Source organism: Gorilla gorilla, chromosome 5 (assembly GCF_029281585.2).
Source record: "Gorilla gorilla gorilla isolate KB3781 chromosome 5, NHGRI_mGorGor1-v2.1_pri, whole genome shotgun sequence".
Taxonomy (NCBI): Eukaryota; Metazoa; Chordata; class Mammalia; order Primates; family Hominidae; genus Gorilla; species Gorilla gorilla.
The window spans coordinates 37,426,701-37,570,879 of record NC_073229.2 but is presented as its reverse complement, the minus strand read 5'-3'; the positions used below and the strand labels follow the sequence as shown (position 1 = coordinate 37,570,879).

Here is a 144,179-nt window from a genome sequence, read left to right as displayed (position 1 = left end):
TGTGCAAATCTAATTTAGTATAATTTGAATAACCAAGTAATTAAAATGTATTATAGGTATAAGATGCTGGGATGGTGGAGTGCCTACATTTAAGAGGAAGATTTATTGGGCTCGCAGCATCCACAGTGAACCTTCTACAACCACATTAGCTAACATCTGTTAGAAAATGTTGAGATTTGGGGCAGAAGACATGCATGCAGAATATATGCTTTTGTGCATTGGAACGACAAATTGGAAATACGGGGCAGCACTTGGAAGTTAAATTAATTAGTAATGAGACCTGCATCCATGGGCACACACATGCATGCGTGAGGGGTATATGGGTATACAAAGGGGCATGTGTGTGTGCACATAGGTACATGCAAACACACATTCTTTCTAATTAACACCCAGCCCCTGCAGAATGGGAATTGAAGTTTGATTGGATTTAAGGAGCAGGGCAATAATAATAGGACAGTTAATACAAACGATGTCTGTGTTGACACTCCACCATTAGTGTTTCCTGGCAGATTATTTTGTTTGCTTTGCCTAAGTGCACAAGATTATAGGAGGTGATTTAGTAGGCTAGGGCACTGGATTCTGAAGGGAAGCCAAGCGAATTTCAATCACACCTACAATCAGACTCTTAATCTTTGGGGAGTTACTGCACCTGTGCTGGCAAAGGTTAAGAGACAACAGATTCTAGAAGGCACCGATAAAGTAATTGTCCAAGGGAAGAGGTATAGATGGAAGGGACTCATGATTCTCTTAGAGGATAAATCAGAGGACATTTGGAAATCTGAAAAAAATATGCTTGTGGATAAGTGCAAGATATACTGCCCAGACAAACATGAAACATGTTCCAAGAAAATATTGGTCAGGAGACGGTCAAAAGTGCTGGCTACCAGGTGGGTATATGGGAAATATGTTTAAATAGCAATGCGTATTACAGTTTTCTTTCTTCATCATCGAATAGCTTGTGACTATTTTCAAATGTAAGTCCTGTTAAGAGAAAAATACTATTATCATGGAGGAACCGAGGTTTTGGACGCTATTTGACATTTTCACCTCGTCTCTGCCTTCCGAATTGTTTTACTATCCTTTTCCTAAATCTTTGGTCAAATATGAGCATAGTTAATGAGAAATTTTAATGATGTAATCAACTTCCCTCAAAAGACTAATCCTACCCTGGTGAACTTACTTACTAGGGAATTCCCTTATTGGAGGCTATTATGTATTGTGGGCCCACAGGTATAAATGTTTAGTTCAGGACCCTTAAGCCTCTATCTTATTCACAGCACATCTCAGAAGATGCAACGATAGCTGAGTGTTTTCAATAAATATGTAGATTTTAAATAAGGTTTTAAAAAGCACCCTCTGGTTTGTGATGTCTGAGCCAAATACAGGTATTGACATAAGTGTTGGAAACATTTACTAACACCTGCAGTCTGTCTCCTCAGTCATGTGCCTCTCAAGTAAGAGAAGAAACGCAAATACGACAGAGTCATCAAAAAAAATTAGACTGGTAATGCAAAAATTTTAAAAGGTTGCTTTTGCCTAATATAATAATAACAAGATATTCAACACAGATTAAAATTGGGCACTTTTTTTGGTATTCACTAGAAAAGTATGAATCACCAAGATTCATACTTTTGGGATCCTTATGGATGTAATTGATAAGCTCTATGCAAAATCCACTTAAATTTAGCATTCATTAAAGTCCACGTCATATAAAATATCGTAGATTAGGTCAGGTCTTCAGTTCATTGCCGTTTCAATAGGAAGCACTGTTATTTGTGCTTTGAAAATCACCTAAAAGATGGCTTTTCTGAGGTGGGAGTTTGAAAGTCAATATTGTCAGCATGAAAAAAAAAAAAAAAAGGAAGCTAACATATCAAATGTCTGGCTCCTTCTTCTCTTATTTATTCAAACCAAAGGTTTTGCCACACATACAGCGCAGAGGTAATGACTGTGCATCTGTTGCCGTAATACAGTGAACTGGGAAGAACTAACTATGTGCAATTCAATAAAGTATATTTAGCATATTTTCATTGCACCAAATATCAGCTGATCCACCTCTTATTAGTATAAATGGCATAGATTAGTGTCAGGCATTTTCAACAGTGAAGAAATTACAGGAGTCTGCAAGGCTCATTAGGTTCCGGCTGCATGTTAACGAGGGGCCAGGCCTTATTAATAAGAAGAGGAAAAGATAAAACTAAGCTGTGAGGAAAAAAGGGAAGAAACACTCCTTTAGAAATTCTCTGACATTTAGAAGTGAGAAGACTGCACCAGGAGGTTCTTTTCTTACCTCATCTCCTAGGACTTCGTGAAGATATGCTTTTCTATATTCTTATTATTTTTTGCAACATTAAAAAAATTATTTTGTTTCAGTTCATGACAATTACATACAGAAACCATGCTTTTTAAATGGGTAATATGGTTGCCAACTTTTGCTTTTGAATAGCTGATCTGAAGTAGAGTCTAGATTTTGTATTTACGTCTTCTTTTCTCTCACCTCAATCAATTAAGGAAGGTTGTGAGACCTGCCTGCTTCAGCCTAGAGAAATAATAAGATTTGTGTCTTGTCCCTGCTTCCATACCTGTCTGTGCTGAATAATCCAGGTGGCAATAGTCCCAAAGCAATCCGTCCTTGGGAAGACAGGTCAAGAAGAGACTTTCTATAGTGTTATGCTCAAATGAGGCCAATGAGGACTTTCTCTGTTAACCCAAAGGTCAGTGTGATGAATTCTGATTGAAAAACAAACCAACCAACAAACTCTGTTTTTAGCATTTTGCTTAAATGCTGAGAAATTAATCAATAAGGCCTTACACCAGAGTACAGGAGAAAAGCAAGAGCTACACAGGGCACAGTATAAACAAAGGTCCTGGCTAGAAGCTACATTGATTTGGACCCATGTCAGAAGGCAAAGAACTGAAAGCAAAGGAAAACTCTCCAGGTTCAGTACATGCTATGAAGTGCTTTTGAAAAAAAAAGGAGAAAGAAAAATCAGGAATTCATCCAAAATTCTTAAAAATTGTGCATATGGGTGTCTGTGCGGACGTGTGTGTGTGTGTGTGCATATGTACACACACAATGGAGCAATTTTATTGCAAAACTTTTATATTTTATTTTATTATATTTTATATTGAGACAGAGTCTTGCTGTGTTGCCCATCCTGGAGTGCAGTGGTGCAATCTTGCTCACTGCAACCTCCGCCTCCTGGATTCAAGCGATTCTCCCACCTCAGCCTCCTGAGTAGCTGGGATTAGAGGCATGCACGACCATGCCTGGCTAATTTTTGTATTTTTAGTAGAGATGGGGTTTCACCATGTTGGCCAGGCTGGTCTCGAACTCCTGACTTCAAGTGATCCACCTGCCTCGGCCTCCCAAAGTGCGGGGATTACAGGCGTGAGCCACCATGCCTGGCCTGCAAAGCTTTTAAAAACAACAACAGAATGTGCATGTAAATGGTTGGTTTTTAATGGAAAAATTACAACTGCTCAGATTTTGCACTTCTACAGAATTTCTCAGCCAAGAATATTTCAATGTTTCTGTTAGGCTATGTTGTTAGAAAATGATAAGTTTTCCATTAAAAGAAAGATAAATATGCTAAAGTAATAGTCTATTGTTGAACAGTCAACAGTAATTAATTTAGAGTTTCAGGTTGTTTTGAGTCATCCTCTATTATGTTTATATTATAATCCCCAAAGCTTAGAAATTGCATTTCCTTTATACCCATTCTGTTTCGCCTATTGATTTCTCCCACTGTGTTTAAAATGAAAATGAAATGAACTTGACTCTGGAGATTTGTTTTGAACCAGCATTATCACCAGCATCCTTACGGTTCCCAAACATGGCCTTTTTTGGCAGATGACAATTGCGAGGTGAGGTGAGATGTCCAGTTTTCAGCATCAAATCCATTTAGTGATTACACCATGTCTGTGTGCTGAATGCCAACAGGGAGATGCTTGAATTCTGGGTCATAGTGTGAGGGGTATTTGGGGCTCTCTCAATACTGCTTTGTCTCAAACTATTTGGATGATTGAGTCAATGGTGGTTGTTATTTTAATCCGCATTGAAAATAATAAAGCCTTCTTGCCTTTCTCCACCTCACCTAGCCTGTCTTCACACAGCAACAGTTGGTTGCAAATTATTGCAGGCATACGATAATATGTATAGAAATGTTTTCTCTTGTAAAATATTGTGTATATACACACTTATGCCCACACAAATTTGAATATTTGCTTATATAAGCATTGTGGTTTTTAGGCATCGGATAAGGCATTTTCCAAGATAGCTAAATCAAATTTCTGGGAGGATAGTTTTTAAAATAAGATGTATCTATTTTAACCATATCAGTTTCATCAAATCAACTTCTGTGAAATAATGCCACAAAAGTTTCTCACAGAGTCAGTGTAAAGAAAGCAATTGTTTCTTTTTTCTTTTTAATCTTTAATATGGAGACATAGAAATATTTTCTGGTCATCATCTTTCAAAGCAGCTCTTCCTCGTGGAATTGGAATCTGGTTCATGGAAACTTTGCAAAGCTCAAACCTCCAAAATCCCCATCGTGAAAGATCGTGTGTATTACTTGATTTTCTAAAGTGACAAGACGTACATTAAAAAATATTTCTCTTATTGTTACATTTCAGGCACGTTTACTGTTAGCTGCTTGGCTTCATTATGTATCATAGTCTGAATCTACAAATCAAGTATAATTAGACTTAGCGAACTGATTGGATTTCTAATTAAGCTACATTGGAAACAATGCACAATCAGTAAATATTCTGACTAGGTACATTTTAAAGAGCAACTCTTGGGCTTTTTGCTGATGACTAGACACCAGTGTCATTAAATTTGTTGGTGGCAAGCAAATTTTAAAGCTAAAATAGAGGCAATTAGTAAAGATCTTGAAATATTTAATCACGTTTGTCCAATTAGTGTGCAATTAGGCAGTGGTGTGGCGTGGGACAGGCATTCTGCTTCACTGCTTGGTGCAGAAGGATCCCTTTGAAATTTTGCTGTTTAGTTTATTGATATATAAAAAGGAAGTTATGGTTGTAATTTCCAATTTAAAAAAAATACTGTGCAGATGGTCTGACTATATATTTAACAATGTTAAACAAATCCAAACAAGGGAAGCATGTTACCTGAAATTACACAGCTGTGATCTGTGAATAAGCTCTGGATCATGGTAGATTACAGCTGTGCTTATCTCGATCATTGAAACCGCCAGGCATTTTATACTGGAGGAATCGGGAACCTGATAAGCTTGCCCAACAGGTCTTAAAATGATTGGCAGCTCCTTACTTGTCCAAGTGTGTGCTTCCTGGTGGTTAGCTTGGCTCCTCTGAGTTCCAGGGGTTTTAATTTTATGCAGAGGGAGAGATGGGAAGAGATCTTGTAAAAAGTTGATTTGGGGAGATGGATAAACTGAACAGACTTGGTACCTGATGTTGTCATTGCAAACCGACTGCTCATGTCTGCTGAGTTACAGCCTTGAGATGTGACTGTGTGAGGGGGAGGTTTGGCATGCCCAGTGCAAAAAAGAGGAAGAATGTCTCTTATTTTCAACACTTAGATGGTTTTGCCCAGCTGCAGAAGAGTTCCACTCTCTTTACTTATGCTGGAATGCAAAGAGTACTTTCCTGAAATTCTTTTTTAGATGATCTCTGGAAAGGCAATACCATTTCCATTTTAAAAAGATAGGGCTTGCAGGGTGACAGGTGTCTCAGGCAGTGGTCAGACCCAGGGTCGAATGATATCAAAGGTGCCTGGGGAAGGGTTACTCCCGGAGTGACTGGATGAGGCAGTGAGATGATGATGAGAGAACTTTAGGGAAATGAACCAGGGAGAACCTGATGGGGAACTGGGTGCGTACCCAAGTAATCTGTGAGAGAAATACTCCCATACTCTTCTGGGGTATTGACTTCATGCTCAGCCAGACTGAACCATCTCAATATCATTTGAAGTGGAACAGAAACAATGTCCCTAAGTACACTTGTTTTTCTAGACCCTGGTAACCTAATAGGTTGACGTGTATTTTATCTCAGGAGTCCACGGAAGGATTTCTGGACAGAGACCCAGTTCTCCTAGGCATACTGGCATTACACATTACCAGGTGTAAGTGCATTTGGTTTGGAAAAGTTTTGGAAACTGGGTGAGAGGAAATTCCCTGGGCATCTACAGATGTAGAAGACAAAGGAAAAGTGAAAGGTAAAATGTCCTTGAAAAAATGACCGGTGAATTAATGTGGAGCTTGGGGGAAAAGGTATAAAAGAATACAAGGCCTTAAAATCGATTTACTGGGGATTTAGGGAAGCTTTATCATACTTATTTTCCTATCTCCTGTCTCTCCCCAGTTTTGAAGGTTTTTTTTTTCTGCCTCTCTAGAAGCAGCTTACTATCACCATTAAGTCAAAACCAGATATTTTCAGGCCTTTGAGTAAAACTGAATTCCCTTTTGAGATCAGATTAAATTCTATATTTAGAATGTTCACAAATTTACAATTCTAAATATAGCAAATGCTAGGTTTAAAAACTTAGAATGTTAGTAAATTAGCTGTGGATTACACCTCTTCCTAGTTGTTGCTGAGGCAGGTATAAGATTCTAAACTGAAGCTGTCTGCTGCTGGCGATGGTCTCAGTGGAGTTTTGTGGGATTCTAGCCAACAATGCCCTCTGCCATCTAAACTGTTGGGAGAGGAGATTCTGTTGATTGCTTCTAACATGTGGCAGAATGCATACTTAGAGGAGTTCAATAGCCAAAAATAATTTTCTGTTTGGCATAAACATTCTTCGTCTTGTGATCTTTCCATGGTGTTCCTCATGCCCTCCTTGCAGGGTCTCCATGTCTGTGTGCCTTTTCCAGGCTCCCCTCCCACAACCCGCTCTCTGGAAACCTTCTGGATAGGATTGGCCAAGATCAGCAAGTAAAAATACAGGCCACCTAGATAGCCCAATGTTGAAGTTTCAGGTTGTTCATTAAGGTACTGGTTCTCAAGCTTGGCTGCGTATTAGAACCCCCTGGGGAGCTTTGAAACTATCAATGGCCAGGCCAAAACCCAGACTAATTAAGTCAAAATCCCCAGGGATGAGACCCAGGCGTGTGTATTGTTTAAAACTCCCTGGTGATTCCAATGTGCAGCCAAGTTTATAAACCACTGAACTAAGGAAGAGTTCTCAACAACGGTACACATTAGAACCACTTAGGGAATTAAAACACATACTCATGTCTGGACCCCAATTCCAGACATTCTGACTTCATTAATCCCAGTGAGTGACTGGCATCCATCATTTTTAAACCTCCCCATGTGATAGGAAACCATTTAGTTAGGAGATAGGCAGAAGGGTCTTTGGAAAATCAATGAGTCATCCCAGCACTTTATAAATTTGCACCAGGGTCCCCATCTGCCCACACATAAAGCTATCTGTGATGCCTGGTTGCTGTAAGAAAAGATTCCATCTTCCCCTAAGGGATCACATGTATCTGCTTCCCAGTGAAAATCAGGGTCTTCTCTTTCAGGGGCACTTAGGATGCCCATGACAGTTGCCTCAAAAAAAACAAAAAACAAAAAAACAAAAAAACAACAGTCAGATGTGACTGTGCAGAATTGAAGGCAATCTTTTTCAGGAATAAAATAAACTGTACCCTGCTGGGCCAGATGGGTAGATCAGGGAGTTGCCATGGAATAAATGATTATCAGGAGATCCTGAAGACTGAAGGGAGAAATTAGGTCGGACATGAAAAAATGATCAAGGGGAAAAGAATTTCACAAAAAGATAGAGTGGGATGAATATGAAAATATTAAGAAGGATCGAGTGAATCCTAAATTAAGCTTATTTTGGTTGAAGACTATGTTTTGGCCATAAACCAAAGCAAACCCTAAGAATTTGAGGTGTTTGGGTGACAGGCAGCAACAGGAAGGCCCTCGTAACTCTGACAGAAGTTGGCCAAACATCATACTCCAAATGCTGTTGAGTAAACTGACACGAGACAGTTGATAGACATCAGCTCCGTATCGTTTGTGACCCAGCATGCCCTGACAGTAACACGTGTTTGTCCATCTGTCATAGACTCTGTGGTTTAGAAAATGGGAGTCCCTTCAAGGCACTTGATGTGACAAGAGAGTCACAGCAAAAAACAATTTTGGCTGAGGTCAGAGGCTGGGGAGGACATAGAACAGGTACCAGAGCCCTATAGAAAGAAAAGCTGAGCAGATTCAGAGCTAGACAGAGGTCAGGGACTGATTGAGAGTAGGAGATGCCAAGTCCCAATGTGTGTGTGTGTCTGGGTGCCTATGCGTGTGTGTGCCCATGGGTGCCTGTGTATGTATGGGCGTGTATGTTGAGGATAGTTCTCAAAGAGGGTTAGCAGGAGTCTAGGAGCTGGTAAAACTTGGAAAACATACACTGAAAAACTTGGAAACATACACTGAAAATCAGGGGAAATTGCAGGCAGTTTTCTGCCTCCTTCCAGGCCCTTGTGGGCCTGCCCCAAGAGCGTGGCCCTGCCGCCTGAAGGACAGACTTGGGTCTGAGGTGCACCTGGCCCCTTTGTGGCATGTGCCTAGACAGAGTGTCTCTGGGCAGAACCTGCCTTGCCCAGAGTTACTGATGGAGGAGCAGTCCCAGGCCCCTCTTTTTTATCCTGTGACCCCACACTGTCCGTCTCACAGCTGATGGGGATAGAAGTGGGTACCCTACAGAAGGGCAGAAAACCCTCAGGCTGAACAGCACCTATAACCCTGTTCAGAAAAAGACTAGCTGGGCCAATCAGATTTTCTCTTGGAAATATGAACAAAAGCATCCTAAGACATATATTCAGATGATGGGAAGGGGGCTGCTTAGGGCAGAGTTGGAGCAGGAGGCCTTGGTGGGCTGTATGTAGGGGAATTAGAAACTTTGATGAAGCAAAGACAGCCAGTAAGAGAAAGAGGAGAACACAAGAGATATGCTGATAAATGAGGAGGTGTGGAAAGAAAGAAATAATGCCACCTTTGAGAAAACTAGCTGATCCCTAGAGCTGCCAGACTCCTAAAGAGCATTGCAGTTCGTGGGTCAACTCCAGTCTGTGAGGGGATCACTTCCTTTCTGGAGGAGAGATGCTTAACGTAGCTCTGTGGTTTGGTCAGCAGGTTTCCTTAGTGTGATCTCCCCATGAGACTGAACAGGGTACCCTCAGGACCACGGTTTTTGCTGGTGTAAACTTTTCGGTGGGGAGATATTTGTATCTCAGACTGAGTCTCTCATTCAGCCATGGCAGTTATCTGCCAATTTGCCCAGCTGGTGCAGGACTCGGCTACTTCAATAAGAAAAAGGAGAGAAGACAGTTTTCTCCTTCGTCCTTCCCCACTCCTGCCCCCCTCCTCCTGGCACCACTGCCACCACTCCTCCTCCCTATATTGTACAAAACCATGTGGATTTGCTGAACAGGTCTGCAAAATTAATTATACTGTGAGTGCTTGGTAACCAATGAATTGTAAATTGTACATTATTAAAACAGCATCAGAGCTCTGACTGATCTATTATTCTTTGGGGAATAAACGAAGATAAGAGCTTTATGCATTTTAGAGGTCTTTCTCGCCACCGTACAGCAGGCATGGAGAGGAAATATGGAGTAGTTATTTTGTTTTGTTTTTCTGCAAGTTGGATTAAATAGAAGGAGTGTCATTTTTTTCTGTTATTAAATTGTTATTTGTGCTCTCACATGTCGGTTTTCAGCATCTAATAGTGTAGTGGTCACTCAATAAATGCTATTCTGTAGTGATTGTGATAATATGTATCCATATATGCTCATCCACAAACGCAGCACCATGTCAACCTAATGTGAACAGGAGATATATGATATGACATGGCATCGTAATAAAAGAAATTGTGTTGATGTAGTGCTTCTCTGCAAAACCTCAGGAAGAATTCAGAGTAAACAGTAGGAAACATAAAGAACATCAGCTGAGTGTGCACCAGGGGCCTTGTGGCTTCAATTGAAAAGGAAGAATCTGGAAGAAATGGCTTTTCTTGTCTCTTCCTTCTAGACACAACAAGATTACTCCTGGGAGTTGCTTATGAACCTCTCTTTTTACTGAACTATCTCCTCCGTGCAGAATTTCTCAGCACCTTTCTACCTGCCATGATGATTCCTTCCAGGCGCATCACACGGTTCTCCATGGAAACTTTCACTTTCTATAATTGACCAAGCCTGTCGTCCCTGGGACTGTAACTGCCAGTCAGCCACGCAGCATTGCCCCAACAAGCAGGCGTTCTAGCTAAGAGAACTGAAACAGGTACCAGGCAAACCACATGCCATCCCATCCCCAAAATAAATAAACAGTGAAAAACCCACCATTGCAGTTGGAAATCGGATGCCTCAGGACTGAGCTATCCCTCAATGCTGTGCAGGACCAGCTACATAATCTGAGGCTTATGCAAAACGAAAAGGCAGGCCCCTCGTTAAATAAAATTAGTAAGAATTTCAAGACAGTGATAGCAGAACATTAAACTAAGTGTGGGCCCTTCAATGCTCAGGGCATTGTTCAATTGCACAGGTTGTCACCCAGGAAGCTGGCCATTGTGTACAGAGGGACATTTGCCCACTGGTTTGGGAAGGCGTCTGTATTTTTTTGGTGCATTTTAATCTTCTAGTGGCCTGATTGGACCATCAGACAATTTCAGCATTTGTTTTGCTGGGAGAAGGACAGTGCCATTCATTTTTTTTTTCCCTATTTGGAGCTGCAGTGAGATCACTCCTCCCTCTCGATGACCAGGTAATGGCCATTTGCAATATGAGACTACTATGGCAAAGAGACAGGTCAAAGGGGAATGATGTTTTATGATCAAGCTGAAAAATCTATAGGGAGTCGGGGGAGCTCAAAGATGCCTGTGAGAGACGGATAGACAAAGAGATTGCCATAGAAAAATAGATAGAAATCAACTTTCTGATAAGACATTCTTAGACTCAGTCATACTGAGAGGTGACAGCGTGCTGGCAGTCCTCACAGCCCTCACTCACTCTTGGGACCTCCTCTGCCTGGGCTCCCACTTTGGTGGCACTTGAGGAGCCCTTAAGCCCACCACTGCACTGTGGGAGCCCCTTTCTGGGCTGGTCAAGGCCGGAGCCGGCTCCCTCACCTCGCAAGGAGGTGTGGAGGGAGAAGCGCGAGCGGGAACCGGGGCTGCGCGCGGGGCTTGCAGGCCAGCTGGAGTTCCGGGTGGGCGTGGGCTTGGCGGGCCCCGCACTCGGAGCAACCGGCCGGCCCTGCCGGCCCCGGGCAATGAGGGGCTTAGCACCCTGGCCAGCGGCTGAGGAGGGTGTACTGGGTCCCCCAGCAGTGCCAGCTCACCGGTGCCGCGCTAGACTTCTCGCCGGGTCTTAGCTGCCTTCCCGTGGGGCAGGGCTCGGGACTTGCAGCCCGCCATGCCTGAGCCTCCCACCCTCTCCGTGGGCTCCTGTGCGGCCCGAGCCTTCCCGATGAGCGCTGCTCCCTGCTCCATGGCACCCAGTCCCATCCACCACCCAAGGGCTGAGGAGTGTGGGCGCACGGCGAGGGACTGGCAGGCAGCTCCACCTGCAGCCCCAGTGCGGGATCCACTGGGTGAAACCAGCTGGGTTCCTGAGTCTGGTGGGGCCGTGGAGAACCTTTACGTCTAGCTCAGGGATTGTAAATACAACAATCAGCACTCTGTGTCTAGCTCAAGGTTTGTAAACACACCAATCAGCACCCTGTGTCTAGCTCAGGGTTTGTGAATGCACCAATGAACACTGTATCTAGCTTCTCTGGTGGGGCCTTGGAGAACCTTTATGTCTAGCTCAGGGATTGTAAATACACCAATCAGCACTCTGTATCTAGCTCAAGGTTTGTAAACACACCAATCAGCACCCTGTGTCTAGCTCAGGGTTTGTGAATGCACCAATCCACACTCTGTATCTAGCTACTCTGGTGGGGCCTTGGAGAACCTTTGTGTGGACACTGTATCTAGCTAATCTGGTGGGGACGTGGAGAACCTTTGTGTCTGGCTCAGGGATTGTACACTCACCAGTCAGCGCCCTCAAAACATACCACTCGGCTCTACCAATCAACAGGATGTGGGTGGGGCCAGATAAGAGAATAAAAGCAGGCTGCCCCAGTCAGCAGTGGAAACCCGCTGGGGTCGTCTTCCACGCTGTGTGAACTTTGTTCTTTTGCTCTTTGCAATAAATCTTGCTACTGCTCACTCTTCGGGTCAACACTGCTTTTATGAGCTATAACACTCAACCGTGAAGGTCTGCAGCTTCACTCCTGAGGCCAGCGAGACCACAAGCCTACTGGGAGAAACGAACAACTCCAGATGCGCCGCCTTAAGAGCTGTAACACCGCGAAGGTCTGCAGCTTCACTCCTGAGCCAACTAGACCACGAACCCACCGAAAGGAAGAAACTGAACACATCCGAATATCAGAAGGAACGAACTCCAGACGCGCCACTTTAACAGCTGTAACACCGTGAGGGTCCGCGGCTTCATTCTTTAAGTCAGTGAGACCAAGAACCCACCAATTCCAGACACAATACTATGATTTTTCTCAGCACTATATTGTTGCTATCTTTTTGTCCTCCAAAAAACCCCGCATGATTTTGAGGAAAAGATGGCGAAAGTTTCTTTCTTTTTATTTTTAGGGGGCATGTTCACCTGTTCTTTCTCGTGTTTGGTAGGCACTAGGAAACAGGAGCGTTGATTATCCAGGGACGTCAGGGTAGCACAGGGAGATGTTATGAGGGAGGGGTTGAGGGAGGGGCCATGGGACCAATGGTTACTGGAGAATGATCCCATTGCAGCAGAGAGCAGTTGTTGGGGAGGTCTGCACAAAACCTGGGTTAATGAGCCGTGCCTAGCCCAGCAGGTTTAACTTCCTAGAAGGGCTGCCTATGTCCCTGTGGCCTGTCACTGCTGTGAGAACCTCAACCTCTACTGTCTGGGAAGGATGGCTATCTTCAGCTGGACAGGCTTGCAAATCGTATTCTGGCATACTTCTTCATTTCAGTATCTTTATCAACAGAACTACATGCAGACACTTTAGGGGAATTAATAGATCAGCCCAGAGGGGGCAGGCGGATAAGAAATGAAATTACAATAGCGAAGATATGGAAACAACCTAAGCATCTGTCAATGGATGAATAGGTAAAGAAAATGTAGTGTATATATACATACTGGAATATTATTCAACCTTAAAAAAGAAGGAAGTCCTCCTATTTGTGACAACATGGATGAACCTGGAGGATGTTAAGTGAAATAAACCAGAAACAGAAAACTGTATAACCTCACTTATATATGGAATGTAAAAAGGTAAAACTCATCAAAGCAGGTTTAGAAGGGTAGTTATGGGGAGAGGCTGGGGGAGTAAGGAGATGTTGGTCAACGGGTACAAATTTTCAGTTATGCAAGATGAGTAAGTTCTGGAAATCCAGTGTACAACATGGTGACAATAGTTAATGATATTGTGCTGTATACTTGAAATTTGATAAGAGGGTAGAGCGTAAGTGTTCTCAGCACACACATACACCCACAAATGGTAATGATATCAGGTGTTGGATAAGTTAATTAGCTTGATTGCGATGATCATTTTACAATGTATACACATGTGAAAACATCAAGTTGTATACCTTAAATATATGGAATTTTTATTTGTCAATTATACCTCAATAAGCTGGGAAAAAAAGAAAAGAACAAGTAATAGCATGCTTTATACTTCTTTTGCTGCTTCATAAAATTGGTTTTGCTTTTGCTTTGGAAGAACACCAGCAGAGAAAGTAGCACTCAAAAGGGGAGTTAAAGTGCTGTTCCAGCAGGCTGTGGATTAGCCAGAAGGTTGAAGCAGCCCCTAGACAGGGAAAAGAGGCTGTCTTCAGGCAATAGGCCCTGTTTAGGAGTGCAGTGTGCCCTAAAATTCAAAAGAGGGCAGCAGATAACTTGCACTGCCTGTAGGACCAGGAAAGAGTGTAACTTGAGGAATGTCAGCAGGAAAATTTACTGGTTTTTCAAAACTCACGTCATGCAAGGGTTAGGTGAACCAGAAATTTGTGTTTCACAAATCGTGTGTTTAAGTGTAAAAGCAAATATTTGATGAATGGGATCTAAGGAGCTTTGGTGATGTGGAGGGGCAAGTGCAGGCAGATTGTCCACCATGGCAGCCTCGTGCTCTGTTATTTAGTGATATAAAACCCTGCGGTGGCAAGGTCAGCAAAGTTAAGGCCAGAGTGCATGAGAAATAGCTGTGGAGTGTGAGGTGAAGAGGCTGCGTGTGTGCTTGTACAGTCTCCTCGTTGCTTTCACCGAGTCTCTCCAATGAGCGCGACCCTCCTCACAAAGTGTGCACAGTGCTTCTCTCCTGGGTAAATTTACAGGATGTGGGAGACAGTGAGTCTCTCTGAGATTTTCCAGCACTTCCAGAAGAAAGAAAGTTTGTGTTAGGCAGGACAGGCCCCAGCTCCCTGGGACTTCAGGGAGGCTGGGGGGAGCTGCAGTGGAGAAGAGAAGGCGGTTGCTGAAGCAGAAGCAGCCTGAAGTTCTCAGGTTGAAAATACAAACCTTAGCCCCATCCTGCGGAATTTTGGGATTTCATTCCTAGGATCACCCTATAGACCTCTTTATGATTCAGTTTCCTGGAAAAGATGATATTATGGTATGGATCCTAAACACAGTTTCACAAGGAAGTTCTGTGTCTTTTGGCAGGGGAAGAATAGTGAACAAAATGCAATCTTATTTTTAAAATAAATCTTGAAATGATATTGCAAGCCTTATGAGATCTCTGATAATCTTTTTTTATTTGACCTGGTTTTAAGTAATTCTTTTTATTCTTGATGTTTTTCTTAAAAGCATTTTAGAATCATTCAACCTTCTAAGAAAGCATCAAACCATATAATCAATCTAATCTAAAAAGTGATACCTCTAAAAGTTGAAACTTTTGTTTATTTTGACTACTTTTTGATTACTGGAAAGAATAAAAAATTTTACTCTATCAACATTGGATTATATAAACTGTAAAGAGCTTCTACTAAGACTTGTGAAAATGCACATTTTCTTTTTTTATATAACTTCAAAATTAACAGATACTATACTGTTTAGATACATACCTGATGCTAGACAAAGAGTTCCTGAGAAACATGCCCTAAACTTTTGGACTGATTTAATATGAAACAATTACTACAGAGCTGAGTTAATCAGCCCCCTTTATAGATTTTGGCGAAGATGATTCTCTTCATATGTATAATAATAAAAACCAAACTTGGCAAAAGCTCACAGGTCTACAGTGACTGTGTATTTCTTTGCATTCTCTAAAATATTGAGGGAGGAGATTATTTTTTACTGGTGTTTTACTGTCAGGAAATTAGAATTGCAAGTTGATAAACAAGTTGATAGGGTCTTTAGGGCCTGTGTGATCAATCAGGACTTCTGGGGCTTCCGTAGGTATCCTTGAAGTCTGCTTGTGGGTTGTATAGTCCAGAGTGATCATGAGATCTTTCACCTCAGAATGACTGTAGATGAAAAGATACATTTCTTTTGCCAGAGCAGTTTTCTCTAGAGTTTCAAAAACAATAATTTTGTTCTCTCAGGAACATAGCCCTCTCAGGAATAACTCCAGTCGGTCCTCAAATTACAAATACAGAAAGAATGGCTGTGTTTACAGAATTTTTATAAGAGAAAAATGATCTGTAAAAAAAAAGAAATATATGCATCAGAACAAATAGGAATTTTTAAAAGAAACAACTCCTAAGATAAATACTGAAAAAAAGAAATGCTCTGATAATATAAATGATTCTACTATGTACTGAACTCAATAAAGTCTCCTTGACTGTGAGTTGGAAGCCCTGAAATTTTGCTGGCAGCTCTGCCCCTAAGTTAGGTCATCTTATGAAGGACACATTTTATTTTATTTTTATTTTTTTGTAGAGACAGTGTCTTGTTCCGTCACCCGGGCTGGAGTGCCGTGGCGCGATCATGGCTCACTGCAGCCTTGAGCTCCTGGGCTCAAGTGATCCTCCCACCTTAGCTTTTTGAGTAGCTGAAACTATAGACGCGTGCCACCATGCCCGGTTATTTTTTTTAATTTTTTTTTATAGAGACAAGGTTGTGCTATGTTGTTCAGGACAGTCTGGAACTCTTGGGCTCACATGCTCCTCCCACCTAGGCCTCTCAGAGTGCTGGGATTATAGGAGTGAGGCACCATGCCCAGCCTCAAAAGGCATATTTTAAAGCGTCACAGCCTCAGTTTCATTTTCGGTAAAATGAGGGAATTGGAGTTTATTTCAAAATTCTATTATTTTCTGATTCATTGAATTATTGCAAAGAACATAATGAACTCCCAAATACTGGTGTCTCCATCCTGTTGAATTAATCTCAGCTTTAGTTTATAGGGAAGCATAGCCACTAGAAATTATGTTAAACATAAATTATAAAAGGTACATTTTTCTAAGTCATGAAGAAATACATAAATTTTATGTTGTTTTGAACCTTAGTCTGTCTCTTAAATACCACATGGCATACTGTGTACCACTCTGTTATTATGTCTTTCTTTTTCAGAATTGTTTTCTACCAGGAGTCTATTATTAGGGTAGCCCGATGACTTGGCCCTGAATATGGGAGTTCATGTGTAGAGTTCCTCCCTCTGTCCCATCCTCAGCATTTATGTCAGTCCTACAGCACTTAGTTAACTATCAGAAAATGGATCAAAAAGCAAACAAGTATCCCATCTGACCGTGTTAACAGCAAAATCAACAGATATAAGGCCCCCTTTTAATTTCCTGGAGGCCATCACCTCGTTTCTTCTGCTGTTTCACTACTGCAGTCCTTTCTTGTTCCTCAGACTCTCGTCCTTCCTCAAATCCTTCTCCTTCCATCAACATTTATGTCATTTATGTCTTCGGTGCGCACAGAACTTCAGGTTTATTCTGAAGAGAAATAAATGAAACAGAAAATAGCTTCTGCACTGGGAAGGCTTAAAAATCTCTTCTCCCTGAAATGTTTGCGCATTTTTGAAATCTTTGTCCTCCATATGGAGTGAACACACACACACCCTGCTCCTCTATTCTTCTTAACCCCGTTTTCATACTGGAAGAGGGCAGGCACATGCTAATCATTCCTGTCCCTATTCAGCAAGCATGCGACTTGCTGAAAACCTACCTCCTTGAAGCAGCAGGATGAATACAGATAGAAATGATTAGAGGGGAGGAACTTACAAACTGAATAGCTCATGTGCCTGACACTGTGTTAGGGGAGACTCTCAGGGCTGAGTAGTACTGTGTCACCATTATAAGAGAAAGTTTTAGAAAGGCTCAGAGAGGTTAAGTAACTTGCCTGAGGCCGCACAGTAAGTGTTAGAGCTCAGAATCTAATTCTACAAACTTACTGATTTTTCCTTTATAAAAGATCTTATTCAATTTTGGAAGAATTGAAGTTATTCTTTTCTTCATTGTTTTTTAATTCATGAAAATTATATACAATTCTACGAAGAAGGAATCTAATATATGAAATTAAGGTATTATTGTATTACAGCATATCCCAATTTTACATGGATTTAGTATTTTTGTGTTAGATAGCCATGTATTAGGATAGTTCTAAGGCAAATGCAGCAGTTGAGATAAGACCATTTAGCCTCTTTTTCTACATCATGTTGTAGGCAGTCCCTTAGGATGATATACTACACTAGGGGAAATGAAATTTTCTTTTCTAAATTTGTTTTTCCAGAAGAATCTCTTTACCATTAAAGCAATCCTGCTCATGGCTACCTATATAGGCCTACTAGCTTCTCCAAACATCACATAGAGGTAAAGAGAGAAGGTAATGATTTGGAAGGACATATAAGAGGGTGAAAAAAATTCTTTCTTTTAGGTTTTTGCTTAGAAAACGATGATTGCGTGTGAGAACAAAGTGGGTTATTATACATGTTTTGACACATAGCTAGATTGGAATGAAAATCAAGGGTATGAAGGACTCAACATCTTGACCCTAGACCTGTCCCAGGATCCCACTCCAAGCTCTCATGTATGCAGCAGCTCCCTCTTGGGCATCTCCTGTTACCAACTTTCTCCTCCCATGAGCTATTATTGCCACTTCTGTTGATATTATATTAACCTTTCCTCTTTACTCGATAAGAGCTCCTGGAAAATTAGAAATCGGTGTCGCAGAGTAGGAGAAACACACCGTGTGTGGCATAACAATAATAGCTTACATCTACATACCATTTTGGAGCTTACAATACTGTTTCTCAATGGTTCCTGGGAGACTTGCCTCATTCACCAGGTGAAAGCTCAAATGCAGACTTCTGTGTCGTACCCCACACCTGATGAATCAGAATCGCAGTTGTGGGGGGTACCTGGATTAGTGGAATTCAGAAAGTCATCTCTTCAGATTTTTTTTTTTTTTTTTTTTTTGAGATGGAGTTTCGCTCTTGTTGCCCAGGCTGGAGGGCAATGGCGTGATCTTGGCTCACCGCAACCTCTGCCTCCCGGGTTCAAGCAATTCTCCTGCCTCAGCCTCCTGAGTAGCTGGGATTACAGTCATGCGCCACCACGCCCGGCTAATTTTGTATTTTTAGTAGAGATGGGGTTTCTCCATGTTGGTCAGGCTGGTCTCAAACTCCCGACCTCAGGTGATCCACCCACCTCGGCCCCCCAAAGTGCTGGAATTACAGGTATGAGCCACCACACCTGGCCCAGATGATTTTTATATATACCAAAATTATAACCATTGTCTTGTAAATATTTTCATGTATGTTACTTTCTTTTTCTCTTTTAAGAACCACCTGAGCTAGGTTAGAATTATTATATACTCATTTTACCTATGAGAAAATTGGAATCTGGAAAAGTGACTTGCCTGAGGGGACACAGCTAACGAGGTACAGGCCTCTGACTAGAACCCAAGTCTTTTGGCTTGGCCGGACAGTCTCTGCCCTTTCCCCACTCTACACTGTTCCCATAGACTGAAGGGTAGGTCTGTGCACACACGTGGATGTAATTGTGGAGGACAACACAGGTTGAAATTCTTTCGTAGAATGTGCTTTTGATGTTGTATTATATCTAAAGATTCATCACCAAATCCAAGATTGCATAGATTTTTCTGCCGCATTTTCTTCTAGAATTTTCAGTTTTGCACTTTATGTTTAAAATGTAATGGTCTATGATCCATTTTGAGATAACTTTTGTAAGAGGTTTAAGGTCTGTGCCTAAGTTAATTGTGGACGTCCAGTTTTTCCAGCATCATTTGTTGAAAAGACCATCCTTTCTCCATTGAATTGCCTTTGCTCATTTGTCCAAGAGCTTTGCAATTCTTGATCCTCGTAATTAAAGTACTTTACCTCTGCTCTCTTTTTTAAAAGGCAGCCAGATCAGTCCAGCATTTAATAATTATTTGCTTAAGATTTGAACCCCACTTCTTAGGAAAGAACATGAGGCAAGTTGTAGATTAGGATAGGGAACGAGATAAACCACTGAAGAGTAAACTAAAATAGAATCCATCCACACTGAACTTTGTGGCCTTGGCTTAGAGATGGGGAAACTAGGTTCTAGATCTAACTCTTATCACTTCACCTTTTCAGCTTCTGTCTCCTTCCCTGGAAAATGAGAGGAATGTTGTTAGACATATTCCATGTTTCTTTCTTTTTTTCTTTTTTTTTCTTTTTTCTTTTGAGATGGAGTCTTGCCCTGTCACCCAGGCTGGAGTGGAGTGGTGCAATCTCAGCTCACTGCAACCTCCACTTCCTGGGTTCAAGCAATTCTCCTGGCTCAGCCTCCCTAGGAGCTGGGATTACAGGCGCCTACCACCAAGCCCGGCTAATTTTTGTATGTTTAGTAGAGACGGTGTTTCGCCATGTTGGCCAGGCTGTTCTCGAACTCCTGACCTCAAGTGATCTACCTGCCTCGGCCTCCCAAGTGCTGGGATTACAGGCGTGAGCCACCACCGTGCCCGGCCTCCAGGTTTCTAATTATACGATTCCACTCTAGGGCCTCAGATCATGGTAGGGGTAATGAAAACTTCTATCTGTGAAAGGCTTTCCCATTCAGGCAGCAAGCTTGCCCTTTCAAGACTGACTCATGAGGATTCATTGCATGAATTGTAACTGATCCATCCCACGTCACTTCACCAATTCACGAGAGTAAAGAAACACACGCAGAGACTTAACTGTACAATTTTTCCCAAGTCCCCTGCTTGCTCAGACCCATCACAACCTATGTCAGTGGGAGTCATCTCCCCTTACCCCACATTTTCATCTCAGGCACTGACGTGTCTTTGTTTCCTTTCCAACATGGGTCAGTACTGTTTCTTTTATTTTTAATTTTTTTCTGGGGATACAGGATCTTCTCTGCCTCTCTTCCCCCCTTCTCAGTCTCTCCTTTAAACTCTCTTTGCCCTAGGCTGACCACACTCCTTCATTCTCAAGAACACGCAGCTTATCTATTTTCCATGTTTAAGGCAGCCAAAGGCTTTTAAAGATAATAAAAATCTCTCCACTGCAATTTTGAGCTGCAAAGAATTTGCTAGATTTGCTGGCACAAAGAGTTGCAGGAATGTTCTGCTAGTACTTGTGGTCTGGAATCTTTGGAGGGTCAGGGATCTACCAGAAACACAGACATGTGAAAATAATTATAATATAGCAGGGGGGCGTGGATGCTGTTTCGGGGGTGAGGAGGGGAGGCATCAAATAATTTTTGCTGAAGAGGTAACAGTTGAGTCTTGAATGATGGTCGGGTAGGAGTTTAGCAACAGCCAAGAGTGGGAGCGAGGGTCCGAGATCAAGGCAGGGGGTAACACACTGTGCAAAGAAAGAAAGAGTGAAAGAGGATGCCATTTTGAATGTAGATGGCTTAGCTCTTACTCACAGGTGGGCAAGGCTGACTTAGGTGGTTTGGCTGTCTGGACAGGTGCCCCCTCCTTCACTGCATTGTTCTACAGTCCACGTGTCCTTCCTGAAGTTGCTCCCTTCTTAACTCTCAGGAAATCAAGCATACACTGTTAAGACTAACAAAATAAGCATACTTTGCTGTCTAGCATATAGGGGGCAAGATCTTAGCATAACATGTGTGCTTGAAGACAGCCAGAAGTGGAAGAGACAGAGGACAGCTGGGAATGACTCTTGAAGGATCCGTAGGTCCAGGAGGGAATGGTTCTTGAAGGATCCATAGGTCCAGGTCACGAGGAGGCCTTGCATGCTGCTCCAAGAAACTGGACTTGCCTGCATAGGCAGAGGGTGACTGTTAAGGAGTCATGCAGTTAGAGCACATGGAAGGTAGAGAAGATAAAGAAAGGTGAGGCAGGGAGACTAGAATAGGAGCTGACTGCGAGTTCTGATGTGAAATGGAGATACAGATACTGATAGAGTAGCAGTGAGGCTGGGAGGCTGGGGAGGATCTGAGAGAATGTTAGCAGGAATTGTTGTGCTCAGTTGAATATGATGGGGCAGGAGAAAGTCAAGCACAATCCCAGATTTCTGACTTGAGTGATGACAGGTGGCATTAGCCGAGATAAGGAATTCAGAAAGGGGCAGTTTTGGGGAAGACCATCAATCCTATCTGGAATCTACTGCTTTTCAGAGGTGGAGAGGACCAGAGACAGTTAGATATATTGGTCTTAAGCTCAATTGCAACTCAATGCAGATGAAAGGGCAAAGAAGGAGCGACTAAATACTCTGGGAAGAGACTCTTAAGGGGGCATTCAGTTCAGTTAGTAACAAATATTTTACAAGGTTACTTTGTCAGGCACCGCAGGACAGGCAAAGAAAAGTCTCAAACAAAGAACCCTACTTTGTTTTAACTACAGCTGTGGACTCAGGTTAAACTTGTATGAAAAGTGTTTCCAATAATTATTGCTTAGGTAAGTTGGAAAATTTTGGTCTATAAGTTTATGTCTGTTTTCCTGACGTTCTCTGAGGTTTGACCTACAAATAAGAACTTCCCTATTTCTCTCTCGCTCTCTCTGAAATTAATCATGAGGTTAAACCAGATTCTAGGAGATGATATATACATGACAGTTGATTCACCTGTTCTTTAGTTTCGGTCCTGCCTTATGTTTAAACATAATATGGTTGGTTACAGCAGTCCAAAAAAATGGAAGGTACACCTTTATGGAAATTCCCAATCTTAGGAACTAAAAAAGGAGAGAAAATAGAGAAAAGTTTACTTACTTTTTAGAGTAGAAATCCCTTTTGAAAGATATTTTTCTGTATGTCGGTGAACTATTTTTAGACATACACACTCATACTTAACTACAATCACTCAATTAACTGCTAAACCTTATGAAGGAAGTAGTATTTGAAAAACATTTAAAATATTTAAGAGGATATTTAAATAAATACTTAAGAAACAGTCTATGAACTTGCATGAAGAACTCTACAAGTACAATACTTTCCTTCGGAAATTAAACTTTGAAATAAAAGATAACATTTTAAAACGTGACTTTTATATGCCTGCCCAAAGTCCTGATAGGTATTTTATATCATAAAGAATTGAGAAACAGTAACTAAAGGCAAATAATAGTGTCTTGTTTCACCAGGAATTTGCATATTGTGCTAATATTAATGTAATCTCATAGAAAATTCTCATCTAAAGTGTGAGGTTTCTTATTAAAAAAAATTTCATGGGTTCATGTAGAAAATTTTTCATGAGTCTCTTTATTTAAACATTGTAAGTTCAATTCCTCTTCAGTTATATCTTAGCCAGTGGAATACAGATAATGCATTTTGTTCTTCTTTCCCCAGAAACTGAAGTGTTTACTCTTATGGACTCAGAGGGGCTTTTTAAGTTACTTCAATTTTTACAGCTCTTTTCATATCCCATGTGTGGATTTACTGTGAAGACTTATGAATGATGGAACTCCAGCAGCCTCACCATGGCCTTACTTTGGCTTTGGTAAGTATAGAAAACCTTTGGCAATGTGGTTGAGACCTAAGTTTTAACACTTAGGCAAAACTTTTTAGCGGGAGCCAGAATATGAATAAATATGAAGGAGGCACTTCAATGCAAAACACACTTTACAAATTCATAGCAAATTTGAGAGCATTTTCAATTAAGTATATATGACTGCGGGTTGTCTCCCTTGAACAAATCAGTTCTCGTTTGTAAGGGTTATATCTTTTAAAGTATTGATCAAATCAGTGCCCAAGGTAGAACTGTAAGTAAAGTTACAATCCTAAAACCTTTTGGGCAATGGTTCTAATTAATATAACTAATATTTTAGCAAAATATCCTGGGTTGTAATTGAAAGAAATCATCTGGGTCTGAAGAATACCTACTGAGGGCAGCCCTATTAAGATTCATTCTGAGACGGGTTAAACTAATTTCCTGGACTTGCAAAGCAGAAACGGGAAGGTTTTCCTTCCTCATAAGCCTGCAGGGTTTGGTGTTTGGCCCTGTTGAGACCCAAGGGCTATCTAGGCTGATTAACATATATATAATTAAAGTGCACCAGCTAGAAAGGCAAAGCCAGTTTCATTTGGCTCTGTACTACTGTGAAATAAATTCTGTCTGCATTGTTTAACTTTTTTTTTTTAATTAGTTTTCCCTGGACATCATCCTGCTGCCTTCTTTAGGAATATTGCTTCCTATCCTAAGCAGGGACTAGAGTAGAGAAGCTTTCTCCAGCATTCAAACTAGATTTTCTTTACATTCATATCGCCACTTTTCATAACATGGTAAGAAACACTGTAAATAATTGAGGTGATCCATCAAGAGACCCATTCTGGATAATGAAAAATTGCATAACTCAGTAAAAGTCAATTAAAAACCACAAACTCCAGAGCCTTTTGCTCAGTGAAGATTTATTGTTATAGAAGGCAACTAATACAATAGATTTGTGGGCTCGAAATTTTAAAAAGTTCTAAAAAGGCAGTTAAAGCTTGACAATAAACTTGAGTAAGGTTTACACAATATCAAAGTATATTAGTTCTTTGAAATGAAAAGGTATTTTTTTTCTTCCTTTAACATTGAGAAGTCTGAGATGTCAGGATTTTGTAACATTCTTAGAAACAACATCCACTGTGTGGGATACTTTTTTTCCTTCTGGGGTTTTAAACCAGTCTGACTCTTTGGTTGTGCCTATACAATGAAAAGTCTACAAATGAAATGAGAGAAGTCAGGATATTTTCCTTTGTTAAACTAAGTATCTGAATAATTAGAAGTACCTAGATAAAAGACTCAAAATGTTTTTGTTATCTGGTTGCCTGGTTAGGACATAGCCAACATTTCAATGGAATGTAGTATCTTGTACAACTGCATATAATTTTTTAAAAAATAAACAATGACTTTGTTTCTTTAGATACATCAAATGCTGCTTGAGTGGCCAAAGGGAAAATGCCAACTCTTTGAAATGTAGTATCTGTAGCACTTTTCTTCTTTTAGTAGTTTTTCATGCCCCAAATATAAACTTTAAGGAGTAACATCTATTCTCAAAACCCAAAAATACCCATTGTTTTGAGGTTCATAGTCCACCAGTATAAGTTTTAAACTGCGCCAAAAGGCTTAGGTAGGGTTCAGCAGTCAGGCATGACAGATGCATAATTCTAACCAACAGTGCACATGTGACATGCTTCCTACTGAAATTAAACTGCCAAATAAAAAGGAAGGATTGTGCCCTTTTTAATAACAAAGAATGCAGTCGTTAGAATTCTTCAGATTTGGAATTCCAGCAGCGCTCTAGTGTTTTCTTCTTGATGTGTGACAAGAATGAATAATATCAAAAATAAAAATAAACCTCATCTAAACAAGCAGTTCTTTGACTTTATAACATTCAACATCAAATACATCAAATTCTAAAAATACTCAAGACCAGTAAATTATCAGAGCTGAGGAAATAACATGCTGAGGATAGAATCAATTTTTAAACCTTTTGATTGATTTTAACCTGCTAGCATTAGTTTTGTTCATTTCTGTTTAGACATTGCCACTTCAACTGACTACTAGGGACCATGGTATTTCATATTCATATAAATATTTGAATTTGACCTCATAAAAAGTCCCTTGGGTCTATAATACTTTTATTCTTGTATAATCTGAAACAAATCCTTTCCTTTTAAAAATCAAACAGACCACGTTATACACACAGTTGACTATTTACAAAGCACCCAATTAAATCCTACTTAATTCTCTTTCACTTTAAAAATTCCATCTAACTTGTGTGTAAAGTACCCATAACATTAAATGCATAATGTTCACAAACCCTGATAGTCCTATCTAACCTAGAAAATATTACCTTCCTTAAGGAGAAAAAAGAGCCTTAAAAAAAAATGAGTAAGGTTTTAAAGAAATGAGACCAGAAATCACAGTACAAGACAGAGAAATCTACTTTAATATTCACATGTAAAAGTTACACATCACAAGAGATTGGACAGTAGCTTAGCGTAACTAACATAGCTATAGTGAAAATCATTTTTATAAAAAAATAATCTAGATGCGGTCATCAGAATTTTTGGTCTGCTTAAGTTAATGTTTGAAGATCGACTTTTATCCCTGCTTGAAGGATTTGCCATTATGCCTTTTTTTCTCCCACTGTTGCCTATTAATTCTTTGGAGGAAGGAAAGCAGAAAGTGTTCATTTCCAAGAGTTTGTCCTTTGGTAGCAAGCAGAGAACATTTTTTCATTTCCATGATTTAAATAATCTGTACAGACATGAAACTTAGTGACATTAAGCTTTAGTGTAAAATGAAGAGTAATAAGCAATTTTTTTTCACTTTGATAGAACAGCAGATTTCGTAAACTCCTTAAGGATCCAAGCATTTCCTCATCCCATATGCAAAATCATTCAGAATCCATTTTGACCTCAGTTGAAAAACAAAAACAAACACTTACTCTGTATATATTACACTATAAAACCCTGTACTTAAAAACTGATAAGGTGTATTTTCAACATGTATGCTTCAAATACAAAGATTTCAATCTACATTTAAAAAAACACATTTGAATGGACTCAGAACAAGTTTAATTTGTGATTAAACATCTCATGCAATCATGCAAGACCACTAGCTATAACTGTTACTTCCGAGTCTATACTGGGCAAAACAAAAGCAAATTAAGAGCCAGGCCAAACAGAAAAGACATTCAAGATATCAAGAGCTCTGTAATTGAGCTGAAAAATAATTTTCCAAAAGAAATATTCCCATAGATTAAAAAAAAACACACACATAATATTTACAAAAAAATATTTAATTAAAAATATCTTATAATTACAGTAGTCTATTAAAGCATATACTTTCTCACACTTATAGAACATCTCTATATATACATGGTATGAAATGTCACTCATTTATCTATACAATATGTAACATTCTTGCAGAGAAAAGAAAGTTCTCTGCCCCGTTATAATCATCTATTTTAAACAATAGATGTAAAAAAAAAAATCTACAATGCTCTGGTAGATTAGTAAAGCTTCAAAACAAAAATTGAGCTCCTTGGTCACAAAGTAGGCTTCTAAAGTCGGATCTACTCTTGATCTTCTATTTATCAGTCCTGTCACACTTAAGCTTAAAAGTTTAACTGCACCTCCAAAAAACACAGAAATGTACAATTCACAGCAGTTATAAATGAAGAGACAAAAGAGAATACGTATGTAGAATGTTTATGAACGTGCAAAGAAAGGATGAAAGTTGTATTTTTCTTTCCTCTCCCTCTCTTGGAATGACGAATGAAAACGTTTCTAGGTTGGCCGATGTTTTTTCCTTTCCTCCGGTGGCTTTTTTTCTCTAATTTCTGCTCTTCCCCCTCCCTCTCTAGTGCTCCTGGCTCGGGCTCAGGCGGCCGCACACCTGTGGAAGAGGAATGAATAGAGGGGGTGTGTGAACCTTCTCGCTGCAGACTAACTGGCGCCACCGACCAAACTCAAGACATGCTTGATCAACAACCCAAAACAAACCACCAGGTCAGACAACACCCTCAGCCCGCGGCCGGGCCAGGCGCCGAGCAGGCAGCTGCGGCCCTCGGGAAGCCCGGAGAGGGGACCCACTCCGGGGCCCTGCCCGCGTCCCCCTTTGTGGGTGACAGGCTGCACGGGAGAACACCGGGGCAGCTCCCATGCCCACGAGGGTGCCCTCCCTCGGGAACTAGGGAAGGCAGAAGAGCCCGTTGACCACCAGAAAAAACATGGGGACGGCGGGGACAAGGGCTGACCCGTCTCCACTGAGACTGAACCTCGAGTTCTAAGGCTAAGTACGGGTTTACTTGCTACTTAGGTGGCAGGGAGAGAGGGGATTTACTTCCTTGGGAGTTTGCTCTCAGAAATGCTGGGGGCAAAGAACACCGCGGTGCCTGGCCCCGGAAGCCCTCGGGGACAGGCGTCTCTGGTGACCGGCCACCCGAGACGGGAAATGCGCGCTCACCTGGACAGCGCGGCTCAGCGGCACAGAATGCTGTCGCCCTGCTTGTTCACCGCGCCGGCCTGCAACAGCAACCGAACACCAAGGGAAAGGTTAGCAGGCGGAAACAACGCGCTCGACACGGTCCTGGATTGTCCTCGGAAATCGGGCTGGCGCGCCGACGCCCCCACCCCAGCCTGTAGCCCGGGGGGCCCCTCCGGGCTCAGGCGAGACTTGACAGCCCAGGGCGCGCACAGCCCCGAGTCCCGCCCTGCGCGTTCTCCCGGACCCGCGCTCGCCGAGCCCGGCCGGCTGCTGGCGGCCCGGGGGAGCCCGGAGGAGCAGGGGGAGGGGGCTGTCATTCCTGGCCCGCCCCTGCCCGGAGGACGGTGAGCGCCCGCGTCCAGCCACCCCGCCACCAACCTCCCAACCCCCGCGGCGTCCGCCCACGGCCAGCGCCCGGCCTCTCACCGGGTCGGTGTTGAGCGCAGTGAGCGGGGTCCTCGGCGGCGCGGCTGGACAGGTCCCGGCCGGGTGGTGTGGCGGCGCGGGCGGTGGTGGCTGCCTCAGCAGGGCCGGGTGCGTCTCCAGCGCCAGCTGCAGGTCCAGGATGTAGTCGATAACGTGCTGCAGGATCTCCACTTTGCTGACTTTCTTGTTGGGCGGGATGGTGGGCACCAGCCTCCGCAGGCGGCTATAGCAGTCGTTCATATCGCACTGCAGGCAGAGCGCCGGCTCGTCGGCCGCCGCCTCGGCCGCCTTACAGCGCGCTGCCGCCGCCGCCGCCGCCGCGGCTGCGGAGCCACCCAGGCTGTGGCCGTGCTCGGCCAGGCAGCGCAGCGCCAGCTCCCCGCCGCCGCAGCCCGACGGCGCCTTGCGGCCCGAGGGGCGCACCGGGCTCACCGCCTTCATCGCGCGCGCCCTGCGCCCTGCGCGAGCGGACCCGCTGGGACGAGCGAGGGAGGCAGGCAAGCTCCGGGCCCCGTCCGCGGCCGGCTCCGCTCCCTTTGCCTCCGCGCCCGGCGCGCTCGGGGCACCGCGACACTCCCGAGCCCAACAATTGACGGGAGGGTCGCTCTGGGTTTTACGAGAGAATCTTTGATCAGTGGGCGACACTCAGCCCGAGCCCAAGGCAAGAAAAAACAAAAGCACCGGAAGAAAAGTAGCCCACCCGGGTCCCCTAGTCACTCCCTTCAGAGCTCCGACTAAGCCCGATCACGGCCGCCGCGCTCCCCTAGCCCGGGATCACCCCACTCCCGGTACTACTCACAACCGCGCCTCCTCCACTACGCTCTCGCCCGGCCCGCCGCGCAGCTATATTTATAGAGCCGTGCGCCCCGGGGGCGGGGCCAGCGCGCGGGCCGGGTCGCAGCGCGAGCCGAGCGGAGCCCGCTGGGCGCGCGGGCGGGTGCGCGGAGGGAGAGGCGAGGGCGGGGGCTCCGGGCGGTGCTGGGGGCGGGGAGTCCGGCTACCCGAGTGGAGGAGTGGGCGGGGGGTCGGGAGTGGCCAGCCAATCAGGCGGGCAGTGCCACCTCGGGGAATGACGCTCGGGCCAATGGGAAGGGCACTCCATTCCGTCAACGCTGTGGGTCGGGGTTCTGAGAAAAGAGAGCTGAGTGGGAGTCGGGCCAGGCTGATGTGTGCCCAAGGGAGGGTAAAAGAGAGAGCGAAGTTCCTGCGAAGAACTGCGGGAATGTGCGGCCGGAATTCACTCTCCACCGCCCCCCTTATCCCGACTAAGCTGCTGAGGGAGCGCCTGGGCCCTGCTCGCGGATACCCTGCCATTCCTAATAGCACGGCGCCCAGGGACCCTCCGCCACCCATCACTCCATCCGTGGGATTCCAGTGCCTTAAGAAAGACGCGCTGTTCAAGAAGGCACGTTCATTCTGTTCTATATTTCCCTCCTCCGTTTCATTATTCGCCTTTTCACATTTGCCGAAACCATAATGATGGAATGGAATGTGTAGCCTTTCCGTTTTCTTTTTAAAAAATGCTAAAGCTTAGCAAAAGTAGAAAAAAAAGAAGAAAGAAAAGAATGCCGAATCGAATTGCAGGTTTTTGGTGAAGGGAATATAAATAAAACAAAAACGTGGGGCGGGGGGTTCTTTTACCCCATCTAAATGCCAAAGTGGGCTCAAGAAATGCAGTTGCCTTGCGCATTCAATTAGAGCACGTAAAGATTAAAAATGCATGGACACGGAATATTTAAAATTCCATTATGACATATAATATTAATCTGTTTTATGTAAAATTCATACCTGTAACTTAATTTAGGCCATTAATGCACAGCTTCACGTATTAGCGTACCCCGCTTTAAATAAGGTGATGAGAATGTCCAGAGTCTCCTCCTTTGACAGCAAAGCATTAAAATTCACACTTCCAGTCTCTGGGATCCTGCTTGGGCCCCACCCTGCAAAAAAAGCCTGTTAATTAAGGGCGTTTTTGTGTTAGATTTCTTAGAGAAAAGCTGTCCTTCAAGGGTTCAAAATAAAATTGCACAATGAGCTTTGGTGGAGCATTGTGTGTACCCTTCAAGAAAAAATTGAGCCCTTCAGATGAGAAAGGAGCATAAAAATTCTCAGTCAATGGGGAAATGAATTTTGAGTGCCTTCACTCTACAAACCCTCCCACCTTTAGACACGCTTGGAGATGAATTAACCCAAGAATTTTCTTCATTCGTGTACATGACATGGATTGGTGCCTTCATTTTCATAGATAATTGAAAGAAAGAGACATGGACCTCATTTCTTCCTGTCTACCCCTATATGGACTTTTTCTACATCCATTCCCAGAACTGAAATACCTGCACCAGGCAGGTATTTTGTTTAGCTATGTGAGTGCTTTATGACTATTGCACTATTCCCCAGAGCACATTCCTTTTTCCTGATGAAATGAGGAGCAACTATTTAATTCTGGTTTCACAGGTAGATGCAATAACCCTCCTCTCCCCTAATCCTTGTATGTTACTGCCTCTAATAATTGTTTGGAAACAAGTGACATTCTCATTTATTTATGTGCATACATAGGTGGCCTACATACACATTTATTGAGAAAATCAGAATTATGAAACTCAGAAGGGCTTTCTTCTAAAGACAGGCATAGTCATATACATCATTAAGTTAATGCAAATACAGAGAAAATGTTGTAATTTTAAATGGGAAGTCGGGGAAGCCAGCACTACTGGTTGTAAGCTGTTATCTTGGAGCCAGTCATATGAGCACAGACGATAATAATAAATGGATATATGTACAGATGTTTTGTTCCATTGATCTTTCTCTTTCCTAGAGTTTCAAATTTGCTTCCAAATTCAAAACCCAAGACTTTCCTCTGTTTGGCAAAATAAAACTATGCTAATATGCCCAGGACACACTTACATTTAAACATTTTACATATCCTAATGATTAAAATTAAAATTTAAGTTTTGAATACATAACACAAAGGAAGAATCATATCGACCTTTTTGGAATTTGCTAAATCTTAGAAAGCCATGCCTTGGGTGTGACAAGTGCCAAATGCCTAAGTTTCAGGTTTTGTTGGAGATGCTCTGTGTGACTGGCTTAAAGTTAGAAAGACTGAGTTACTCTATGTGGGGTGGGGTGGAAGAGGTGGTTTCAAAGGAATGTACCTCAGCCACAAGATCAAGAACACCCAGGAAAGATGTGATCCGTAAATCCTGCTGGCAGAGTAGGCAGAGGCAGTTACTGTGCTCCTTGTTTTGAAGGTTGGAAGGCATGAAGACATTAAAAAATTAAAGTGCTACCTAAAAGGTTATACTATGGGAATAAGGAATACAATCCTGCACGTTTTGGTCCATGAAACCAGAGAGTACTAGGGGCTATGCAATGTATGTTTTTGTATTCTTAGACATAGACACTTACATGACATCAAAGCTGGAATCATGGAAGACTCCTGGCACTGATAATTCAAAACAGTTTACCCAATTATCACTCAGATTTTGGATAAACCTTAACAAGCTATGTTATTTCTACTGTGCAGAGAAGGTAACTTAGTCTGTTGGTGACTCTTTTACATCAAAGTGTTTCACTTGCACTTGTAAAAGTAAGATGGGCTACCCCAAATCCTTTTGTCATGGAAATGCTAGAGACTCCCAAAATATACCTCAGTAGGAACCTAGAATGAAACATTCATAGGAGAATTGCTAGAAAGCCGTGATGACCAGAGTCATGGATACACCCTTTCTCCAGACAAAGAGGTCTGCTGTCCTCCCTGAGATGTATTCTAGCTGCTAAATCAGGCCCTCACTGAACTGCAACACCCAGGCCTTTAGAAGTCATAGTCACCGTGTGTTTACATGAAGCAAGGGTATGGAAGCATATTGTGCTATTCATTCCCAGTGCCTTTTTAGGACTTGATACTTGTTTCTCCATAGCCTCCAGGGAAACAGTGAGTGGACTTAGACACAGATAAATGTGAATGTTCCCATGCCTTGGTCACTCTGTAGGTTTGTCGTCACAGAAAGAGGCGCATGCATTCTTTGAGGGCATAAGAAACCACTATGTACTCTGCAGCAGGACTGTCCCTTGCTCCCAAAGAGTAAGTTGGGCAATGTGGCAATTCAAGCTCAAGGCTGCTTTATCAGGCACTAAGTGTTACAAAATTACTTGTGCTACCCTTGGATTGCTGATACTAGTCCCGGAAATGCTGATAACCCCTTAGTTTGCTAGGTCCTGGAAAAGGCTTGTAGGAAGAGGACGTTGTACGTTGAACGTGGCTGGGCAGATGTGGCTGTCAAAAATGCCTTGTTTGGGGAGTTTTAAAGGTAGTTGGTTTAAATAAGAAGTGACTTTTTGAAAGCCCCCCTTAGATTAAAAGACAGAAAAATGGGGAGAAATAAGTGGAATTTGTTTTTACCTTAGGAGATATAAACAGCATGGACTCTGAAGTGAGACAGCCTAAGCCCCAATTTTGGCCTCTTTGCTTATTAGTTTTATATCATTCAGCTGGGTTCTTAAATTCCTATACCTTTCATATTTGGAATGAAGATTAAAATTGCATTTACTTCATAAGGTGTTTATGAGATACACATATATATGGTCTCTGTATAAGAAATTCAGTAAAGTTCTTAGAACAGCGGTTGGCACATAAGTGGGCAAACCATGTTAAAATGTATTACCATTTTTGGCAAATATCTCTCAGTCTGTGGACTGACTTTTCGTTTACTTCACAATCTTCTTTTAGAGCAGAAGTTTTAATTTTTTTTTTTTTTTTGAGACAGAATTTCACTCTTGTTGCCCAGGCTGGAGTGCAATGGCATGATCTTGGCTCACTGCAACCTCCGCCTTCCAGGTTCAAGCAATTCTCCTGCCTCAGCCTCCCAAGTAGCTGGGATTACAGGCGCCCACCACCACACCTGGCTAGTTTTGTATTTTTGGTAGATATGGTGTTTCACCATGTTGTTCAGTCTGGTCTTGAACTCCTGACCTCAGGTGATCTGCCCACCTTGGCCTCCCAAAGTGCTGGGATTACAGGCGTGAGCCACCATGCCCACCCTAAATTTTGTTGGTGTCTAGTTTGTCAGTTTGTTCCTTTATGGCTCATATTTTTGATATTGGATCTATCTAAGAAATCTTTCATAGCTCAGGTAACAAAGGTTTTCTCATAGGTTTTCTTCTAGAATTTTTATATTTCTTAGGTAGGGTTGCTTGCATGGTGTGCAGCTTATGCAGTCACACAGGGTCCTGCACTCAGAAGATCTGTATGCTTGGGTTAGTGCTCTTGCCTTCTTGAAATTCTTAGTAATTTTTGAACAAGGGAACCTGCATTTTCATTTTGCATTAGGACCCACAAATTATGTCTCCAGTCTTTGTTTTCTGTTTTATGTGTAGGTCTATGATCCATTTTGAGGTTATTTTTGTATGTGGTGCAAGATATGGGTTGAAATTAATATTTTGCATTTGTAGATCCAATTGTTTCAGCACTCTGTCGAAAAGTCTACCTGTTTTCCAAAGAATTGCCTTTGCATCTTTGTTAAAAATTAATTGTGTACGGTGTGTATGTGTCACTCTGTTTCTGGCCTCTGAAATCTATTCCATTGGACAGATTGTTTTCATGCTGCTACCACATTTTCTTGATTACTATAGCTTTATAATAAGGCTTGAAATCAGATAGTGTTGAGGCATTGGTCCTCCAGCTTTGTTCTTTTTCAAAGCTGTTTTGGCTATTCTGGGGATATTGCATTTCCATATGAATTTTAGAATCAGTTTGTGAATTTCTTCAAAAAGGACTTGTATCCAAACATATAAAGAACCTGTACTCAGAATACTGTACATAAAGAGCTTTCAACACAATAATAAGAAAATAACTTAATTAAAAAGTAGGCAAAAGAACATACAATCCAATAAAGAAGAAATAGGCCAGGTGCCATGGCTCACCCCTATAATCCCAGCATTCTGGAAGGCTGAGGCAAGGCGAATTGCTTGAGCCTAGAAGTTCAAGACCAGACTGGGGAACATGGTGAAACCCTGTCTCTACAAAAAATACAAAAAATTAGCTGAGCATGGTGGTGCACGCCTGTAGTCCCAGCTACTGGGGGGGGGGGCGGGGGGGTGAGGTGGTGGTGGTGGTGCTGAGGTGGGAGAATCGCTTGATATTGGGTGGGTAGTTGAGGCTGCAGTGAACTGAGATCGCACCGCTGCACTCCAGCCTGAACAATAGAGTGAGACCCTGTCCCAAAAAAAAAAAAAAAAAAAAGAAGAAGAAATAAAAATGGCAAATGAGCACATGGAAGATACTAAACATCATTAGTCATTTGGGACATACAAATCCAAACTATAATGATACACCACTACACACCTGCCAGAACTGCCAAAATTAAAGACGGAACATACTGAGTGCTGGTATATGGAGCAACTGGAACTATCGTACATTGCTGGTGGGAATGTAAAATGAGGAAAATTACTTTGGAAAACAATTTGACAGTTTCTTAAAGTTAAACATATAGATACCATATGGCCCATCTGTTCTTCTCCTAGGTATTTACCCAAGAGAAATGAAACCTTCTATCCAAGGGCCACAATGGAGCCTGAGAATGATGAATGTGTTTATTATCTTACTAACTCTGTATCATATTGTTGTCAGCTAGGTATCACAGCATTAACTGAACGGTAGTGAAATACCCTCCAAAGCAGTCATGAGACTAATTTAATATTTCAGCTATCGTGGTTACTCATTAACATATTTCATCACTTGTTGGAAATGGACTACGCTAAAAAACACATTCACTCTTTCTTGGTTTGTATGGCATGACATGGATTTAAGGCTTCAAGGAGGACCCTATCTAATTATTTGAAATGTTTCTCCCTTTTGCAAAAACTAAAGCCATGTTCTGTACTCTTGCTTCTCTGCTTCACTCCTGTTGTAGCCTCTGCTGCCTTGATTACCCCAGTTGGCAACTGCCTTGGTACAAACACCCACTGGGTGGGGAAGATAAGAAGCCTCATTATTCCATATTGAAGACGATCTACTGTTTTCTCTTCCTCTCCACTTTTTTCTTAGCAAGAAAAGAAAAGAGGCTCTCAAGATTAGATATATCCCACTGCTATTTCCAGAGCAAGGAGCAAAGATTCCCAATGGTTAACGTATTTTTGCCTTTAAAATTCTGTGGTTCAATCCGTGCAAGCACAGCTTCTCCATCTAGCAAGAGGTTCACAGGGATGGAATGAAGATTAATAGCTTTTGAAAGCCCCAGGAGAAAGGCAGTAAATGAATGATAGGGGGTAATACACCAGTATCTAGTGAATACTAGATACTGAATGTCCACCGATGGCTATACCATCGGTTGAAAGGGGGCTTGTAATAGGTAAAATGGTTATGAAGATGCCAAATAGATCAAATTGGTGCTTTAACTCATAATTATAGTTTAATAGAGAAATGCGAGACAAGAATTATTATTATTCCTTAAAATTCATTCCAATAGTGATATGCATTTGTCTGCTACATTCTTTCTTTCAGCAGATAATACCACAAGTGAAGTCATAAATAAAAGCTATTCTATTCATAGCAGAAATTATTTCTAGATTCACATTAATGAAAAAGTTTTAATTTTATTTTTCTTTCTTTTAAGGTGAATGCAAAATAATTCCAAAATATAGAAAAAGCATTATTAAATGTATTTTAATTACTTAGAGAAAAGACACTAAATAAACTGTAAATTGCTTTGCATCTTCAAACTGAATACTGAATGTGCATCCATCACAGTAAATCAGCCTTCACTGAGAGAAAAGACTTTCCCATTTTATTGACATCTAGGTCATGGTTGCTAAGAACTGATACAATGTTGAAGAAACAGCTGCCTTTTTTCTCCCACAAAGAGGAATTTTTGAGTCATTTTTGTAGCTGCCTACACAGTTGTCATCAGTTGTTGGATAGGCTGTGATGTCAGTGACCTTCGTACCAGTAGTGGAAAGTGACTGTGTGTAAAGTTGATGAACAGTATAAAAAGTCGTATGTGAAATAATTGAACTAGTACATTTTTTCTACTATCATAACATGTGCAACAAAGCACTAAAGGAATGTTAAAAATCACAATTAAAGGAAAAAGAACTGGGTTAACTTTGAACTTTATCAACATTGGCAATTCTATATTAAAAGCCTCCAGTTTAAACAAAATCATCTCTTTGCAGGGGATTACAGGTATAACTATTTTCCCTTGAATAGAATTAAATCAAAAGTATAATCTTAAAAGACTAAAAGCCTTAATGAAATATATTTTCAAATATAACTGTTCAATGGAAAAATCTAAAAGTTTGGTCAAGCTGTAGATAATACTTGGTCTGATAAAACCATACTTACCATTTTAAAAATATTTTGTTCATTAGGTCAACATTAAAATACGAATCTGTTTATATTATGTTCTAAAAATAAGCAAAATATATGCTATCAGGCAAAATAAGACAATTACTGTGACAACATTGCAAAAAATGCAACATATATTGTCATCAAGGCTTGTGGCATAGGATTGAAATTGTATCATATGAAAGTAACTTGTTGAGTATATTTTTAACATTGATCTTCAACCCACTGTTCAGTCTTTATCAGGAATCTACAAACTGTAATAAATAAAATAAATGTACCCTTTGGCAGATTGTTAAATGGATCATTTTTGGCACCTTCCAACATTGTCCATTAGCAGCCTTTCCAGAACTGCCAACTCCCAACTCTGGAGAACACGGTTGAAAAATGGTAATGCATTTTTTATCCAGCTTCTAGAAGAACCATCCTCCTATACCAATGAGGTATATGCTTAAAACCTCTATATTATGAATTCTAGCAACCCTATCTCTTCAGCCCCACTTTTCAGCCTCACTGCTAACCAATCTTCTCCAAAATGGTTTCAGTTCAATTAAAGTCAATTGAAGCCAATTCCACACAGACATGTATGGTACATTTACTATATGACAAGACTGTGTTCAAGAAAAATAAGTCCTTTACCCTCATGGAACTTGTTACTTAGAAAATGGCTTAAACAAATTAAAAATCAGTTGATGCAATACAGTGTGTTCTGTTCAACAATACTGGCATGCAGAGGGCACAGTGGGGACAAAAACCAAAGTCTGACTCAAAGGAAATTTGATGGAGGAAGAGTTACTGGAACTTGATTTTGAAAGAGGACTTCATCAGCAGATGTTCCATGGTAGTGAAAACAGCATGTGCAGAAGCTTGGAGGAGTGAAACTGCAAGGTTCTCCCTTGTTCTTTGCTCTGCTTCAGTTTAAACACTCAACTTTGTTTTTTTTTTTTTTTTTTTGAGACGCAGTCCCACTCTGTCGCCCAGGATGGAGTGCAGTGGCGCGATCTCGGCTCACTGCCAGCTCCGCTTCCCAGGTTCACGCCATTCTCCTGCCTCAGCCTCCTGAGTAGCTGGGACTACAGGCGCCTGCCACCACGCCCGGCTAATTTTTTTGTACTTTTAGTGGAGACGGGGTTTCACCATGTTAGCCAGGATGGTCTCGATCGCCTGACCTCGTGATCCACCTGCCTCGGCCTCCCAAAGTGCTGGGATTACAGGCTTGAGCAACCGCGCCCAGCCTCAACTTTGGTTTCCTTATATTCAATTAGTATTTTACCTCATCTCAGGACACTCTATCTAAAACACTTTCCACTCTCTCTTCTTCCAAACCACAGTCATCAACTCTTGAAAAACAACATTGTAGGATTTAGTGACCCATGGTTCTTCATTCAGGAAGCCATCTATCATTAACTCTCTGGCAATGCTTATTTTAAAATAACTTTAATGATTTTCTGTCTTTTAATTATTTATTTTCTATTTATTTATGTATTTCTATTTTCTTTTTCATAGACAAATTGTAAAAATGTCAAAAAACATAAAGATAAAAATATCAGCAAAACCTAAAGATGAAAATAAAAGTAATCCACAAATCCACACCAAAAATAACCTCTGTAACTATTTTATTGTGCATATTTCCAGATTTTCTTCATGTATGTATTATGCATATAAATATTATTTATTGAACAAAAATTATAGTGTGTATTTCTTTTTTTGGACATCAAATTTTTCACTTTGCATAATGTAGAGATATTTCCAGAGCAATAGTTACTTTTCATTGTCATACTTTTTATGGTGACATAATATTCTATTACATAGACGTGCCATAACTTATTTAACAAATTTTTAAAATAAATATTTTAGTTGTTTTCATTTTTTTTGCTGTGTACTCTTACATGTCTGATGTGCTTATTTTATCTCAATGTTGCAGGACAATGTGCATTTGTTGACATAATACTAGATAATTCTTTTCAAGCTATGTCAGGATTGCGTGTTTCAGATCTTTGATTAAAGCAAAGCATCTTAGAGGCAAGGCCATTTCTTCCTTATGTTTTTACAGGTCAGTAAAGAGAATTATTCATATAACAAGGCTGTCCAGGTGGGTTGGCACAATCTACTAGGATGACATCCCAATATACAGTTGTTTAGAGATGACCTGCAGATTTTGCATATGTTCAGAGAGTGGCTGGCCTGTTGACATGGGAGGCAAAAGGGGTGGAGCAGAGTAGTGGTGTATCCATTAGATCAGTTGATGTCCCAGGAAGGTTCTAGTACACTTAGCAAAAGGCTTTAGGAGAGCAACTAAAACTTTAAATTATAAATTTGCTAGATATTTTCTCAGGTGAGGAAAGTAGTGGGAAGGAGAGGCTATCGGTAGAAAGAAGAGCATGTGGGGGTTCTGCAAGAGCAAGAACAGGAACTGTGACGTTCATGATGAGTCGGATCATGTTAGGACCTCCACTGCCCCTGTTGGTTCTCTCTCTACTCAGCGTTCTTAGCTAGGCTCAACTTCCTATTCTTTCCTTTTAACTCTTTATTTTCTTGCTCAATCATCTCCTACAACCAGAACATAAATGCGGCTACAAACAATTTGGCAATAGAGTTTATATCTTTCCTGCACACCAGCTAATCACTATATTTACCCTTATTGACCCAAATCTTTTTATTCCCCTAGGTTGGACCAGTTTTCTTTTGAAATCGTGGTAACTGCTAAACTGTAATCTCATGGCAAAAGATAAACCCTCTCTCCTATTGGTAAAAATGTAAATGAGGCCTAAGTAAATAGAAAAGCAATTTTTATCAAAAAATTTCTTTTTTGATAAAAAGAAGTTTCTTTTTAGATATTCAGATGCTCATTTATTTTTTGGAATGGCCAAACAGAGTTATCTAATTTAAGTAAGTATAAGTGTTCTATTCAACAATATGAGTTTTAAAATGGCTGTAATCTCACCAATACATGTTGTTTATTTTGGCAAAATTTGTCTTGGAATAAAAATATTCTTAGAATAAAAATGATTTCTCCTGTTTCCAGTTGGAATACGATTAATGTTTTAACTTGTTGATGAAACAGCAGTTTTATAATCCAGGCAATCAGAAATCTATTATTTAATTTCTGAAAGGACATGAAATGGTGATAGTATCCCGCAGTAGCGTGTTTGCCTAGGCATCAGGCTCCTGGAGCATCTTTGTATCTGTTCTGGTGAGCTGAAGAAGATTGGCTCTAATTTTCTTAAAATGCTGGTTCTACAATATTTATGGCAGGTGTTATAAAGGGGCCTCCTCCTTCCTTCTGACTTGAGTAGCCTAAAAAATAAGTGTTATCTGTCTTATGTCTTGATCAAACTTAGAATTGTTTCAAAAAGTAGAAAGATGTGATGACCATAGTTCTATTTCTACTATTCTTGTCACTAATTTTGGAGACAATCCTAGATATTAGGGGTGAGTAAACAGGTGAAGCTAGTGTGGTAGCCAGCTCCAAAGACCATTTTTCAACTTGCTAATGGGATGGTACATGGCAGAGAAGGGGAACTGGCTCAGAATCTTCCTACTATTCTCCTTCCTGTGTCATGAATAAAAATCACACATCTAGAACAATATGACTTCTCTTTGGGCCCATTTAATTTTTATGATTTTACCAATGATTGTAAAACATGCTGAATAAAGGGTATTTTATAGTTGGTGGTGGGTGGAGAAAAAGTAGAATGGATCAGCAATTCAGAAGTATCTAGGCACTAACTAAGCAAATGCCCAAATTTTTCAGATATAACATAGATAAGAAAATACAAGGGATGTGGTCAGGGATCCAGGTGTGACATTTAGGAAAGCAAATACAAGGAGGCAAAAATATTAGAGACTGTATTTTGAACCAATGAGCTATGTTAATTACAGTTACTAGAACATGGTCTATTTACTAAATACATGGAATTTCCCCTACATTCAGATATTTAAAGTAGAATATTATGATCTGGCTAGGTGATTGAACTGGAAATTATCTAGGTCTCTTACAAACGTATGATTCTGATTCCACAGCCTTCTTACATCACTGTGCTGGCTATTTCTTCTTAATGTGCGACATCCAATTAGCTTTACAATTATAGATTTAGTAAAATGCTTCACTGGACTTCACTTCTGAATACCTAATACCACTTTAGTAGAGGCAGCCAAGAGATAAAGAGGCATCTTGGTGATGAAGGTACTTGACCTATAGCAATAACACTAATATTTTATTTTGCAAAAGATTTAGCACTTATTTTAAGGCAACCAGTTTGCTATGTGCATGCCTTGTTTACCATCTAACACAATAGTGTCATCTGCAACTTGGGGGATATTTAGTAGCTGTGATCTTAAAACACAAAGTTTGGTTCTAAATGATCAATTTTTATTTCTATGAATCATCAAAGAAAAATAGACCCATTACTCTATAGTTTTATCATACAGATGAATTCTTGTTATCTTCCACAATTTTACCGACTTGCTTTTTTACAGACACTAGAAAGTAGAGTCTGTAAGGTTCTAAAAAGAATTTGCAACAACTTACCTCATATGCAACAGAGCATTGGCAAATTCAATCTTCTAATTAAAGCAGGAAAATAAATAGCTAATTTCCCTATAACTGTGTTACGTAAAGTTTACAATTTAGAGAAGTATATGCATTATTTATTATTTATTGACTATGTATTAAGCACTATGAAATGGCTCTACATATAGATGTAACCTTTAACCTCACAACAATTCTGAAAGATGTTATCTCAAAATGAAAGACTAAAATTAGTTAGCAGTTGCCATCAGTAAAGGTAGGAGAAGAACTTTAAAAGCTGGGTTTGGTGACTCACACCTGTAATCTCAGCACTTTGGGAGGCCAAGGTGGGCTGATTGCTTAAGCCCAGGAGTTTGAAACCAGCCTGGGCAACATGGCAAAACCCTGTCTCTACAAAATATACAAAATTTAGCTGGCCATGTTGGCATGTCTGTATAGTCTCAGCTACTTGGGAGGTTGAAGTGGGAGAATTACCTGAGCCTGGGAGGCCAACCAATATCTATATAGATAGGTATGCATCCACAGTATACTTAGTCTTAGAAGTCTAACCACTAATCATTTAAATACTAGTATTCATGTGCATGCTATACTTTCAAGCTTAATATCAAGCCAGGCATGGTTGGGGAAGAATTTGTCAAAAAATAAATATAAAAACCCCAAGATGAGCAGGGCAAACTGGTTCTCCAAATATAGCCTCTTAGGAGAGAAAGGAGGAGTAGAGTTTACCCAGCCAAGTTTCGCTTTGGAGTACTCCCAATGCAGTGTAACCACCACAGCCGCTTTGGCATTGATGTTGATCAGAGCCAGCAAAGGCGAGGGTGGAGCCCTTCTTCTGACAATGAAAACTCTTCACTGAGTTTGGTGAGAACAACATGAGCTCACTCCCTAAAAGATCTCAAAATTCAACAGAATTATAAATCATGAGAAACATATTATTATCTCTGGTACTTCTTTTTAAGCCGAAGTTACATACAACATATCTTTTTATGAAACTGAACTATATAACTTCTGTAATTAGTGTATTATCTGAAGAAAAAATCAGTTGATCTCGGGAAAATGTGACTAATCCTTTGCAAAATATTCTGGGGAAAAATAAATAAATAAATAAATAAAACCTCATAGATCCCCGCTCTGAGAAGTAATGAGACCTGAGACCTAATCTGACTGTGGTGCTAGCTCTACCATGGACTGAGTGAGGCTCATTTAATCTTCTCTGCTTCAACTTTGTCCTCAATGCAATGAGAGCACAAAACTGATTGATTTGAGGGCTGGGTGTAGTGGCTCATGCCTGTAATCTCAGCACTTTGGGAGGCCCAGGCAGGCGGATCACCTGAAGTCAGGAGTTCAAGACCAGCCTGGCCAACGTGTCGAAACCTCGTCTCTACTAAAAATACAAAAATTAGCCAGGCGTGGTGGCACGCGCCTATAATCCCAGCTACTCGGGAGGCTGAGGCAGAAGAATCGCTTGAACCTGGGAGGCGGAGGTTGCAGTGAGCCGTGATCGTACCACTGCACTCCAGCCTGGGCGACAGAACAAAACTCTGTCTCAAAAAAAAGAGAACTGATTAATTTGTAACTTTCTGCTCAACTCCAGTATTATATGCTTCCAATTAATTAATTAACATGTTCATATGAAATCTTCTTTTTAAACAAATTTGAGTTGAACGGTATTATGATTTGTCTTCGACGGGAATGACAGCCATTCCCTCAAGCAAGTTTTTAAGCGATGGTCAGTAAGATATTGAGAGACATAGGGGAAGAGCCTCTGGTGGCTGTGTTGAGACCATTCTGTGGAACAAAAGAACAGAAGGAAGGAGGAGGCTACTGTAATCATCCAGGCTTTGACCAGGGTGATTCTGCAGAGGTGTTGAGAAGTAACTGAATGTATTTGGAAGGCATGGCTGGTGGGATTTGCCTAGGGAGCGAATGTGGGTTATAGAGAAGAGTCAAAAATGATTCTGAAGCATTTGGTATCAACATATGGAAGGACAGGGTTGACTTTGATATTGACGGAGAATCCTGTGTGAGGAGCAGGTTTGGGGGAAGAAGAGTTTAATTCTGCAAATATTAATTTGAGATGCCTACTAAGCATTAGTATGGCAATGTTGAGTAGGTAATTGGATATCTAAATCTAGTGTTCAGGGGAGGCATTTGGGCTGGAGATACACATTTGGGCTGGAGATATGCATTTGGGAGTGATTATCTCTACGTGAATGGAATATGAAATGGTAAGACTGGAGAATGTCTTCTAGGGAGAGAGAGTAGCTAGAGAGGGGGTCCCAGAGCCAAGTTCTGCATCCCTTCAACGTTCCGAGGTTGCGGAGAAGAGGAAGCAGAAAGTCAGCATGAGAAGAGTGGCCAGTGAGAAAGAGGAGAGAAGGAAAGAAATGGTTTCAAGGAGCAGGGAGTTCCTCAGCCAGGTCAAATGCTGTTAACATGACACAGCCTGGAAGAAACCTCACAAGCAAGGGAGGAGCCCATTACAATGGGAGGTGCCTTATCTACATCATCTTGTGCGTTGGGACAGCAAGCACAGGAAAGAAAGACGACTTTTAAATTTGCTATATTCAGAATGTAGATAGGAGCATATCAATTTGTGTAAAAATATTATCACCTGTTTCTAAATTCAATCTGCTAAGATACCATCTAGTAATTTCTTTCAAGAAAAAATGCTTTTCTGTGTTTTCATACTGTTGATACAGCCACCCAAAGTGCCTACTTTCCAAGTGGAAGAATGCATTGTAGAAGAATCTTTTCCAAGTCTTTAAGTCAAAAAAATATATATTTTTCTCTTTTTCTTACTTGTCATTTGAAATTATTCCTGGGTTTCCTTGTAAATAGGATAGATGAAATGAATGAATGCACTGTAATAGAATGTCCGCTGATTAGGGGACACACTCCATGCCCCACTTCACAAGGCTCTTTGTAGCGTGTTCATCGCCCTCTGAGCCTCCTCCTTCAGCTAGCACACACTGATGCTAAGATCTGTAATTTAAAACTCCTCTTATCTTCTACCCTCCTTTCATCTCTGACTACACCAGAGAACATTCAGGGGTTTGTCAGGCGGCCTGTGAGGTCACCTGTGTCTTTTGCACTTCTCTAACTTTGGTCAGGAAACAGCGCTGCCAGCCACTTGGAAACTCTGATTATGGATCTGGTCTGATTTGCCCAGTCGCTTTGTGGGGGTCAAACAAAATTATTCCCACTTAGGTTAGTCCTTTCTTTATTTGATCCATTTGCCTGTGGATTTCAGAATCTCATACATTAAAATGATATTTTTGCATATTCTCAGAGAGAGAATACTCTTCTTGGTAGCATTAAGAAGAGGCCCCGTTAGTAGCCAGCAGTCTTGGAGAAGAATGGGTCACTTAATAACTTTATTATTAAGCAGAGATGTTCCACAGAGTGGATTAGGCAGTAGGTTGGCTAATTATCTGATATTTCCTTGTTTGTTTGTTTGTTTGTTTGTTTTGAGACAGAGTCTCACTCTGTCACCCAGGCTGGAGTACAGTGGTGCGATCTTGGCTCACTGCAACCTCCGCCTTGTGGGTTCAAGTGATTCTCTTGCCTCAGCCTCCCAAGTAGCTGGGATTACAGACGTGCGCCACCACACCTGGCTGATTTTCATATTTTTAGTAGAGATGGGGTTTCCCCATGTTGGTCAGGCTGGTCTTGAACTCCTGACCTCAGGTGATCTGCCCGCCTTGGCCTCCCAAATTGCTGGGATTACAGGCGTGAGCCACCGTGCCCAGCCAATTATCTGATATTTCAAGTCACTGGATTCTTACAAGTTTTTGTTCTCATTTATGCAGGTTGTATTTATATAGGCACAAGCCATGGGAGTAACCCAGCAGAAGATGCTTCTTGCTTTGTTAAGCTATGTACTGTTTATGTGATATTACTTAGAAACGTCTGCTTGTCATAACAAAATCTAGCATTTCATTCTGTTTCCACAGTCATCTTAACATGTAATTACGGTACATTGAATGTTCTTTTTCCTTAGAACAATTAAATATTAATTTATAACAATAAAAACAAAATACACATTTTGTCTTTACTTCCTAAAATTTCCACAACAAACATGAATTACTGTTATTGATATTAAAAATGAAAAAGAAATATACCACCAAAGAATTTCTATGGTAAGTGTTTTTTATTTTTTATATTTAGCTGTTCTTGTTTAGTATTATTATTCAAAGAATACAGATTACTTCCCAGTGACTTTTCTAGCTTAATGAGGGACCCTGGGAATATCAGTTCTAGGTGAAGACAATACGCATAACAAACAAGATACATGTGACTTTTCCCTAGAATATACATACAAATCTAAAATCCAGAAAGTCTGGAAGGCAAAGAACAGCACAGAAGAACGTTTGTAAAGGAAGTCATTGATTCCCTGCAGTATGAAGTGCCTAAGATATATCAGGTTGTAATAATACATCATGGGGTCAGTCTTCAAGTGAATTTGATTTCTCTGTAGGTGACATAATGCTCTGAACATAATTCTTAACGTTCTTCAATTTTTTTTAAATAAAATTTTTATTTGGAATAATTTTAGGTGTACAGAAAAGTTGCAAAGATAGATCCAGATTGTTCCTATACACTCTTTATCCAGTTTTCCCAGATGCTTCCATCTTCCATAACTATGCCACATTTGTGATTATCAAGAACTTAGTTATATTACTATCAACTAAGCTACAAACTTCATTTGAATTTCACCAGTTTTTCCACTAATGTACTTTATCCATTCCAGAGTACAATCTGGGTACCAAATTACATTTAGAACTCCAACTTTTGAGGAAAATTAGGACCCGAGTTAGACCTATGAAGATCTCAGACCCAACAGATAACAACTGAGATCTGCAATCAGGAAGAATAAACAGAAATAGCACAGACAAAAGCCTTAGAAAAATCCACTCAAAGATGTAGCTATACTTATGTTTTACTTTAAGTAATACACACACACACACACACACACACACACACACACACATACATACATATGTATGTGTGTGTGTGTGTGTTTCTGATGCCACTGTCAGGGTATCTCAAATTTTCCTTTATTATTATGGTCCAAGAAGGATATTTTTTTAAACCAAATGATACTGAAAAATCTGTTGACTATGATACACTCTTGGACATGAGTGAACAACAGTATTTCTGAGAGATTTAGCAGCAGCATCTTAATAAAAGTATGTATATAACCTGGGATATAGTTATCTTCATACATAGTGGTACCTTATGCATCTCATCTCATTCCAGGTTCTCCCTTTACCCTCGAATTTCGCCACATTAGTTATGGCAGTGTCTCTTTAATTCACTCATTGATCCCAAATATACATTGAGAAACAGTTGTGTGTTAAGTAATGGGCCAAGCTATATGGATCCAGTGGTCTTTTGGATGAACTCAGATAAGGTAAATAGGTTTTACTATATAGTGGATAGGTGCTAATACAGGCATTCACAAAGTGCTATGGAAAGAGGCTTAGACAACATGCATGACGCAGAGGAAACTCATGCAAAAGACATGGAGACATGTGGTACCATGGTCTTTTAAGTTCCATTCCACCTGCAGCACATTCCCTGCCTGGGAGGCATGGCAGGAACTGGAGCTGGATGTTGAATGGGGGCTTAGAATGACAGAGGCCTTTGATGCCAGCCAAGGGGTCTGAATTCATTGTGAAAACGATGGGAAATCAGTGATAATATTTGTGATCTGGAAAGATCAGTATAGGCTGGGTGCAGTGGCTCATGCCTGTAATCCCAGCACTTTGGAAGGCCGAGGCGAGCCAATCACCTGAGGTCAGGAGTTCAAGACTATCCTGGTCAACATGGTGAAACCCCGTCTCTACTAAAAATACAAAAAATTAGCTGGGCATGGTAGTGGGCACCTAAAATCCCAGCTACTTGGGAGGCTAAGGCAGTTGAATTGCTTGAACCAGGGAGGCGGAGGTTGCAGTGAGCCGAGATGGTGCCACTGCACTCCAGCCTGGGCAACGAGAGCGAAACTCTGTCTCAAAAAAAAAAAAAAAAAAAAAGATCCGTATAGGTAATGGATTGCTAGAGTTAAAAATGTGAGGCAGGGTTACTAGTGGGAGCTTCTGGGGTAGCACGGTTCAGATAAGAAGACACAAAAACCCCCTTCCTCTTCTGTACTGGACCAGCACTGAGATTATCCTTTTAAGAGCAGGTTGAAATGCCATTTGCTCTGAGAAGCATTTTTTTTTTTCACTCCTCAGACATACCTAGTCATTTACTCCCATAGCTCTTGGTTCATAACTCGATTGTAATATTTATCACAGAGTGTTGTAAGGACTGTTTTTCATGTCTGTCTCCCTACCACAGTGAGCTTCTCTAGGTCAGGGCTTGTGTCTTATTCATCTTGGCATCTTCAGCATTCAGGACACTGCCTGCCTGGTACAGGGCGTCTGCTCAAATATTTGATGAGTGAGAAATGGAATGAATATTTGCCAGTCATGGATAGAATCTATGAGAAAGTTAACCTTTCCCCTGAAACCTTAACAATCACTATTATTCAAATTAATTTTTGCAAAATTCCATGCACAATAATTTAGTTAGTTCAGTTGAGGAAACAAGGATGAGATTCAATTAAAGAAGGAATTGTAAATCTTTAAATAATTGATACAGATTAGAATTGCTTGGTCATGTTGTAGATAATCCAAGTTTGTGGGTTAAAAAAGAGAAATATCTATGATTGCAAACTTGGTGTAGAATATACTATAAAAACAATGTTGTGAGATTTACTTCAAGTAAATGCACAGAAGTATATGAACGAACATTTCTTTAGTTCTGAGGGTTTATCAATGGGACTAAGCAGAACCTGTGTTGCTGCTGGGTGCTAAATAATATTGTGGGAAAAGAACTTGGGATATTTTATTTGGATCCCAGTTGCCTAGTTTGTAATTACTCACTTGAACCAGAGGTCAGAAAAGCAAATGCCTAAAAGGGCCAGACAAGTGGCAGAAATGAATAAAAGTTTAAGAAACTAAGATGTAAGAAACATCTTACATCTTAGTTTTAGGTGTTTAGATGTTTCTTACGTCTTAGTTTTAGGCATTCTGCCACTTGTCAAGTTTCTGTTATAAGAAACTAAGATGTTGGAACAAATGATGCTTGTGAACTGGATGCTGCCTGACCCATCTCTAAGTGGCAGCCCTTACTCTGATTCAACAGATGGCTGATATGCAGAAACTTGGGATCAGTTTGCCATAGCTCCTAATTTTTTATGAGAAACCAAACATCTCAATTTAAGTCGAAACTATATGTCTTTATTGACAGTAAGTAAAAATAATTGATATTGTATAGGTAAATCCTCTTCCAGCAATGATGGCCTAGGTTATTTTGGATCAACCTTCCCAGTAACAGCTAGAGAAGCCGAACTAAATATTAAAAAATATTAAAATCTGAAATTTTTGCAGAGCCAACAAAACAGTGAAGAATTATGGAGTCAAGAGCAGGGAGAAGATGAAAGTCCATGGAGGTAAACCTGGTATTTGGGTTCACTTTTCTCTTAAAGATGATTGTTGATTTTGAAAGCTGTGGGTTAAAGGTTGAAAACAGAGAGCTGGACAGACTCATAGAGCTGGGGGACCAAAAATGGGAGGTCAGTGTTTGTTAAAGAGTAGGGATGGTGGTAAATGTCTCAGGCAGGCAATTTGGATCCAGAGGAGTTATACCTAAGGATAACACTGAACTGGAACTATATCAAATCTAACAGGAACTGAAACTCAACCTCAGATGATCTCCAATTGCTGATTGGATTAAAGTGTTTTGAGGTTACTAGTGCGTCTAACCTAGCTGCTTGCCAAAGCATGTGTACATTTTCTCTAGAGGAACAAAGCATCATAGAGTCTTGTGACAATTTCCACATGCGACATCTGGCAATAGAAAACAACCAGCCAGGCTGGGCATGGTGTTTCCCACCTGCAATCCCAGCACTTTGGGAGCCAAGGTGGGCGGATCGCCTGAGGTCAGGAGTTTGAGACCAGCCTGGCCAACATGGTGAAACCCCGTCTCTACTAAAAATACAAAAATTAGCCAGGCATGGTGGGGCATGCGTGTAATCCCAGCTACTCAGGAAGCTGAGGCAGGAGAATCACTTGAACCCAGGAGGCGGAGGTTACAGTGAGCCAGAGATCACGCCACTGCACTCCAGCTTGGGTGACAGAGCGAGACTCCATCTCAAAAAAGAAAAGAAAAGAAAACAACCAGGCAAACAAGGAGACAGGATGTGACCAAAAAACAAAAGAAAAACAGGCACCAGAAACAGACCTACAGTGGGATCCAGATAACGGTGTTTTCAGACACAGACTGTAAAATGGCCACCACTGATATTTTAAGAAATTAAGAGTCAAGATGCAAACTTTCCACAGAGAATTGGAAGCAATAATAATTAACCAAAAGAAATGTTTGGAATTAAAACACTATATGGGTCACAAATAACATATACAGAAAATCAGATTTTTGAGCATTGCTCTCAACATTCTGCATGCGGATGTAGCATAATGGGACCAGTGCAATAAATTGCGGATTGATTTGGTTTGTATCATAGTATAGCATAAAGAATTTGGCATAAATAAGAAAATCTTTTTTTATGGATCGCAAAAGATAGCAAAGATTAGAGATACAAAAAAAGTTAAAATAATTGATGAGGTTCAATTAGTTTCAACAATGAATTGGGTTTTTGGTAGCTTTTATTACTATGAATTAACCAATCAAAATTTTTAATCCAAAATCATTCCGGAAGAGTTTTGACAGGGAAATTCTGAGAGGTAGTATAGAAGGTTCCACAGTTCATGGAATCAAATAGATCTACATTTGACCCCTGGGTTTGCTTCCTACTAGATAGGTGACCTTGGATCAGTTACCAAACAATCTGACCCACCAGCATCCTCATTTCTAAAATATATGCATAATAATTGATTTGTTGAAGTTGTTAAGAAAGTTAGAAAAGGCACCTAAACAAACGGCCGGTGCGGTGGCTCACACCTGTAATCCCAGCACTTTGGGAGGCCGAGGCGGGTGGATCACCAGGTCAGGAGATCGAGACCATCCTGGCTAACACGGTGAAACCCTGTCTCTACTAAAAATACAAAAAATTAGGTGGGCGTGGTAGCGGGCATCTGTAATCCCAGCTACTCGGAAGGCTGAGCCAGTAGAATGGCGTGAACCTGGCAGGCAGAGCTTGCAGTGAGCCAAGATGGTGACACTGCACTCTAGCCTGGGTGACAGAGCAAGACTCCATCTCAAAAAAAAAAAAAAGGCACATAAACTTACAAGTGTAGTAGGCCTTAAAGCAGGTTAGATAGTCAACTCATAGAGTTATTGGCAGGAAGAGAGGGTATCTACTCAGTTTTCTTTCCTCTCTATACCACCCAGACCTCTTACTACCCTGTTGCTTTCAATCATATGCATTTCTTTGTTTTCTCTCCTTTTCTTCATTCCTTTCATTTATTTTATTTTGAGAGAGAAACACCACATCTGTCTCATGTAATTACCATCATCTGGACATGAGTACTTTTTAAAACATCATTGATTTATTCTGAGAGTACCAAAAAATGACCTTTTTATCTTTCTCAATATGTCAAGAATAAACTATCAGTTTGGGTTGCCTGTTCAAGCTAAAAATCTATTTGGTTTTTACTTCCTTGCCAAGGAGAGAGGGTTACAGCTTTATATTTGTGTGGCTGATAGTCGCCCTTGTGATAAGCAAGACAGTTTAGCAGAGTCCTGAGTCATCAGCAAGACCCCCAACTGATTCAGTCAATGTGGAGAATCTGGACAGAGGAAAGCTTTCAAATTCATGATCTGAACCTTTATTTTTTGGCCATCTTTCCTTTCTGCAACATCTTCTTTTTTTAAGTATAAAGTTTCTACTATACTTTACCATACTGAAAGATAAATATCATGAAATAGACAAACTTTAAATATACAATGTCTATGTAACAAATTATTTTGAAGTAACCATGGATAAAATACTATTTAATAAGTATCATTTGTCAAGGGACTTTTACTAGACTAAAAACATCAGAGAACAATTTCATATCAAAAATATATGAACACTTTCAATTTTCAGTCTACGTACTTCAAATATTAGTACTTACGAGAATTTTAATATGTTTGCTTCCTTTTATATGAAAAAGAAACTGAACCTTTATTCTTTCCTTAAAACTATTAGATATTGTGTACCCAATCTCTATTTGTGTATTTTCTTCCCTGATTTTAATATCTTATTTTTATAAGGATGGTTTTCCTCCAGGTTAACATCAGAACATCAGAAAAAATAGCAGTATTCTTTTTTATTTTTTATTTTTTTTGAGATGGAGTCTCACTCTGTTGCCCAGGCTGGAGTGTAGTGGCACGATCTCGGCTCACTGTGACCTCCGCCTCCTGGGTTTTCAAGCAATTCTCCTGCCTCAGCCTCCTGAGTAGCTGGGATTACAGGAACGTGTCACCGCTCCCAGCTAATTTTTGTATTTTTAGTAGAGACGGGTTTTCACGGTGTTAGCCCAGAATGGTCTCGATCTCCTGCCCTCGTGATCCGCCTACCTCAGCCTCCCAAAGTGCTGGGATTACAGGCGTGAGCCACCACGTCTGGCAAAATAGTAGTATTCTTAAAGAATAGAGTCTTGTGTTACTTTCTGCACTAAGAGCACGGTTTTTTCCAAATGTCAGGGTGAACTCTGTTGAACTGGATATCCCTACAAAATTTTCAATCAACTTAAGTACACAAAATATATTTTGCAGTTTTATTTATCATCAGAAGAAAAACATTCTCTTTATTGCCTCTTGCATCTTCCTTACTGGAAATAAATTTTAATTCAGTAACTATGCATTGACCACTAGTTAAAACCAGATACTGTGCACTGGCCATGAAGAATGTCAGCATGAATCAATCCCTATACCCAAGGAATTCATGAGTTCAGGTCCCCTGGGTGCTTCCAGTGTCCTGAGGGTTTTGGAGGACACATCCTCACAGGTTAGTCTGTGTTTTCCTCCTTCTCCTTCTTTTTAAATAAACTTTATTTTTTAGAACTATTTTAGATTTACAAAGACATTGGAAAGACAGATACATTGGATATACTCCACACCCAGTTTCTCATATTATTAACATCTTACCTTAGTATGGTATATATAATTATAATTAACAAACCAATACTGATACATTATTAACTAAAGTCTCTACTTTATTCAGATTTCTGTAGTTTTCCCCCAATGTTCTTTTTCTTTTCCAAGATCCCATTTAGAGTACCACATTGCCTTTAGCCATCATGTCACCTTAAGATTCCTCTTGGCTGTGACAGTTTCTCAGACTCTCCTTGTGTTTGATTATTTTGATAATTTTCAGGAATCACTTATTTTTGCTTGGATAAAAAAGAACTGGATCACAGGCTGCGAATCACCTTCCATGATTATTTGTCTACATGAGGCAGAATTGCCGCTTAACTGCATAGTCCTCTGGGGAGGGCTGTGAAGAGTTTCTTCAGTATGACTCCAACAGTGGCCCTCATCGTGGCTCTTCTCCAAGCCCACTCACCTGGCACCTCCAGGCAGCTGCTATATTTTCAGACCACTTTCCTGTCTCTGAGTTGTGATGTTTGGCATCTCCAAATCTTTTCCAATCCACCTCAGTCTCTTCAGCTTCCAAATATTTCTCTATACCAAAAGCCCTAATTGCTTCTTTTAACTAGCATTTCAGTCCACATTTTTATCAAGGAGAAATCTTGGACCTCCTTACTCAAGGGCAGAGAGCTCAGTCTTCAAAAACCACAATCGTGGGCTTCAGGTCTTTTCTTCCTGGAGAGGAAGGGAGTTGTTGTTTGCATTCCATCCCTCTTCTAGAACTCCTAACAATTCCTAATGCAGCAAAGAAAAGATGAAACAACTGAGTTGACATTTCAAAATAGATTGAATATTCATAGTCTGCTAGACATAATCACAAGAGGAGAGTTAGTATTATTACTGAGGTGTGTAAAAGATGCTAGAGGAGCATAGAGGAGGGAAAAGTAAATCTATTGCTCTGGAAAGAAAGAGGGGATCAGCAAAGAGTACAAGGCTTTCTTATAGGTAATACCTGAACTGAGTCTTCAACAGTGTGTGGTGGGCAGTGCCAGCATCCCAGGTAGAAGTAACAGCCTGAGTAAAGACAGGAGGGCATGAAATAACATCATATATTTGAGAAAGTGCCAGCAGCTCTGAAGTAGTGCAGAGTAAAGGGACTATGAGGGAATGGCAGGAGGAGAGATTGGAAAGTTAAGCAGAAACGAATCACACTGGGAAATGCCTTTGATGTCACTCTAAGGTCTAAGAATGCTGTTGAATGCTGTGAAGTTAGGTCACCTTGCTGGCTGAGCAGTGGGGTTTAATATCTAGATCGGAAATAGGTAGGATAAGAAGGTCAGAAGTTAGTGCACTCAGCGAAGAGATCTATCATCCCAGTTTGGGCCATGTAAATAGACTGATAAAAGAACCTATTTACATTTTGAGTCAAAACAAATTAAAATGTTCTGAGTTTGCTGAGTCGGTGAGTTGACTAACAATTGGCAATGCAAGATTTAAGACTAGTTTATATGAGACCTTAAAACTCTGGCTGCTTGGACCAAGATACTCTTTGGTCAAAGAGAAGTCCAGGAGGCTATTTGCCCTCTAGTGGCAACCACAAAGCATTTTCTATTTGCTAGAAACTGACTAGAATATTCAGCGCAGAAAAAACGTTCCCAGGAAGCCAGTGGCCACTATACTTCATGAAGCTGTTTTAATTAGTATCTAGACTTGAATATCTAGCTTAATACACAAGCCCAATATAAGTTAGTTAAGATAGAAAAAAATGCTGTTTAATAATAACCAATCAATCATACATACCAATCTCTCATTGGAATTACTTAACACAACTTTTTAATACCATCTTTAACAGGATATGATGGGAATGTAGCATTTTATTATAAATAACATCTCAGATTTTTAAGTGTAGTGATTTATTTTAAATGTATAACATAGAAAGATATTTGGAGGATCAGAGATCAGTTTTCCTACATCTCCAAGAATCTATTTTAGGTTCTCTGATCTGTTCACTTAGATTTTACACTTGCCATCTAGAAAATTTTGGTCCCCAATTTAGCATTATAGAATTTCCAGTTCACTTCTTTCATGTTATTTTCTTTTTTTCCACAGACGTGGTTTATATCTTATTGAAGAGCCTTTGGTATCAGCTTTCAATCTTTCAAATGTACAGTCTTTCGAGAAGTAATGCTTTCCCCTGCCTTTGCTAAAGGCATTTCACAGAAGCATCTCATTATTTATTTATAAGTGTAAGTCTCCAGAATAAGGTAACATTACCACTGGTCTACCATTGCCTCTATACACATGAATACATTCATAATTAATAGAATGGTCTATACTAGTGTTGCAGCTAGAACAAACCTAAGGTCAGAGCTCTGGGAGAGCAAGTCATGTCATTATTTTTGTTAAGAAATAAAGAGCGTAAGTTAAAAATTATCTGAAGGGAGGTGTGCGTGTAGGCTAGGGAGACAAAGACAACGGGGTATGGGAAAGAGGACTGAAAACAATTTGCGGAAAAAAACTAAGATTTTGAACCAGGTCTTGCCAAAAAAAAAAAAAAAGTGTTTTTGTTTTCTTTCTGAGTTGTCTCTCTCGTTGGAGCAGGTTAATGATTGACCACTGCATTCCCCTTTTCTTGCGGGCTGTTAGGCCCTCAAAGAAACGGAAAGTAGTTGAGAAACAATGGGATTAAACTGCCTTCGGAAATTCTGAACGGATGAACATCAAACAGGCAGGTGAGGTTTCTCATGGAATGCTTCTGCCCAGGTTTCCTGCTTCTGGAGGGGAAATTGATCTCATTAAAGAGTTCTCTTCCATACAATGGATAATGATGAGGGTGAGGGGTTATTGACATAAAAAGATGTTATTCACTCTACACGGCTAAGGGGGAAAAAGCAAGCAACAAAACATATGCATAATATAATGCCATTTCTGTAAAAAATACATAGTATATGGATATTTATTTGCATATAGAAAATCAACTAGATTTGCTCTAAATGTTAAATAGAGATTGTCTCAGGTTGATGGGATTATGGGCAGTTTTAGTCCTTCCCCTGCCCCTATGTTTTTAGCGATTCATATGTGTAAAAATAATTGCTTTGGCCAGGCACGGTGGCTCACACCTGTAATCCCAGCACTTTGGGAGGCCGAAGCGGGTGGATCCCAAGGTCAGGAGTTCAAGACCAGCCTGGCCAAGATGGCAAAACCCCCGTCTCTACTAAAAGTACAAAAAAATTAGCCAGGCATGGTGGCAGGTGCCTGTAATCCCAGATACTTGGGAGGCTGAGGCAGAGTATCACTTGAACTCAGGAGGCAGAGGTTGCAGTGAGCTGCGATCGCGCCACTGCACTCCAGCCTGGGCGATAGAGCAAGACTCCGTTGCAAAAAAAAAGATAAAATAATAATAATAATAATAAAAGAATTGCTTTAAAAAGTATAAAAATATTTTCTTGAAACAGAAAAAGTTAGTTACATTGTAGTTAGCTAACCATTTGTAAATAGTAATTAATTTGTTTTAAAAATTACTTAAAGTCCTACAGGAACTAGAAAAATCAAAGTGAATGCTAAGCTGATTTTAGAGTGGATAGATTTTCCTGTGTGTTAAGCGAGCAAACAAAAACACATAAAAGATTAGTTTATTTTATCACATAATTTGTACAGCTTTCTAAAGGTTTTTAAGAGGAAATAATGTTTAAATAAGTATTAAAGACACATACCAAACTCAGATAAAATATTTACAATACATCGGACCAATTAAAAATGCTTAGCACAGTGCCTGGAACAAGGCGAGGGTTTAATAAACAGATCATTATTATGATTAGTGTATTAATGTATTACAAACCAGTAATAAAAATAAAAATTCTTCAAGATTGGACAAAAGAGATGGACAAACCTCTAATCACGCAATGGCTAATAAACATATGATAAAGTTCAAATTATACATTATTCATAGAAATGCATGCTAAGGTAATAGATATGCAATTCTTTACCCATGAAGTAAACAAAGATATATTTTTTAAAAAGGTATTTTCCAATACCGGCAAGGTTTCAGAGAAATGGGTACTTTTATACCATGCAAGTGAGAAAATGAATTAGTAAGAACTCTCTAGATGGCAATTTCTCAGTGAATATCAAAAACCAGGAATTTCATGCCTAGGAATTTATCTTAAGGAAAGTTAACATACACCCTTTAAAAGACCCAATAGTTTTGCTTGCAGAAATTTATCCTACAGGTAATACTTCTAGTGCACATGGACAAAATGACACAGATGTTGCACAAGGTTGTTTATGTAATTTCGTAACAAAAGATTGGAAACAACCTAAATTACCATCAATAGCAATAAGAGACATACACTGTGGTACTTTGAGACAATAGAATATTATGGAAGAATAACAAAATGAAAACACAATGTGCACATAGAGAAAGATATCCTCCCGATATTTTTAAATTTTAAAAATATACAGAACAGTGTAAAAATGGGAGAAAATGAGAATATGTTTATATCTGCTAGTATATTCAAAAAAATAACTCTCAAAGGATAGGTAAGAAATTAATAGTGGCTTCTGTAAGGTGTGAGAGGGAATTAGGCAGACATAGGACAAGAATGAAAGGGAAAATACTTTCTTTGGTTTTTGAACCACATACATTCATTAGTTTTCTTTTTTAAAAAGTAAATAAATGAATTTTTAAAAATACTCACAAAATGCATGTCAAGATAGTATGGGAAAGCCAAGTATCTTTTAAACGTCCAAGCTGAATAAATACAACACCGAAATTCACTATGCTCATCTTTTCCTCTTTGAAGACAGAGAAAATGCTTTTCTTCTCTTGGCATCCTCCTATCTGAAAAAGTACCTGGCACATAGGAGGTACTCAATTAATTTTAGAGGAATAAATGAATCAATGAAGTTTTAAAAGTTAAGTTAGTCACCAAGGAAAAGACTACACACTCTTCTCACATTCAGATTTTTTTTCCAGCAAGTAACGATTATTTTTTAGAGAAGACGCAAAATAAAAGTTCCAATGGTCCAAGTTGCTATTTTAAGTGCTCATTCATCAGTTCTAATCCTAAAGAGGCTGTTAAAGTAGATTATTAAAGCAAAGATAAAATCAAGTAAAATAACTGCACTGCCACACTATGGTACCATATAGGTTCATAAACCAGGTTTATCATTTCCATCCAGTCACGTGCCAAATCACTGTTCCTTCTCTTGCCAATGAGAGATATCAGGATATGTTCACAACTAAACCATGACAGTTAATGAGGGATGGAAGACATTGAGCTTAGAGAATGTGCTATAAACCATCAAAATCCACCACAAAACACACCCAGTATTAAAAATGATCTAGTGCTAGTATAACAGTTAACAATGGGGGAAATGTTCAGGGGCAGAAATGAAGCCTACAAAATGAGCTGGTGACTGTATATTAGATTAGTGATTCTCAACACTGACTGCACATTATAATCCCCTAGGGAGGCTTTAAAAATACTGATTCTAGGGCTCCACTCCCAGAGATTCTGATTAAATTTCTGTGGGGTGGAGCTCAGGAATTCCCACTGAAAAAAAATAGTAATGCCGATGTGAGGTCAGGGTTGAAAAATGCTTCATTGGGTCATGGGAGGGATGGATGGAAGTTTTTTCCTTTTCTTACATAAATGGATGATTTAATCAGCTGGTGGCAGCCATTACAATTCATGCAAACACAAAATTTTTCTGATTCACCTCTTCACCTGATATTTCCTCATCTTCCCTAGACCAAACCTTCCCCAAAACTCCATGCTTGGACGATTAATATTATTTCCTATGGGTCTCTTCGCTTGTTTTTGTTCTTCCCTTATATTTTCACCTTGCACAACAATGACAAGTGGCTTTTCTTATATCAAAGACTCTATGTGTAAGGTATTTGTAATCTAAATTTCTCAGGTTCGGCTTCCATTCTGAGCTCTGCCATTATCTAATGAGATTGTACTGCCGCTCAGTTTCAACTACACCAAATTAAATTGGGACTCATAACCCCTAAGGTTGTCTTACCCCACCAGTAAATCGTCAATCCCATTTTTTATAGTTTCCCTAAATATTTTTAATTGAAGTCAGACAAAATCCTCTTCACCCCTCAACTTATTTTTTGCTCCTTTCCTTCCAATGCAATTGTTATTTATGCTGTTTCTTCTGCTTTTTCATTCCCTCAGCCAATCATATGCACAATCACCTGGCTCAAGCTCATCTTCTCCACAGGCTTTTAGGAACCCAGACCACTTTATATCCATTATATTCTTACTTTATGCTTTCCTTGGTACTCTGTGGTCAAGATTCTCTTTACTCAAAGTGCAGTTCAGGGTTAGCAATATCAACATCACTTGGGGGCTTGTTAAAGATGCAGAATCCCAAGCCTCTTCTGCGTTTCATCCAATTGCCAGGTGATTTCATGCACATCATGATAAACTGGCCTATACCTGTTTATTAGCACTTGCTTTGTTTTCTAGTTTCTCTTTTTCTTCCTTCCTTACTTTTCTTTTTCTCTCTCTCTCCCCCCCCTTTTTTTTTTTTGAGATGGAGTCTTGCTCTGTTGCCCAGGTGGGAGTGCAAGTGGCACCATCTCGGCTCACTGCAACCTCTGCCACCTTCAAGTGATTCTCCTGTCTCAGCCTTCTGAGTAGCTGGGACTACAGGCGTGCACCACCACACCCAGCTAATTTTTTTTTTTTTTTTTTTTTTTTAGTAGAGATGGGGTTTCACCATTGAGAGGTGACAGCGTGCTGGCAGTCCTCACAGCCCTTGCTCGCTCTCGTTGCCTCCTCTGCCTGGGCTCCCACTTTGACGGCACTTGAGCCCTTCAGCCCACCGCTGCACTGTGGGAGCCCCTTTCTGGGCTGGACAAGGCCGGAGACGGCTCCCTCAGCTGGCAGGGAGGTGTGGAGGGAGAGGCGCGGGCGGGAACTGGGGCTGCAGGCGGTGCTTGCGAGCCAGCGCAAGTTCCAGGTGGGCGTGGGCTTGGCAGGCCCTGCACTCAGAGCGGCCCACCGGCAGCGCTGGTCCCGGGCAGTGAGGGGCTTAGCACCTGGGCCAGCAGCTGCTGTGCTCAATTTCTCGGTGGGCCTTAGCTGCCTTCCCGCCGGGCAGGGCTTGGGACCTGCAGCCCGCCATGCCTGAGCCTCCCCCGACGTCCGTGGGCTCCTGCGCGGCCTGACCCTCCCTGACGAGCGCCGCCCCCTGCTCCATGGCGCCCAGTCCCATCCACCACCCAACGGCTGAGGAGTGTGGGCCCACTGCGCAGGACTGGTAGGCAGCTCCACCTGCGGCCCCTGTGCGGGATCCACTGGGTGAAGCCACCTGGGCTCCTGAATCTGGTGGGGACTTGGAGAATCTTTATGTCTAGCTAAGGGATTGTAAATACACCAATCAGCATTCTGTATCTAGCTCGAGGTTTGTAAACACACCAATCAGCACCCTGTGTCTAGCTCAGGGTTTGTGAATGCACCAATTGACACTCTGTATCTAGCTACTCTGGTGGGGACTTGCAGAACCTTTGTGTGGACACTCTGTATCTAGCTAATCTAGTGGGGATGTGGAGAACCTTTGTGTCTAGCTCAGGGTTTGTGAATGCACCAATTGACACTCTGTATCTAGCTACTCTGGTAGGGACTTGGAGAACCTTTGTGTGGACACTCTGTATCTAGCTAATCTAGTGGGGATGTGGAGAACCTTTGTGTCTAGCTCAGGGTTTGTGAATGCACCAATTGACACTCTGTATCTAGCTACTCTGGTAGGGACTTGGAGAACCTTTGTGTGGACACTCTGTATCTAGCTAATCTAGTGGGGATGTGGAGAACCTTTGTGTCTAGCTCAGGGGTTGTAAATGCACCAATCAGCACCCTGTCAAAACAGACCACTGGGCTCTCTGTTAAAATGGACTAATTAGCAGGATGTGGGTGGGGCCAGGTAAGAGAATAAAAGCAGGCTGCCCCAGCCAGCAGTAAAAACCCGTTCGTGTCAGCTTAGGTGCTGTGGAAGCTTTATTCTTTCGCCCTTTGCAATAAGTCTTGCTGCTGCTTACTCTGTGGGTCCCCACTGCCTTTATGAGCTGTGCTACTCACCGTGAAGGTCTACAGCTTCACTCTTGAAGCCAGCGACACCACAAACCCACCAGAAGGAATGAACAACTCCAGACATGCCGCCTTATGAGCTGTAACACTCATGGGGAAGGTCTGTAGCTTCACTCTTGAGCCAGCGAGACCATGAACCCACCAGAAGGAAGAAACTCTGAACACATCAGAACATCAGAAGGAACAAACTCCAGACACGCCGCCTTTAAGAACTGTAACACTCACTGCGAGGGTTTGCGGCTTCATTCTTGAGGTAAGTGAGACCAAGAACCCACCAATTCCGGACACCATGTTGGTCAGGCTGGTCTCGAACTCTCCCTCTGCCCCACAGAGTGCTGGGATTCAGGCATGAGCCGCCAGGCCCTTAACTTTTATTCCAAAAAAATTTCAGTTAAAACTTCCAGTACATAGTATTTGCATGGCAGGGACCCTGAAGTGTTTGTTAAATGAATGTCACATATATCACATACTGTGATAGGAATGAAGTCATTCGTTTGAAAGGTTGATAAATACAACGATAGACTGCTAGAACTTCATGAGTCTTAAGAATATCTCACCAGATCTCATCTTCCAGATTTAAAAAGGGGGGCACAGACTTCAGCGGGAAGGGCTGATTTAACGACATCTACTATAATGTGAGTCTGGGCCACACTCTGGTTTTCCAGTTTCAGTAATGATGCATCACTACTCTTGAAAAACCACCAAAAACCAACAAGTAAGCACCCAAAAAGATGTTTAGGAATTCAGAAGTACTCTTTTTACTCTAGCCTTAAAATTACTTGCTTTTGCATTGTGGATTACCCATCAACAATGTCCAGTCCTTACCAGGAGTCAGGGAGAGCGTCAAATGCTGGGGATACTGAAATGACCTTAACCCAGTACTTGGCCACCTACAGGACACTGTAATGGAGAGCAAAGCAGGACAGAGGAAAAGCAAAACACAAAAACACCAAAAAATTGGAAATCTTTGGAGCCATTTGCCTTCTAGAACCTTAAAGGCACTCTATAGTCCCACACTATAGAATATTGGAAGAGCAGTCGGCTGTAAGTCTGAATCATGAGTTCCTTAGCTTTTTTCTACCCAGTTCAATTTTGGGAACTTCCAAGCCCTGGTACTTTCATTGTTTGTGATACCCAACACCCAGCACAATGCGGAGCGCACAGTAAGGTGGCAGTGAATTCATCAATACTTTCAAAGTCTATTTTATCTACAAGGACAAGTTTTATTGTATGTTTCCTTTTAAATAAGTGCCACAGTCGCAGTAAGTGAAAACATCCTCTCTGACACCACCCCAGCGGCCCCCCCAGCTCGTGGGCCTCCCCGCAGAGCGCGCGCCCGTGGGGGTAACCGGCGGAAAACTAGGGACGCGGGCACAGCCGCAGACTGGGCGTGGGGGGCACCGGAATGGCCAAGCCTGGGACGCTGGGACCTCCGGCCGCCGCGGGGCGACCAGGCGGGCGGAGACGTCTCGCGCCCTCCCGGGCTGCGCGGCTCCGGGCGCATTCCTGCACCCTCCTCCCGCGCGCCGCGCTGCGCTGCCTCCCCCGGACAGCTGATTCATTGGCTCGGCCGCCCAGACTGCCTGGCGCCGGCTGCGTGACGTCACCCATTCACGGAGCCCGCCTCCCCCCTCCGCTGGCGCCGGCCGGGCGGTCGCCCTGACAACGCAGACGCCAGCCCGCACAATGACTTCCAGCTGGAGCAGCCCAGCCAGCCTGCGCGCTCACTCGCTTGCTTGCGCTGGGCTTCAGGGCGCCCGGGTGAGTTTCTTTCTCTCCCTCTCTTTTTTTTTTTCCCAGGCTTTCGCGGGTTTCCCCTGCCAGGGAATCCACTCGCTGTAGTTTTCTAGGGCTCTGGTCCCAGTCCCTTCTGAAGCGCGCTTGCAGGCTGTCTTCCTCAGTCGCCCTCTCCCTGGGTGCTGTTTTGCTGGGCAGCATCCCATGCTAGGCTCGGCAGACATTCTGGCGGTTGGGTTCGGCCCTTGCAGCGCTAACACCTGCAGAGTCGAGGCTGCTGCCAAAAGGCAGAAAGCAAAGGAGGAAAAAAATTCATTGTCATAATAGCGAAAATGATAAACCTCAGCTGTTTAAGAGAAGAATGTCTTGAGTAGCTGTTGATTACCTCCCATAATCACAAAACAACTTTTTTTAAAAAAGAATTTGCACTCTTCGTCTCTTAAAACGCGGTCATTCTTTTGCTTTCAAATCAAACTTCGCGACAGTTAGCAACTTCAAGAACGCTTCCAAATGGATAAATCTTTCCAGAAGGTAAAACAAATCTGGGAAGTTGTAGCAGTGTAAATTAGGTTAGAGAGTGTGTGAGGGTCGTATTTGGAGAGAGAGAGACACAGAGGAGATTGGTGGTCTTGGGGCAAGGCAAATAGCTCATTCGCCTCCCCCCACCTCCAGTTTCCACCCCAGATCTTTGAATCTTGAACGTGGAGGAAAGGGAGACGTAGCTGTTGATTAGAGTTGGGTGGGATGTAATCCTTATTCTAAATTTTCATTTTATTTTTTGGTGCCAGATTTCTTGCTTCAAAACAGCTGCATTTTTGGAAGAAAGTCCACAACTGACAACTAAGCAAAACCCTCCTGGTGGATAGCATAAATCTGCTTTGTTGAAGCTGCTCATTTGTCTGATCTATGAGTCCAGAAGATGCAAACTCCCTTCCCAGCTTATGCAAAAATACTTCCAGTAAAAACAAGCCCTTTGGCCCTTTTCTTTTGTCAGTCCAGATTTCAGCATGTTCTTCGCTTTGTTATTCATCATTTTATGTATTTGGACCCATCCTCAAACAGACTTTAAACCGTTTAAAGGCAAGGAGGGACTCTTTCCTAAACCTTTAATCCCCTGGCCCAGCTGAGTAGATGCACAGTGTCTTATGATGATGGTGATATAGAATGATTAATAACCACACAAGGCATTCGGTTGGTCAAGTCACTGTTTATTGGCTCAAAATAATCCTTGGCTTCTATATGTCTACAGCTCACTTCCTAAACAGTTAAATCCAGAGAGTCTAATAGATAATAGTTGATGATCATAAATATAAATAACCAATACATTAGAATGTGTAGTCAAAATAGGAATACTTGCTTTTCACTTATTTCCCACGGGTCGCTGCTGGTGGTAGTCAACACAAATAAAAATTTGAACTCATTTTGTTGTTCATCTAAAATGAGAAACTCGGTGAAACATTGATTTTCTAAAATTGCTGCATATTTAAATGTGATTGTAATTGCTTTTTAGCATTTTAAAATTGTAACATCGATACCAAATGCTGAAGAATCTAAAGAATAGTTTATTGGGGCTGGCCTTTTTTGTGTAAAATGGTCTGTATCATAATGGATGACTGATTATCCCATCCACATTATTTGGATTCACTTAATACTAGGTTTTAACATTAGGAGAATAAAACCCTCAAGAAACCTAACATAGATTTGTATATTTAGTTTTCTCCTTCCTTATCTTCCACCAGACTTACAGGTGTTCCACCTGCTTGTAGTTTCGGTAATAATACCAGCTGGCGGTGGTTCCTAACTCTAGCTACACTTTAAAATTACTTCGTGCATTTAAAAAAAAAATGCAGTTGTTTAGGTTCTTCCCCTAGATATTTTAATTTACAAGGTTTGGGATGTGGCCTGGGCATCGATTTTTTTAACTTTTTATTTGAATATAGACTTACACGAAGTTGCAAAGATAGTACAGAGAGGTCTCATAGAGCCTCCACTTTGCCTCCACTGTTGGTTACATTCCGCATAGCTGGAGCACAATAATAAAGCCACGACATTGACACTGAGATAAAATGTGCCTGTGATTCTGTGTCACCTTATCCCTGAAGACTCTTGTAAAAATTACCGCAATCAAAATACAAACTATTTCAACACCACAAAGATCTCTCTCATACAGTCCCTTTATGGTCGTCCCTTTCTTTCCCCCACACCATCCCTAACCCTTTGCAACCATCAGTCTGTTCTCCATTTCTATAATTTTGTCGTTTGGGGAATGTTTTATAAATTGGTCCTCACAGCTTGTGACCTTCTAAGATTAGCTCACCATCCCCCCCACCCTACCCAACTCAGCAGAATGCCCTAGAGATTTATCCAAGTTATTGCAGGTATTTCTAGTTTGTTCCTTTCTGTTACTGAGTTCTACACTATGGGTGTAACACAGTTTGTTTAATCATTCAGCATTCACCTATCATACATTTTGGTTCGTTCTTTTTTTTTGGCGGGGGGGAGTGCCTATTACAAATAAAACTGTCTTGAAAAATTGCTTGCAGGTTTTTCTGTGGACCTAAATTTTCATTTCTCTGGGATAAATGTCCAGGAGTGTGATTGCTGGGTCATATGGTAAGTATGTGTTTAATTTTTAAAGAAACTGCTGAACTATTTTCCAGAAATGTACTATTTTACATTCCCAGCAGCCATATATGAGAGATCCAGTTTTTCCACATCCTTACCAGCATTTTGTATTGTCACTGTTTTTTTACTTTTACTGTTCCGATTAGGTGTGCAGTGATACCTCACTCTGGTCTTAATTTGCATTTTCCTAATGACTAGTGATGTTGACCATTTTCTCATGTCTTTATTTGCCATACACATATTCTCTTCAGTGAAATCCCTCTTCGTGTCATTTTCTTATTTTCTTAATTTGTTTTGTTACTGTTGAGTTTTGAAGGTTCTTTAAATTATAGACATGAGTCCTTTATCAGTTACATCAGCAGTCCTCAACCTTTTTGGCATCAGGGACAAGTTTCGTGGAAGACAGTTTTTTCCACGGAAGTGGGGGTGGTGGGGGAAATGGTTTCCAGGTGGAACTGTTCCACTTAAGATCATCAGACATAGTTAGATTCTCATAAGGAGCATGCAAACTAGATCCCTCGCATTCGCAGTTCACAATAGGGTTCACTCTCCAGTGAGAATCTGATGCCGTGGCTGATCTGACAGGAGACAGAGCTCAGGTGGTGATGCTGGCTCAGGAGGTGCTTAACTCCTGCTGTGTTGCCAGCTTCCTAACAGGCCATTGACCTGTACCAGTCTGAGGCCCAGGACTTGGGGACCCCTGAGAGATGTGGTTTGCAAATAGTTTTTCCCAGTGTTTTGCTGTCTTTTGGATCTTTTGGGCCACATCCGGTGGCTCACGCCTGTAATCCCAGCACTTTGGGAGACTTAGGCGGGTGAATCACCTGAGTCGGGAGTTCGAGACCAGGCTGACCAGCATGGAGAAACTCCGTCTCTACTGAAAATACAAAAATTAGCCGGGCCTGATGGCGCATGCCTGTAATCCCAGCTACTCGGGAGGCTGAGGCAGGAGAGTTGCTTGAATCTGGGAGGTGGAGTTTGCAGTGAGCCAAGATCGCGCAGTTGTACTCCAGCCCGGATAACAAGAGCAAAACTCCATCTTCAAAAACAAAACAAAACAAAAAAAAGATCTTTTGGAGAGAAAAAGTTTTTAATTTTAATAAAATCCAAGTTTTTAATTTTTTTTTTCTTTAACTTTTAGGTTTGGGGTACATGTGCTAGTTTGTTATATAAGAAATAATGCATCATGGGGAGTTGGCATATAGATTATTTCATCACTAGGTAATAAGCACAGTACCTGATAGGTAGTTTTTCAGTCCACCCCCTCCTCCCACTCTATACTCAAGTAGGACCCAGTGTATAAAAGTATAGTTGATTTTTGTATGTTGATCTTTCTGTGACTTTGCTGAACTTATTGGCTCTAGGAGTTTCGTTGTTTTGGGGTTTTTTGTTTTTGAAGGTTTCTTGGAGTTTTTTTTTTTTTTACAACGTAGGGAAACCTGTCATCTGCAAATAGCAACAGTTTTAGTTCTTCCTTGCATTTCCTTTTCTTGCCTTATTGTGCTGGCTAGAACTTCCAATATTGTGTTGTGGTGAGGTGGGACATCCTTGTTTTGTTCCTGAGCTTAGGGAGAAAGCATTCAGTCTTTTTTTTTTTTGAGATCAAGTCTTTCTCTCTCACCCAGGCTGGAATGCAGTGTGTGATCTTAGCTCACTGCAACCTCCGTCTGCTGGATTCAAGTGATTCTCCCACCTCAGCCTCCCAAGTAGCTGAACTACAGGTGTGTGCCACCACGCCTAGCTAATTTTTGTATTGTTAGTAGAGATGGGGTTTCGCCATGTTGGCCAGGGCGGTCTGGAACTCCTGACCTCAGGTGATCTGCCCATCTTGGCCTCCCAAAGTGCTGGGATTACAGCCACCATGCCAGGCCAGCATTCAGTCTTTTGTATCAAGTATAATATTAGTTGTAGGGTTTTTTTTTCTTCAAGTTTTTAAAAAGTCAGTTTGAGGAAGTTCCCTGCATTCCCAGTTTTCTGAGAATTTGTATTATGAATGGATGTTGAATTTTGTTAAGTACTTTTTCTGCATCAACTGATGAATCATGATTTTTTTCCCTTTAGCTTGTGAATATGGTAGATTATTAATACATTGATTGATTTTTGAATGTTAAATCAGTCCTTCATCCCTAGGATGCTAGCTCATGGTATATAATTCTGTGTTGATATAGTGCTGAAAGCCATTTGCTAATATTTTGTTGATTGTTGCACTTATATTAACGAAGGATATCAGTCTGCAGTTTCTGTCTCTGTCTCTTTATCTCTCTCTGTCTCCCTGTCTCTCTCTGTCTCATGCAGTCTTTGGTTGGTTTGGATAGCAGGATAATATTGGCTTCCTAAAATAAATTGGGAAGTGTTCATGCCTCTTCTATTTTTGGGGAAAGTATATCTATAATTGGTGTTAATTCTTCTTTAAACATTTGTTAGAATAGTGTGGTAAAACAATCTGGCGGGCCCTGGAGTTTTCTTTTTCTGTAATTTAAAAATTATGAATTCAGTTTTCTCAATAAAGTGCTATTTAAATGATCTGTTTCATATTGTGTGAGTTGGGATAATGTGTGCTTTTTGAGGAATGGGGTCATTTTATCTGTTGTCTAATTTTGTCTAATTTATGTGGTATTTACTCATTATCCCTTTGATATCTGCAGGATCTGTAGTAATATCCCCGCTTTCTTTCCTAATATTATGTTTTTTTCTCCTTTTTGTCAGTCTTGATTGGGATTTGTGCATTTTATTGATTTTTTTTTTCAAAGAACCATCTTTTACTGATTTTCTTTTTCTGTTTCCAGTTTCACTGATTTTTGCTTTTCTCTTTATTATTCCCTCTCTCTGCTTTCTTTGGGTTTTTCTTTTCCTTTTCTATGCTCTTGAGGTATAATCTTAGATTTTAATTTGAGATTTTTTCTGCTTTTTAATGTAAGCTTTTAGTGCTATAAGTTTCCCTCTTAGTGTTTTTGCTGCATCCACAAATTTTGATATGTTGTGTTTTTATTTTCATTCAGTTCAGTGTATGTTTTGATTTCCACTTAGACTTCCTCTTTGAGATATGGATTATTTTATAGGGAATTTAGTTTCCAAGTGTTGGGTTATTTTCCTATTATCTTTCTGTTACTGATTTCTACTTTAATTTCATTATGGTCAGAGGATACACTCCATATGATTTAATTCTTTTAAATTTCATGAGTTTGTGTTATGGATATGATCTATCTTGGTGTATGCTCTGTGATTGCTTAAAGAAAATGCTGCTAATGTTGGGCGGGGTGCTCTGGAAGTGTCAGTTAGCTTCTGTTGCTTGACGATGTTGTTGGGTTCTCTTATATCTTTGCTGATTTTCTATCCAATTGTTTTATCAGTTGTTGAGAGAGGAGTGTTGAAGTCCCCAACTATAGTTGTGGATATATCTAATTCTCCCTTCAGTTCTATCAGTTTTTGCTTCACATATTTTATAAGTCTGTTATTTGGTGCATACTCACTTAGAATTGCTAATACAGTTCACTTAGAATTGCTTATGTAATTCTTTTTGGTGAATTATATTTCTGTCTGTCTCTCGTCCTTTGCTTTGAAGTCTACTTTCTTTTAATATAGCCATCCCTGCTTTCTTCAGATACTTTAATGACTTTTTTTTATACTTTTACTTTCAACCTATCTATTTCATTATATTTGAAGTGAGCTTCTTGTAGATAGCATATAGTTGGGTCATCTCTTTTAAAATTCTGTAATCTCATTTTATTAATAGTTATATTTAGACCATTTACATTAAATGTAATTATTGATATACGTTTATGCTTTTGTTTCCTATTTTATTTAATATTTGCTCTCTCTGTCTTCCTTTTTTTAAACTCTTTTTCTTGCTTTGGGCTACTTAAACATTTTATAAAAATCCGTTTTGATTTATGTATAGTGTTTTTGAGTGCAAATCTATAGCATTTTTAATGGTTGCTGTAGCTACTGTATTATAGTTACATAGCTTACTAACTCTATTGGTGTTAATGGAGTAGCAGTTCAAGTGAAGTGTTAAAGTCTTCCCTCCCTTCATATCCCTTCACTTTATAATATAAATATGCAATGTAATTGTCTTAAGTATCTCCTGTACATACATTTAGAACCCTACCGGATAGTGTTATAATCTTTGTCTCAATAGTCAAATACTTAGAAAGCTCAAGAGGAGAAAGAAAACCTATTATATTTTCCCATGTTTTTTTTTATGATTTCTGTCTTCTTTCTTTCTTCTTGATGTTACAAGTTTCCTGTTTTTAATTATCATTTTCTTTCTGTTTAGAGAACTCTTTCGCTTTTTTTTTTTTTTTTTTTTTTTTTTGACAAGATCTTTCTCTCTCAGCCAGGCTGGAGTTCAGTCCTGCAATCATAGCTCACTACAGCTTCACACTCTTGCACTCAAGCAATCCTCTCTTCACCCTCCAACGTAGCACCACCACCCTAGCCAGCTTTTTAAATTTTTTGTACAGATGGGGTCTTGCTTTGTTGCCCAGGCTGGTCTTGAACTTTTGGCTTCAAGCGATCTTTCCACCTCAGCCTCCAGAAGTACTGGGATTACAGGTGTGTTCCACCATGCCCAGTCGTCTTTAGTCATTCTTTTAAATAGGTCTGTTGGTGACAAACTATCTTAGTTGTCCTTCAACTGAAAATGTCTTGATTTTTCCTTCATTATTGAGGATATTTTTGCTGGATATAGAATTTTGAGATGACAATTCTTTTAGTACTTGAAAAATGTTATGCCGCTTCCTTATGGCCCCTATGTTTCTTGTTGAGAAATCTGTCATTTAAATTTTTTTCCCCTATAAATAAGGTATTATTTGTTGTTGCCACTTTCAAGACTTTTTCCGTCTTTATTTTCAGAAGTTTGAGTATAATGTGCTTCAGTAGTGATTTCTTTGCATTTATCCTTGTTGGCATTCATTGACAGTTTTATGAATCTGTTGGTTTATGCTTTGGCTAAATTTGGGGAGTTTTCAGTTATTATTTTTTCAAATACTTTTCAGCCACACCCTTTTTCTTCTCTCCTTCCTAGTCTTTAAAGATACATTAGATGTTTTGTTATAATCCTACTGGTCCCAAAGGCCCTGCTCATTTTTTAAAATATCAGTTTTCTCTCTGCTTTCAGATTGGGTAATTTTTATTGTTATCTTCAAGTTTACTGATTCCTTTTTTTGTTCCCTTCATTCTGCTGTTTAGGTCATCCATTGAGTTTTTAATTCTGCTGTCTTTCCACTAACACAATTTCCTTTTGGTTCTTATTTATATCTTTGTTTTCCTTGCTGAGACTTTTGATTTTTTTTCCATTTGTTTTGGGCATGTTCATAATTACTCATTAAAACATTTTTATGGTGGTGCTGCTTTATTGCTGCCAAGCAGAAATAGAAATCCATGCCAATATTAATAACTGGGGGTGAGGGACTCCTCATAACTCCTGGGCAAGGGTGGAAGTTCTAGTTCTCCATTAAACCTCTGTTGATATCATCCTGGCTGGGAGGGGCATGAAGACTCATTACTGCTTGGCCTCTACTGACATTATTGAGTTGAGTTGGGGTGGTCTGGTTTCTGCTGGGCAGGAGTGAAAGTTCTACCTCTCCACTGACTTTCTCTGATGCCACTCCAGTGAGGTGGGGAGGAGCATTTTATTACTGCAGGATGGGATGGAAGTCCATACTCTCCATGTGGTCTCCATGAGCACCATCAGTGTGGTGGTGGTGGTGAAGACTCCTTACTGCCTGGTGGAGATGAAGTTCCTAGCTCTCTGCTTTTCCTCTATGACACCACTTGGATAGGAGTTTTGGGGTATCTGGCAATGGTGGAAATGGAGCCTCCCACTCAGTTTTTGCTGGTGGGGGTGGAGGTGAGGCCACAGTTTTCTCTGTGGTGTTTGGCTGTTACTGTCCAAGCATCTTCTGTCTGGCTAGGTAGCCATTTTGCTTATCCTTTTTCTAGAGAGGGCAGGTTTCTGTTGAGGCTTTTTGGGTTGATACTTGTTGGTATTTCTGGGTTTCTGTCTTCTCCAGCACCTAATCTGGGATATTTGAGGCAAAAAATTAACTCAGAGCACTCACCACCTGTTGTTCATCGGGTCCCAAGTTCTCTAGCTGATTTGCCGCCTTCTGTTCACCTTGTCTTCAACCTTCTTATGTCTGAAATAGATGGAACACTGCTCCATCTTTCTGAAAATTGAAGACCCATTGCTTTTAAAAGTAGATGATTCTAAAAAGTACAGCCCGGGTTAAAAACAACCTAGCTATGCCTGTTTAACACAAAGATTATAGTCTCTCCCCTTCATTGTGAAGGGGTATCAGTTTCTACTTCTGTTGGATTTGAAACAGCTTTAAAATAATTTTAGCATATGTGGACTTTCTCTTGCCCAAACAGTGAAAATATTTTGAAGAAAGGAGCAATGCCTTATTATTTGGAAGGCAGCCGAGCCTGGTGGTGTGGACAAGGCTTTTGGAGGCAGAATATCTGTATTGCAATGAGATCTTGGTCAAAATTCTTAACTTTCTTAAGGTCAATAAAAATTCATGATATTGTTAAGAGTAAATATGTTATATGTAAAAGACCCACCACAGTGCATGACTAACACATAATATATGTTCAAATATTAGTTCTTTCTTCCTGTGGTCATGCTCTATATATTACCTGGATAGTGATTAAGGAAGCCAAACAATTGGGCTGAGTATTTGAGTCAGAGGACTTACTCTGGAAGCCTCTTAACTCTTTAGGCTCAGGAATAGCTAGAAAAATAGTTGTAAGGAAGACATCCTTGTAAGAATAGAAATGTGAATTTTTAAAAATGATCCAGGTATGATAGGGTAGTGGTGTAAGTCAAGAAGAAAGACTATTGAGAATACAAAGTGGTAGGTAAAAGTGATTGGTTATGGTAATAGAATAGACACGGAAGTAAAACCATGAGCAGGAAGTGAAAGACTGGGAGAAAAGTTTGAGGTTAAGGTTAGGGCCTGGAAATTTTAGTAGGTAAAGTTCTTCCTATTTCTCTGACTGTACTTTCTAATTTTCTTTTGAGGGTTTTTTTTTTCTTACGTATTCCTTAAATGTTGTTGTAATTTGAGGTTCTGCCCTCTTTTTCTCATATATACTGACCTTGGATAATCTTATCCAATTCCATAATTCTGGTCTTACGAAAAAGCTAACAGATTCGAACTCATTTATTGAATCTGCAGTTACCACTGGATGTCTCCATTTGGATGTCACACAGGCTTTTCAATCTCAGCATATCCTAATTCATCTCCCTTCTGTGTTCTCCATCTCATTGAACAGTACCACCATTGATTCAGATCCTAAAGTGAGAAACGCAACCATCTTCCTGTCTTTCATACAACACACTCAAGCGACAACCAACTTATGCTCATTTTTCCTTCAGGAATTTCTGAAAAATTCTATTGAGCATTAAGGGAAGTCATGTTGGAAGAATGCTAAAATAGGTCAAAGGAGACACAAAATATCCTCCTGAGTCTCAAAACTAATATTCCCCAGGACTGTTTTCTCTATGCTTTATGGGGTAACTGATAGAATTCTGTTAGCATTGTTCTTTGTTTCTTGACCAGTTGTTGCCAGTATTTGAATTTTCAGTTTCATATTCATTCTAGAACTTCATATTCTCTTATGCCATCTTTTTCTTTTCACCTTGTTTTCTCTTTTCAATTTTATGACAATTGCTGCTACAAATTGAATTCTTATTTCTCTCCCATCACCTGCTATATTAATTAGGGTTAGGTTATGTTGCAGTGAAATCTTAGTTGCTCATAGAAACAAAGATCTATGTCTTGCTCCTGCTACATATCCATGATGGGCTGGCTAAATGTTTTCTCCTTCCAGGTTTGAGTGAGGCCGATGGACCTCTACTGTCTTAGAGAGTTGGTGGCTGTGGCACAAGGAAGGGGGGAAGCAAGATACATCCAGAAAGGCTTCTGCCTGGCAGAATTGATAAATGTCAATTGAGATTTTCCAAGGACCACAACACATGCATTACCATGCCCAACTTCAAGTAGGTAGGGAAACGAAGTCTGCTATGAGGGAGGAACACTGAAATAGCTGGTGAACATTTATTTCCAGCATGACTACAAGACTCACTCATGGCTCCTCTGCTGGAAGCCCTGCCTCCTTCTGTCCTCCCTCCCTTCCCCTTCTCTTCCTTTCTTCTTTCCTTCCTTTGACATTTTAAAAATGACTGTTAAAAATATTCTTGGGAATGCCACAAAAATGGGAAACCAAGCATTTAGTACTGCAGGGTGGTTCCAAGTATTGAAAAATAAAAATGGATTTGTTAATACATTGCACTGTAACTGCATAGCTAGTGGTTCCAAGTGCAGCCTGGTTGACAGCAGTGATCCAAAGTAGCAGCGACAAAAAAAACAAAAACAAAAACAAAAACTGCAGGCAAGTTAGAATTTCATTAAATACCAAAAGCGCATCTCTTAGCACTTACTCCATAGCTCTAGGGTGCTGATGCTCACTGTTATCAGTTGCACGAATCACCATGGCAATTGATGAATGTAAAAATTCAGTATATGTTTTTTTCTTGCAGTTTTTTAAAATTTTTGGTTCTGAAGAATATCTTTTCATTTGTCTGTCTCTGTCTCTCTTATTCTGTTCAATCTATGCAACAAGAAAACATTCTCTTTTTTTTGTGACTTAAAAGCTTTTTCTAATTTATTTGAAAAACTCTGAGGCTGGATGCCGTGGGTCACACCTGTAATTCCAGCACTTTGGGAGGCCGAGGTGGGTGGACCACCTGAGGTCGGGAGTTCAAGACCAGCCAACATGATGAAACCCCGTCTCTACTAAAAATACAAAAAATTAGCCAGGCATGATGGCGGGTACCTGTAATCCCAGCTACTTGGGAGCTGAGGCAGGAGAATCATTTGAACCCAGGAGGTGGAGGTTGCAGTGAGCTGAGGTCACCCCATTGCACTCCAGCCTTGGCAACAAGAGCGAAACTCCATTTCCAAAACAAAACAAAAACGAAAAACTCTGAATACTGACTCCTGACAAAAGAGAATTCTGTTGTCCCCCCAATATATAGGCATTTATGTTAACCGAATTCTTTTCATGTCTCTTTATTAGTGTGCTCACATTCATACTCCTTGGACTGTATCTCCAAAAGCAAGATAGAGCATCACAGCTGATACTCTTACTTCTATGTGATGATAGACCATCATATCAGATAGTTTGTTTTTACACTGTAATAAGGAAAACCTGTCTGGAAGGTATGAACCAGGGCAATCAATCTCATAATAGACCACTTGTTAACATTAGACCAATGCTAAGAGTAGAGCAGACAGAAATGAAACCCAATCTATTGTATCTGTTAATGATAAATATATATGTGTACACGTGTGCGCGCACGCACACACACACAGCATCCATAATTCAAAAATCAAAAATCTGAAATGCTCCAAAATTTGAAATTTTTTGCGCTCTGACCTGACACAAGTGGAACATTCCACACCTGACCTCATGTAGCGAGTTGCTGTCAAAACACTGTTTCATGCACAAAATTATTTAAAATATTATATAAAATTACCTTTAGGCTATGTGTATAAGGTATATGTGAAGCATAAATGAATTTAGTGCTTAGGCTTGGGGAGCATCACAAGATAATCTCATTATGTATATGCAAATATTCCAAAATCCAAAAAAATTTGAAAAACTTCTAGTCCCAAGTATTTCAGATAAGGGATATTCAACCTGAACCTGTGTAACTGGTGTAACTGTACATACATATGCATGTGCATGTCTGTGTGTGTTCCAACCCAAACACCATGCTATTCTTCCCCTGCCTTGCCCCATGTCACACATCCACTCCTACCCCCATTTATTTGCTACCAGAACTAGGTCACTTTCTTGTCCCTTAGACTCAGTGGGAGACTCCCAACTCATTGTGTTTGGATTAAGTAGAAAGTTATTCTATAACCATGTATTCAAAAAAAGAAATAACTTTACAATCATTTGAAACAAAACGAATTATTACTTTTAAAAAGCTACCTGCTTTCAATTAAGCAGGAAATTATCTAAGAAGCCACTTAATTTGCTTTGGTCTGTAGTCCCACAACTGCTTTATGCTGAGTGGAGCATGAAATTAAGTATGTAACAACTATCCTAATGGTTATGTTTCAGAATGCCAGCATTTTAGATTCCTAGGTATACTGAGTGGTAACAAATACAAAAATGTACCAATCAAAGAATATGGCTGTATTGAGTTTGAGAAAAAAAATCCAAAATATTATTAATGTTCTTTATTTTTTTTAGTTAAAACTGTTTTTAAAAATCTTCCATTAATTGATGTATCTAGGAAGAGCTGCAGTGCATATATGGAAAATTTTTTCAGACTACAATAAACTGCATTTTTTTCCAAATAAATTTTTACAGCATTTTCTTGTGTCCAAATGTAAAATAAATTATGCAAGGTTACATTAATAGAGAAAGTCATAATGAATTTTTACTATGTGTTGAAGAAACACTGATACTAATCTCCGTTTGAAGGATTCATCTTTGTTTAAAGCAAAGAAGACATGTTGTTTGCAATGGAGAAACTGTTTATGTCCACATATAAAGGCACTAGTTTGTGCAGGAAATTTCAGAAGCATTACTTAAATGACACTTCAATCAGTTCTTAACAGTGTTGTAAATGCTAGATGGTTCTCAGAGCCTCTTATTTATTTAAAACATTTTTTTCACAACTTTAAAACTATTTTTAAACTAGACAAATCTTTCCAAACACTAATCATATTATGATTAAACATTTTTAAAATAGCTGTATAAATGTGGATAAAATCCTTGTTCTTTTGTAGTTACTTATTTTAACCCAATCCTTTTCTTTTTCTAAAAAGTCTAGGTTGACATTTTGGCAGTTGTATTAGGAAATGTTGACAAACAAATAGAAGAATGTAACTGGATTTCTCTTCCCCCCCATATGTGAAGCAAGGCAAGTGTGAGCTGAGAGAGCTTGCAAGGTTCCGGAGTTACTCAGCACTCATTTATTTGATGCTGAAGATGCTTAATATTCTAGTTTCTGTCATTGAATCTATCTATACTTAGCTATATTATTCAAAAATATTTTTCAGTTTTCTAAAACTACTGTCTTCAAGGATTCCCTGAGAAGCTACAAAAAAGGACATCATGGTAATTTATGGGACGTTGGATATTTTTCTAGGACAAAAAATCTCCTATTTCTGCATGTATACTTCAGCTTATTCTGATCAGGGAAAGAGCAAGACCATAATCACACAGAATCCTTGCATAAGAATCTGTGTGACCTTGAGAGAGCTGGTTGACCTCCCTGAGCCCGATTCCTATGAACTGTAACCGTCTTTCATGTGTACGTTGGGAATAATCATAACTCTGTCAGAATTGTGAGGATTAATTTGAGATAAGACAAGCATTCTGTAGGGTGACTGACACATAGTAGGACCGTGTTGTCATGAGTTATCATGATTTAAGTGGTGGATCATCTCATCCTCCTTTTGTAGCCTCTGTCTACCAGATCCTATGGGAAGCCTTTCGTGTCTGTCATTTCATTAAGTCTTCCCAACAGCCTAACGAGATAGGTCTTATTAGTAGCTCACTTTGCAGCTGAGAAGATCACAACAGAGGGACTGGTGATGGTTCACTGGGCATTTCAGGTAAAGAAACAGGTAAAGGTGGTATTTTGAGTTTAAGAAGCCTTTTTCCCTGAAACTCAGCCAAAAGTTTTTCCTACTTAGAGGACCTACTTGCATTTTTGTCAGTCTGCAGAATGCTTCTAAACTTGAACCGTGTGTCTTTTGGCTACACTTGGAATGTTAGTAACCAAAGGAAAGACAGACTTTTGGATGATGTGGAGTTTGTTCTCAGCACAGCCAAATCTTTGCTACAATAAAAGATATTGTAGACCAATTGATTGCGTTTCTTAAACAATCACTAAAATACAAATTTAAAGATAAAAATAAGTGCCTTTATATAGCTGAGGGTGTGATTTATTTATACACAAGGGAGTTTAATTTTCCAATTAATGAGTGGGTTTTATGCACATGATGTCCATTAGTGTTAATGAATAATGTGTGTGTGTGGTGTAAGATTGCTGTGCTAAACACATGGTGCTCCCTGCCAGAAAGCAGATCTGTATATTATAATTTGTACATGTGATATCACACCGATGGAATCAAGAAAATGAATTAATTACATTCACAAATGTTTGGTAGACCAATAATTTCCAAGAGTCAGGAAATTCCTTAAGAAACACCTAGGCAATAATGTTTTACTAGGAAATAATTGAGAAATATTTTAAAAATCTCAACCTGGAGGAAATGATATATCATTGAAAGGAGTGACTCTAAAGATAGGACCTAAAAACAACTTGGAACCCTGAAATTTAAAATTGGTTGAATTTAGATTAGAGCAGAGACGTCATTTGATCTTAGTGATGTACTTGCCTTATCTATCCAAATATTCATTCCTGAGAGCTTGACACAGCGCCAGGAAACACACTTTCTCCTAATTTTTTTTCATGGGAAGTTGCCTGGAAAATAGAAAATGAAAGTTTGGTTTCAAGGAGGGGTAACCAGCTCTCAAGCTGGTACAAAGTACCAGGTTTTTAAAATACCCAAATCTTAGGGTTTATTCTATCTACACGGCATGACCTAGGGTTGCAGGGAATCAAAGACTTTTACTCTCTGGTCATTCCTAGTGCCCTGTGGTTCTTATGCAAAGAAAAGAGAATAGCACCCTGGGCTCTGTTCTTGCGGGATTTCTGTGTAAGCTTTCTTCCTCCTTTTGCTTCATATTACACACACACACACACACACACACACACACACACTGTCTGTCTGTCTCAACTCTTCCTCTTTCTCTGTTGTGTGCTCTTTCACACACACACTCACACACCTTTTTAAAAAAAAAAATTAGATACCTTAGGTGATCAGCTGCAAAGGTTGCAGGTGTATAATACGTTATTATTTTTAAAAATTTCTATGGCTTTCCGACATCTGAATCAAAAAGCACACTCAAAAGGGAGGAAAGAAGAAAATACAACTATTTAAACTCTGCATTTCCTAAAGGCAGTTGCAATTATAGTGCCACTTTCTCACTTTTATTTAAATTTACTCCCTGCCAACATTTGAGTGCTGACCTTTCCATACTTAGCAAAGTCTAGGCATGCAGTGAATGAGTTCATGAAAGGGGCATTTCTTGGGAGGTCATAAAAACAGAACATGATTGTGGAGAAACTAGAATGATTACCAGGACATTTTTTTAATATAACATTTTATGATTAGAGAAACCCAAATCCAATGATCTGTTTTGCTACATCATGCTCTGTTATGCCTCAGTTTCTTATGTGTAAAAGGGGTATAGAAACATCTGTGCCCCTGCAATTAACAGGAATGCTTTTTAAGATAAATGGAATAGCATATTTAAAAGACAATAGTATTTAACACAGGCCTGGCCAATGAACTCTCACTAATCAATACCATTAAATTGATTATACAAACAATAAGAAAATTATCTTTATCAAAATGACCTATGAGTAAGTGTTATTCTAGAGTTCTTAGCTAGTTCTGTAATCATATTGGCCATTATGGGCCTAGCATAGTGCTCAGTATGTGTATCTTGAATGGATGGAGGAAACAATGAATAAATGAATGGATATTTGAATTTTCACTTTGGCATTAAATAATTAAGGGCCACGGAAAAGGGATGGCAGGAATATAGCATGCATACCAATCGTTCATCTTCCCTTACTAATTAATTGTAGCATTCTGTCTTGCTGAGACTGAAGGTAACTTCAGAATATCAATAGAGGAACCCAAGATATCTCAATCAATGGGAGTTACATTTGAAAGAAAATATATTTGCAACCCCAAAATATTTAGAGAGACCAAGGATTTAAAGGGCAGGGTGAAATGATGGACATGACACTTATCTGGGACCTATTAACCCTAGCTGATCTTAAGTATTTATGTTCAAATATACCAGGACACAGGAGAGTCCTAAGACTCAACTTTTCCCAAAACAGATGTCACTGTTGCTTTGAAATAGTATAATGTGTGATAAGAAGAAAAAGTACATTGGTAAGAAGACTCAATGTAGAAATTATAATTTTCATGGCAGTATTATTATTATTATTGCTATTGTAGATAGAAAAGGAGAGAATGAGGAAGGAAGGAAAGAAATAGCTTCTTAGGCATACAGGAAGACTTCAAAGCTAGGCAGGGCTTAAAATGAAGATCTCCTTATTTGAAGTCACTCATTCTATTATTTATCTTATCAAAAATATTTTGGCTGGGCGCGGTGACTCGTGCCTGTAATCCCAGCACTTTGGGAGGCTGAGGCGGGCGGATCACCTGAGGTTGGGAGTTCGAGACCAGCCTGACCAACATGGAGAAACCCCGTTTCTACTTAAAATACAAAATTAGCTGGGCGTGGTGGCACATGCCTGTAATCCCAGCTACTTGGGAGGCTGAGGCAGGAGAATCGCTTGAACCTGGGAGGCGGAGGTTGTGGTGAGCCGAGATCACGCCATTGTACTCCAGTCTGGGCAACAAGAGCAAAACTCCGTCTCAAAAAAAAGAAGAAAAAAAAAAAAATATATATATATAATGTATGATTTGTGAGTACTATGTGTACACACAGAACAAAGATCTGTAATTGACCTTGGACGTGCAAAAAGAGTAAGATGTAGTTCCTGTCTTTGAGGGGCTCCAAGTCTAGGGAGGAAAGTGGACTGAGTAACAGTTTAACATGACGTGCTACGGCAGTTCAGATACCTACTAAAGGTATTGACCACCAGACTGTAATGCTTTTCTCTCTCTATCCAATAGTGACTACTGTTTTATGTTGAAATTCATATTTTAATTTAGAAATTAAAATCTATAGATATCAGTTGCTTAAAAATTACCAGTCATATTGCTTTATTAAAATACATAAGGTGGACTATGTATAAAAAATTATAGAATTTATGCCTGAAATTAATTCACACTGGGCTTTATCCGTAATTCATTTAATCAGAGGAAATAGTTTGATGTTATAGTGGCTGCTTAAAAAGAAAAACTGAGGAGTCAGGCTTGTTTTAAAACTAAACTAAGGTTTTATTCTTTCCTTCATGAAATTACTGATCACTTGCTCTGGCCAAAACACTTTGATGGATATATTTACAGTCTAGTAGAGGAAATACAATCTATCCTGGCAACATTACTATAGGAAAGAAAGAAAGATGCAGCATAAGGGAGTTACAAATAAATACAATTGAAGTTCAAGGTAGGGGAGAGTACTTCTAGCCTTGTGGAATTAGCGTGTAAGAGACAGTTGGTAATATTGGAACACTGGGTGGGGCTTGAAGCAAATACACATGCACACATACACACCCTTATATGTGTATATATATTTGTGTGTGTATATATAAAATATATGTTTTTAAGTATGTATACACGCATATATACACATCCAGATCAAGAGCCAGGCCATTACCTGCACATAGTTTTAGCTTTTACATATATGTGTGTATGCATATACAAATGTTCAAGATGTATCACATACCTCAATGTAAAATACATATATGCATGTATACATATTCATGTGTATATATATGTATACGTGTGTACACACATATACACACATGCACACATATACATATGATTGTATACATATACATATATACATAGAGTCATGCATTGCTTAATGATGGCCATACATTCTGAGAAATGCGTCATTAGGCAGTTTCTTTGTGCAAACATCATGGAGTGTATATACACAAACACAAACTTAGTATAGCCAACTACACATCCAGGGTATATGGTATAGGCTACAAACCTGTACAGCATATTTCTGTAGTGAACAGGCAGTTGTAACAATGGTGAGTATCTGTGTATCTAAACATACCTAAACAGAGGAACAGTACAGTTAAAATATGGTATTATAATCTTATAAGATTACATACAATCTTACTATAATCTTCCATCATCCACCCAAATACCGTTATGTGGTGCATGATTGTACATAGTGTTTTCTTTTAATAGAATTACAGTAAACATACAACAAAGTGTAGTGTATAGCTTGAAAACATAACCCTGCAACTAGCATCCAGATCAAGAGCCAGACCATTACCTGCACATAGTTTTAGCTTTTACATTGAGGTATGTGATATATGTGATATATCTTGAACATTTGTATTTTAAAGGTGTGAGGTAGGATTCAAAGATCATTTTTTGTTATATGGTGATTCAATTATTTCAGTACCATTTTCTTTTTCCCATTGAATTATCTTGGCGTATTTGCCAAAATCAATTGATTATTTACATATGGACCTATTTCTGCACTCTATTGGTTCTTAATGGTGCCCTTTTTTTTAGTCTGCTAAAACAATTATTTATTATATATATTTAAGGTGTATGGTGTGATGTTTTGATATACATATACATCATGAAATGATTAAATGGTACCCTTTGATGAACAGAAAATCTTAATATATATGTTTAAAAAATATATAATTATACTTATATACCTAGCACTTCTTGTGTCCTATTTGTAAAATTTTTGCCTGCTCCAAAGTCATGAAGATACTCTCATATGTTTTCTTCTAAGTTTTATTGTTTTACCTTTCACATTCAGATCTACAGTCCCTCTTGGACAGATTTTCCTGTGTGTATATGATATGAGGTAAGAATAAAGATTTTTTTTCCCATAGCTATCCAGTTGAGCCAGAACCATTTGTAGAAAATTCTGTGATTTCCCCGCTGCATTGTAGTGAGTGGCCTCTTCATCATAAATCAGTTAACCTCATGTGTGTGTTTCAGTTCCCGGACTCCATTCTGTTCCATGCATCTATCAGTCTCTTCTTTTATGGCAATATATACTGTTTTAATAATTATCACTCCATAAGTCTTAATATCTAGAGTATAAGCTTTCTTCAACAAGAAACGAAATGATTATTTTGGTTAATTTTGGCCTTTTGCATTTTTATATAAATTTTAGAATTTTTTTTGTTGATTCCAATATCGATTCAAAATTTGCTAGGAATAAAGTTGGGATTACGTTAATTTACAGTTAAATTTGGGAAGCACTGTTAGCTTTACAATATTGAACCTTCCAGTTTGTGAACATGGTATATAACCCTTCATGTATTTATGTCTTTTAACATTTCTTTCCTAATATTTTGTAGTTTTCAATGCGGAGGTCATGCAGATGTTTGTTAGGTTTACACCTAAGTATCAGAATTTTTAAAAAACGACTTTTGTTGATGTTTTAATGTGTCAATTTGACTAGACTACAGTCTCCAGTTAGTCACTTACCTATGTCATGCTATGAAGGTATTTTGCATATGTGATTAAAGCCATTAACCACTTAACCTTAATAAGAGAGGTTACCCTAGAAAATCTGGGTGGGCCTTACTGAATAGTGGGATGGCCTTCAAAACAGGGCTGAAGTTTTTCTTTTTTTTTTTTTGAGAGGAAGTCACTCACTGTTGCCCAGGCTGGAGTGCAGTGGCAAGATCCCGGCTCACTGCAACCTCCACCTCCCGGATTCAAGCAATTCTCCTGCCTCAGCCTCCTGAGTAGCTGGGATTACAGGCGTGTACCACCACGCCTGGCTAATTTTTGTATTTTTAGTAGAGATGGGGTTTCACCATGTTGGTCAGGCTGGTCTCGAACTCCTCATCTCGTGATCCGCCCGCGTAGGCCTCCCAAAGCGCTGGGATTACAGGCGTGAGCCACCGCGCCCGACCCCAGGTTTTTCTTACAAAGAGATGAAATTCTATCTGTGGATGACAGTGCTGGCCTGTGCCCATGAGTTTCATTCTGCTCATGATTTTTCCTTCCTGGTTCCCTGGGCTAGGGATGTCTGACTTGCTTAGTCAGCCTCCACGATAGTAAGCTAATTTTCTGTAATGAATTATCTACCTACCTACATAATCTATTTATCATTTTATCATCTGCCTCCCACTGGTGCTGTTTCTCTAAGTGAGCACTGTCTGATACAGATTTTGGTACTGGATGTGTTTCGAAAAGAACAGAATCTTAAGGATGAATTCTCTGAATTGTTGCTGAGCAGTACCTGGAATGATGTAGTGAAAGCATTGCTCAAATTATTGCCAGTGGATGCCTCTAATCAAATCCCAGTACCTCAGAAATATTACAACACTTTAATTAAGGTCATTAGATACCAAGGAGCAGGACCGGGATTTAAACCTCGATTTGTTGGACGAAGGTGTTAGCAGCTATGCTCTGCTGCTAGTGCCCATAGGCACTAGATTTACTTTGAGAGAAATTAATGTTTTAAGATTCACACTCTATATGATTCTATAGGTTAAATATCTTTTTTCTCCTTTTGGTATTATTGGGAAGAATATATGGTTTGGGAGATGTTAAGATACGGGGAGAAACACAGAGGGATTGACAAGCATTTTCTGATCAGATTTGAAATATTTAGTTCTATTCAAATCTTCACTACTCATTTTTCAGTGGTTTGTTTTTTACTCTTGTGATGTCAAAGACCGTATTAATTCACTCATATTCAAAAGCCAAAGAGACTTAAAAGCCAAAAAGAATGTATTTAAAAACAATCTTCTTGCTGTTTACAGCAGCCTAATATGTATGAGACCTCTCTTCTTGGAAGGAAGGATGAGCACAAGGAGCTATAATGGGCTTGATTTCCTTGGCCAGCGCGGGCAGAATGTTTTTGCATAGAGATTTGCAGGAACAATACCTGCTGCATTTTAATTTTTACAGAGACCGAAAGTACGTGTGAAAGTATGTGTGAGCTGAATGCACCCTGTGTGAACCTTGCAATTCTAATTTCCAAGGGAAACAAGAACTTCATGGGTCCTAAGCCACCCCTGGAGCAAACATATCCAGGCACAGCCGTCTGTGAATGAGCTGGGCCAAAGCATGCTGGGTGCAGAGCTTTACCCAAAGGACTGTTTGGGGCAACTCTTAATTCCTAAGGCATGCGGGGTATGATAGGGTATAGAAAATCTGTTAGGAAAAGAACAACCTAAAGAAAAAAAGGGAGCAAGGAATGGCAAAACATTGGATTCGATCTTCCAACTTCATTGAAGGAAAACTGTGTGAGATTAAAGAAAGCATGTGCCACAGATGCAGCCGGGAATGGCCGGGGGCGAGGCAGCAGTGCAAATGCTGCTTTAATATATTGCAATAGAAAGATTTCTGGCTCTTGTATTATGTCTCAGATAGAAACTTCAAGTTTTCTCCTTGGGAGATACATTTAATTAATTAATATACATTTTGCTGACTTTGGGATTTGCAGAAGGCAAACAGTATTTGTATTTTCATGTCTCACAATAACCTAGTGAGATGGAGTTGTTATTCCCATTTTCCAGACAAGCTAACTGAGTCCAGTGACTTGTCTAAGATTCTCAAGGAAGCTGGGAGATACATCTCTTGAATATTTTTCAAATAGTGTCTTGAAAAAATAATGAGCACTTTTATTTCCAAAATATACGAGATACATCTCTTGAATATTTTTCAAATAGTGTCTTGAAAAAATAATGAGCACTTTTATTTCCAAAATATACTTTTGTGAGTCTCTTAGCTTCTCTGATTATCAAATAACATGTTGAGGTTGGCAAGGCAGGTGTTATGATGGTAAATGTGCCTACTTGAGGAAACTGAGGCTCAGCATTGAGTGACACCACCATTCAGCCATAGAAACTAGAAACCGTGGACTACATCCATTCTATTCCCTGGCCAGCGTAGAACTACTTATACACTGTAACTGTAACCTCCCAGCCTTTACACAGTTTCTCTCCCTGCAGTACCCACACTGTGATGGTTAATTTCATGTGTCAACTTGACTGGGCTACAGGATGCCCAGATATCTGGTAAAGCATCATTTCTGGCTGTGTCTGTGAGGGTATCTGCAGAAGAGATTAGCATTTGAATTCATGGACTGAGTGAAGAAGATCCACTCTCATCAATGTGGGTGAGCACCATACAATCCTTGAGGGCCCAGATAGAACAAAAAGGCAGAAAAGGGGTGAATCTTCTTGAGCTGGGATGGCCAACTTCTGCCCTAGGACCTCAGAATTCCTGCTCCTTGGGTCTTGAAACCCCAGAACTTACACCGTTGACTTGCTTAGTCTTCAGGCCTTGGGCCTTGTACTGAATTACACTACTGGCTTTCCTGGTTCTTCTGCTTGCAGATGGCAGATTGTGGGACCTCTCATCTTCCATAATCACGGGAGTCAATTCCCATAATGTATTTTCTTATCTCTCGCTCTCTCTATATATATATCCTATTGGTTCATTTCTTTGGTAAACTCTAACTCCAACTCCTGAGCCTGACCGTCAGGCTTTTGAGAGAGGGCTCAAGGTCACCACAGCTGGAGCGGGGGCTGAACTGTGGCTGGGACCTGTGGGGCTCATCTCTGGAGCTACTGGAAGAGGAGTCTGCCTAGTGCCCCACAGCTAGAAAAAGGCGACATTCTCGCTGGGGTGGGGATTGGGGGTGGGCAGGAAAAAGCTGTTTTGCGAATATTAAGTCTTTGAGGGTGTTCCATACAGAATTCACCAGATGAACAGTACTGGGCCATCACAGCCTTTGGCTCAGTCATTTCTTAGGCTAAGAGAAGCCCTCTCTTTCACTAACAGAGCTATCTTCCAAAGTCTGCTATGAAACCAAACATTCATATTTTGCTCCACCAACAGGCTACTGAGAGGTAATGATTAGCTGGCTACCATTGATTGAGTGCTCACTAAGTGAGGAAGTGCATTACTTACATGGCCTCATTAAGACCTCTGAGGTTATTCCAACTGACAGAAAGGGAAAATGAGGCCGGGCAAGGCACACAGATGTGCCCAAAGTTTCCTACTTGGTAATGAGCCCAAGCAGGGCCTGAACATGTCACATGGGAGGGTGCATGTTTGACGCCTCTTAATTTAATTTACTTCGAGCCAGAGCAGGAAGGAAGGTCATTTAATACTGTACTTGAAAACTGATTTTTGCTCTACTAAAGATGCCACTACTGAATTTTCCCAGGGAATGAGCTGAGTCCTGCTTTCTTTCTATTAATTACCTGTGCAGGCAGCCTTGCACTTTTAATATTGCCTCACACCTGAGACTCTTTCAAGGTTATTTGACTGCATGCTAAGGTGAAGAAAATTCTTTTCAAACGTTAGTGCTTAATGGACTGCAGCTCAAAGCAACTGAACCACCTACAGTGTACCTAGCACTGTTCTGCCCCCCAATCCCCACCCAAATAAAGATAAAACTGGTCCCTAGTCTCCAGGAGCTTTTAGTCTTTGGAAAAAGCATTATATTCAAATGAGGTAGGTAGACATTGTTCTAGACAGACACTAATCTGTGACAATAAGTACATAGAATAGTGCTAATAATGAACAATGATAAATACTTTGACAAAATGTACTTAATAATACAGAGCAATGATCAGTCAGAAAAATGTCAGGTAGGATTTGAATAATTCCAAGGAATATTTGATGAGAGCATTTCCCCTGGTTTTAAGGGTAATTTTGAAAGTATTAATTCGTTGCATGAGATTTAAAAAAAAAACCCATATTACCACTTAATTAAAATTTTTTTGATATAGACTTAGGGAGAAGTGGTCAAGAGTAGCCAACCATCCGCTTTGTCAATTCTGGTTAGAGTCAGAAGAAAAATACTATTTCCTATGTGTAGATATTCCATGAATTAATACAAAGCATCAGTTCTTAGAATAGTCATTGGTGTATACTATAAATTCAGCAAATATTAGATACTATTTCAGCAAATATTTGATATTATTATTACCTCTTTGATGAAGCAATTGTTCGTATTTCAGGGAATGGTTCAAATGAATATGTTACATAATGCATGTTCTGTGATTGAGTTGGATCCCCTGTGGTTTATTTTTCCTTGCAAAAAGTCAGGCTTTTCCATTTTGTATTTTTGTCAGTAGAGTGTCTTAGGTAAAATGCATAGCTTTGTAGCCCAGCTTAATAACTACACCCCTTCAGGTATTTTCTGGTATTTATTTCACAAATCCATACATTTTTAAAAGAACAGATATCGTTTTTAGTCATTCAAAAATGTTTTCTAGGTACTTGTTTATATTCAGAGTCTGTTATCTTGCATGAACATTCCCCAAAACATGCACCAGACATTTTTCTCATATTTTGGATTGTCAATATGAAATGTACTTAAATTTTCCCACAGCATCAGTTTTCTTTGTAAATTTTCAACACATTTCATATGCTTCTATAACAGACAATGCCTTGTTCTGCATTTACTTTCAAGAAAATGACTTCTATGGTTTTATGCCTTTACCTCATATTAAAAATACACTAATAAGCTTGTTGTCACGGGGAACTATCTTTGTGTCAAACTGAATGTAGCATTTGAAGAAGCCATTTACAATGAGGAAGTTTCCATTTCTGAGCACTGTTGATATTAAGGTGCTGAATTACCTGCCCTGGTAGTTAAGTGTTCCCAGCCATTGCTGTCTTGCTCAACTGACTTGAATTTTGTAGAAGCTGAACTATATGCAGGTCACACCGTTATGTGCAAGGTGAAAGTTCTTCCCTAGTAAGGAACACTTGAAGTGTAAATAGTAAGCTTAGTAGAGTGAAACAAATTGCCTATCGTGATGAACTCACTGATGTGTTATTTGTGTTCCTTTCTGTCTACTTAAAGTCAATATAATGAAAATAATATGTTCTCATAAAAATTTGGAAATTATAGAAAGGAATAAAAAATACTCATCGACAATCACTGTTAACATTTTTATGTATGTCTTTTGATCTCCTGTGTGTATTAAAAAATCATTGAGATATGTACACATCATTTTGTACCTTTTTAAAATACAGGCTGAGCGCCGTGGCTCACGCCTGTAATCTCAGCACTTTGGGAGGCCAAGGCAGGTGGATCATTTCAGGTTAGGCATTCAAGACCAGCCTGGCCAACATGGTGAAACCCCATCTCTACTAAAAATACAAAAAATTAGCTGGCTGTGGTGGCAGGCGCCTCTAATTCCAGCTACTCGGGAGGCTGAGGCAGGAGAATCGCTTGAACTCGGGAGGCAGAGGTTGCAGTGAGCCAAGATCGCACCACTTCACTCCAGCCTGGGCGACAGAGCAAGACTCTGTCTCAACAAAAAGACAAAAAAAAAAATACATCCCATTATAGCATTTTCCATCTGCCAGTCATTTTTTGTATAATCATAACTGGCTAATGTCCATGTTTGTAAATATAGAATCCTGTATTTTAGACTTGCCAGCCAACAGACTATACTCACATATTGTTTTCTCATGTCTGTAGTCATTTGGTCCATCATAGATTAAATGTCCATGAGTAGAAAATGTGAGTCTGCTTGGCCAGGTGTGGTAGCTCACGCCTGTAATCCCAGCACTTTGGGAGGCCTAGGCGGGTGGATCATGAGGTCAGGAGATCGAGACCATCCTGGCTAACACAGTGAAACCCCGTCTCTACTAAAAATAAAAAAATTAGCTGGGCGTGGTGGCGGGCGCCTGTAGTCCCAGCTACTCGGGAGGCTGAGGCAGGAGAATGGCGTAAGTAAACCTGGGAGGCAGAGCTTGCAGTGAGCCGAGATCACGCCACTGTACTCCAGCCTGGGCAACAAAGTGAGACTCTGTCTCAAAAAAAAAAAAAAAAAGAAAATGTGTGTGCGCTTTAAGACATTGCCACATGCCTCAAACATTCACTTGTCTCTTCATTTTATTTGTCTATGTCCATAACCTTTTGGAAAAATTTCATTGATTAATTTACTCGCTATTCTGAGATAGAAGTAAGGCATCAGAGCAGTTTATTTCTTGATATCACTCCTGCTCACTGTTTTGAAGAGGCTTAGCAAGTAGAAAACTTAAAGTAGTTTTCCTAGAATAGAATATCAACCGGGACCAGTAACTCTACAATCGTTGTTACGGAAGAGTCCATACTTGTGTCCACAAATTACATATATTATGTGACCCTAACATCTAAACTCAAGGAAGAATTTTACATTATTCTGATTACAATAAAGGGTGATGGGTGCACCAAAATCTCGGAAATCACCACTAAAGAACTTACTCATGTAACCAAACACCACCTGTTCCCCCAAAAACCTATGGAAATAAAAAAATAGGAGCATTTGTAAAATAATATTTTTAACTTAATATATTGCTAGGTGACTTTTTTTGAGTTGAGGCTGATATTTTGCACTGTTAATTCCACCAGTCTAAAAATAAAGCTTCTGGAAAGCTTTTCCTGGATATGAACTGTGGTAATGAGGAGGCACCTGCATGTCCACATAGGATATACATGGGATTGATTGCAACCTCCTATTTTTTGTTAGCTTTATTGAGGCATAATTTACATATAATAAAATTCTTTTTTTGGCCAGGTATGGTGGCTCACACCTGTAATCCCAGCACTTTGGGAGGCCGAGGAGGGTGAATCACCTGAGGTCAGGAGTTCGAGACCAACCTGGTCAACATGGTGAAACCACATCTCTACTAAAAATACAAAAATTAGCCAGGTGTGGTGGTGCATGCCTGTAATCCCAGCTACTCGAGAGGCTGAGGCAGGAGAATTGCTTGAACACGGGAGGCGGAGGTTGCAGTGAGCCAAGATCATGCCATTGCACTCCAGCCTGGGCAACAGAGTGAAACTCTGTCTCAAAATAAATAAATAAAAATTAAAAACATTTTTTCTTATTTTAGATACAGGATCTTGCACACTGCACAGGATGGAGTGCAGTGGTGTGATCATAGCTCACTGCAGCCTCAAACTCCTGGGCTCAAGGCATCCTCTTGCCTCCCAAGTAGCTGGGACTACAGATACACACCACCACACTGGCCAAATAAAAAAATTCTTTTTTTGTAGAGACGGGAATCTCACTGTGTTGCTGAGGCTGGTCTTGAACTCCTGGCCTTAAGTGATCCTCCTGCCTCGGCCTCCCAAGTCGCTGGGATTGCAAGTGTAAGCCACTACCCCTGGCCTGAAATTCAATTTTAAGCATATAATTTGATAAATTTTGACAAACATATGCAGCTCTGTGACAACTACCACAATCGTGATATAGAACATTTCCATTACGCCTAAAAGTTGCAGTGGGCCTCTTGGCAGTGACTTCCTTCACCTGCCTCTTGACTCCATGGTAATAATCTGCTTTTTATCACTATAGTCTGGCTTTTCTAGAATTTCATATACATGGAACTTTATAGTCTTTTTTGTCTGGTTCTCTCATTTAATATAATGCTTTTTGTAACATCTTATTGTTTGTTATCAGTTCATTCTTATTTGTTGCTGAATAATATTTCACTTATTATTTAATCCCTTTACCAGTTGATAGGTATTTGAGTTCTTTCTAGTTTTTCACAATTATTGATATTAAAAATAAAGCAGCTCTGAACTTGAGCACAAATTTTACTTTCATTTTTCTTGGGTAAGTACTTAACAGTGGAATTGCTGGGCCACATAGTATGTGTATATTTAACTTTATAAAGAACTGCTTTATAATTTTTTTCCAAAGTGGCAGATCCATTTGCATTCCCATAAGCAATGATTAAGGCGAGAGGATTGCTTGAGCCCAGGAGTTTGAGGTTACAGTAAGCTATAACCATGCCACTGCATTTCAACCTGAATGACAGAGTGAGACCCTGTCTCTAAAAAAAAAAAAAAAAAAAAAAAAAAAAAACAAAACACTTTGTATACAAACCTTTATAGTTACATGTTATGCAAATGTTTTCTCCTAATTTGTAGGCTAGCTTTTCATTTCCTTAACAGTGTTTTTTAAATAGCAAAATTTTAGCAAAGTTTTAACATTTTGATGACATCCAGTCAATTTTTTCTTTTTGGGTCCTAGTTAAAACATATTTGCCCAATCCAAAGTCAATAAGATTTTCTTCTATGCCTTCTTCTAGAAGTTGTACAATTTTATTTTTATATTTGTCTCTGTGATCCTTTTTTTTTTTTTTTTTTTTTTTTTTTTTGAGACGGAGTCTTGATCTGTTGCCCAGGCTGTAGTGCAGAGGTGTGATCCCTGCTCACAGCAACTTCTGTCTCCCTGGCTCAAACGATTCTTGTGCCTCAGCCTCCTGAGTAGCTGGGATTGCAGGCAGGTGCCACCACACCTGGCTAATTTTTGTATTTTTAGTAGAGACAGGGTTTCACCATGTTGGCCAGGCTGGTCTCAAACTCCTGACCTCATGTTATCCACCTGGTTCGGCCTCCCAAAATGCTGGGATTACAGGTGTGAGCCACCGCACCTGGCCTGTGATTCACTTTTGAGTTAATTTTTTGGTGTATGTGAATCAAATGTTATGTTTCACTTTTTTGCATAGGATTTTTTTTTTCTAGCACCAGTTATTGAAAAGTTTTTCATTTTTCCATTGAATTTTCCTAGAATAGTTGTCCAAAAAACCTCCAGTTTGTTATTGTGTATGTGATATGGTTTGGCTCTGTGTCCCCACCTAAATCTCATCTCAAATTGTAATCCTCACGTGTTGGGGGAGGTAGCTGGTGAGAGATGACTGGATCATGGGAGTTGTTTCCCCCATGCTGTTCTTGTGATAATGAGGGATTTCTCATGAGATCTGATGGTTTAAAAGTGTCTGTCAGTTTCCCCTTGTCTCTCCCCTGTCACCATGTGAAGGTCTTTGCTTCCTCTTCACCTTCTACCATGATTGTAAGTTTCCTGAGACCTCTCCAGGTATAGGGAACTGTAAGTCAATTAAGCCATTTTTCTTCATAAATTACCGAGTCTCAGGTATTCTTTAGAGTGGTGTGAAAACAGACTAATACAGTATGGGTCTATTTCTGGACTCTCTAGTCTATTTCTTTGTCTATCTTAACACCATAGCACACCATCTTAATGATTGTAGTTTTAAAATCTTGAAATTAGGCTGTGTTCATCTTCCAACTTTGTTTTTTTCAAAGTTGTTTCAGCTAGTCTAGGTCCTTTATATTTCTATATGAAATTTAAAGTTACTTTGTGAATTTCTTCAAAAAATGTCTTTTACCCACAAAGTATAAGGAACTTTTATTCAGAACATACAACTTTTACCCACAAAGTATAAAGAACTTTTATCCAGAATATATAAATATTTAATACACATTTATAGCAAGGAGTAGAGTTTGGATGGAGATGGGACATTTCTGTAAAGTTTATCCTATGTTCCTTTAGCACTTCTGTCCAAAGCAGCCCTAGATGACTTGTACTAGTAAAGGTGCACATTAAGTTAAGGGTCCAAGAACATTTCAGATAATTCTTAAAGTATTTAGAAATGTGAATATACTTTTGATGCTCAGGCCCAGTTTCTGAAAGCAATGGGCAAGTCAGACCATAAGGCAATTCAGATCTTGGCGGTATCGCATTAAAAATAGGCTGCATCTTTTTTAGTAGAGGTAGGTTCTGCTAATGATTGCTGCAACCAGAAGTCAAAACTTCTTTCTTACACACAGTGTAGAAAGAACTGCAGCTCTTTATTTATTTATTTATTTATTTATTTATTATACTTTAAGTTTTAGGGTACATGTGCACAATGTGCAGGTTAGTTACATATGTATACATGTGCCGTGCTGGTGCGCTGCACCCACTAACTCGTCATCTAGCATTAGGTATATCTCCCAATGCTATCCCTCCCCCCTCCCCCCACCCCACCCCACAACATGCTGCTGTAAAGACACATGCACACGTATGTTTATTGCGGCACTATTCACAATAGCAAAGACTTGGAACCAACCCAAATGTCCAACAATGATAGACTGGATGAAGAAAATGTGGCACATATACACCATGGAATACTATGCAGCCATAAAAAATGATGAGTTCATGTCCTTTGTAGGGACATGGATGAAATTGGAAATCATCATTCTCAGTAAACTATCGCAAGAACAAAAAACCAGACACCGCATATTCTCACTCATAGGTGGGAATTGAACAATGAGAACACATGGACACAGGAAGGGGAACATCACACTCTGAGAACTGCATTTCTTGCAGCCACAACTCCAACATGCCCATAGCACTCATGATCAGCCTTGAATATGTAAGACAGTGTTGCAGTGTCCTGGCCTTGCTGGTGGCAGCTGTGGGCATGGTCCTCTCTAAACTGAATCTTTTGTTCCACATTATGGTCATGTTATTCCAGAACCTAGATCCTTTTTTTTTTTTTTTTTGAGAGGGAGTCTCGTTCTGTCTCCCAGGCTGGCGTGCAGTGGCGTGATCTTGGCTCACTGCAACCTCCACCTCCCGGTTTCAAGCAATTCTCGTGTCTCAGCCTCTCAAGTAACTGGGACTACAGCTGCACGCCACCACGCCTAGATAATTTTTTATTTTTAGTAGAGATAGGGTTTCACCATATTGGTCAGGCTGGTCCCGAACTCCTAACCTCAGGTGATCCACCCACCTCAGCTTCCCAAAGTGCTGGGATTACAGGCATGAGCGACTGCACCCAGCCAGATCTGTTTTTAAAACTATCTTCCTTAGTGCTTCTTTTTTATTGGATTCAAATGCCAGTAGCTAGAAGCTACTAATTTATTGAGGCTTTACCCTGATGCTGTTTACAATGCATCTTTTCAGGCATATATCATATTTGTGGATCAGACATTGACAATTACAAGGCACTGAAATGATTATATTCAATTGCCACAATTGAAGCACTTGAAATAGGATACCTGAGATAATGCATTCCACATTCCAGTGTCTCATTTGATGATCAATGTATTAATCAGAATCAGAGATGATAGCATATTATATACTTGTCAAAATAAACTTATTAGAAATATATTCTAACTAAAATCTTGCATTGATTTATCATTTGTTTTATTAATAGTAAGTGTTACACCTGCTCTCAAATCTTCTAATTAAAAAAAATCTGTTTCCTAGACAGATTGAAGTTAAATGGTTAGCATAATTCCTGTGTGTGTGTGGAGAGAAAAGATAGTAGCTCACTGGCATACTCCATTGGCATGCCTTACTTTCAGAAAAACAAAGAGAAGAACAGCTACAGGAAGCAATTGATATCCCTACACAGGTTGGAGTTGATATGCAAATTTATAAACACAATGTTTCCATTCTGGGTAAGCTATACAGAATCACACCAGCAGGGGTTTTATACTGTGTTTCCTTCTGTTTTAGCTGTGTTGTCATTTCAGAAGCTGTGAAACTAAGAATCTCTAAAAGATGTGTTAAGAGATTCAAAACCCCAGCAGAGAACTATGTAACAATAAGCAATCATACAAAAAGTAAACAATAAAACATTCAACAATACAAGGAGGGTTTTACAAAATGGATTTACAAATTTGGGGTAGTATCAGTTTAATATGACTTTTGTTACTCCTTATTGTTGACATAGTGCTTAAGGAACTTTTAAAGGTAGTGTACAAATTGGATTAGTCCAGAGCTAGTTAGGGAATAGTTTATTATTATTATTATTATTTTTTATTTTTGAGACAGTTTTGCTCTTGTCACCCAGGCTGGAGTGCAGTGGTGCAATCTCAGCTCACTGCAACCTCTGCCTCCCGGGTTCAAGAGATTATCCTGCCTCAGCCTCCCAAGTCATTGGGATTACAGGTGCCTGCCACCATTGCCAGCTAATTTTTTGTATTTTTAGTAGAGATGGGGTTTCACCGTGTTGGCCACGTTGCTCTCAAACTCCTGACCTCTGGTGATCTGCCCGCCTTGGCCTCCCAAAGTGTTAGGATTACAGGCGTGAGCCACCGCTCCTGGCCAGGAATAGTTTTTGTCTTTAATTAAGCTCTGTTTTACTTCTGTATAGGCATAACTCAGAGATATCACAGGTTTGGTTCCAGACCACCACAATAAAGCAAATATCATAGTAAAACAAGTCACACATTTGTTTTTTGGTTTCTAAATGCACATAAAGGTTACACTATACCATATATACTCTATTAAGTTTACACTATACCGTATATACTCTATTAAGTTTACACTATACCATATATACTGTATTAAGTGTGCAATAGCATTATGGCTTAAAAAACTTAAATAATTTAAAAATACTTTGTGGCTAAAAATTGCCAGCAATCATCTGAGACTTCAGTGAGTCATCATCTTTCTGCTGGTGGAGAGTCTTGTCTGGATGTGGATGGCTGCTGACTGGTTAGGTTGGTGGTTGCTGAAGGTTGAGGTGGCTGTGGCAATTTCTTAAGGCAACAGTGAAGGTTGCCACATTGGTTGACACTTCCTTTCACGAACGATTTCTCTGTAGCATTCAATGCTGTCTGATAGCATTTTACTCACATAGAACTTCTTTCAAAATTGGTGTCAATCCTCTCAAACCCCGGCACTGCTTAATCAACTAGGTTTATGTAATATTTTAAATCCCTCTTTGTCATTCAACATCGTTCATAGCATCTTCATCAGGAAAAGATTCCATCTCCAGAGACTGCTTTCTTTGTTCATCCATAAGAAGCAACTTCTTATGCATTCAAGTTTTATTGTGAGATTACAGCAATTGTCACATCTTCAGACTCCACTTCTTCTTTTTTTTTTTTTTTGAAACGGAGTCTCGCTCTGTTGCCCAGGCTGGAGTACAGTGGCACCATTTCGGCTCACTGCAAGCTCCGCCTCCTGAGTTCATGCCCTTCTCCTGCCTCAGCCTCCACGTCCCCGCCACCATGCCTGGCTAATTTTTTTTTGTATTTTTTGTAGAGACGGGGTATCACCGTGTTAGCCAGGATGGTCTCGATCTCCCGACCTTGTGATCCGCCCACCTTGGTCTCCCAAAGTGCTGGGATTACAGGCGTGAGCTACCGCGCCCGGCCCAGACTCCACTTCTAACTCTAGTTCTCTTGTTATTTCTACCACATCTGTGATTCTTTCCTCCCCTGAAGCCTGGAACCCCTCAAAGTCATCCATTAGGTTTGGAATCAACTTCTTCCAAACTCCTGTTAATGTTGATATTTTGACTTCCTTCCATTAATCATGATTCTTTTTTTTTTTTTTTTTTTTTTTTTTTAGAGACAGGGTCTCACTCTGTTGCCCAGGTTGGAATGCAGTTGCATGATTATGGCTCACTGCAGCCAGCCTTGAAATCCCGGGCTCAGTCGATCCTCCCACCTCAGCCTTCCAAGTAGCTGGGACTACAGGCACATGCCACCATACCCAGTTAGTTTTTTTTTCTCCTGGAGACAGGGTTTTGCCATGTTGCTCAGGCTGGTCTTAGTCTCAACTCCTGGGCTCAAGTTATCCTCCACCTCATCCTCCCAAAGTGCTGGGATTACAGGGGTGAGCCACTGTGCCCGGCCATGGTTGTTCTTAATGGCATCTAGAATGGTGATCCCTTTCCAGAAGGTTTTCAATGTACTTTGCCTAGATCCATCAGGGGAATCACTGTCTATGGCCTTACAAGATGTATTTCTTACATAATAAGATTTGAAAGTCGAAATGACGCCTTGATACATGGGCTACAGGAGGAATGCTGTATTAGCAGGCATGGAAACAATGTTCATCTCCTGTGCATCTCCATCAGAGCTCTTGGGTAACCGGGTGCATTGTCAGTGGGTAGTAATATTTGAAAGGCTTTTTTTTCCCAAATGAAAGATCTCAACAGTGGGCTTAAAATATTCAGTAAACCTCCCAGCACTTTGGGAGGCTGAAGTGGGCAGATCACGAGGTCAGGAGATCAAGACCATCCTGGCTAACACAGTGAAACCCCATCTGTACTAAAAATACAAAAAATTAGCCAGGTGTGGTGGTGGGCGCCTGTAGTCCCAGCTACTTGGGAGGCTGAGGCAGGAGAATGGCGTGAACCCAGGAGGCGGAGCTTGCAGTGAGTCAAGATTGCGTCACTGCACTCCAGCCTGGGCGACAGAGTGAGACTCTGTCTCAAAAAAATAAAAATTAAAAATTAAAAATTAAAAAATTAAAAATTAAAAATAAAATAAAATAACTTAAAAAATAAATAAATTAAAAATTAAAAATTCAATAAACCATGTTGTAAACAGATGTGCTGTCATCCAGGCTTTGTTGTTTTATTTATGAAGCAGAAATAGAGTAGATTTAGCATAATTCTTAAGGGCCCTAGGATTTTTGGAATGGTAAATGAGCACTAGCTTCAATTTAATGTCACCAGCTGCATTAGTCCCTAACAGAGAGTCAACCTGTCCTTTGAAGCTTTGAAACCAGGTATTGACTTCTCCTATCTAGCTATAAATGTCCTACATGACATCCTCTTCCAATATAGGGCTGTTTCATGTACAATGAAAGTCAGCTGTTCAGTGTAGCCACCTTCATCAATGATCTTAGCTAGATCTTCTGGATAACTTGCTGCAGATTCTATATCAGCACTTGCTGCTTCACCTTATCCTTTGATGTTCTAGAGATGGCTTCTTTCCTTAAACGTCATGACCCAACCTCAGATGGCTTCTTTCCTTAAACGTCATGAACCAACCTCTGCTAGCTTCAGGCTTTTCTTGTGCAACTTCCTCATCTCTCTCAGCCTTCATAGAATTAAAGAGAGTTGGAGTCTTGCTCTGAATTAAGCTTTGACTTATGGGAATGTTGTGAATGTTGTGCTTGGTTTGATCTTCTATCCAGACCACTTAAACTTTCTACATAGTAGCCATAAAACTGTTCTGTGTTCTTATCATTTGTGTGTTCACTGGAGTAGCACGTTTTAATATTATTTTTGAATTACTTTTCCTTTGCATTCACAACTTGGTTAATTGTTTGGTACTAAAGGCCTAGCTTTTAGCCCATCTTGGCTTTAGATATGCCTTCCTCACTATGCCTAATCATTTCTAGTTTTTGATTTAAAGTGAAAGATGTGCAACTCTTACTTAATGACTTAGAAGCCATTGCAGGGTTTTTAATTGCCTAATTTTAATATTGTTGTGTCTCAGGAAATAGGGAGGCCCAAGGGAAGGGGAGACATGGCCAAATGGCTGGGTGGTGGAGCATTCAGAACACACAAAACCACACAAGATTTGTGTATTAAATTTGCCATTTTATATGGATGCAATTCGTGCCACTCCCCAAAATTACAGTAGTAACATCAAAGATCACTGATCACAGATCACCATAACAGATATTACAATAATGTGAAAGTTTGAAATATTGTAAGAATTACCAAAATGTGACACAAATACACAAACTGAGCACATGCTATTGGAAAAATGCCAATAGGCTTGCTCAAAGTGGGGTTGCCACAAACCTTCAATTTGTAAAAAGAAAATACAATACCTGCTGGGTGCGGTGGCTTCTACCTGTAGTTCCACCTGCTCCGGAGGCTGAGGTGTGAGGATTGCTTGAGCCCCGGAGTTTGAGGCTGCAGTGAGCTATGATCACACCACTACACTCCAGCCTGGACGACTGAGTGAGACCCTGTCTCTAAAAAAAACACCAAAACAATAACAACAAAACTCCCAATATCTGTGAAGCACAATAAAGGAAGGTATACCCGTATGTCCCAGAGGTTCCTGTATACACATTGCAATGAATTTTGGGGGGATTAAGCCTACTTCTCAGCATCCCTCATTAAAATTAAAGTACAGAAAATCTATACTTTATATAGCTCTACTTTTTAGCAAAGCTCTGAATTGGATCTTAGAATAGTCACAGGAAAATCAGAAGTGAGTAAACTTGGAGATTCTAGGCCTTCATTTCAGCCAGATAGAAAGAAGCCTATCAGATCTTTTCTCTTTTCCTGGTGGGAATCCATCCTTCCCATATAGCTTCACTACGTGTCCCCAGGAGTGGCCAAACAGCCTCCCTGTCTTCAAGATCAGTCCCACTTTAGAAAGGAAGGGCTGCATTGATTTATATATAACAACTCTAAAGGCTATTGATCTCACTCTGATCTGGAACTCAGTTATGGCAATACATTCCTAGATAGCTTCCAGGACCCAAGTTTCTATTCTACTAATAATCCCTCCTACCGTAAGTTGTAAAGAGGTAGGTTCCGGTTTCTCTGTGATCTTGAAGTAGAACACCAACATAAAGAAAGGCAGGAATAAAACACAGCAGCAGAAAGAACACAGTAGTTCACCTGGGCTTTTCCTGGGCCATTATTCATGGCCGTCTTTGTATCCAGCATGACTTCAAGCCCAGGGGATGAATCCTGTTTCAGGTCCTGATTTCCAGTTGGCTTCCTCGTTTTGTAGTTCATCTAACCTGATAATCTAATGAAAAACAAAGCAAGTAGCAGAATCTGGCTTTCTGTCTAGTGCTCATTCTATTAAATTACGTTGCATGGCTATCTGAACAAAAACCCATATGGGACTTCACTTTATTCTTCACTTATCTGCTGTTTATTTTTATTTTTCTGACTCTGTTGAACCTGATGATGCTGCAAAATGAAGTTTTGTTTACTTACTTTAGAAAAGAAGTTGTGATAATTGGGTGGTTACTGACGGTCTGTTCACTAGAGGAGACACTTCAGGCAGGAATGATTTATTTGAAGAGATTGATATCAGTTTAGGAAACAGTACCCTGAACCTCCCGATCATGATCCTAAATTGGCCGTTACAGTATTGGGATTCACCAAATTACAGTTTTTACAAAGGCATTAAACAGGGAGTGGCAGGGGATGAGAGGAATCTTGCTTGGTGAACCTTTACTCTTATTAAGAAAGGAAAATCTTTGTTAACTAGTACAATTCCTTTGGGTTTGTGTATGCAGAAAGCCCCAGCGAATATTCTCTTAAGCTCATTGTCCTAACCAGGATCCTATGGCAACATGATTGGTCACATGACCTGCTTTAATTCTAAAGGAGGCTAGAAAGCCAGTATCCTGATTTTTGACTTTGTAGTCAGAGTCAAGCAAGAGAAAGGAGGGTAAGAAATGGTTGTCATGTCTGCCACAAATAATCTTCTCATTTCTTTGTTCATTCACCTTCCTAGCTCTTAATCATTAGTTCTTCATATTTATTCCCTTATGCTGTTGGTTATATTTTTCTCTGTGTACATTTAGTTCCTTAGTATTTCTCCATTACCGATGGGATAAAGTTCAAAATCCAGATGAAAGTATCTGAGATCCTTTATGCTTGGCTTCTGCCCTTGTTTCCAGCCACCTCTGTTTCTATTCCCTTAAAGACACTGGGCTGCTACCATGAGGATACTGGTTTTTTGTTTGTTTGTTTTGTTTTCTTTTGTTTTTTGGCAGAGTCTTGCTCTGTCACCCAGGCTGGAGTGCAGTTTCATGATCTCAGCTCACTGCAACCTCCGCCTCCTGGTTTCAGTCAATTCTCATGCCTCAGCCTCCCGAGTGAGTAGTTGTGACTACAGCACTGGCTACCATGCCTGGCTAATTTTCTCTGTTGTTTTTCAAAAGTGGCAGAGTGTCTCAGGCCCATGTTGCCATGCAATATAGTTAGCATTTAGTCATTAATCAAGATAATCTCAATCAATATATTAATAATATATTGATAATATATCCCAAGGCCATCCCACCGTTAGCACTGATTATGCCTCATCGTAATGGTTTTCTTACATGGTTGTCTTTTCCTACATTTGAAGATTTCTTGTCTAGTGGGGCCAACAGACATGGGAACAGTGCCTGGCCCAGGGCAAGCATTCAATATATGTGCAGTGGAGACTATGAGAGCCCCAAGGGAAAAAACCATCTTTTATTATTTTCTTGTTTTCCCAATAACAGCCCAACAGAGTTAATAACCCTAGTCAATTTGTTAAAAAAAATTAATTTGATTCATTGATGAACCAAATGAGTGAAAGACATTTTTTAAACCTTATAACATCAATGGAGATTTATACTGTTGTTAGCCTATCGCTTTGGTCATTATATAAGATCCTGGCTGCCCAATGTACCATAGTGGCCATAGCATCTCTTTTCCTATTCTCTCCTCCCAAGAATGTGTCTTTAAGTGTGTTTGTGTGACTTCCTTATCTTTATTTTTCTTTCTTTACTTCTAACTTCCCCACCATCAATAATGGTAATTTCATATTCCTCATGGCTTGTCTGCTCATGTCCGATTCACACTATCATCAGGTAGAAGACACTTCTCTGCCTCAGCGGAGTAGGAATAGTCTTTGTATCCAAAAGCTAGGATAATCTAAATATTCTAGCACAAAAACCATTTAATATTCACAGCACTGACCTCTGGCAAACGGATTTTGTGCGCAGTGCCATGAAGCTTGATTAATCGAGGAATGAATCATTTTTTTCCCCACAGAAAATAATCTGAAGACTATTTAGTTTTCTTATAGATTTTTCATTCTATTAAAAATGAAAATACTGAATTCACATTGCTTAATACATACTAATATAGATCTCAGGAAATTCTCTGGTTTGTTTTATACCTTCCCACAGGGTGTGAGTATCCCCAGGGTATCTATAGGAGTTGTCAGGGAGACAGACTATCATTAGAACAGTAGTGAGTCAGCCGGCTTGCTTCATAATAGGTGAAAGAATATCTCCAGTATAAGAGGACCACCTAAATAATGGAAGAGATAAAAGTAAAATGGTGTATCTTTAGATACATATTTATTTTTTATATGCATACATGTTTATGTCAGAGCTACTGATGACTCTTAGAAGTACAAGCCCATGAAATTTGGATTTCTTCGGCAGGACCCTATTGGACAGTAACAACAACAACAACAGAAAATCTCTTCTGCCTGTTTAATTTACTTGGAGGCATTTGCAGAGGAAAATTGGGAAACAGGTGAAGTTTTACTATTATTCTTTCAGTAAACACTTATTTGGAAGTGACTGGGAAAAACCACATCCTTTGGGAGTTAGTCAGATGTGGGATGGAAGCCATATACTGGTTGTGTGACTTTGGGGAAGCTGCTTAGTCATTTTAAACTTTGGTGTCTACATCTGTAAAAGACAGGTAATGTTCCTTATTGCAAGGGTTGCATGGATAGGAGTACTCAGTGGTAAGTACTCAATAAATGGTGGCCATTACCATTATTATTATTACTACTGTTGCTACCTCGCACATGCCTGGTGAACTGCGTAAGACTGGGCACAATCCTTGCTCACAAGGAGCTTTCACTTTACTTGGGGTGGAGCACCATAAACAACTAATTATATCATAGGACAGCATAATTTTGGGGGAATAAAAAGGGTATAAACAAAACATTATGGGATTAGAGAATGGGTAAATTGGGACTACATGGAGACAACAGAAAGCTTCACGAGGATGAGGAATCTGTGCTGAGCCTCAGAAATGAGCAGGATCTTCACGGAGAAAGGGGAAAGGGACTGATTTTGTTAACACCCAAACTGCTCTTTAGCCCATTTGCTCACAGTTGTTTCTACCTTATTCTTCCTCCTTTCTACAGTTAGTAGCCTCCTCAGGTAAGAATAGGCTACTATTGTCTGTAGGGGAAGTATTCTCCGTTGTTACATTGTGTGTAACTGCTGTGCAGAAGGCATATGGAAGCCTGTGTGGTCATAAGGAACTGTTGTGTAGTGGTCTGTGTGTAAAGGTCAGGGACCTACTGGATTTGAGTGGGTATCAGTCACCTTGGAAAGATGTCTCAGGCTGGACAGCCAAAACCTAGAGAGACAAATCCTGGTGGGCGGCAGGGTGTTTCTTTTGATCTGACCCATGAGCTTAGTCAGTTGTCAGAGAGGTGGTTCCCTTTGGAAGGTGTCAGCAGCTTCCCTACAGAGATAGATTGGTTATGGGGAGTTACTGGGGAACCTAAGCTACTTAACGGAGAGGCTGTGGGGGTCCTTTGGTGCCCTCAACTGAGCAAGCCCTTGATGTGAGCCAGGTGTGACCTTACTCTGTGAGGTCATGCACACCTGGGTTTGGATTCCAGCTCTGTCATTTACCAATGATTGATTCTGGGCAAGTTCCTAAATCTCTGAGTCTTGTACCACTTACAAAGCATGAATAATGAAACCTTCCCTATCTGATTGATGTGGGGACAAAATGAAATAGCTCCCAGACATATAAAGCCCCTAGATACAGAGTCATAGTGTGTGACTTCCCTTTCTTTCTTTCCTTTTCTTGTTTTCTCTATTCCCCCTGCTCCTGTCAGCGTTGTATTTTAATACAGAATAAAGACCTGGGTGTTCCAGTCAGTATCTGCTATGCTAAGAGGCACTAAGAAAAGAAGTTTTAGCCATACATGACTCAGAATATTAATGGAAGAGCATGGTATTCCTGAGGGTTAGCATGGGGGCTGCCACAGTAACCACAGGGAGAGAACCCAAAGGGGTAAAACTGGTGAGGAGGCTGGGTGTGATGGCTCATGCCTGTAGTCCTAGCACTTTGGGAGGCCAGAGCAGGTGGATCACTTGAGATCAGGAGTTCGAAACCAGCCTGGCCAACATGGTGAAACCCTGTCTCTACTAAAAATGCATAAAAATTAGCTGGGCGTGGTGACAGGAGACTGTAATCCCAGCTTCCTGGGAGGCTAAGGCAGGAGAATTGCTCAAACTCAGGAGGAAGAGGTTGCAGTGAGCCGAGATTGCACCACTGCACTCCAGCCTGGGAGACAGAGTGAGACTCTGTCTCAAGAGACAAAACAAAACAATACAAAAACAAAGCAAAACCAAACAAAACAAAAAACTGGCAAGCAGTGGAACAGGAAAGAGTCGACGTCCCACGAAGCCAACCTTCCTCAGTAGTAGATTCTCCTTCCAGTGCTAAATTTTAATGGCTTTGAATTTTACTAAGAGAGGAGGTACCCCTTCTGAGGATATCGATACCTTAATGTAAAATTAAGTAAATGTATAGCTTCTTCTAGAGCCATTTTTGAAATGAAAAAATTTGCCTCACATGAAAGGAATTTTAAGAATTCTTAGGCAGTCAGGGAAGATTTTGTGGGGGAGGACAAGCCTGGAGGACAGGGAAATTTACTCAAGGTCACTGTACTCAGAAATTAAACCTTTACATAAGTGGTTTTATCGTAGTGGGGCAGAAGCCCAGAAATTCTAGTTTTTAACCTGTTCAGCCTCATTTGATGAGCACTGGTGAATTAATACACTACTGCATTTCTCTGGCTTGGCTAATTTGGGTGGCTTTTTTTGTTAGTTTTTTTTTTTTTTTTTTTTTTTTTGTGGCAAAATCTCGCTCTGTCGCCTAGGCTGGAGTGCAATGGTGTGATCTTGGCTCACTGCAACCTCTGCCTCCCAGGTTCAAGTGATTCTCCTGCCTCAGCCTCCCGAGTAACTGGGATTACAGGCACCCACCACCACGCCTGGCTAATTTTTGTATTTTTAGTAGAGACGGGGTTTCACCATGTTGGCCAGGCTGGTCTCGATACCTGACCTCAGGTGATCCGGCCCTCCTCGGCCTCCCAAAGTGCCGGGATTACAGGCATGAGCCACCGTGCCCAGCCAATTTGACTGTATTCTTACAGCGAGGCTAACTTTTATCTGTCAGTATTTAATTCTTCTTTAATGGTGCCTGGAAAGAAAAAGAAAAATAGAACTGAGGCAAAAAGGCTATATGGTTCAAATATATGAGGATAGAGTGGATTTGGTCTAAATGATCCAGAGCATCATCTCAGTCCTCAGTCTTCTTTTCTTCTGAACATGTTTGAGTCTAGTGGAGAAAAGCTATTTTCCTAATAAGAAACTAGAATTGAGATTAAGCTAATCCTACTTTTGAACTTGCAGTGTGAAAATCATGGTTCCTTGGGAAGAAAGTCTTTGTTAAAATTCAACTTCTATTTGAGACATGCATATTTCACAGTTCCAGGTGGAATACTATCCATGTTTATGTGGCCATCTCACATGCAATATGCAAGTAAACTTTCTTAAGTAACTGGATAAAGGTGGCCTGCAAATGTTTGTGAGTGAAGCACTTCTAATTCTGTAAATTGTACTAATGGATATGTGAAAACCTAATGGGTTAGAGTTAGGAGGCCAACTGATTTGCAATTATACATGCATTACTCTCAATGTGAAAGTAATCAAGAGTGCTGAGTATACTTGGGTCTTAATGCTGTGATTCTCACTGATGACGCTGTGAACCAGATAAAAGCATGGTATTGAGAGAGACATGACAAGAGACTAAAACATAGAAACATTGTTGCTTTTTAATATAAATAGTTCTGTTCACAGGTCATTGTCTTCACAAAGCATTACTCAAATCAACTTAATAATAGTTTTAGTAGAATTCTAGTCATTCAGCTTTAACATCAAGGATATTTGTCTCAAATGGAGTGTCTTGAGTTGAAATTAAGGTAAGTTTTAAAAACCAGAGACTTTTCTGAGTTAGCTATCATGGTTTTTAAAGTCGATGTCTAAAAGGTGGTCATTGCACATTATATTCCAGGTTGGCTGAACTAAATGTGGTACCCAAGGGCAGCATCACTTCTCTGTTCTGTATCATGCTAATCATGCTGCAACATGATGTGCTGAACGTTTTTAACGTTCTCTTTTGAGTGTTTTTGCCGCCTTTTCCATTTACACACAGGTAGAAATTGTCTAAATCTTTCCCATTTTGTTATTCATTATATTTTATTAAGTCTACTGGTAATAAATATATGCCATTATTATCCCAACAACAAGAAAATCCTGTTCCACATCTTGACAGTTGCTTCAATATCTAATGCAGAAGGAGTTGGAAGCTGAGCAAACGCTTAACCTCATGTTCTGAGCAATGTGTATATGTGTATAATCTGATCCTTGTTTCACAACCAAACAGATAAAAATAAATCACCTTTAAGAAAGAAAAAAAATGACATATTGTGGTCAGTGCTAGGAATATGGAACTTCATCTATTTCCACTGATTGCATTGTTTAAGCTGTCTGTAAGAAATCTCTGCCCCCAGGAAATTCTCAAAGCATAGAGGAAATTGTGCTAGAAAAATCCATTACATTGACCCCTGCTGGGGGGTTGACTCAAGTGGCAAAAAATGATGGTAAAATATTAAGTGTCTTAATATTATGCTCCATACAGTCACTGCCTCTTATTAGATAACAAGGCAAATTTTCAAATACATTGCTTTGAATTTCTAGAAGCCTGTTTAGGATGGACACAAGGTTGAAGACAAACCCAGTTTGTGCAATCAAGGAGGATGGAAACATAAGAAGGAACTGAATGAATGACCTGGACTGAGAGCTCTTTGTAGTCAGGAAAGAGAAGCATTACGAGAGTTGACTACATGCTAGCTACTGTGTCAAACTCTTCGCATTCATTTCATAGACTCTTCACTTTAACCAGGGCGCCAAGGCAAGGAGAGGCTAAACAACTTGCCTGAGGTCACATAGCTGGTAAGAAATAGAGTTGCCCAGTCTGCTGAGTCTGTTACTGTGACCAAACAGGCTACCCATAGTTTGGTGATGGCATTTATTTAACTGATTTTATGCAATACCTAAGAGTAACCACAACAGGCAGACAAATGTTTAGGTAATATTCTCTGATAGCAACAAAAAAGTCAATGAAGTTTTCTACTTATTATATCTGCTGAAATGTGGGCATTGAGTATCAAGGTTTACCTGCCAAAGATGTCAGTAAGCATGTAATAGGAAAACTTCTGCAGTTCAGCAAAGCAGCAAGTGAAAATGGTCAAATTAGTAAAAGTGGTTCGTTTCAGATGTATTATGCTGGAAAGTCAAAAGTGCCAGAATATCCTTAATGGACTCCACCAGTTTGAATGATATTTCAATAACATCTGCAGGTCACTATTGTATTTCAAATTTTATTTATTTTCAAGTAGTTCATGCTATAGCAATCAAAATATCCATATTAATTCCAGGTTAGTTTACCACTAATTTGCACTATTTTTCCTTATTCTATTTGATTTTTCCTAATTAAGAATACTAATAGTTTATAGGTAGCTTTTCATATTTACTCCATTGCATCGTTTAATATGATGTTATAGTTTCAGCTAGATCCTCCTCTGTGTCTACCAGGTAAAACAAACAAATAAAATCAAAAGAGGAAAAATATGCCTGGCTATGTGATTATTTTCATTAGCAGTGAATCTGTCTGTTTCTGTGTGATTGAGATGCAATCCGTCCCTACCGCACCTCTCATTTACTCCCAGGAAACAGTCCCAGTTGTCTAAAAAGTCAACACCTTCTGACAGGCACCATCTGGCCAGCCGTTCATTAACTCCCCAATGCTGCTCATGAATTTGCCTCTCTACGCGTGACCAGTGACACCGTTGAGAGCTAATGTGGCTTAAAGGAATATTGTTTCCCTGTTTGGATCACCCACGCATCACCCAGCATGAGTCCTATAGGCAACATCCTACCTGGGATGTAAGTTTGTTATAAGATTAAATGTAATACTTGATAACATTTTGGAAATTTGAAGCTGAGGGCTGTAAAGAGCAAAAAAATAAATAGGTCATAAATTTTGAAAGTTTTTTTGTTTGGTTTGAAGATAGAAGACACTTCAGAAAATTCTTTTGTGGGAGTAAATTTTTTGAGGCGTGACTAACAACGAGGGAGTGATGAAATAGATTCATTTATTGTGTTGCATCTGAAAATCCCTTCTGCTTTCTTGCTATATGATTTACCTTTATTTTTCAGTTTCTTTTGCTTTTAATCCTATACTCAGAGGTCACATAGTCTAGCAGGAGAGAGAATGTGAAGATAATGCAAGAGTTTGAGGAAAAACTTCTGCTATTTTTCTTTATGTAACCCTAGCCTACCACTTCTGAATATTTCTTAATTTTGGTTTTATCATTTGACAATGTAAAAATGCCTCAAACCTGCTCTACCAGTTACACCTGGTTTCTAAAAGGCACCATTTCTAGGCACATCAAATAAGATAATGAATGTGAAAAAAGCTTTGCAAAACATAGCTGCTGGCTCACTGGGTATCTATCTGTTTTGGCTTATACAATATCACAGATGTAGAGATTCCAAAATAAAAGATACTAAACTCGCTCTCAAGGAGCTTACAATCCAGCGGAGAGATGGACACAAAAGCAAACAAACAAATCATGTGATGCAACATTAGGATTCCTAAAATCAAGGTCTAAAGAGCAGAGATAATGCTGGAGGAGCCCTACAAAGGAGGCTGGGACATTTTGGGCAGAGGGAATGTGGAAAAAAGAGAGAGGTGAGAGACAGTATGGTACTTTTGAAACCCTTAAGTAGTCAAAACGGGATAAAAATGTTGGTAGAAGAAATGGCGAGACCTGACACATAAGAAGCATCTGGTTTGCGAACAGCTTTGTTTGCTGTGTAAAGCCGTTGAATTGTACCCTGTGGGCAATGGGAGGGTGTTGCAGAGTTTTGAACAGAATGAGATGATTGGAAATGCCTTGAAAGAAGGGAAGGTTGAAGGAATGATGAGAGGGGCCTAAGCCCAGATGTCAGAGGCACAGTAAGGAGTCATTAGCAGTAGTACCTGTGAGAGATGAGGAACTAGAATAGTGACAGGGAGGGTCAAGAGGAGAGGAAGCGTCAGAGAAATTGAGTGTGGAATAGCAAGGCTTGTGGGCAGCAGAATTAAATTAATCCAAAGATCCTTTATCAGATAAATGTTCCATCTTCTCTGAGGCCTGAGTTTTTCAGGTCCATTTTTTTTTCTTCCTTCTAGTATTCTTAGAGGGGAGATTTTCTTACTTGTTCTGTAAAAGTTATTTGACCCATGTGTGCATCTTGGAAAGATTCTTTTGACATTCTCTGATGCCAAGAACTTTGCCAGTAACATTTCTAGAGTAATTTCTTTTCCAAACTCTGAGCTCTATGACAGCAGGAATCAGACCTGTCCTGCCCCCTGGTATATTCCCAGCACAGTATCTGCAGTATAATAGATCCTTAATAACTATTTGTTGAATGCCTTGATGATAAACTCTGCAGTACTTTGCAAACAAGATGCCCTGAGAAGTCAGAAGAATAGATATGTCTTTATAATAAAGTTTAAAAGTTGCCTCATTGTAAGCAGGCTTAATATTGGTAATATTAATAATAACAAAACATTTGTTGAATCCTTTGATAATTTTCACACACTATGATAAATGTACTTTGTGTTCGTCATCTAATTTAACCCTTACAGCAACCCTTTGTGGGCACTGCTTTATTTCAATTTTGCAGATGGGGAAAATGAACCTTAGGGGTTACTCATGAAGTGGGTGGCAAAGCCATAGTTTTAATCCTGAGTTTCTTAGGGGCAAAACTCCAAACTTTAAACCACTATGCCTAATTTAATGACCTCTTAATGTGAATTCTGTCAAAAAATGACAAGTAAAATAGGTTTCATCCATTCTGTTTTCCCTACTCTTCGATGTCTTTCATCCCGGGATTGTTCTGTGTTGTTTCTTAATACATATGCTTACATTTTATAGGCACAGATGCTATCTTCCCTCCCCTTTTCTGATTTCTCCTCTCCTCCCACTCTAAATAATGACATACAGTCATGGTGTGGACGTTAATGTGAACCGTGGTTAGATTATGGCTCTACATCCAGTGGAGTGCTGGTCTTACGCATTTCCTCAGTCTCTTGGTCTGTCTCTTGGGTGGAGTCTGAGGCTCCATATCCACTTCCTACTCCATCTCTCTAGCTCCACACCTGGAATGGCCCCTCCATCATTCCTACAGCTTGGTGGCCAAATGTGTGAGTGTGAGTAGCATTTATGGGTAAGTCAATTTGCAATAGGTACTAGTAGTGAGAGCAACAGGCATGAAAGAGAGGCTTATGGATGGTAGAGTTTGGATATTATTTATCTTCCCTACTGGGTCACCTAGTCCACTGCCTGGCACCCTGAGGCACTTGATAAACATTTGCTGATTGAATTAAGTATGTATGTATGTGAGCCATCTGACAAGAAAACCCACTGTTTCCTTTATTTTCTGTGCAATGGACTGAGCTCTATTTTTTAAATACATATTTTTAACACAGTATTGAGTATCAATACATTCAACACAGACTCAAAAGAATCTTTTCCTTTATCCTTTTGTGATTTTTCTCCTTTCTTGTGAATGTATTCATAGCTGGGTACGATTACAAGAAAAACGATTACCTATAGTAGCGTGGATATGAATGTTTGCTTGCCCTTTTGGTCTCAGATGAAGAGCTGTACATATCATCACAAACTATCTTTTTCCTTAAGTATGTCTCTCTTTTAAAGGCTAATATTGCAATATATATTACTTTAATTGCAGATTTTGTAATATGCTCCATGTTTTACAAATACTGTGGCTAGTCTTAAAGAAAAACTTTGTACAATAACTTGCACTCTGAATTCAAGAGTGTCTGTTATTTGTGATATCAATTCCCTTTGTGCCTTGGACTTTGTTTTTTTTTTTTTCCCCATTTCACCTCCAAAATTGCATTGAAAACATCTGCTAAGGACTTATTTAAACAGCTAGTTAGTGCTTTATAAAGCTCAGAGGCGCGCCCATCTGTTCCAGGAGCATTCTCTTTTCTCAAGAGCTATATCATATTTTCTACCTGTCTGACAGCTGGTTTTGCCTCAAAACTCTTAATTTCTCTTTATATCAGTAGCATGACACCTTACTTTAAAGTTTATAACTGATTTTTCTTCATCTTGCTTCACTCTGAGCAAACCTAAAAGCAAGGGAGTTGTTTCCTTCCTTTTTTCTTAGTCTTACTTATATCTTCCAATTTTGTTTTTGTTTTTAGAGCCAGAATGCCTTTCCTTTGAATCTGCATAATCAAACAGAAGTCAGGATGTAGTTCTGATGGATTTCATCTCCAGCATTGTGGTCCTTGGGCCCCTCCGCATTCCACCCTGGTGTACAGGACCCAATGGCAAGCTGCTTTAGCTCCTATCTGGTCCATGGGGATAGGTTACATACTCTTTGCTAGAGAGTGAAGATGAATCCCAATGTCATTTGGATCCTGCTTTCATGGGCTGATTCAGCTTTCTCAGGCTAAGTCAGGAACCAGTACTCTGTACCCTCCAACTGCCCATTTCTAGATCTTCAAATGGTCCAGTCTAGGCTCGAGGTGACAGAGGATGCTCTCTCTTCCACCCCACCCCTTTCTGAATGGGCAGACTCAAGGCATAGCAACTGTCGTCTGCAGAAGAATCTTTTTACTATTGCTTCTTGTCTCCTCTATGTCCATTCTTTTGTATTTTCAAAGTAAGTGAGAGGCTTCAGGAGTTACGGAACAAACCCTTTTGTAACTCTGCATTTAAGGATCTGTTTCATATTTTTTATGATGTCTGTTAATATATTGGCACCTTAATCGAGAGCAAGATACGATGAGGCCTAATTTAACATCCGGTTACACTTTCCTCATTGTGTAATATTGCTATATCGACAGCAATTCAGATGTAGTAATTTGTGTTTTGCCCTTATTATAGTAAATCAGATGGCATCTTGCAGCTATTTACTCTTTACATACATGAAGATTAACTCACCCCAGGGGTTATTTTTTTCCGATGTAAGAATCTTAATTTCCTTAACTTTTCCCACAGGTGTCACATGCCATTCTTCTGATTTTCATGAATATCCTCTAAAAGGCAGCTAAGCACTCACTGTCTTCTTCCTTTTGCCTCGTCAAGCACGGGGGACGCTGGAAGGAAGAGGTACCTCATACATTTTACACTGACTTAAATCTTAGAGAAGTTTATCTTGCGTTGAAACTGGGGATTTGAAAAGAGGCTTGCTTACCTGACTTAGGTTTGTCTGAAAACGCTGGTTATGTCCCTTGTGTCTCAAAAACCAACCAACATTTTCCAGTTGGTCCTACCAAAGAAAATACTGTCTGTTCCAGTGAGTCAAATACAAGACCATCTGTGCCAGTCCATTAAAAAAACATCATCCAATTGCTGTTAATAGATGACCGTTTCCAAGGGCAAATCCAAAGGATAAAAAAAAAGTTGTGTAGTTATTTTGTATTGATGTAGGCATGGCTATTTTTGTTTATCACAAAGAGGAAAAGACTACTCCCTGTACCATTCTGTATGTATGTATGTACAGAGTGGAAGCCATATTTCTCATACATCAGTGTGCCAAGAAAGCTAGTCAACAAGCAAGGGCTAAGAACAGAACTGGGAGGTTATCCCGACACTCTCCCTATACTTGGGAGATTCTTGTTGAGTGGATTGGGAATTTTAAAGTTGTTCCTGCTTCTGCTGATCCATGCAATTTTAGGCAGGTGTTTCTCTGTGGTCCAGGTATTTCAGCTGTGAAGTGAGTGGTAACAACAGGATTATTGGATAGTTTGTTAATGAAATGGAGTCATTGCTAAGCAAGATATATGCAGGAAATACCTGCAAGTAAGCTTAAAAGCTGGAAGTGAAGCAAGTCTGTTTTTTTTCTTTAAGGGGAGGTCATAAATGGCCGTCTTCAGGGAGTGTTGTCAAGAAGGGGCTGCAAGCCATCTGAAGCTCTAGGGCATCTGCAAAGTTTTTCTCTCACTTTCACAAATTCCTTTGAAGAAGCTTTGTGGCAGTGCCAAGGGCATTTACTTTCCTGCAGAGCAGATGGGGGGAGACAAGAGCAGAATGAACTTTCTCATGTTTTCCAGTGAGAGTCAAGTATTTCCATCCTCTTCCTTGCACTTGAAGTCATCATTTCTCGTAAAAGATTTTTATAATACCAAAGGCGAGGCACAAAACCAATAATCATGGTGCACCAAGAATATGTATTACATGACTACTCCCCTAACTATGAGAATCATTAAGGCTTTTCCGATGAGATAATGTGGATAGTCTCCTGTCAGTGTAACGACTTTGCCGCATCTTCTTTATCTAGCCCCATCCCCACTTTCAGAGTTTAGGGAAACCCACCTTCTATTCTCAGCTCCACTATCCAGAGTGATCACCTGGGTAGGTGATCACTTCTAACACCTTCTTACATTCTAACATGGACCATACTCTTATCATCAATTACTTGGCACTCAATCCTGTGCCGGTTTGTGTTAGGTTTGCTAGTTTTCTTAGCATTTTACATTGTATTGAATATGCACTGTACCTTTATGACACTTCTACAGAGATTTATTCTTCTGGTTAAACTGAAGGTCTGATATCTATGGTGATTTAGTCCTGTACTTGACTCTAAACCTTGGACCAGTCACACATACCATTGAGGTTCTTGAGTTGTTTCTTTAGCATCCCCTGACAATCATTATCATTTATATTAAAAAGCAAAACATGATTGCTGAAAAGGAGGACCTGGGATGCACCAAGCATACCAGTGCTGAAGACGCACTTACTGGAACCCCATTTGAACATGGGTCATGAATGGACTGCAATATGGCACCTTGATAGCCATGGTTTGATGACTTGACATAACTGCAAACAGCAACATTAAAAAGGACACCTGGAGTACACCTTAAAATAACAAAATATAAAACTGTTGAATGTTCAAAATGAACAAAGACATTGTTGTTGTGAAATATCCAATTAGAAACCGTGAAGATATGTCTAAAAACTAGGTCAGTGGGGCATGGTGGCTCATGCCTGTAATCTCAGCACTTTAAGAGGGTGAGGTGGGAGGATTGCATGAAGTCAAGAGTTGGAGACCAGCCTGGGCAACAGTGAGACCCAATCTCTACAAAAATAAAAATAAAAATATATTAACTGAGCATGGTGGCATGCACTTGTAGTCTCAGCTACTTGGGAGGCTAAAGGAGGAGGATCAGTTGAGCCCAGGAATTCAAGGTTTCAATAAGCTCTGATCACCCCACTGCACTCCAGCCTGGGTGACAGAGTGAGACCCTGTCTTTAAAAAAATAAAAGAGATCCAAAAAAATTCCAGAATAAACCACTTCCACTTGTTCAAATTGAAACAAATTTATTTGTGCACAATGTGTAAATAAAAGCCAGTTATACATTATCACTTAATACCACATATATATGCAAAGTCATTAGTATAATAAAAAAAAATTGTGTGCTTATATAACACCTATTATCCATTGTCCTCTGAGGATAAGTCATTAGTGTAATAAAAAAAATTGTGTGCTTATATAGCACCTATTATCCATTGTCCTCTGAGGATTAAAAAAGTCTGTTTTGGCCTCTATCATTCTCAATTTGACATTTGGTTCACTTAAATATCTTCATAAGAGATTTTTATAATATCGAAAACAAGGCAGAAAATGAATATTCATTATGCATCAATATGGTGTTAGGCACTATGCTATATAATTTCAATTTTCACGTTATCGTCACAACAGTGGTCTGAGATTAGATATAGTTACCTCCATTTACTTTCAGAAGAGAAAAGCAAAGCTCTGTGGGGTTAAATAAATTGTCTATGGCTACCCTTGGGGAATACTGGAACCAGGGTGCAATACCAGGTGTGTAAACCCCAAGATCCGTTAAATCCCATTACACCAACAAAAACACGTTGAGGAAATCACAAGTTCTCACGATGCCATACTTAATAAAGACATTTTTTTGGCCTGGCGCGGTGGCTCACATCTGTAATCCCAGCTCTTTGGGAGGCCAAGGCAGGCAGTGGATCACCGGAGGTCAGGAGTTTGAAGCCAGCCTGGCCAACATGGTAAAACCCCGTCTCTACCAAACGTACAAAAGTTAACTGGACGTGGTGGCACATGCCTGTAATTCCAGCTACGAGGGAGGCCGAGGCTGGAGAATCCCTCAAACCTGGGAGGCAGAGGTTGCAGTGAGCCAAGATTGAGCCACTGCACTCCACCCTGGGCGATAAGAGCAAGACCCTATCTCAAAAAAAAAAAAAGGCTTTTTTTTTTTTTTTTTAAATACTTTAAGTTCTAGGGTACATGTGCACAACGTGAAGGTTTGTTACATAGGTATACATGTGCCATGTTGATTTGCTGCACCCATTAACTCATCATTTACATTAGGTATTTCTCTTAATGCTATCCCCCCCACCTCCCCCCACCCCATGACAGGCCCTGGTGTGTGATGTTCCCCACCCTGTGTCCAAGTGTTCTCATTTTTCAATTCCCACCTATGTGTGAGAACATGCGGTGTTTGGTTTTCTGTCCTTGTGATAGTTTATTCAGAATGATGATTTCCAGCTTCATCCATGTCCCTACAAAGGACATGAACTCATCCTTTTTTATGGCTGCATAGTATTCCATGGTGTGTATGTGCCACATTTTCTTAATCCAGTCTATCATTGATGGACATTTGGGTTGGTTCCAAGTCTTTGCTATTGTGAATAGTGCTGCAATAAACATACATGTTCATGTGTTTGTATAGTAGCATGACTTACAATCCTTTGGGTATGTACCCAGTAATGGGATGGCTGGGTCAAATGGTATTGGTAGTTCTAGATCCTTGAGGAATCGCCACACTGTCTTCCACAATGGTTGAACTAGTTTACACTGCCATCAACAGTGTAAAAGCATTCCTATTTGTCCACATCCTCTCCAGCATCTATTGTTTCCTGACTTTTTAATGTTCACCATTCTAACTGGTGTGAGATGGTATCTCATTGTGGTTTTGATTTGCATTTCTCTGATGACCAGTGATGATGAGCATTTTTTCATGTGTCTGTTGGCTGCATAAATGTCTTCTTTTGAGAAGTGTCTGTTCATATCCTTTGCCCACTTTTTGATGGGGTTGTTTTTTTCTTGTAAATTTGTTTAAGTTCTTTGTGGATTCTGGATATTAGCCCTTTTGTCAGATGGGTAGATTGCAAAAATTTTCTCCCATTGTGTAGGTTGCCTGTTCACTCTGATGGTAGTTTCTTTTGCTGTGCAGAAGCTCTTTAGCTTAATTAGATCCCATTTGTCTATTTTGGCTTTTGTTGCCATTGCTTTTGGTGTTTTCGTTATGAAGTCTTTGCCCATGCCTATGTCCTGAATGGTATTGCCTAGGTTTTCTTCTAGGGTTTTTATGGTTTTAGGTCTAACATTTAAGTCTTTAATCCATCTCGAATTAATTTTTGTATAAGGTATAAGGAAGGGATCCAGTTTCAGCTTTCTACATATGGCTAGCCAGTTTCCCCAGCACCATTTATTAAATAGGGAATCCTTTCCCCATTGCTTGTTTTTGTCAGGTTTGTCAAAGATCAGATGGTTGTAGATGTGTGGTGTTATTTCTGAGGCCTCTGTTCTGTTCCATTGATCTATCTCTCTGTTTTGGTACCAGTACCATGCTGTTTTGGTTACTGTAGCCTTGTAGTATAGTTTGAAGTCAGGTAGCGTGATGCCTCCAGCTTTGTTCTTTTGGCTTAGGATTGTCTTGGCAATGCAGGCTCTTTTTTGGTTCCATATGAACTTTAAAGTAGTTTTTTCCATTTCTGTGAAGAAAATCATTGGTAGCTTGATGGGGATGGCATAGAATCTATAAATTACCTTGGGCAGTATGGCCATTTTCATGATATTGATTCTTTTTATCCATGAGCATGGAATGTTCTTCTGTTTGTTTGTGTCTTTTATTTCATTGAGTAGTGGTTTGTAGTTCTCCTTGAAGAGGTCCTTCACATCCCTTATAAGTTGGATTCCTAGGTATTTTATTCTCTTTGAAGCAATTGTGAATGGGAGTTCACTCATGATTTGGCTGTCTGTTATTGGTGTGTAGGAATGCTTGTGATTTTTGCACATTGATTTTGTATCCTGAGACTTTGCTAAAGTTGCTTATCAGCTTAAGGAGATTTTGGGCTAAGACAATGGGGTTTTCTAAATATACAATCATGTCATCTGCAAACAGGGATAATTTGACTTCCTCTTTTCCTAATTGAATACTCTTTATTTCTTTCTCTTGCCTGATTGCCCTGGCCAGAACTTCCAATACTATGTTGAATAGGAGTGGTGAGAGAAGGCATCCCTGTCTTGTGCCAGTTTTTAAAGAGAATGCTTCCAGTTTTTGCCCATTCAGTATGATACTGGCTGTGGGTTTGTCATAAATAGCTCTTATTATTTTGAGATATGTTCCATCAATACCTAATTTATTGAGAGTTTTTAGCATGAAGGGTTGCTGAATTTTGTCAAAGGCCTAAAAAAGGCATTTTTAATGTGCAACATGTTCTGTAATAGAAACAGTAACCTTCAGTTAAATAAAGAAATTGATGTGTCAATAACAGATTAATTTTTCATGCCCATATTGACACTGTTCTGATATTTCATACACTGCCTACCCACTTTTCTTTGCCCTGCCCAGGCTCCAGGGACCTACCTGACTTCCTATTCATGCTGATCCCACTGAGACCCTTATCAACCCTGACCTGTTCCCCATGTGCCTCTTGGATCTGCCTTATGTTCCAGGTATAGTTCTTTTTTTTTTTTTTTTTTTTTTTGAGATGGAGCCTCGCACTGTCACCTGGGCTGGAGTGCAATGGTGCGATCTCGGCTCACAGCAACCTCCGCCTCCCGGGTTCAAGCGGTTATCCTGCCTCAGCCTCCCAAGTAGCTGGGATTACAAGTGCACACCACCATACCTGGCTAATTTTTTTGTATTTTTAATAGAGACAGGGTTTCACTATGTTGGCCAGACTGGTCTCGAACTTCTGACCTCGTGTGCCCGCCTCGGCCTCCCAAAGTGCTGGGATTACAGATGTGAGCCACCGCGCCTGGCCTTAAGGTATGGTTCTTTAACACAGAATAGATGCATTCTCTGTAGCTAGGCGTGGTGGCCAGCGCCTGTAGTCCCAGCTATTCAAGAGGCTGAAACATGAGAATCCCTTGAACCCAGGAGGTGGAGGTTGTAGTGAGCGGAGATCGCGCCACTGCACTCCAACCTGGGGGACAGCGAGACTCCGTGTCAAAAATAAAAGTTTTATTCTCTGAAGAAACTGAACAGGAGAGGAGGTTACAGACTCAGAGAAACCAGGCGCCACTGTAGGTGAGGGTGAGGCAGTTGTGTTGAAAACGGACTTGAATGAAAGTCTGCATAATGATGAGTAGGAAACAAGGCACAGGGCGCAGTACTTAGATCGACTCTGTGCTTGACTTAATGCTCTCCTCTGCCATCTTGAAATTCTGAATAATTTTATCTTTGAACTTGTGTTTTATAAGTGAATTTTGATGGGATGACGAAGCATGAATGTGAGCAGAGGAGATATGCATAATACATGTGTCTACTGTTCCTTGCTGCCCTATTTAAATATAGTGTTTCTGATGTCCCATGAGCACAGAACTTCAGTGGACCCAGGATGTATGGTAGGTTAGCAAGCCTCAAAGTGAGTGCAAAGCAAGATGTTGAGTCTATGAGTGAGTATGCTGCTGCTGACAGGCCTGAGAAGCCACACTGCCTGTTCCAATAAGGACTTTCAAAGGCAGGAACAAGGCAATGCATTCTAAGAACGATGACCTCCGAGGAACCCCATCATGTCCTTTCTACTCCTGTTACTTTCTTGTATTAGTCAGACTACCTACAGTAAAAATGATGACATGGAATGGGACAGATAGTAAGACTCAGAGTTTCTTTTCTGTCCCAATTTATTCTTCAGTAAGGAATGTGGAGTGTTAGTAGAATATGTATCTATTAAGAAGTGAGATAAAAATAGGCTGGCCACAGTGGCTCACTCCTGTAATCCCAGCATTTTGGGAGGCCAAGGTGGGTGGATCACATGAGACCGGGAGTTTGAGACCAGCGTGGTCAACATGGTGAAACCCTGTCTACTAAAAATTACAAAAATTAGCCAGGCATGGTGGCACACACCTGTGATCCCAGCTACTTGGGAGGCTGAGGCATGAGAATCGCTCGAACCCAGGAGGTAAAGGTTGCAGTGAGCCGAGATCATGCCACTGCACTCCAGCCTGAGCCACAGAGTGAGATTCTGTCTTTAAAAAAAGGAAATGAAAGTAAGATAAAAATGATTGAGTTTTTACTTATTTATTTTTTTGTGCAGCATTTCCATTTTTCTGGTAAGAATGAAACTTATATTCAAGTACACACTATGAAACAGAAATTGTGTAATTTCAGTCGTCCTGTTTAAGTGTTAAATGTGCTTATATTTGCATTTAAAACTGGCATTGCACAACATAAAGATGAACACTGAAAAATTCATGCTAATTGTTTAAATTTTTAATCTTTTTAAACTTAGAATAACTTTAAATAGTAAAAACAAAACACTATGACAATTCAAGAAAGAGACTGCAGAAGAAAAGAAAAAGTTTTATATTTTAGTAACATTAGTGCCATTTCCCCTGCTTTTGGAACAAGGGGTCCACATTTCCATTTTGTACTAGGCCTTGCAATGTATGTAGCTGGCCCTGGTAGGATGCCTTGCTTCTCTCTCCTGAGAAGGTCAGGGGCCAGGCTTATACCCCAGTGAGAAAGAGTGGTGGATTCTATTCTGGAGGCATTAAACAGCCCCAGAAAAAACAAAAACAAAAAACTTCCATGGACTTAGGAGTTCGCCAAGAAGCAGTAGACTTTCCCCATTCACTCTAGAGAGAATCCAGGGCATGTGCCCGCCCATGTACATGGGATTTCCCATTCGTTTTAGGCCATCACTCTATGAATGTCTTATAGTTCTCAGATGGCTAATAACTTGCAAATATCAGAGAAAATCTTTCAAATGGAAAGAGAGCCACCAGATAAACATCAAATCCCCAAGGAAAAAAGGGGGCATGAAGAGATTATCTGATATGATACAGCATCTGGAAAAAGACACAGAAATTATCAGAAATTATTGTACAATCAAACATTTGGGAACATATCAACGACTGGTATACAGAAAACTACCAGCAACTCTAAAAAGGCGAGACAAAAATTGATGGCACAAAAAGAAGATAATCAGAATGCACTACATGCCTTTATATAAACCTTATAATGTGGACATAATATGTTGGTTTAAATAAAGTGGTTATGTGACTGTATTTGGAGGACTGGGTGAAGGAACGTACAGAAGGGATAGAGAGGCTAAATCCTCATCTAACCTTTAGAGGAAGTCAGTTATTAATGTCTAATATTGGTGAATCAAAGACTAGTAGTGTAAGCATGTCATTTTGGAACATGGAGATAAATTCCAGGAGAAACAGATAAAGAAGTTAAAAGTGCCTAGGGAGCATGGTTGGAGGATGAGAGGGACTAACAGCAGAAGCAGGGGATAGTTGCTTTTCCTCCTAACTCTTCTACTTCTGCTTGATTTGTCAGCTCCATACATGTGTTGTACTGATAAACATTTATAGTAAAAGAAAATAAAAAGAAAAACTACTGATTATCTCACAGAATTTCCAGGAAGCCTGGATAACCATGCTTGCTAGTTGGGCAGGAGCAAATGAAGCGTCCTGTTGAGGATAATACTGCTACCCTAGCTGGCACTGCCTTTGCCACTGCAGTGGTCACTGGACGTTAATGGCGGTGCATATTCTCCACCATCTCTGTGTCTTTTCATCATGGCCACCAGGTTAAATGTCTTGGGTGGTAGCATCTGATTGGCTGAGGTTAGGTCATATGTCCATGAACCTTGGCCAGTTTGGCAGAGGTCACAGAAAAATGGCCTTTTAGGCTTCTAAAGGGGAGATGAGCTCTGCCTTCTGTAAAGATTCATATAGTAGAAGCTGCCTTGATTTTAGGAACGGGATTCAGACACTGGGCAGCTGAAAATAACATCAAATGCACATTAGGGTCACTTTCTCGTGAAAGTGCAGATCACTTGCAAAAATTTGATTTTTTTCTCTTCTGTCAGGCACTTTTTGGGGGAATTTAAATCTTTTGAGGACTGGAATATAGCAGAGGGTACATGACTATCTCTCTCTCTCTCTCTTTCTTTCTCTCTCCATCTATCACCTTTCTATCCAGTCTGTTTAACATTAAGTCCAAGGAGTACAATTAATAAAACAATGATATGACACAGCAGATACTCTGGAAAAGTGTGTGTGTGTGTCCAATGTAGTGATCAGAAACACAACTTCCCAAGGAAACCAGAAACTCTCTACAAAGCAAATATTCACCAGCAAGCAAGCCAGCAAGCAAGCAGACCACAATACCCACAGGAGAAAAAGATATAATTCTCCCCTCCCAGAAAAATGCCCTGTTCTGTTTTCCCCTTCATTAAGACTCTGACGAGTGAACAGCACCCTTCTGAATAATTTCAGGAACTTAGTGTAATGTTCACTACAGAGAACTTCAGGTTGCATCAAGGAACATATATACACAGAAGTCAACTCAAGAACATCTGTCATTTCTTCAGCCAGCACACAGTTGGGGGCTTCATGAAAAAGGACAATTTTAACTTCTATATGCTTTTCATTGATTTGGTGTATTAAACATAATTTCCTATTTACTTTTATTCTGGTGATTTGGGGCTTTCAATTAGAAGCTAGGCAAGCTGACAAACACATTTGTTGCATATTTTATGTATTCCCAAAAGGTTTGCCATTGTGAAGAGTCAGGTTTTGGGGAGCAAAGAAATAAATATGCTAGTGAAGTCAGCTTTCCACAAAAACAACCTGAGGGATGTGCTTCGGTGGCTAGCCCTGATTGTTTGAGACAATGAATGTGTATTACATATTCTTATGTATTTACAGCATATATGTATATATGCAAATGCACACAAGCAATATTTTGAATTTGAGCAGGTAAAAAATTTTCATCTCTCTAGCTCTTACTGATTCTCTAAGCTGCTACGTTTGTTTTGCTGTAGAATTTTCAATAAACACGTCTGAGAATACTCTTCCACCTGGATTCAAAGTAATTTGCATTTCCTCTAGTGTGAAACCAATTCACCGCAGGTATAGGCCTAAGAAATTATAAATATCAGATATAATTTTTGTAATTGCATTTCTTGTCTGAAAGTGGTATTCACAGAAAATGTAACTTTAGGTGAGCATAGCAAGAGTGTGTATTTGCCAGCAAAAGAAACTATCGTCAGAGTGAACAGGCAACCTACAGAATGGGAGAAAATTTTTGCAATCTATCCATCTGACAAAGGGCTAATATCCCGAATCCACAAAGAACTTAAACAAATTTACAAGAAAAAAACAACCCCATCAAAAAGTGGGTGAAGTATATGAACAGACACTTTTCAAAAGAGGACATTTATGCGGCCAACAAACATATGAAAAAAAGCTCATCATCACTGGTCATTAGAGAAATGCAAATCAAAACCACAATGAGATACCATCTCATGCCAGTTAGAATGGCAATCATTAAAAAGTCAGGAAATAACAGATACTGGAGAGGATGTGTAGAAATAGGAATGCTTTTACACTGTTGGTGGGAGTGTAAATTAGTTCAACCATTGTGGAAGACAGTGTGGCAATTCCTCAAGGATCTAGAACCAGAAATATCATTTGACCCAATAATCCCATTACTGAGTGTATACCCAAAGGACTATAAATCATTCTACTATAAAGACACATGCACATGTATGTTTACTGCAGCACTATTCACAATAGCTAAGACTTGGAACCAACCCAAATGCCCATCAATGTTAGACTGGATAAAGAAAATGTGGCACATATACACATGGAATACTATGCAGCCATAAAAAAGAATGAGTTCATGTCCTTTGCAGAGACATGGATGAAGCTGGAAACCATCATTCTCAGCAAACTAACCAGGAACAGAAAACCAAACACCACATGTTCTCACTCATAAGTGGGAGTTGAACAATGAGAACATACGGGCACAGGGAGGGGAACAGCACACACCGGGGCCTGTCAGGGGTTGGGGGCAAAGGGAGGGAGAGCATTAGGAGAAATACCTAATGTAGATGATGAGTTGATGGGTGCAGCAAACCACCATGGCACATGTATACCTATGTAAGAAACCTGCACGTTCTGCACATGTATCCCAGAACTTAAAGTATAATAATAATAATAAAAAAGAGTGTCTTTGCATGAGGAACAACACCCTTGCAGTATTTGTAGATGGTGAACTCTGATCAGGTTAAAAAATCAGCCTAATCTCTACATTTAATGAAGTTGATGAAGAGAAAAAGTCATTAATTCAATTTTTTAAAGAAATATTTTCATGCTGGTCAGAGAGGAAAAGAAGACATAAACAGGTGGCCATGATATTTGGGAAAAAGAAGGACTGATTTTAAACTGCAATTTGGAATGAAGAGCAGAATGTTGATACTAGCAGCGTCTGGCAGGCAGCTTAGTGGCATATTTAGCCTTTCTAGAATCAGGCTTCATACCAACCTGCTGAGGTTTATTTCCATAATTGAAAATCTGATGGAGATGTGGGAAGTAGTATGTACATGGTTATAACCCTAAGCTGGCCCCAGACAGTTCTTGACCATCCACTGTATTAGAGTCCTGTACTGTCTTCAGGTGGTTTGGGGCTGAAGTAGGGGTTCATGTATGGGAAGAAAGACAGGAAGATGCATTATTAATTTGAAAGAAGTAAGAGGTACTTCTTACCTATAAACAATTTAAATAGAAGCTTACTGGGAAGGAAAGCTTCTAATAAATCAAGTAATCCTATTGGCTCTACTGCTACTCAAATCTTAATCTGCTTACGTTATGTACTTTGGTCTAAATTCTATTCCATGGGTCTATACAGAAAAATCTAATCTTTCCTCCCCATGACAGACCTATACACTTTTTTTTTTTTTTTTTTTTTTTTTTTTTTTTTTTTTAGAGACAGGGTCTTGCTCTGTCCCTCAAACTGGCGTGCAGCCCATACACTTTTGAAGGCAGACAACTATGTTGTGTTCTGCAATCATTTGTTTTGAAGAGTAGGCTGGGCACGGTGGTTCACACCTGTAATCCCAGCACTTTGGGAGGCCAAGGCCAGTGGATCACCTGAGGTCAGGAGTTCGAGACCAGCCTGGCCAACATGGTGAAAACCCCATCTCTACTAAAAATACAAAAATTAGCTGGGCATGGTAGGGGGTGCCTGTAATCCCAGCTACTCAGGAGGCTGAGGCAGGAGAATCACTTGAACCCAGGAGGCGGAGGTTGCAGTGAGCCAAGATCGCACCATTGCACTCCAGCCTGGGCAACAAGAGCGAAACTCTGTCTTAAAAATTAAAAAAAAAAAAAAAGAGTAGATATCCTCATTTCCTTCCTCATGATGGAATTTTCATGTTTCATCAGCCTGTTAGTCTTCTCTGAATGTATTCATGTATCAAATATTTATTATATATTAACTGTATCCCAGGCATGCCTAGAGCTACAGTACAGAAATAAGTAAGATATATTCCCTTCTATAAAAGAATTTTGGGGCTAGTAAGTGAGACAAATAAAAAAAGTAGATGCCATGATGAAGTGCTATAATAGAGCTATGCCTAGAGTATTATGAGAGGGTCACTTGTCTTTGTTGGGCAGAAATAAGCAAAAGTTTCAGGTAGGGTTTGACTGGCACAGAGCACAGAGGATCTCCTATACTGTAGAATTTAAAAAATCTCATCTGTAACTATACCTATGTGCCCCTTTTTATACCTGATGTTATTTATGACTTTGATGTCTTTTTTATATCATACTTCTCAAAACTGCCTATTTTATTGCTTCTTTTTAATTAATATCCATTTTTATTCTTATAGTTTCCTTCTACTTTTAAAAAATTTTACTTTTTTTTCTAGATTTTTGAGTTTATTAATCTTCATTCTTCTTGATCTCTAGTAGATTCTTTTGAGTCTATATATTTCCTCTGGGTACTGCTGTGGCCACACTCCAGAGGATTGGGTGTATGACGTTACATGGCTGCTTAATTATAAAGAATTTGTGAAGTTAGGTTTGAGTAGCTCCAAGATTCTCCGAATGACTCTCCTTGGATCCTGTGATGCAATATACCCTTCACCAGATCCCAGTGTTCCTGCTAAGAGGACACATGGGGTAATCACCCCGGCAGACGGTTCTCCTCCTTTCAGCATCCCCTTGACCTCAACAGCCATTTTCAAAGGAGCAGCACCGTCCTCTTTAATTAGGGCCAGCAATGAGGGGAGCTGGCAAATGGGTATGTTTTTCTTAGCTATGTTGCCAACATGAGAAATTTCAGTTCTGGAGAAAGACCCCCTTGCCAGCACAACTAGTTAAGACAAGAATATGACTGCATCTAGATTTCATCAGAATACGATGAGGTGCATCATTAAGCCAGGCAGAGGGAGGCGGACTTGCGTAAATCTACTCTCCTACTCATTCAAAGCAGTAAATTGCAGAGTGTGCACAGGTGATTCCCATAAAGCTATGTTTCAGGCGGATGCCTGCTGGGCTGGCACTTAAGCAAATGCCGTAACCCATTTGTTACTCTGTCTCTGTTCCCTTTCCTTCTTAAAAGCACTTTCTTTTATCAACCTTCCTTCAGGGGATAGTGGTTTCAGGCTCTCCTTATCCTCTCCTCTGTGAAAATTTACCCTTAAGAAAAGATCTAGAGACTTCAACATATATAAATGACTGATACTTAATATAGTGCCTCACCCAGGCCAACACTCATTTTAAAGGGAACACAAAGCCTGCATTGAAGGAAATGAGTGTGTGTGTCTAGAATTTTCATCAGTAGTAGTATGAAGGGCTATTTGGGGGCAGTAGGAGATGCGGACTCCAGTACTGATCGATGGGGGCTTGGCTAGTACCTGAAATGATTGACGAGGGCTGCATGTATGCAGAGCTGGAGTTCTCAACCCGGGGAAATTTGTCTCCAACTCCCAAAAAGAGAACATTTGGCAATGCCTGGAGATATTTTGGAACAACTAGGGGTGGGAGGTGCTACTGGTATCTAGTGGGCAGGGACCAGGAATGCTGCTAAACATCCTGCAATGTACAGGACAGTCCCCCACAGCAAAGAATAGGCCGGTCCCAAATACCAACGGTGCTGAGGCTGAGAGACCCTGGTGTAGAATGATAGATATTTGACAAACAACACTGGCCCCCATGTTGGAAAGACAGCAGGGAGAGCTTTTGTGGGCCAGCTGGAGACCACCTTCCCTGATTCGAGGCACTCCCACTGCCCAGGACATAGAGGGTTTATCCCACGGTGTAGTACAGCCAGATCTTCTGACATCTTTGGAGAATTCAAAAATCCAGATTTTTATGTGACATCTCTAGATGTTAAAACACCAGCAATGAATCCAAATGAACAAAGTTGAGAGAGCCACACACACTTGGCCAAGGGCTGGACTTAGCTTGCTGGCGGCTGACATGACAAGTTGTGACCAGATCGTCCTGGCCCATCAAGGTGACTGTGGATTATAAATCCAGGGCTACAAGCTACCAGGGCAAGGTTCTGGTGGTCAGTCTTTCTGTCTGCAAAGACCAGGACTGTCCCACTGAGGCACAAGCCGAGGAGAGGTCTGTTTTAGCTGCGTGGAAAATAAAAAGTATAGATTGCTCTGAAAACTGTTCTAGCACTATTTAACAGAGTTTACCAATGCAATTTTAGCTTTTCCTCTTGTAAAAATTTCTTTCTTGGGCTCAATAGGCACATTTCAGATTCTGGAGTTTTCTCTTACTAATTCCAGTATCTACCAGACAGGGTTGGTTGTTGAAGAGATCAAATAAGATAATATATGGGAAAGTTCATAGTGTAGAGTTGTCTGCTGTGAAAAGAAGTGTTAGTTGACTGAATACAAAGATAAAACTCCACTCTCTGAATGGGACCGTAGGCATTTTTTTGAACTGGATAGACTCAGTGGCCGGCTCCTGGGATAATGAGCTGAGTTCACTTGCTTGAATTTGGAGGGTAAACACATGTTCTTTGTGTCTGGGAGGTATGCTTGGGATTTCCTTTGTCTCTCCCTGCTTTGGGGAAAAGCAAATTTGGCATGGCCTTTGAATGCTTGCCTCCCCCACACTTTTTTTTTTTTTCAGTATGGAAGCTTTGTAAATTTTCCTTGTTAAAAACAAGCACCATCTTCATACCTGCTGAAACCTAATTCTCATCCAGAGGGATGTGAGGAATAAAGGGGGCAGTGATACCAACAGCGGGTGTAGACAGCCCATCCATCCCACGCAGGTACGCTGGCGTGGCTACATCGACCCGGGAGGGAGGCCGTTTGTAAAGAACCCTTTTTATTGTGACTCTCGCCTCCCTCAGCTCATCCCGAGCCATGAGAAGAGCGTTGTCAATGAGACAGGCCAATTTTACCCATCTTACACAATAGTGCATTACAGACTTTCCAAGAAGACACCATTCAGGGTGAATCACCAAATTCAGGATGAAAAGGTTTTGATTTGCAAAAGCGCTCAAGCATTTCTCTTTAGAGCTGGAGATGGCAGGGAAGGAACCGACGTGCATGCAGCTGCATCACCTTTGGGCCAGGTGTGCTGGCAAGCTCTCCACGCTAGAGCAGGGCAAAGGCACCTAGCATTCACAGGCGCCTTTGTCCCACCGTGGGTGCTGGGACTTGTGAATGCCCTATTTAAGGCAGAAAAGAATAAGAAGGTGCCAGTGATGGTGGGGTATTGAAGTGCGAGGAATCGAGTCAAAGCATGAACTGCATGCAGGTTAACAGCAACTGAAATTAATGTTAAAATTTTTAGGTCCTTAAATAGATTCATCAACACAGGTAGGAGATGATGAGAGAAAATACTAGATTAAGAGTTGTGTCATTTAGGATGATTTCAGCTACTAGTCACTGAATATCTATCTAAAGTGAATTAAACCCTTCTTACTCAGAGTTCAGGCTCAGAACTGGCAGTGTCACCTTCACCTGGGAGCTTGTCGGAACTGCAGAATCCCTAGACCCAGCCCAGGGCCTCCTATAATACATCAGAATCTGCATTTTAATCAGACACACAGGTTATTTGAAGTCACATTACAGTTTGAGAAACAACCATGAAAAAGGACTATTTTAAATCTCAGATAACAAGTAAGACAAGTTAACTAATCAGAGTCAGTTAACTCAGCAACTCAACAATGTCAAGAAGGGCCTGGGTGTTTTCCATTTTTCTGCTTTGCTGTGTTTGATGTCTTTACTTCCATATTCAGGTTTATGGTCCCGTGATCACAAGATGGCTGCAGAAGCTCTGAGCATCACCTCATATAGCTCAACAAAGGGGTAGGAAAAAGGAGCTTCCTCTCAAATATGCATTTTTAACAGCAAACCAATCCTAAACCAGCCATTGGCGAGGGGATTAAAATAATGCTGATTTGCTAAGGCCAACAAACCTTTAACCCCTGGGACCAGGTGGGGCTTGGCCTCCTTTGAAGCTTGTGGCAATTAAATATATGAACAAAATGGACTTCTGTAACTTGAAAGAAATAGGAATGAGGAGGGAAGTTAGCTGGTAGGAAAAGCAGCACTGTGTGGTGCAGGAATTTTTTTGAGGCTGGTTTCATATATTTTGGGACATCAGGAATTTCCTCTAGAATATTTGTTAGAGAGTTAACAAAGAAATCAGCTTTTGATTTGATTCTATGATGACTGACCCAAGGGCTATTATCCCAGGACATACATAGATGGGTAGTTTGTGTTACAGGAAATTCTTTTTTTTTTTTTGTAGACGGAGTTTCACTCTTGTCGCCTAGGCTGGAGTGCAGTGGCGTGATCTCGGCTGACTGCAACCTCCGCCTCCTGGGTTCAAGTGATTCTCTTGCCTCAGCCTCCCGAGTAGCTGGGATTACAGGCGCCTGCCCCCACGCCCAGCTAATTTTTGTCTTTTTAGTAGAGATGGGGTTTCACCATGTTGGCCAGGCTGGTCTCCAACTCCTGACCTCAGGTGATCCACCTGCCTGGGCCTCCCAAAGTGCTGGGATTACAGGTGAGAGCCACTGCGCCCAGCCTGGAAATTCTTAACGATAGAATAATGCAGTTACATAATGTTCGAATGAGAAGGCTAGAAGGGACTTTTTACACTATTTAGAATGGTGCCCTTATTCTGTAGATGAGGGAGAAGTCCAGGTGATTTATGCACTGGTTAGCTGTGTTGGGATTGGAATGTATTGCCCTTTCACATGCTACCATCTTGATGGGAGGTAGTTCAACCTTTTCAATTTGAAATCTGTATTTCGAAGACCTACATAATGTTACCTCTCTGGGAAACATGAATAATTATGTAGAGCAAATCACACAGAGGTCATTTTAAGGCCATCTAAGAGAAATAGGGTTCTGTTAAACAGGTCATAGGATCCCAGATGCCCCTGAATCATGAGACCTGGAGAGCTAGAGAGTAAGGCTATGCTTGACGCAGTCTGTAGGCACTTGGCAAGTGTTTGCAGAGTAATTACTGGACGGGATAAATAAATTAAGTATAAATACGTCTTTTTCAAAAGAGAATTCTCATGCGACTCACCTTCACTGTTGACGTTCCTATATGGTGTATGTTGTTTTTAATTGAATTATTCTGAATAAGTGGGGTAGGACCAATGGATTCCAGAGTATGTATTTTCTCTTTCATACTCTTATTTCTAAGGGTCTAAAAGAAGAAAAACAAATACAATGTTAGACTGCATTAAAGAATGTACAATAGTCCCCCCACCCCTTATCCACAGGGGATATACTTCAAGACCCTCAGTGGATGCCTGAAACTGCAGATAGCACCGAACCCGATTGCCATCAATCGGAACGTGTTTCTGTTCATGTCTTCCACCCACACATTTAATGCCTTTTCATCTTAATTAAGCACTTATGCACTGTGGCCATAACTTTCGCAGTTTGAGGTGCAACCACAGAACTAGTATAAAGTTCTTTTTCCTTCTTCACAATTTCATGGATAAACGATTTTTATCGTAGACTTTAGCAACCTCAGTATATGTATTTTTTCTTATTAAGTTGAGAACTTTCATCTTTTCACTTAAAGGATGCACTTTACCTTTCTTTGGCATAGCCAGATTGCCAGCATCACTACTCTCATGCTTTGGGGCCATTACTAAGTAAAATGTGGGTTAGTTGAACACAAGCACTGTGAAATGGCGACAGCCGATCTGCTCATCGAGATGGTTTCTATGTGATTCATGGGCAGGGAGTGCATACAGTGTGGATATGCTGGACAAAGAGATGATTCACGTCCCAAGCAGGATGGAGCAGGATGGTGTAAGATTTCATCACACTACTCAGAACGGTGTGCAATTTAACACTTATGAATTGTTTATTTCTGGAATTTTCCATTTAATATTTCCCGATGACAGTTGGGCCAGGGTAAGTGAAACTGCAGAAGGCAAAACCATGGATGGTGCAGGGGGCTGTGGGGGTGGTGGGGGACTGGGGGGAGAGTGGCAGGACTACTGTATCATGTTTAGGGTCAAGGGAGACAGTCTTCACGGTACCCTTTGGGCTGATTCTGACTACTTTAGAATTGTTTTTTATCCGTTTCTAGCAATATAATTTAAGGAGGACATTGATTAAGTGTTCACTGATGACAATGACGATAAAAATATTAGAGCCAAATAGCCACTTTAAATTTTTTTCATTAAATCTTACAAAACCCTTGTGAGATAGACATCTCAAAGATTAAAAAAACAGAAGCTCAGATAAATGTATTAATCTAAGGACAGCTACTAAACAGTGGAGCTGGGATTTGAACTCAGGGCTGTCTGACACCTAAACACCATCAAAGCAGCTAATGTAGTTAAGCATTAGTTAAATTCTAGGCATTGTTCTAAGTGCATTATTTCATTAACCCTAACAAAAATCCTTTTTCTGAGGATTGGAAATACCAATTATTTCCTTTTACAGGTAATGAAGCTGATGACTAGAGAGGTTGAGTGATCTACCCATGTCTCTCTGACCCAGGTCTGACCACCATACTATTGCCTGCAGATGAAGAGGAGCAACATATTGTATCCTGTGTTGCTCAAGAGAGCAGAATTAGGACTTAGAATAGCCTTCTAAGAATTGCTCTGTGCCACCAAATGGGTGGCAGACTTCTAGACAAGTTTTCTAAACTTGTCAGCCTCAACTACAAGTCAGCTGGTGACAGAAAACAAACATTGCTATCCAGGGGCTTTTGCTTGTCAGCCTTAACTACAAGTGAGCTGGTGAGAGAAAACAAACATCACTATCCAGGGGCTTTTGCTGGACTTACTGAATGTAACAGAGATCGGATTGGATTGTCTCTAATGTCTGTTTCATGAATAGAGTTCTGTAAATAGTCTGTCTTTTCTGAGGCCATTGTATTTTCAGTATTCGGTCGTTTAGTTGACTGAAAGTGTGTATTCTGTAAAGAGAGAAAGGGATAGGGAGAGAAAGGAGACTGTCACTTTTATCTTCATGTCCTTTGCTCTCCGACATGCATACTCCACTTCTAGCTCTTACACTCAAACATCTACACTTGCAGCTTACTGTAGATGCCACTGTCCTTTTCCACATTTGCACAAGTAGATTTCTCACTCCCAACCCTTATTTTGAAAATAAGGTGTTTGTACATCTTTCATTTTATTTTTAAAAATAAAAGTTGGACCACTGTTTAGATATATTAATCACTTTTCCCAAAACTCATGTTTGGTCATCTAAAAGCCTGTGTCTAAAAGTTGTGAGGAATAGTTGAAGCTTTCATCAATGTAAAGCTTGGGTAATACTCCACTGCCAAAAGTAGTTAATTAATTTCTGCAGAGTTAAGGTAGTAGAAATGGGAGCTCTCATCTGTTTTGAGAAATGTGTACAAAATTAATGTTTTCCCAGAGAAGCATTTTCCAATGTCTCCATCTAATTTGGCTCCATTCTGAAGAGAAGCACAATGATGCTTCAGCAACTTGAAATTTTACTAAGTGAACTAACTAATCCTGCCTTTGAAACAGTGGACTGGGGCTCAAAAGACAAGCTTCTTAGACTAATACTGGGCACTTTCTCTTCTCTCACTCTCTCTTTATTCCCTTTTCTTTCTCCTTCTCTTGTTCCATCTTTTCACTTTGGAAACTGTTAGGTTTCAAAAATGCATCTGTAGCTGTTTATTTTACATGTGTCTGATTTTATGAGTTTATGGGCTCCTGAAAATTAATTTTAAATGAGCTTTAATTACTAATGCTTTGGGCCATTGCCTTTAACAAAGTCAACATAACAATCAGGGTTACCTTAGTTTGTCTCTTTGAAGAATGTAGTCATTCATTTGGGCTCTTATTGAACAGAGCAGCTTTCTAACTGGAAAAACAAATAAATAAAATAAAACCATTGCTATATTTGAATGCTTGAATTTATTTCTTTTCCAGAAATAGCCACCTTTGATTTAAAAAACAGGATTTTAAGTGTGCATTAAGGGATTCTTTTTGTTAATAATATCTTGTTATTTTTCAGAAGAGGAGAGGATCCTATTCATAATATTATGCTATGCAAATACAGAGGCAGAGGTTGAATCATGACCTGAAGGTCTGAATTCTGTTCTTAGCTTGGTGCAGAGTGCTTTGTATGTAACATTAGTGAAATCGGCTTACTTCTCAATACAGTGCCCCCTTGCAAATTAAGGGTAATCAACTCCTAGTTCAAAAGTGAAGGGATAATGAGATAATGTTCAAAATGGCTTTTAAGTTTCTACCTATAGAGGTTGAAGGTGAAAAAAAGAACATTGCAATGTCTGTGGATATCCCCCCTCCCAGGAGGGAAGGCTACTCATGTTGTTCCCCATGGAATGTTCTCTTCAATCAGGGGCCATCACTTGAGTGGTTTGATAATAATAAGCTTAGATTGACTGCAGATAAAAATGGGAAAGGTTGATTAAGTCATTTAGTCCCTTGGCAATTTTGCAAACCAAGCGATTCTTATAAGCATCAGTTTTAAACTGTGCAATACAGGGACCCGACAAATAACCAACGTTCTTGATTCCACATATTGCAGGATTTCAGCTATTTCTCCCCAAAATTAATATCAAATTTCCATTATCTAAATATACCCTGTTATTATCTGTGATTTCCAAGTGGTTTCTATCTCTTTTACCTCTCTCAGTTGAAAATGTGCTAAAATACCCAAGTAATGAAAACACCCATGGTTGCCAGTTGGTTAATTCTTTTAATCAGTTAAACTGATGGTATATAGTATCACAGAAATACAAATCTTTCTAAGCAGAATATTACATCTACACTCCTGTCTTCACTTCATGTCCAGGCATATTAGACTAGAAGATAATTAGTATAGAAGACATATTAGTATAGAAAAGAAAAACAGTGATTTAAAATAAAAAAAAACCTTCAACTATAAACATTCTAAGACAAGTTCAGAAAGAAAAAAGTAATTCTTTTCTTCTAGATTCTCTCTCAAATTTACTTCACACTTATATTTAAAGCGGCTCCCAATGATAATGTTTCAGTCACACCGTATATCTAAATGTGCAAAGCCAAGTAATGTACAAGTCATTATTTATTAATAAGAATAACATGTTGCATTTGTCTAATACCTTACAGTTTCCAAAATGCTTAAACTTACTCTTTTTTTTTTTTTTTTACAATATCTGCTTGTTTTTTCTCAGAAGATTTTTAAAATAAGTTATCTATGTAATTGCCTCACCTATAGTGGAAGTCATCTCTTATTTATTCATTACTTATTGGGTTCATGACTATTTGAAAATTTTAAAAGTAGATGATGTCTAAGAATACCTCAGAAGCTGGTTCCATGTTATGTATAAATACTGCCATAAGCAGACACATGTATACATGCACACACACTTACATACACTCAGCTTCTTCTTTGTTTTGGCTGGTATTCCTAGAAAGAAATTACTTTTCTTTCAAATTCCCCTTGATAACTCACATTATATGTGATTTCTTTCAGCAGTTGCTTACCATTGAGGACTTTTCTATAAAGGCAAAGAACCTGGATAGAAGAAAATTGAGTCATAGGAAGGAAAAAAATACTTTGAAGAAGAAAACTTAGTTGGGTACAATAGGGAAAAGCTAATGGCATCTTTTTTTTTTTTTTTTCTTGAGACGGAGTCTCACTTTGTCGCCAGGCTGGAGTGCTATGTGGTGTGATCTCAGCTCACTGCAACCTCCACTTCCTGGGTTCAAGCGATTCTCCTGGCTCAGCCACCTGAGTATCTGGGATTACAGGTGGCTGCCACCACAACTGGCTAATTTTTGTATTTTTATAGTAGAGGTGGGGTTTCACCATGTTGGCCAGGCTGGTCTCAAACTCCTGACCTCAGGTGATCCACCCGCCTCGGCCTCCCTAAGTGCTGGGGGATTACAGGCTTGAGCCACTGTGCCCGGCCCATCTTTTTAAAGTTATATGGCCACTTCCAAAAACTGTGCTTTCCTCTGTTACATGTAATTTAAGTTCCATGTGGATTCTTAACACTTTAAAATAAAACTATATTTTCTTGTTCTGAATAATGTTATATAGAGATCACCATTTTAAAAAATAAACAATGCCTGATAATTGGTTTTGTGAAGTAAGCAGGAGCAGTGAAATCGACCACAGGGGAACGTCAGAAAGGATGCAAGCAGGGGCGGGGCTTTACACAGTGAAATAAAGGTGTTTGATTGGGACACAGACATGAGCACCATTTAGACAGTATGCTTGTGATACTAAATCACCGAACTTTATTGATGAAGGGGCATCAAGTTCATCTTTAATTTTTTGCCCACACATCTTAGATAATTGTATACACATAAGGGGTGTCCAGTAAAGATTTCTTCACCAGCATATTTTATCACTGTTGCACCCCTCACTCCTCATTCCAGCCACATTGGACTTTCACCACTTCCCTAAACGTTCAAGGCTTCTTCCTGCATCAAGGCCTTTGCAAATGTTGAAACAGTCACCAGCAACAGCACTGACCTAGACGTGGTAGGTCTGCCACAAGGATGAATAATACAGCTGGTTCTGCAGATGTGAGGTGTGACATACTGAATTTTGTGCTATTGGGGCCACTGAAGCGGGACACTAAAACATGCTGTCAAAGAGAGCACAGAGCAATGGGATGGCATAGCATCAAGGAGGGAATCTTGGAAGTAGCCAGGCAGTAAGAGGAAGAAGAGGAGGCATCAAAGGAGACAGAGAAGTGGTCATCGAAATAGGAGTATCAGCTTGGAGCAGCATCTTAGGAGACAAAGAGCTGTAAGAAAGCATATACTACCAGTACTGGCAGGATACTGTGCTAACTAAGCACAGTGCCTGCTACTAGAAAGCACTTCATAGGCCCCGTTTCCCTTCATTTACTCACTTATCCTTTTATTCATTCAACAAATATGCCTGTGTAGCTACTGAGTACTAGGTACTAATAAGATGGAAATGAACAAGATAGATATTGTTCCTATTCTATCATAAAGCTTACAATCTGGAGGAAAGGGAGTGGGGCGAGAAGAGACAATGAAAAAATTAAAATTAACATATAAAATAATATTGGGTGGCAAAAAATGCTATGAAGAGAAACAATTTAAGAGGATAGAAAGATCAGATGGTGTTACATTGGGTAGGGTAGCCAGGAGAAACCTCTCTGATAGGGGGGATTTATTTATTTATTTATTTACTTATTTATGTATTTATGGTTTTGTTATTTTTTAAAATATATTTCCATAAGTTATTGGGGTACAGGTGGAATTTGGTTAGAGTTCTTCAGTGGTGATTTGTGAGATTTTGGTGCACCCATCAACTGAGCAGTATACATTGCCCCCACCATATGCGTAGTCTTTTATCTCTCCCCCCTCCCACTTTTCCCCCCAAGTCCCCGAAGTCCATTGTGTTAATTCGTATGCCTCTGTGTCCTCATAGCTTAGCTCCCACATATCAGTGAGAACATACGATGTTTGGTTTTCCATTCCTGGGTTACCTCACTTATAATAATAGTCTCCAGTCTCATCCAGGTCACTGCAAATGCTGTTAATTCAATCCTTTTTATGGCTGTGTAGTATTCCATTGTGTATATACACCACAGTTTCTTTATCCACTCATTGATTGATGGGCATTTGGGTTGGTTCCAGGATTTTGCAATTGTGACTTGTGCTGCTATAAACATGCATGTGCAAGTGTCTTCCTCAAATAATGACTTATTTCCCTCTGGGTAGATACCCAGTAATGGGATTGCTGGATCAAATGGTAGTTCTATTTTTAGTTCTTTAAGGAACCTCCACACTGTTTTCCATAGTGGCTGTACTAGTTTACATTCCCACCAGCAGTGTAGAAGTGCTCCTGATAGGGGGATTTAAATGGAGAACAGAATGAAGTGACGCATGTGATGTTAGGAGTTGTGATGATGGATTGATGATGATGATGATTATGATGACAAGGATGAAGACTTGAGGATTGGAGGATTGTGTCAAGGGGCAAAGAGAAAGAGACAAGAGTATTATAAGAAGGAGAAAAAGACCAACAGTTTGAATGCAATAGAGGTGTCAAAATGAGATAAGGATGGAAAAAATGTTTATTGGATTGTTTGATTTGACAATTAAGGAGGTTGGTGACCCTAAAGAGAGCAGTTGCAGTGACTTGCTTGGAAGGAAAATCAGCTGCAGAAGATTAAGAGCATAATAGAATATGGATGCAGGGGAGATGTCTTAGAAAAGTTTAGCAATGGGCTGGGTACACTGGCTCACGCCCGTAATCCCAGCACTTTGGGAGGCCGAGGTGGATGGATCATTTGAGCTCAGGAGATTGAGACCAGCCTGAGCAAAAATGCAAAACTCCATCTCTCCAACAAAAAAAAAAAAAAAAAAAAAAAGCAAAAAAAGGCCGGGCGTGGTGGCTCACACCTGTAATCCCAGCACTTTGGGAGGCCGAGGAGGGTGGATCACGAGGTCAGGAGATCGAGACCATCCTGGCTAACATGGTGAAACCCCGTCTCTACTAAAGATACAAAAAATTAGCTGGGCGTGGTGGTGGGCACCTGTAGTCCCAGCTACTTGGGAGGCTGAGGCAGGAGAATGGCATGAACCTGGGAGGCGGAGCCTGCAGTGAGCCGAGATCGCGCCACTGCACTCCAGCCTGGGCGACAGAGCGAGACTCCGTCTCAAAAAAAAAAAGCAAAAAAAGGAGAAAAGTTTAGCAATGAAATAAAGGATGTGTAGGGAGTAGCTAGATGCAAAAATTATATAAAACTATTTTTTAAAAACGTTTGTTTTCCCCTCTAGACGAGGGCTTCTCCACTTTGAAACAATTGATATTTTGAGCTGGATGATTCTTTGTTGTGGGGGTAGGCAGTGGGGCTACCCTGTGCATTGTAGGAAATTCTGCAACAGCTCTGACATCTACTCACCAGATGCCAGTATCACCCCTCCACCCAACTTGACAACAAAAATGATTCCAGACATTGTTAAATGTCCCCAGAGGTAAAATTGTCCCCAGTTTAGAACAACTGCTCTAGACTGAGGATACCTATGTATGTTTGAAACGATGAAGAAGGGCCCATGGAGAAGAAGAGAAAAAAGATATTGAAAAGGGAGAATCTTAAATGTGAAGATCTACAGTCAGTAAGTTCAACATGTTTCCCTGCAAGTGACAAAAAGCAGAATTATAGGGACTGTTAATAAATGCTTTGTTTTATGAGTTGAGGAACAAATATTGTCATTCTAAATTAAGAAGGGGCATTCAAGCTGAAAATTAAAAGAAAAAAATATATTTGTTGTAACAATTTGGAAACCAGCATGCAAACTGTCAAGGAAATGCAGTATTATTAAGAAAGGAAAACCATTAGCTATTTTTTATATATTCATAGAATTAAGACAAATAAGCAAATAGTTCAAGTTGGAGAGCAGATCATGTGGTCCACAAGTTGTCCCTTATTCTGGGAAGTCCTTAATTTGGGATTGAAGACAGATGTTTCTAATGTGACTCATGTATTTTTACCACTTTCTCATGGGCATGGACTGAGATTCTTCCTCTGTCTCCTGGTGATGTCAGCATCATGTTTACATAGAATGGGCCTGCCTAAGTCAAAGCTAGCCCTAAGTCACATGTCACATGGTAAAAATACATAAGCAGGCTTCTCTTTAGATAGATTATAGTTGTGACCTCTAGGAGAATAGACTTATTTTCTGGGTTGAGTATATAAAGTTTAGAAATTGGGGAATATTCCAGAATAACAGCATTTCAAAGTTGGGAGGAATCATTATGATTACTTCACAATCATAAGTTCTCAGGTTGTCAAGTATGGCACATTAAAAATAAAAAATTATGTCTCCTGTAAGAGAACGAATGCGAACATGGTACTTGACAATTAAGTTCTTTTCTTCCTAAATTAAAATCAAATGTTAATCTGCATCTGAAAAGGCAACTGGCACTTATTGTGAACCTACTATATATGGGAAATTATTGGAGTTATTTTATACATATAATATTTTTGAAGCTTAATGACAACTCGGTGAGCCAAGTATTATTCCCATGCAAGGGAGGAAAACTAGCAATCACAAAGTCATACTGCAAAACCCGGCAATATAGAAACAGCTGTTTTATGTCCACAGTTTATCTTTGGACATTCTCTCCCCAGTGATTTTTACTAGTCTCTGATGAGATCTCAGCTTCTTTTTAACAGTGAACACACAAACTGAACTACTTTGGGACTGATAATCAGGTGGTTTTTGTTCAGCCAGTCCCTATCCAGTACGGTTAATTCTACAGATCTGGCTTTTGCTGCTCACTTTATGCCTGTCAGAGCACCCTTCCACATCTCCTGGCACACCTTTCCAGCAACACACTATGGCAATGATCCATTGAGAGTGAAACGAGGTGTCACAAAGAAGCAATTTTCTTTAACATTTGAAATAAGGACTTGAGTTTGCCCATTGGCCTTCATGTAGATAGTCATGATATTTTAATTTGGTAAAGTTTTTGTAAGCAAGTTCATTGGGTGAAAGATTTGTTGGAATTTGTTAAATCCAAAAGAATAATGATGGCCTTTAGGCCATCATTAATTTCTTATAAGTGACCGATTTCCATTACAAGGACCCTTTCATTGGATGAGTTAGTTCTGGTCTAATGTATACATTTTCTTAACTTTCATAGTAAGCATTACTATGTGCTATAGCTATATATTTACATTTTTATCTATATCTGCTGCTCCAAATATTTTCTTGGTTTTCTTCCTTGCTTGCTTTTCACTTGGCTCTTAGGAGCCCAAACAACCCACAATAATTTGCTGAGTATATTTAGCCCAGAAAAAAAGAATGTCTGGGATAAGCTTCACTTCTCATAAAAAAGTAAAAATTGACACACCAAATTGATTTTAAAAATATATATCTGTGGATGTAAGCGTCAGGACATTCAGTGTAAAAGCATACCATGAGTCTCTAATCCAACATCTCACTCAATGGAGCAAGGGATCTATCCCCAATGGGCTTGCAGATGAAGTAATTTCCAAGGCATAGTTGGGTGGGCAAGTGGAGAAAGAAGAATGGCCGCCGTGGCTGTGAGGTGGTCAGTGAGAGAGACAAATCCCTTCCCCCACTCCCATGGCCGTGTGTGCCACTCTTCCTCTATACAAAGACAATTTGCTTTTCATGTAGTAATGAAGAACAATGTTTAACAGACAAAGGAGCTTCTAGTTTATTATTGTGCTGTCTTTGACTAGAGCTAGATGCTGGGAAAAATGGTAATTCACAGTGTGAATGCTTCTTTTCCAGCCGTATGGGTTATGGCTGAGCATGTACATTGTATATTGCAGATGGTACAATAGTGAACACTGTGAGAACGAGGAAAGAATGAATTACGACCTTTTTTTTCTTGCTAGCCAAGAAACCAGGAATTTCTTCACAGCGATTTTTATATCTGTGTGTGTGTGCGTGTGTGTGTGTGTCTGTGTGTGCGTGCGCAATCATGCATGGGTTATTCCTTAGCAATATGCGCTGCTGGATTCTGATAAGTGATTTTAGGTTTTAGAATTTTTTAATTAATGTATAAAATCTACTATGATGCTCTTAGAACACCTGTGTTCTCCTGCCTTTTTTTCCCCTAGTTGACTGATACAAGGCACAGGTGGTGCCTAATTAACTTATTTCATGCAAATAAAAACATATTGCATGATTTCTTCTCCTTAACTATATAATCACTGAAACACGATGGTGCTGATTAAAGCAACAAACTTTGGGAGGGGAGAATTTAGCATCTTTTGTCAGTTCTCCTATGCTGAAGGGATTTATGATCCACGTAAATCTGATTTAAATGGAAAAGTGATGGGAATGTGTATTTCCTATGCAAGAAAACGATTTTCCTCTATTTAGTCTTTTCTCTATGTCATAGGACACTCAGTGATACAGAATTGAAAAAGAGAAAGACCAGATTTCTCATGGAGATGGAGAAATTGGAAGCCCAGATGAGGAACCATCTCATATAAGCAAGCTTATGTGTTTTGATTTCGTGTTCAGATATTCTTATCAATGATTTCCAGAAAGTGGCATTGATTTGCTTTGGAAACAATGATGGAAGAACAGCGAGTGTGTACCGGAATGCTTTTAGAGTTCTAAAATCATACTGGAAAATGTCCGAGCATTCCAACACAGCTATAAACAGTACCATGCTGTATTTATGGGGGGTGGCAAGTCTGTTTTTAAAAGTCTTTGCGATATTATTTCTATGTTTTTAATTTATTGAATTAAAGCCAGATTTATTCAATTAAGATAATACACTTCAAGGTTAACTGCCATTTGCTGTTCATTTAGGCAAGCTATTGTACAGTTATGTAAATTTCGTGAACAGAGACACTACTTGAGTGTCTTAATTACAAGCAAAAAGTGTCATTTAAATATGAATTAAGTGAATAGCTGCCTGTATTTCCTGTTTCTGTATTTTCTGTCTTCTGCCCAATGATCCATACTGTGTTAGAAGATTTTTCTTTTTCCTGTGAAAGAAAAACACCTCCACTATGAAATATTAAAAAAAAAAAAAAGAAGTCGGGAAACGTGTAAAAACGCCATTGTTATTGCATTGATTAGTACTCAGAGCCATTTCTGAATAACAGGGTACCAGGTTTTTTCAGTTGGCCACTGATAGTCATTCTCATATTGTTACTGAGATCTAAAAATTATTCCAGCTTATGCTGGGGGAAATAATTTGCTACATGTGTCATTTGCTCCAATTCATTATATATGTGAGTTCATTTTTTTTTTAAATCCTCTTTTAAAAGTACTAATTTATAACACATCCAAACATTTAGTCTTCCTTACTCCAATGCTGGGCTGTGCATATTTTTATCATTCTTTTATCTTTGTCAAAAGCAACATTTATTTTCAATTTAGAACTGTCACAACCATATTTGTGTTTAGCAAATGTGACCCATGACCTGATACTTTGCTGATTTCTGTGAAACAATTCCCCATGCATCTTGGACTTACTGACCAACATTGTTTTTGTTTGTTTCTGTATTTTGGATGATTCTTGTGTATATATAAAAATGACCTAGAGACAAATCTGGCATTAATCATGAAGAAAGGCAAGGATTCACAATTAGTTAATGAAAACCACACCTCTGTTCTGTGGAGTCAGTTCCCAGCTCCTGTCTCCAGCCTGGGACATAGATGCAGCCTGGGAAGATATTCCCAGCACCCCCCAAGGTAGATCCTGCGTGCTCCCCCAGGAGTGAGAAGTTCACTATTCACTCAGTGCTTGCATCATCTTTTCCAACATGTTCCCACTGATACATTAAAGGAATTAATTGCTCATAATGATCTCACCATCTGTTAACAGAGGTTCATACCTACAGGCTGGTGGCATGCGGTGGTTCTATTCAGGGATCAATAGGCAATGCCGGGCGAACGCTTTCCCACATTGCCTGCCTTTGCACGCTGAAAGGGGGAGGAGGGCTCGGTGCCGGCCATCTGCTCCTTGTCTTTCTGTGCGAGACCTTGATGCGGTCCAGCACAGCTCTGATCTGACTCCAGTCCGATTGGAATGTGGCTGATCTGAGAGCCTCTCAAAGCTGTGAAAGTGAGTCAAAAGGAGATGCCCATTGTCCAGCATGGCTGAAAGAAAATGATCACTTTAAAATTCATAACTCCCAGGTGCCTGCCATCTATTCATGGGAAAAACCCTCTGAACTTCTCTTCATTAAAGAGAGGGGAGTCTTGCTAAAAAGAGAGAAAAGGAAGTAGTTTGTGGGAATGTGCAGGGGATTTTCAAGCTAAACAAATGAGGAATTTGGAATTTTTCACTTGTATTAAAAGAACTGTGTAGGAAGGAGAAGCCCTTATTTAAAAAAAAAAAAAGTGTGAGAGGAGGCTTTCCTTGGACACTAGCAACTAATAAAGAACATTTTAATTTTTCTCCAGAGGAATTCAAAGATCACCCTGTCTTTTTACTTTTATTACCTGGAGCTGTGGAAACTTTCCCATTTGATTCTGAATAACATTCTTAGTCAATTTTCACTTCTGTTCCACAGGGGTGCAGTTTGGATGGGAATTTGGGGAAGAATGAGAGTCTGGGAAATTCCTAAATATGGTGTTAGACATCTATGGACACAGTGAAACTCAAATCCATCAGCTGTTGCATAGGAGACGTTTATGCAGCAGGGCTACTTGTACCCAGTGGAAGCATCTGTCAGGAGAATTCTTTCTGTGCCTTGAAAACCAAAAGAGCCATTAGGAAATAGTAAAGAAATACTAAGAGAATCTCTGTGCCTTGGCAACTCAAGATTCAGAGCTGAGTCTCAGAGCTGTGGGAATCACAGGCCTGGTGGATCTTGGCTATTGGTCATTGTAGACGATCAGTGTTGCATCAGAGTCACACAGGAGCTCAAAGAGGATTTATGGATTAATGGATTGAGAGCCAAACAAAAGTAGAAATAGAGAGACCTATGTTCTGTCTCTTGAAAATCTTTTAACATACAGATGATGATACTTAAGGCCCAAAGAGGTTAAGTGACACATGCTCAAAGTCACCCAGAGTTTGTTACAGAACCTGGGTTATAACCTTCACTTACTGATTTCTAACACTTCATGCTGCCTCTGTTAATGGTGTGGGGTTTAATTTAAAATTATTTTTCCCCAGCTTTCCATCATTAAAACATAGATCAGTATCACCAACCTAAAGATTTAAAAGTTCCCTTTAAAATAAATTCTGAGCTTTAAAGAAGATTATAAACACTAATATTCATTACTAACACATACAAAATAGAAAATCCATCAAGTCAGGTAGTAATATCTGACAGGAAATATTGAAATAAATGATAGAATCTATTGGCAAAACAGGATGGCAAAGTTTAGCTCTTTTGGACAACAATGGCCAAATAAAACAAGAAAGAAGAAAAGTAAAAATTGGCGATGATCAATGCAAAGCCAGAAAAGCACTCATTTGATAAGCAGGGAACTAAAGGAGTAGGTGATGAGAAAGAGATAGAAAAATCTAGAAATAATCCAAACTTCTGGAAACGAGAGAAGATATGTCTGACAGAATCAGTGTTACTGGTCCTTCTTAACGGATAAGAAGTTACCACCTGAACCATATTTTTTCTAGAAATTTCCATTCAGGCTGTTGAGAGTCTTTGTTTTGCATGGCTTTTCCTCTGTGAGAGCCTATCTCTAATTTTCAGTGCAGTGGACAGGAACGTAAAATTCTTTGGACAGAATTGTGACATATTATATTTATAGTGGGTTTAGGTAGAAAAAAAGAAATCCAGGTCAATTGTAGATTTGTTTCCTAATCCAATGTGATTTCTTTTTCTTTTTTTTCTTTATTTTTTGAGACGGAGTCTTGCTCTGTCACCCAGGCTGGAGTTCAGTGGTGCGATCTCGGCTCACTGCAAGCTCCGCCTCCCGGGTTCACGCCATTCTCCTGCCTCAGCCTCCCAAGTAGCTGGGACTACAGTCGCCCACCACCACACCTGGCTAATTTTTTGTATTTTTAGTAGAGACGGGGTTTCACCGTGTTAGCCAGGATGGTCTCGATCTCCTGACCTCGTGATCCACCCGCCTCGGCCTCCCAAAGTGCTGGGATTACAGGCGTGAGCCACCGCGCCCGGCCCCAATGTGATTTTTAAGTTATCAGATTGTTTGACTCGTTGTAGTGTCAAACCCTGTGGGTTATGTATTAATAGTCAGAATTGCTGAAATACGGATAGGGAAAAAACTCAACAACCCTGAAGAGTACAAGTAGGCTGAGAATGGGGATGAAGATTGACAGCAGCCACAAGGAAATGACTAATATTTTCTCAAATATTTTGGCTAGCTTCAGACTGGAGCTTGAGGGTAAACCCAGGGATTTATTCCTGAAGAAGTAAAAAATATAGGGAAGCCAAAAGAGGAAACGAATTAAAAGTGACCAATAATCCCATCCCAAGGATAACTGCTGCTAAATTTTCAGAGTATATCTTAAAAAACAACAAAATCAGATCATAATATTCATATTGTCTTGCGTAATATTTAAGTTAAAATAGGAAATTTCAAATATTTGAACATTTTTGACCCGCCAAACAATGACAACTTTCAGGTGGGTCCATTTAAAAGCTTTTTCCTCTGTGATGGGTTGTGAACCTCTTTCCTTTTCAATAAATATGCATCCAAATTTATTTTTTAGGGACTTGTATATGGTTTAGGAACTATTTCAGTAAGTATTGAAGGTTCTGGTCACCTCAGCTCTTTTCACGATTGGATTTAGACCTATATATAGATGTCACAGTAGAATTAAAACTATTTGAACCAGCACCGTGGCTCACACCTGTTAACCCAGAACTTTAGGAGGCTTGAGGTCAGGTGGTCGAGACCAGCCTGGCCAACATGGTGAAACCCCGTCTCTCGCTACTAACAATACAAAAATTAGCCAGGTGTGGTGGGAGGTGCTTGTAATCCAAGCTACGTGGGAGGCTAAGGCAGGAGAACTGCTGGAACCTTGGAGGCGGAGGTTGCAGTGAGTAGAGATTGTGCCACTGCACTCCAGCCTGGGCTACAGAGCGAAATTCTGTCTCAAAAATAAATAAATAAATAAATAAATAAATAAACAAACAAAACAAAATAAAATGAAAACAATTTTTTGCTCTGGGAATAGAGCTTATTAAACAATTACTTAAACATTTACTTTTTTTTCTTGCAATGAAATGATAGCCTCTTCCTACTGATCAATACTCCCTCCTCATAGTAAAAAGCTGAGACTATCTTCTCAATTATTAGACAAGCAGGAAAATAGTTAATGAGAATGTATCTTAAGAATGAGATATACAAAAGTACCTAGCTCAAACAATGACAATAATACAAGCAATATACTTAAAAACAACAACAACAAATCCCCAAAGCGACAAACAAAGAAACAAAAAAATAACCAATGAAGCACAGTACAGAATTCAGAGGCAGTTTGTTTCTTTAGGGGATTTCGGTGAAAAATGCAGTTGGTGGGACTACAGGGAACAGTTGATAACTGGCTGTGTTATGACTTGTGGGTCTCAAAGTTTTGACTTCAAGACTCACACCCTTAGGGTGTTCTGACTCCCAGAGCAATATGTAATCGTGAATGTGTTTATATCAAATGTCATCTGACACATAATCCTGTCCTTGTTTTTCAGGGTTCCCCCCCCCCCACTGTTATTAGGGCTGGAGTTGCCCATCTTTTCTATTGATGGATGCGTGTTTTTTTTTCCTTTCAAGGATGCTATAGGGAAATTGCCTCTTCTTTTAATTACTCAG

The 144,179-nt window shown here is 40.0% G+C and overlaps 1 protein-coding gene and 1 long non-coding RNA gene across 3 annotated transcripts; one reads left to right on the top strand and one right to left on the bottom strand.

Moving 5' to 3' along the window:
• Nucleotides 1–25,262: 25,262 nt before the first annotated feature.
• On the bottom strand, nucleotides 25,263–28,605 carry ID4 (inhibitor of DNA binding 4). 2 transcript variants are annotated; one of them, XM_055391276.2, is made up of 2 exons: nucleotides 27,758–28,605; nucleotides 25,263–26,740 (listed from the first exon to the last, which is right to left on the bottom strand). In XM_055391276.2, the coding sequence occupies exons 1-2, from the start codon at nucleotides 28,196–28,198 to the stop codon at nucleotides 26,705–26,707; spliced, it is 477 nt and encodes a 158-aa protein (XP_055247251.1). In that variant the 5' UTR covers nucleotides 28,199–28,605; the 3' UTR covers nucleotides 25,263–26,704. The 2 variants fall into 2 exon arrangements, with proteins under 2 accessions (XP_055247251.1, XP_055247250.1); XM_055391275.2 differs by lacking the exon at nucleotides 25,263–26,740 and adding an exon at nucleotides 27,305–27,369.
• Nucleotides 28,606–59,711: 31,106 nt separating this feature from the next.
• Nucleotides 59,712–130,816, top strand: LOC101136127 (uncharacterized). Its single transcript, XR_010134187.1, has 4 exons — nucleotides 59,712–61,574; nucleotides 62,339–64,163; nucleotides 100,675–100,768; nucleotides 129,451–130,816. It is a non-coding gene; the product is annotated as an uncharacterized lncRNA (long non-coding RNA).
• The last annotated feature ends 13,363 nt before the right edge of the window (nucleotides 130,817–144,179 follow it).

Bases quoted from the DNA above. Each gene is read 5' to 3' on its own strand.
- ID4 (XM_055391275.2), bottom strand. From the start codon at position 28,198: ATGAAGGCGGTGAGCCCGGTGCGCCCCTCGGGCCGCAAGGCGCCGTCG. The intron at 27,370-27,757 runs GTGAGAGGCCGG...TTGCTGTTGCAG, and splicing joins CTGCGCTCAACACCGACCCG to GCCGGCGCGGTGAACAAGCA.